This window comes from Oreochromis aureus, linkage group 15, assembly GCF_013358895.1.
Source record: "Oreochromis aureus strain Israel breed Guangdong linkage group 15, ZZ_aureus, whole genome shotgun sequence".
In the NCBI taxonomy this organism is placed as follows: Eukaryota; Metazoa; Chordata; class Actinopteri; order Cichliformes; family Cichlidae; genus Oreochromis; species Oreochromis aureus.
Genome location: NC_052956.1, coordinates 14845252 through 14986856, shown reverse-complemented (window position 1 = coordinate 14986856; position 141605 = coordinate 14845252). Strand labels below are relative to the sequence as shown.

Genomic DNA, 141605 nt, shown 5'->3' with positions numbered 1-141605 from the left:
AGAGACTTCAGTGAAGTGGAGCTGAAGAATTGATTAGTCCATCAGCTGAAAATGAATATTAATATGCAATCAGTTTGATTACTAATCATTAAAGTAACAGATAATGTTAATGTTAATAAAAATAAAGAGACATTTCAACACTTCAGCTCTTCATTTGTGGACTTTTAGCAGTAGATGCTGATTGTGTTGTGCTTTGAACACTGGAAATATGATTCAAATAATTTGAACTTCAAATTCAGTGGGTAACTAGGTATTGTGTTAGGAATGAAAAGGATGCCACATCGTTTGATTGAATTGAGAAGCACCAACCACAGAGGGTTGAATTCAAAGATAGCATGAAAATCAAAGTGGAAAAATTATGTGGCAAGCTAGTCCATTTTACTGAAATTGGACTGCAGCAACTCAAAATGGTACTCAGTAGTTTGAACATGCCCTAAAATTGTCAGGCATGCATACATGCATGTGGGGTCATACAATTTGATATGAGTAAAGGCGTCCCAGGAGATCTCAACTCAGATCTGAATCACTGAGCGCCTAGACAATCCAATGTGCAACCTGGTGGTATCAAATGGACTGAAACATAATGCCCTAGAGGCGTTCTAATGGATTTAGGTCAGGTGAGTGGGGGGGCCAGTCAATAGTATCAATGCGTTCATCCTCCAGGAACTGCCTGCATACTCTTGCAACATGAGTCCCAACATTGTTGTACACCAGGAAAACCCAGTACCTACTATACCAGCATAAGGTCTAAGAATTTTATCCTAACACCTAATGACAGTCCGGGTGCTGTTGACTATCCTGTAGAGGTCTGAGTGTCCCTACCTGGATATGCCTCTCCAGACTATCACTAACAAACCACCAAAGAGACCAGAGACGGTCACACTAGTGGCCTGCTGAAGGTTATTTTGTAGATCCCTGGTAGTGCTGATTCTGGTCTTCCTTGCACAATTGAGCAGATAATGGTCCCGCTGGTCAGTTAAGGACCTTCTGCAGCCTTGACCAGCTCTCCTAGAGTAAATACCTGTCTCCTGGAATAGCTGGCTGTCTCCTGGTATCTCCTCCATCCTCTTGAGACTGTCAGGAGACAGAGCAACCTTCTGGCAACAGCATGCATTGATGTGGCATCCAGGAGAACTTGGACTATACTGTAGGGCCCAGATACATTAAGTTCTATTAGAACGTTCATGTTAGTTTTGACTACATTTTTGACTAAGGTAGCCCCCAAACCTTATGGAGCCTTAGGTAATGAACTCGTAATGATCTCTTACTGACTTTGAAATGGTTCCTTTCGAGGTGGGGAGTAGGTCTGCACAACTCAAAGCCCTAGATCTCAGACCTAGGACCATGGCAGCCTCAGACTGATTGCAACGTGTTTGCAAACTGTTTGCCTTTCCACAAGGAGGTTGTCCTCCTATTTTTACTCTAGTGAGACTGAGCCATACGTGAACATGAACAGAAAAACACATTTTTCCCAAAACGTACATCTAATAATAATGCATATAGTGTGGGAAGGTGAATGGAGTTAAATTGCAACTGCAGTTATACTGCAGGGATAGTGAGAGAAAGGCACACCAACAGTGTCCCAACAAATTTATCACAACATATACATAGACTATATTAAAGAAAACTCCTATAGCAAGCACTGTGATTTTTTTTTTTATATATACGAAATGTTTTTGGTAGTGCAAATTATTTAGAAATCAGCATAACTGAAGGAGACATGAAAGAGGTGTTTTGTAGAAGAGATACTGAGATACTGCAGAATAGAAGATATCTGTGCTTGAGTGTGTGTATATGTGTTCATGTTTATATATCTTTGTGAGGACCAAAAATTAGAATGCTACTATACTTGTGGGGACCAACGGTCCCTTATGAGGACAAAATGCTCGTCCCCATGAGTTTGAAGACATTTTTGAGACTCAGAATGTGGTTTTAGTGTCAGGGTTACAATTAGGTTATGATTAGGTTTAGGCCAAGGGTTAGGGTTAGGAATTAATTTTTGATGGTTAGGGTTAGTGGCTAGGAAAGCATTGTTTGAACAAGGGACACCTGCTTGTGCTACATTCCTTTTTACCAGCTGCTGCCATTCATAACGTATTGTCATGTAGCTTGGCACTAAAAAAATAAAAAGAAGGGAAAAAAAAGAAACGTAGAAAACCAAGGAGTGAAACACACACCCTGTTATTTTGTCAGTGTCACTTGTTTGGTGCAATGACAGGAATAGGTTGGGTGGGTTGAGGAGGAGGGGGCAGTGGGGTGGTTGGTTGGACCTTGAAATCAAGCAAGCAAGAGAATGGACCCAACTGAGCAACGGGCTGGCAAGGCAGGCGAAAATAAACAGTGGGCTTGAAGAATCAATTCAGCGTGCCTGTCAGAAGACTGTCAAACTCCCCTCCATGATGGACAGTCTGGATGTTCACAGTCTATTTGCCGCCAGGCTGTGGAGCGGTGAGTAAGTGAACCATGCCGGGCCGAGCAGACAATATGAAGAGCGAGTGCAGAGCAATATCTGCTGTTGCCATGCTAGATCAGCATAAACGTCAAGGCCACTCTGGTGTGGCCTGAGGGGTCTTCTGGGGAGAGTTACATCCAGGAGGTGGGTGTATTTTTGCGCATAGATTGTCAATATATGCATATGCTTGCAGTGTGATACGTATTAATCACTGCAGGATTGTACGTGAAAACTGATAACAAAAATCAGCCTCGAAATTTCAATTAACTCAATCCATTTACTTATGGCTCGATTTCTTTTTCATGGTGTCCATATACGCCTACACGAGTAGCCGAGATGAATTCACAGAAAATCTCATATAGGGATGATGTTGTAAGCAATTAACAGCTGGTTTTGTTCTCAAAATTAAGCAGAACACCCCCAAAACAAACAGAATCGTCTGTAATTATTCATAATTATCACCCATGTTGTAGCCATGCAGAGACACCCGCAACGATAACAGGATTTTTTTTTAGCAGTTTAAGAACGGAACTCATCCAGGAGTTTCTGCAAGACAGATAATATCATTCATCAAGTCTCGGGGAGGGGAGATTTGTTTTCCCCTTGTGCTTGACTTGTCATCATTGCTCAGTGGTGAGTAAATTGTAATTAAAAATAGATTACTAGTTACCTGATTAAAAATGAAACCTGTAACAGCAGACACTTCTTGAAGTTTGTTTTTTTTTTCCCTTTAGTTTACTTTGATTAAAAAAAGAAATATATATAATTCATACTAGCATTCTAACAATATGTAGTCTACGAGCCTGCAAGATTTGCAAATGATAATATTCATTTGAAGCTCTAATTTTACAGAGTGCATAATCATTCAGATTATAATTAACATCTCCATGCATATAATAACTGATTGGTTACAAATTTTATGCTACCCCAATCATCTGCAGATTTTCCTAACATGCAAAATAAAACACTGCCAGTTTTTTCTTTGTTATTTTTTTTTTCTTTTTTTACATACAGCTCTCATTTCTTATTTCTTCACAAATGTTTAAAATTCCAGCCCATGGTGACCTTTTGCTTAGTGGGTATTCACATGTATTCATGATGGGCTATTTTGTGTAATTAGAGGTCTGATCAGGGCTGGTTTGGTGTGATCATGGTGGAATTAATGTTTAAACACTCACTGAGTGCTTTATTTCGAACACGCCCTGTCTAGTCTAGTGCAATCCAATATAGCAGCTATCTAATAAATGATCCTTGGTGGACAGCTTTTAAGCTCCTCTGTAAACCCCCTTTAAAATTTCTTTATGTTTTGCATGTGGTTTCTTCTCATTTTACCCCACAGTTTTTCACAGTTGGTTTGAAGTGCCTTTCACTTCCTCCAAGCACAGTGTTTCATTTTTGATTTTGTCCCCAATGTCTTTGGAACTTCCAAGGCATCTTTTACAAATGTAAGACACGACACAAGGTTGTTTTTGTGAGAGTAGTGTTTTCCTTTGTGGTGTCCTTCCATTTACACTTATTCTTACACTGTTCGTGGACACACGGATAAAGGTTTTAGCAGGTTGTAGACATTTCTGCAGGTGTTCTACTCTTACCCTTGGGTTCTTTTTCACCTCTTTCAGTATTGCATGTTGTGATCTTGGTGTGATCTTTGCAGGATTCCCAGTGATTGAGAGAATAAGAACAGGCTTGATGTAACAGTCTCATTGTGGCTTGTGAAAACCAAACTCTTTTTTTTTCAGCCTTTTCTGACTTTGTGCATTTCTATAATGTTTCTTATACATTTTTGTGAATGGTTGACACTGACCAGTTATTATTGTGATGATGTTCTCAGTCTCTTTTTATTTATAAATAAGGGCACCTCCACTACCCTTACCTCCAGTCTCTTTTTCTTAATTGGAATGCTGGACATCAAGTCCGTGCTGTGCGATGCTGCAAATTTTGGTATTGATGTGAGAGTAAACACAGAGCCAGTATTGCTATTTTAACGACCACTAAATCACTGTGATTGTTACTTTTTAACAATAGTTAGTTCACACACAAAATACAACTTTAAGTTGTTTTTTTAATGTATTTTAAAACTGGGCTTTTTAAAGAGCTGTAACATAAATGTTCATCCATCCATTTCCTTCCGCTTATCCAGGATGGGGTCACGGGGGCAGCAGCCTAAGCAGAGAAGCCCAGACCTCCCTTTCCCCAGCCACATCCTCTAGCTTGTCCTAGGGAACACTAAGGCTGTCATAAAACGGCTGTGCAGGCAGGTAGGAAGGAACACATATGCAAACTCACAGAAACGAAAAATAAACTCAAAAACACAGCTTTATTAGCTGGCGTGGAGGTGATACAAAGACTGGGATTCTGTAACTTAGTGAAACACAGGGAGAGAAACAGCCATGAGGGAGGACGTGGCATGGAATTGAGGGAAACACTGACATGAATACAGAGAAGATGCTTGAACCACCTAACCTGGCCCCTTTCGATGTGGAGGAGTAGCCGCTCTACTCTGAGCCTCTCCTGAATGGCCGAGCTCCTCATCTATCTCTAAGGGAGAGGCCAGCCACCCTTTGGAGAAAGCTCATTTCCATCACTTCTTATCCGCAATCTTGTTCTTTCAGCCACTACCCAGAGCTTGTGACTAAAGGTGAGGGTAGGGACATAGATCAACCAGTAAATCAAGGGCTTCGCTTTTACATTTAGCTCTCTTTTCACCACGACAAACCAGTACAGCGTCCGCATGACTTCAGCCGCTGCACCAATCCATCTGTCGATCTCCTGCTCCCCTCTCCTCTTACTCATGAACAAGACCCCAAGATATTTAAACTCCTCCAGCTGGGGCAGTAACCCTGAACTACAGTGGGCACACCACCTTTTTCTAGCGGAGGACCATGGCCTCATACTTGGAGGTGCTAATTCTCATTCCTGCCGCTTCAAACTTTGCTGTGAACCGGAGATCGGAGGCCGTCACCTAATGAAGCCAACAGAACCACATCATCTGCGAAAAAAACAGAAGAGATCCTGAGACCTCCCAAAGTGGAAACCTTCTCCCATTCGGCTAGGGTTAGAAATTCTGTCCATGAAAATTATGAACAGAACTAGTGACTAAAGCCATCCCTTGCAGAGTCTAACACCCACCGGGAGCAAGTCTGTTTTATTGCCGTCAATTCAAGCCAAGCTCTTGCAATCACTTTATACTGACTGAATGGCTCAAAACAATGGGCCAGCCAGCCCATACTCCCAGAGCACCTCCCACAGAATACTCAGAGTGGCACGACCAAATTCCTTCTCCAAGTCCACAAAATACATGTCGACTGGTTGGGCGAACTCCCATGCACCCTTAAATATCCTTGAGAGTGTAAAGAGCTCGTCCAGTTTGATTTCCTCATTAACAAATGTTAATTAGCATGTGAATGCTTATATGAAGTTTTCTATTGAGCACTGAGCAAATAATATGTTTAAGCATTTGCCAGCTATTTTTTCACTTTTCTTTTATGCAGTAGAATAAGATGTTTTTGCTAACAATTTAAACCCTGATCATATTTCTCTGTGGACCGTGTACTCTTTTAGTTGTTGCCTTCAGGTAAATGTAACACAGTTTACCTACTAACTAATTAGTACTACTAGTATTAAATCCAAGCGCCCCCAGCAGCCTGCTGCAATACTGCATATTGTCACTGGTATTCAACCAAACTAGCAGACAAATAACAAAACAAGGTCAGGAACAAGAGCCTTGTGCCTGACCAATACTGAATCACTGAAATATACATTTCTTCAGCCTGACGATGCATTTAGATAAAGATGCCTACAGCATGTAGTAAGCATAAGAATATAGATAAGTATACACGAATCTTCAAATTTTTTGTTAGCAGTCCTATGCTGTCTCATTCAGTGCACTATATCTGCATTATTAAAACTCTAGTTTAGACTGCACAGGCTTTTGATGTAGTTCTGCACATTCAAGGTAACTGTTTGAATCCAGCAGAACTGTCCTCTTTACCCCCTCCTCCCTGTTTGTTTCACAGTGACTTGCTGTGTCGGAGCGTTCATGCTCCATTGCTCTGGTCTGAGCGCTCAGCTTGCCTTGGGGTGTCTGGGTTCTGCAGCGCAAGACAGTAAATCCTCCCGTGTCTGATGGCTATTGATTAGGTATTCACATTCTGCCTCCCGCCCGGGAGAAAACAGCTCTGGCCTCCACTCCCTTTCACTCATCATCCCTGTCTCCTACTCACCGTTGCTCTTCCACCAGCAGGCCCTCACAAAGATATGACAGAATACAGTATACTATGTAGGATATAGGCACCGCTTTGCACTTTATTTCAGCCTCTCCTCAACTCCACAAACATTTCACTCCTGCTTTTGTTTATCTGAGATTATGACCCCCCGACAGTGTTTCTCTTTTATTTTCTCTTGTCTTGTCGTTTCCTCTTTGTCAAAGCCTAATTTTCACCCCTCTCTCCTACTCTAAAAATGTCACTCTCGTCATTTCTCTATGGGACACAGCAAGCACTGTGGATGTAATTACCACCCGCTGAGGGAGTGTGGAAGCATTGCGTACTTGCGTGTCATCGCTGATCATGTTAATGTATGCAGATGAGACTGTGCATATGAATCAAGTGTTTCCCCTTGGTGGAAGGTCTAAACATAGCTGACCAGGCATTCACCTTAACTGCTCCGTGACACCAGCTGCAAAATGCTGAATGAGAAGCAACTCGAAGGAGTAAACAAATAGGCAGCCCTCAGAGGAGATGGAGAGTAGCTGTACATAGCAATACATAAAAACACATGAAAAAGAACAGGCTTCAAACACACACACAACAAAAGGGAACAGGCTGACGTGATTAGTGCATTTATTTCAAATGGAAAAAAAAAAACAGCCTCTCATTGACTTTGTGCTCATTCTGCTGAGAATCTCACTTCCTCAATAACTAAAGTCGTGTTGAAGCACGGCAGTAAATGTAATTTAGGAGACAAAAATTGGAGCTAAACTATTTATAGCTGAGATGTGAGTAAACAGTATGCAAGTGCAGGTTACAATCACAACTTGAATACATCATTTTTATTTGCTCAGTATACCTCAGTGCCACAGTTTAGTGTGTGTATTTACAACCCTTCGCCTCATGTCATATTTCACCACGCAGCTTTTACCTAAAAATATGAGCATAATATAATCTCCAGGTGAAAAAAAACAACAAAAAAACCCAAGATTTTACCTTTTATACAGCACTGACTAAATCTCAGTAGGCATTCGTGTTTGTGTGAGAGTCGGAGGCCTTTAATGAGTGTGTGTCTGTGCAGAAGAGTATGAGGATGTGTTAAAGTGAGTAGAACTATAAGTGTGTGTGTGTGTCAGAGGGAAAGATAGAGCAAGTGAAGGATTGTTTATTTTTTTTATTTTCTGTGAGAAAGTGCAGTTGTGGAGAAGTGTGCTTCTGTGTATGTGTGCAAAAGATAGAGAGACATGCTTTCAGGATTTTGTTTAGGGATTGCCACTGTGGATGTCAGTGCGTACGTGAGTGTGTGACAGAAAGAGGGATTACAGTATGTGTATGTGGGTGTATGTTTTTCTGTATGTGTCTGATTGTGAGAGAGTAAGAACAGTATGCATTCTTGTGTTTTTATGAGTCTCTAGAAATATATTGGCCTAAAATAAGTCCGTTTTCAAGATCTGACGCTTCTACTATGCGTGTGCGTAAGCTGTATATATTGGATGCATGCGACAGAGGATCCATAAACTGCCTGTCGCTGAGCTGGAGGCCTGCCCGGGAGCCTCTGCTAACCTTCTCTCAGGTGATTTAAGAATCTATCGATTTCATAGTCCTGCTTTGTTTTTCCGCTTTTTCATAAATAGCAGATCAAACTTGTGATCCCCCCTGTTTGTTTTGTTCTCTTTCTCCTGTGGGCTATTTTCGCTGACATTTCCACCACTATCCATGGTGCAGGAAAATCATTTCATTTTTCTGCACCTCTGCAGGCAATCCCAGGCAAAAACAGTGAGGATGATGACGAATATCCTGGGATCAATAAATAACGGTGCATAAGAAGTGTGTGATTAGCTCAGTATCATGGTGAAGTTAATAGAAATAGTAAAACCAGTGCTGATGTTGTTAATGCACTGGAATTGAATTCATACCTTTTTAAATAATACCAGGTTTAAGTGCTCAATTCATCCAAATTGCAGGAAAGGGGTTGTCTTGGTTACCTGTAATGGTAAGATGGAAGTGATGTGAAAATGGCTCTGATTTAGGTATCCACCTCCAATCCAGTGGAGGTGGATGACTTTTGTTGTGGTGTTCATAGTACTGAAACATCAACAGCACTGCCTCACTGTGTCGCGTAACTGAAATCTCAAAGACAAATATCTCAGCAGTTGAAAAATAAGATCATGAAGCCAAAAGTATCAATATGACATTAATCAAAGTGCATGGGTGGTTTGGAGCACTTCTCAAAAGTTTGTGTGCATAGACCTGTAAAATTTCACTGCTTTGCACTGTGACGAACGCTCACATAGCCAGTTTGTCTGGAGCATTCAGACAGCAATAGGCTTTTCTAATTTTAGCATGTTTTTTAAGCTACGAAGAGAAAAAATTAATTGCATTTAATTACAGTCATATGAAAAAGAAAGTTGTCAAATGTACCCATTAATAACATGTAAGGGTGTACTTTCAAAAATACAGCCTTATTGTTTTTATAGGAATTCCAACTTTCAACCATCATCATGGCAATCTGGCCTAAATGACCTGGGCAAATTCCAGTCATTAAGTCAACCATGAACTCCTTATACACCAAAGTATACAGTCCTCTGGAGTCAAATGTGAGCATCTAAAAATTGGACAAAACTGAGTCATCCAATAGGACATTGATCCCAAGCACAGCAGCAAATCTACAGAGTGGCTGAAAAAGAAAAGAATGAGAGCGTGCTGCAAAGTGTTGCAGTCAGACTCCAGTCATGAACCCAACTGAAATGCTGTGGACTGAAGCAACGTTGTAAAGAAGAGTGGGCTAAAATCCCTCCACAACGATGTGAGAAGCTGATAAGGCCATACAGAAAATGATTACTTCATATTATTGCTACTCATAGTGCTTCTACAAGCTATTGAATCATGGGCTGTACTTAGTTTTTCACAGGACTGCATGGAGTCCTGTGAAAAGTTTTTTTCACAGGACTGTGTGTACTATCAACCTCATTCATCCGTCCTGCGTCAAACAAAATGAGATGTTCAAATGACATTTCTGTCTTAAAGGGACAGAGTAAAAGTGCATAAATACAGCAGCCAATGGCAATGAAGCAATGAAGATTATGGGAACAAAGATAAACAATGTGAATGTTGACTGATGTTAACAAATGGAGTGGAGAGTTAGTCCAGACAGGGTAGTGATTATGTGCCTACATTAGCTGATTGTTTCATTCAGACTTCCAAATTGCTGGTTCATCCATCGCCTGTTTAGATACGGGCTGACTCGTCAGGTCAAGTCATATTCACGCATGTTTGTGGGGCTCAAATTTTAATCTTCTTAGCGCTCTTCTAATAGGCTCACGGTAATGCTCCGGGTCTTCCACCCCTGCACCCTCCTCCACATGCATTTTGCTCGCAGCTGAATCCTTTTTGCTATCACAGATTTGTTAAGAATGGTTCCTTTTCCTTTAAATCTAAATGTTGAATCATTCGCTATAAAAGGTCAACCACTGTTCAATCATTTCCTTGGCTGAACAATGGCTGTGATAAAGTTAGTAATATTAATAACAAATAGTGTAATGATGATGATCATGGGGAAGAAATGGTGACAGTGTAATAATGATGATGTCATAGGAGAGGTACAAGCTTTTATGATGATGATAATGATGATAGGAATTATCATTACGAGGCTGATGTTAACGATGACAAATAAGGTGTGATGAGAGAGGTAATACACTTTTTAAAAATAACTGCTTCAGATAGGAGTTATTTCGAGGAGTCAAATATTTGTCTTACTGATACAGGTTTATTTCTCACCTTGGTATTTTGGGGATTTGTTTCAAGCGTGACTGCAGAAAGGTGAAAAGAGAAAGTTTGCTTCTTTCTTTGATGTCCTTAAAGCTTTTAGGCATGTCAGTAGGGAACTAGGTAATGTGTGGACTGTCATGGTCCAGGATGAGGGTCTTGGTTGGAGTGTCTTCTCTGTATTCAGGTCAGGTTTGGTTCCTCGCTCCAGGCAGGGTTAGGCCTTGAATCCCACTAAACTCACCAGCTCTTCTTAAGCCGGCAATCATGAAACTGTTTTGATTACAGTATCTTGTTTCCTTGTGTATTAATCACGCACTTTGTCTGTCTCCAGGTCCTCTTGATCTTGAGCAAGAGTTTGTGACTGTCTGTTACTCACCTGGCCTCTCAACACTGGTCCCGTTTTTCTCACGCAAGCCTCTGGGATTCTGCCTCCCCTGTCTCACTCATTTTCGGACCTCAGAGAGGATATCAGAACAGGCAAGGAACTCAGAACCTACAAGCCTCTGGGACCCTCACATGACCACCCCACCCTTGGGAACTTGACCCCCACCTCTCTAATTAAGCTCACTTATGCATTATCTCCAAACGAAGTAGTGGTTACTCTGGACAGTAACCACCATCTTCTAAAAACCCCTGACTAACTGCTCTCCTCTCTTCTAGAAAGCTGTTTCCAGTGACAACTGCTCCCAGTGTTCCCCCCTTAAAATGTAAATAAAACCAGACCTGAAACTGTCAGTTCCTGTCTGCGCTTGCATTTGAGTCAGAAACCCTCTTAATGGTCTAGCTAGCCCATTTTTACCTTTATATATTTTATATACATGGGGGTTTTTTTGGCCATATAACACATAATGCAATGGAGCACACATTTTTTAACCTCATTAGACTGTTCTGAGTGGGGGAAAAAACTGTGTATATTTCTGTCTGTATGGCTGTAAACAAACGTCCTTGCTGATTTTTTGGATGCGCCCTCTTGTGACACCAACATTATAGGAGCAACAGAGCTCAACTGAACTTGCAATCAGTGATTTCTTGTGGTGCAATCAGATTAAACCCAGCAGATAACAGCACAACCCTGGAGTCATGAATTATCAGCTAGCTAGCAAGCTTGGTTCGCAAGGGGGATCCACAGAGTGAATCCACATGGGTGTTTCTGAAACTTTTTTTGTTTATGTGTTTGTTTGATTCACAACACATAAATGCCTATATACATTCTTAAGCCTGTCCAAGTCTTTATTATTTATTACTGCTGCCAATGTAACATTTATATAATAGTTATGAACTTCAGTAATATTTTAATATTTCAATCTCTTTGTTCAAAGTCAAATAAATTAATATGCATAATATTGTCAGCCTCTTTTTTTCCTTTTGTAGACACAGTGGATCCAGTCAAACATAACAATGCAAAAGATTAAATGCATTTTCAACATTTCAGAATTAAATTCCCCTTTTACTTAGTTATTAATGTTTAATATGAAATAATCTCAAAAAGCCAACAGCAAAACATGTTGTCAATAAAAGAAAGGCAATATATGGATGTTCTGCTATAGTAGATTCCAACATGTTAGTCTAAGAAACCCGTCTTTTACCTAAAACTCTGCAAATCTCTGGCTAGGGAAGGAAGCAACCCTGTTCTATTTGCTAAGATGAACAGCAGACTCCTGGAGTCAGAGAGTCAATAAATATCTGAAAATGACTCGGTTCTGTAATGTGTGCTCCAGCATCATGGAAAGCGAGCTCTAACTTGTTATTGATGCAGCGAATGGCGTTCAGGTTAGGGTTGATCTTTCACGTAGGAGAGTGGCTGCACCATCACTTGCAAAACCAACAAGCCGTGCACATAACATTTATTCAGAGCTGCCCAACATATCAAGCCTTTTTAACTCGACTTCACAGACAGCTGCCCCAGTGCAAATGCAAAGTTGCAGATTTCTCCCCTTTGTAGGCAGTTCTGATGTAGGTAATCGGCACATGGTTGAGACAGTATTTTTTTTGCGAGGCTCAGGTAAAATATGCAGATCCAATGCTATGAATGAATTTCATGTATTCTTTTATTTTATATAGTTATCACAGCAAAAAAGCACTACTTGGTGGCATAATGAAAATTTAAAGTGGAATGGGATCCGAGATACAAAAAATTATTCAAGGCATGTAGACTATAGGAAGGGAAATCCCAGCAAATCCACGGTATCTGCTAATAAATCCATCCATCCTGTCCTGCTTATCCAACTCAGTCAATGCCAGCTGTCACAGGTCAAGAAGTAGAGTACACCCTGGACACTTCATCAGTTGTTGCAGGTTTAACAAAGAGAGACAGAACCGTTTACGCTCATATTTGCAACTACGGCTGTTTTAGAATCACTAATTAACCTAACATGCATGTCTTTGGGAAGAAGCCAGAGTACCTGGAAAGCACACAGGCAGGCCACACAGAGGGACGTCAGCCAGGCTTAACCCAAGATCTTCATGCCACCCTTGCTGCAAAACCAACAACAACAACAACAACAACAACAACAACAACAACAACAACAACAACAAAACATGCAAATAAAAGATTAAAATTTCAATCTTCAAAACTGGAGCACAGACTTAGGCAGGCTGTTAGGGAAATTAACCACACAAAAGCCATAGAGACTGCGACTCGATTGAAACAGAGTCTTCTAAGCTTTGTTATCTGTGAAAATACTTTGAATTGTCTCAACGCGTTTTATTGTTTTATTGTTTTCTGTAACTATCCCAAAACATTTTCACATTTTTATTTGAGCTCCAAAATATTGCGGGACTTGATTCTATAATTATTAGACATCCATGCTTTGTCTTTATAATAATGATAACAAATTGGTTACTGCTGAGGAAGAGACTGGTGAGTGGATATAAATGATATAATGGCTAATATGATAATGATTGTGCTAATGATGAGAATGACATGACAAATGAAATGCTAAAGAGTAAAGACAGCAGCACTAATGAGGGCAAAATGAGAGGGAATAGAAGCTAGTGGCAAGTTTGCACCAACTAAGCCAACAAGTAAGCTCAGGCCTGTCTTCATATCAGGGAAACAGCACTGAAAAACTGCTCCCCATCGTGAAACAAACAATAAAGAGAGCTGGAAAGCAACCATAGCAACCATTTATCTCAATGTAATATCACTGATGGCATAAGGGTCCAAATTAGATACAAAGCTTCAATTCATACTTGCATTTAGCTAATTTCCCACTGAATTATCATCCCCCTTTATCTCAAAAATGGCATCCCAATTTGTCTCTCTTTTTAGGGGATTCATTGGGATTTTGAAGCAGGCCCTATCCCTTGCGGATATGCATCTCCAAGAACACAGATGCTGTGTTGTTTGCTTTGCCGAGAGCCTCAAACTCCCCACAGATGCGCTCATTTCCCTGGGCAAAGGGAAATGACATGCCTCTGTGCAGAATTTGGACATATTCCCACTAATGATATAGAAATACTTGGCTAAGCAATTCTGCTGAGGACAGTTCCTGTCTCATTTGGGCAAGAGTCTTGTTTATATGAACGCAGCTCTACTCAGAACTGTGCTCTTATGTCACTTTCAAGTAACAGTGGTAATTAGGCTGCAGACTGAAAAAAAGGACCGCGTGTTGTGTGATCCACCGAATGAAGTCTTAAGCGCATATGCAAAATGTGGGCAAGAAAAAACACGTCAAATTGGAGGAATAACTGTGCCCAGTGCAACCCATATGCCACTGATTGTGGTTTCTCCAATTGTCTTGTGTAATTATTTAGCAGGAGAACCGCAGAGATCCGCTGACCACAACCTTGCCCTGGGACACGCTGCCAGCAGAATAATAATAAAGCACAAGAAGAAAATTGAGGCCACTCTCTCCAGTCTCAGGTCTTTCATTCGACATGAGTCAGACAGCAGAATGTGTTTGTATCATTTTGTGAAACCTAAATTAAATCTAAGTAGATGAGGGCAGGCCCCCAATCCTCTGAGGACTCTGTTTCTGTGTGAAAGAAGGAAGCAGGAGCCGAATTTAATATGGCTGAAACTAGCATTTGTGTTGGCAGTGTTGATTGTATGAGAGAGTGGTTTAAAAGAAGCCAGGCCAAACTGCACCACTGGAATAAGCTCTGGGGATAAGTTGAAGGATTAAGGGGGGGAAAGGAAGACCGGGGCAACGGGAAAGAAGTTTCAAAAACGAGAGAAAGTGTCTACAGCATCGAGAAAGAGAGAGGGGGGGGGGAGATGAGTGAGAAATGAAGATGAAGTGAGGCAGAGAGAAAAAATGAAACTGTCTAGAATGTGTTGAGACAGAGGATGAATGTTTGAGGCTATAGCTTTTAAAAACTCCAATAAAGCCAGCTGGCTCCTGGCCGCATTGGAAAATTGAAAAAGTAGGCTTTGAGTGGCGAGTCCAGGGGCCAGTGGAGCGAGGAGGGGCCCGGTGAGGCCAAGCAGCCGGGCAGCCTTCCTTTGTGAGCGAGAACTCATTTACAATGGTTAAGGCAGGGTGAGCTGCACTTAGCTAGGCCAAAAAGAACTGCAGCTTTCATCTTCAGTCTTCAACAGAACTCCGATCCATCATGTGTTTGTAATGAAACACTACATAGCATTTGTTAATCATATTCCTAAGACATGAATGCAGGAACACTTTTCGCTGTGCCTTTTCCTTCCACTGCATGACTTATATCCAGCACAAAGCTTTGCTTTAAACCAGCATGGGGTGAAGTTGTGGAGGAAATGAGCCTGCTGGGCAATGATATGACTAAGAAGCTGCTCTGCTCACAGTAAACACCAACCCTGTCTGGCCGGGCTGCAGTAATGACTGAAGAACCCTGCTGTGCCCTGACAGCCTGCTCCTCTCCACCTTCAATATTAACATCTTTTCTCAAAGTCAGGCAAAAAAAAACCCCAAAACGCATCTGGCAATATGTTTTTGTTGTTGAACACAAAAGGTGAAATCTTGTTTTTAAGGCGTTCCCACAAACATCTCTTAAAGAAATGGTTTTTGGAGGACTAAACGTATTTAGTTCTTTTTGGTAAATTGGTTTGGCTAAACAGAAAGAGTTGAGCTCGTGAACAGCTGATTTTATCAAAGTGAAAATGAACAACTGCAAACACCTCTAAAGCTTATTAATTAAAATCTTTACCCTGCACAAATTGAATCGTGAAAAGGACATTTTGTGTTTCAGCAAAGCAATTTGCTGTAACAACTTTTTGGCAGACAACGTCCTGATGCAATTATTGTGCTCAGCATCCCAAAGCTTTGTCATTGCTTCGATATTGCTAGTTTTGGTACCAATATGCCTGCACAAACAAAAGTTAAAAAATGTGTGCGGTCTTAGTTTCTGGGATCTTTAGGCATTTATTATGTTACATTTGTAGCCAATTTATATTATAGTTAATCTTCTACATTTTTTAATATTTAATTATCATTTGTGTTCCCTGTCTGTGGTTGCCTGGTTTCCCTGAGAGACCAGAATGAGCCTTGTTCTCCCCAGTTAGTCATGTCTCTGCACCCATTTACCTTTTCCCTGCCAAGTTTGTACATCCTAAGTCTGGGTCTCTGTCTAAGTGTTATGCTTCCTGTTTTACTTTGATAGTCTCTCGTCTTGTATGCATTATGTTCAGTTTTGCTTCCCTTGGTTTATTAGTTGGATTCTGTTCAGCCGTGTTCCCCAGGTATCTCCACTGGCCCCTCATCTCATGAGTGTATTTAAGTCTTCAGTTCCCCTTGTTAATTATCACATCATTGCCAATCCTCCCTTTGTGTTCTGTGTACAGCATGAAGCCACCTTTTTGAGTTTATCATCAGTTTTCAGACTCCTGCATTTGAGTCCACTCCCAGCATTGTGACAGTATCCTATGTCATTATACCACTTCATGTTTTAATATAGTAATTATAATATGAACATGGTGGATTTAACCATCAGAACTTGTGACACTGGAGGTTACATTCAGGTCAGATCTGTTTTGCATCGTCACTGCTGCATCACTATCTATCGTCATGCTATTACTTTATACTCCTTTGACTTTTATACTGGGTGCAGCATCGCCCAGAGGCTTTGCTGTGAAAGTGGTTTTGCCGTTCATGTATTCCTAAAAGGTATTAACCATCTGTGGTTAAATTCCAGTTCTTTAATGGGGTCTTCACTCTGAAGAATGGCTGCTAGCACCAGGACACAAAAAAACGCAAGCAGCCAGAAACAGCTGGTCTCCGTGGCCCTGACACATCGCAGCGTTTTTAAATACATGCACATCAGCAGTGATGTAGCCTGCAGTGTAACATTAGAGTCAACACATGTGGGCATGTTATGTGAAAGCTCTACCCACTTGATTAAAAAATATTGCTCAAAGAAAGCAGAATTGTTCAATATAATTCAGTTGTTTTTATACAGCACAAAATCACAACAATCACCTCAAGGCTCTTTATATTGTTATATAAAATGCTAGAATAATACAAGTTTTCAGCCTAATCTTAAAAGTAGAGAGGGTGTCTGCCTCCCAAATCTAAACTGGGAGCTGGTTTCACAGATGACAGGCTGAAGCCTCCACCTCTCATTCTACTTTTAAATATCCTAGTAACCACGAATAAGCCTGCAGTCTGAGAGCAAAGTCCTCTATCGGGGTCATATGGTATTAATTGTTAAGCTTTACATCTTTAAAATACAAAGTAGATCCACAACATTAGAAACACTGACAGGTGAAGTGAATTTTTAGTATCCAAAGTTCCATTGGGAAATACTGCGAAGTGACAGCTAAAGGAGAGAAAAGTTTTTTGTGGACTCTGAATCAAAACCCAAAAGACACATTCAGTGTGTGGCTCAGAAATATTTATTTTGCAAAGTCACTTGAATAAACCAAGGGTCAGCTGCAGCAGAGGTGACCACAGGTGAGGTTCAGTTCACTAAACGGGGGCAGGTTTCTGTCAAAGAGAAAGACTTATGTTGAGAATTTATTTTGCTTTTGTTTCCTTAATTTAAGGCAGCGAGAAGGCTGACTGGTCAGGAGTTTTCCAAGAAGAAAACAGTAGAGAGTGGGCAGACCGGTGAGTTTCTGGAGGTAAGGGAATTCACAACTGCTCTTTCTGCAGGAGAGAATCGGCTCAGAATTTGAGAAGTTATTTGCACAGGAAGAGTCCTTCAGCTGACGCAGCAGGTTGCTGAGAGGCAGAGAGAAACACAAGGAGTTTTTAAGCATCATAAGAGAGGCTGATTACCACAACCACTTTCAACAACAAGCTTGAGCTGGTCCTTAAGTACTAGTGAGTGATGAACAAATGAGGAGCAGGTGTCTCAACCAACAAGTGGGAAACCAGTAGGTGGAGTCCAGGGCAGACCCTGCCTATCTCCACGTGAGAGCAGGGAAAAGGCAAAATCCCCAGACCATAACAGTTTAATGGAAAGTATGTTTCTGAAAACTGCTCAGTAATGACTTCAGGAACACAGCAAAACCCTTAAACTCCTAGTCCAACCAAGGTTATGCAGCATACACTGGAACAAGCCTCCACAGGGGCTTCACCCTGCAACCCATAGGATCCAAGTATCCACTGCAAGTGTCCTTGAACACCGCCTTAGGTGATTTGTTTTAATGTTTTGTGTTAAAAAACAAACAAAAAAAAAGCCTACTTTTGATCCAGACTTATAAATGTCAATGGATCGTGACCTGGTCAACGTAAGAATTTTCAATAATTTTTTTTTTAGATATAAAAAAGTGAAGGTATTGAGTATTAGATGATCAAAAAGCAGATGTATTTTCAGGATTTCATTCATCTTGCAATCCTTCACTTTCATGTTGCAATTCATTACAGAGCCCCATCCACCTGTTAGGAAGCAGCTTCATGCCACAAATGTGTCAGGTATGTGCATAAAAAGCATTTGGCTATATTCAGAAGCAACTCCCTTGGGAGGAAAAACATCCATTTTAGGGACAAGAACACAGTATTATCAAGGCCAAAAAGTATTTCCTGAAGGTATAATCAACGTTTGAATATATTTAGCAACGAAGCAAACGTGTATTCTATTGCTCCACTTTTCCCCTACTTGGAAAGAGCTGAAAAGTTTGTAAGTGAAAACACAAGAGAGGTATTTCTCTGTCACAGCTGTCCAAATATTTCTTCCACGGTCTTGTCTTCTTGGCAACACGGCCTTCTCGCCCTGATCTGCAAATATAGAGCAGGACAGGCTTCATTGGAGAAACTGCATTTCCTGGCAGTGCAGTGTAGACAAGAGTGAAAAGGTGCTACATCCACAGAGAGGGCGTGAGTCAGTGGATTTGTCTGAAATTAAGAGCCCGTGCCCAACGAGAGATGGGGCTCACCTCGACGTCATACATAAATCCCAACTGCTCTCATTATTGAGTGAATTCATCTTGTCAGAAGCCGAGACGTGGCTCAATTTAGGCTCCAGATTGCCATCCAGCTTTATTGAGTGGTGTCTCTCCCTAGTCAGAGGGAAGAGACGCCCTTGCCAAACAAGGCTGGGGTGATGACGTCCTCCGTCGACATCTTTACAACTTCATCTTTCACTGACTTTGCATACGCTTGCACTACATATTCTCACATTGTGCTGAGTCACAGTGATTTGGTAGAAGGGGTTTGTTTTTTTCTGTTAGGTTAGAACGGTGTGCATGTTTGTAAATGTGTGGGATTGCTAAATATGTCAATTTGTAATGTGAGGTTTGGGGTTTTGTTCTTTGCTGCAGATGTGACCTATTTTATATCACTGTTGCTAACTTTCTCTGAAAGCACCGAAATCAAACTCAAGACACACACCTGTCTTTGTGTTGGTGCATTTCTGTGGGCGGTTTGTCATTATTTTTGCAGTCTCTTTTGCATAGCATAACAGTAGGAATGAAGCCCCAACTCCAGTCCTGCTGGTTAGCAGACTGAAGCCAGCATGGTCACTGTTGCATCCATGCTTGTCACTCTGGGTGTGTTATCATTAACAGAAGACAGATAGCAGAGAGGAAAGAAACAGGAGGCCACTCGACGATCGATGTGGCAGGTCTCTCTCTTTTCGTCTTTTGCCCTCTCATTGTCAGTCTGAAAGCGAAAGGACTGTTTTTCTTCGGCATCTTAGGCTTCGGTTTGTTTTAAGAGGGCTGCATGTTCTGTTTGATAAGCTGGGGGAATGAATTCCTGGTGAGTGGGTTAATCTTGGGTCTGTGTACTCCACAGGAAGAAAATCAATTGCGGTTTTACTTAATTTCTTTTTTAAATCTGTGTTCACGCTCAGCTGGAAATTTGGTTAACTTGTGGAAATAAGGTGTGGAGTTTTTATCACAATGAATTTTGTAGCCAGGTTTGTAGGAATGGTTTCTCCCTGTCTAGGCTGGAGTGTGGAATGATGTAAAGGCATGGCATTTTAATTATGTTTTTCGTACTGTGAGAGCAGATGGCATCTTTAAATTAGCCTGTGGATTTTTTTTTGTCTTGTAAACAAACAGTTATATGTATTCAGTTTTTTCTCATCACGATAAATCGTGCTGTTTTTGTTTGTTTTAGGTTGGTAGATGAATGGATGTTTCCTGGCACATCGTGTTGTTCATTAGACCATCGGTGTGGAGGAATGAGGACGTGTTTACTTTCAATTTCAAGTATATTGATTGTGATGTTGTTGGAGATATTGGCTGAACATGCAGCTTAAGCCTTACTAATAATGTGTGTTTTTCCATAAAGCCATTGTGAAATCCATGAGTTTAACTCAGAATTAGACTCTGAAATAGGTCCAGGAGCTATTTCAAGATGTCATTCAACTCCTTGCCTATATGGCAAAAAGAAACTTCCAGGTAAATATGAAGCTTTTACTTTGTCACATTGGTAAATTACAAAACAGCCACATTTATGTACATTAGTTTTCTTATTGCAGGGCATCAAATAAGCCAGTGGTCCTGCAGACAAATGGACACGATGCCTTACCTTACAGGTTAGGCCAGTAACAAATACCCTGGGTAACACACTTGCAATATCAATCTAGCTACGAGCACATTCACATGAAAGGTGTGGCGTTGGCAATATATATGACCAGTCAAAGACAACGGGCAACAGAGCAGCTGATCTTAAAAAGGAAGATAAAAGATGATATTTGAAAAATATTAAGAGGTTAACGACACGAAACGGCAACACAGAGCGAAGATAAATCAGTGCTGAGTGTGTGTGAGAGCTCACAGTATTTAAAGCACTGTATGAATGTGTGTGGTCAGAAAGACTGTAAAAGAGCTACCATACTAATAAAGTCTAACCTATTTGAAGCCAGGAAAGAAAGCTGATTGTGTAGGTTAACAAAACTCATAACATGACTAGTGAAGGAATTTGATGATGATGTGGTTTCATTTAATGAGAATTAGAGAATTTTACGATTGCTATTCCATGAAGTTAATGTTTATATGTCCGTTTTATTCCTTCAGCTCCAGCCACAGTGGTGTTTTACACAGTGAGAATAAAGAAATGGAAAAACTGAATTCAAATGTAGATTTAGCTCCTTTGTTTTAAGGTGCACAGGTACAAATAGGTGCTCTATTTTAGGATCATATATGAATGCTTATAGAAAAATAACATTTTTGGAACTCGAAAGAATGAAGGAATAAAGTTGCATCTAAGAATCAGTATTTATTAATGATGCTTATCAGGGAAACAGTACATGTGCACAGAGCTACGAGGCAACTTCCAGGAATGCTGACGCCATTTTCGGTAGAATTGATTGGTTAGTAGATGGTGATTTCATACCTGTTGATCTCTTATCTCAAACATAACCTACTTTAAAACAGCTTAGGTCTGCAGCGTAAGTTAGCATGGCAACATACTCTTTAGCCACACCAGAAGCTTGGTTTTTAATTTAACTGCAAACTGCGATCAAGTGAGTTGACAAAACTGAAAATCGCGAACAACAATGACACCTTCTCTCTTGCTCTCACCTTAATGTTTTCTTTAATACCTTTTATGCAATATTACTGTCATTTTTATTATCTCACTTCACCCGTCTCATCTTCTTGTGGCGTGTCTGTACCGTAAGCACACGAATGTGTAACATATCTACATCAGATCAGGCATGGAAAAAGCCAAAGTCCACATTAGGAGATTTGGAGTGCTGATGGAGTAAATCACATGTTTGTTAGCCAGCATAATGTGGTTTATGTCCCATTTCACCCATCGTCAGTAACATTTTTTTTCTCCACTAACTAATTAACTGGTGTTAATTAATTTTGGTTAAATATGCGTCTTCACAATATTAACTTTATAAAATAAAACTATGTAAATTTTTAAATGTGATGCCAAGGGGTCCTTTACAAGCATGCATATGTAATGAGTTGGAAGTGAAAGTCCCATCTCACTGCTGCCGTAACCTTGTGCATGATGGCACTCATGCAAAGCACAACTTCTTCATATCTGTGAGATGGAAGATATGGGCCACATGGGAATGAGAACAGGCACTGTGTTTTTCATTTCTTGTTTAGAGTTTGCTTCCTGTGGTTTCATGGTATTGGTATACTGTGAGGCCAAAAAAAGGCTGGTTTTGTTTTTTTTAAATGTGACATTTCTCTTTACAAAAGGTGGTAAACAATGTTAGAAAGGTTGCCTGTATTTGAGATGTATTAAGCAACAGATCATCATTTACCCTTTAAAAAATTTAAAAACTATATACACATATGCCTCTGTAGATTTTTCAATAGCATTGACAAGGTTGACAATATTTTTTACTGCTGGTGAACAAGCTTTACTCTGCATAGTAATGTTAGAACCCTTTTCTAATTTCCAAAGAAAATATTGAATTTCTAGCACTGAAAAAGCAATTTTATCTAACAACACGGCCACCTGCTTTGGCGTGATTGCCTAGTAGCAGGCACAGCAAACTCAAGCTCCTCTGACCAATGTTCATCGACAAGATTGGTACACAAGAGGCCATGCAGATTCCGACAGTCAAAAATGGTACTTAAAACCTGAGTGCATACCATAAAATGAGCCTGTCTACATGTAAAGGCAGCTTCTTGTAAAGTTTGATTTATATAAATAGCATGAAATTGCTGTATAACCAACACCATGATCCGTGATGTAGACGGGCTTTTAACTTCCAAAGAAATTAACTACACAACTGTGATAGATCCACCACTAATATGCCCAATAAATACAGTTTATTGATTAGCAACAGGATAATCCTTAAGTTAAATAAAATGAAACAGGCCGTTGTATCAAGTTTGGTCACAATATTGGCAATATCCTTCCAGTATATTGCCAATGTGTAGTACTGTGTGAAACGTTTTTAAAGTGTTGAGCAATAGTTACTTTTTCACTTTTCCCTGTTTGGTGGTTAAGACGTTAAATACTGACTTATAGCTGAATTGAATGAAGAATAAAAAGGCACTTAACCTAAGGCACCAGTGGTTGTGTCCACACATAGCAAACAATTTTATCAGAAACAAAATTTGCTTTGTATCTAAAGGCACTTTGTTAGCCTGTCGCGAAAACACATTATTTTACCACATTTCTTTAGTTTTATTTACATTTTGAAATTTAACAAGTATAAAATAGTATTTTTTATTCCTGTTAGTAAACAAGGTGATTTCCAAAGAGATATTTACCAAAAACATGTCACATTTCAGCATGACGTGCCATGTGTCTTTATAAAAAATTAATGTAACCTGGACAAATGGAGAACAAAAGAAGTGTCAGGCCCCAAAACCATCGACAGCAGATAAACATCTTTTCAAAATTGATGGAATTCTGAGCATAGGAAAGTACTATCAGATTTTGATCCATTAAATACCATCTGGAGAGCATTTAATTAACAATGGCTTCATTTTTCAGCATGACAATAATCCTAAACACTGCCAATACAGTAAAAGCGTCCCTGGACAGAAAAACACAAAGTGGAAAACCATCAGGCTGTCATATGTTGGCTGTGAAGCAGACAGGTGGGACCCAAACCTGGAATCAGCAAACAGAAGGTGAATTTAGATCGCAGCTTTTTTGCTGATAACAAATTGAATTAATAAATGATCAAACATGGCAAGTAGAAACTGGCTGGTTGGGAGATTAAGACTAGGAAAGAAACATATGGATGGACAAGTACACGACAAATGAGGAGGACAAAACAAGGAATAGAAAGAGATGCAGACAATATATACACACACAGGAGGCGATAGGAAAGTGGAGACACCCACACACCCCACACAGCAGGGGCAAATCAGGAGTAACGAGGCATGGGAAGCAAAAGAAACCATAAACAAGCCACCATAATAAAACAGGAAGCATTAACACTGAGGCAAAAACACACAAACTTGAAAAAAGGTAGACAAACATGACGACAAGACAACACAAACGCAGACCAGACACAGAAAAATCTCGAATAACTAAAAATTATAACTATCAATACTGAATATGAACAAACACACAACCTGAACAAAAGTAATTTTAGATAAACTCAAAACCGGTTCAAGTCAAACAGAGAATATTGTCACGGTTCTGGGTCCGTCGGACCCAGTATTTTGAGTTTATTATGTTTTGGTTTACTTTTGCATCATGGATTATTCTTTATGCTTCTCTGGTACTTTGTGTTACAGTTATCTTGGGGTTTTGGATTGTTTTCTCATTCTCTTGTGGTGGTGATGATGATGGTGATCATTATTATTATTATTATTAGAGTTTCATGTTTCTGTTATCCATGTTTTAGGAATTGTGGTTTCACTTATAGTTCAGTTCCGTGTGTCATGTTCTGTCTCTCTGTGTTGAGTCCGTGTCTCGGAGTAGTGATTCAGGGCCTCGTCTGGCCCTGCCTTGTCCACGTCTGGTCCAGCCTCGTCTGGCCCTGCCTCGTCTGGTCCTGCGGTTGCTACACCGTCATGGGACCCAGCTCGTCCTGTTCCGCCTCGCCTCTGCCGGCCGTTTTCCAGGCCTCTAAGTTGGCGTCATGGCCGTCGAGGTCGGCCTCCGGAGGGAGATCGTCGCCGCTGCTGGCATTGCAGCCGGCCTCCGGAACTGTTTGCCCGTGGCCGCCGTTGCCGTGTGCACGGTCGGCCTCCGGAACTGTTTGCCCGTGGCCGCCACTGCCTTCCAAGTGGCCGGCCTCCTGAAGGGTTTTGCCTGCACCGCCGCCATTGCCGTGTGCACGGTCGGCCCCCAGAACTGTTTTCCCGTCGCCGCCATTGCCGTCCGCACGGCCGGCCCCCTGACCTGTTTTGGCTCCTGTGTGGCCGACCTCCGGGTCGACCTCCTGAACTGTTTATGGACTCTTGTTGAGCTTGGGTTTTTGTATTTTCCTGTGCTTTGGGACTGTTTTCTTGTGTTTTTGAACTGTCTTGCTCCTTGTTTTTTGTTTGGTTTCTGTCCCTCCGTCCTGGACCCCCTCCGCCCGCCCTGGCCTGGTGCTTTGTTTTGTGCCTTTTGTTTGGGGCTGTCGGGAGCCAGCCCTTGGAGGGGGGGTACTGTCACGGTTCTGGGTCCGTCGGACCCAGTATTTTGAGTTTATTATGTTTTGGTTTACTTTTGCATCATGGATTATTCTTTATGCTTCTCTGGTACTTTGTGTTTCAGTTATCTTGGGGTTTTGGATTGTTTTCTCATTCTCTTGTGGTGGTGATGATGATGGTGATTATTATTATTATTATTATTATTATTATTAGAGTTTCATGTTTCTGTTATCCATGTTTTAGGAATTGTGGTTTCACTTATAGTTCAGTTCCGTGTGTCATGTTCTGTCTCTCTGTGTTGAGTCCGTGTCTCGGAGTAGTGATTCATGTTTCCTGTTTTATTATGAAAGTCTTTGTCTTAGGTTAGTGTGTCTGGCTTCGCTCCCCCGTCTCGTTAGCCCTGATCTCTCCCAGCTGTGTCTCCCTTCTGTTGCCCATTCCCTCATTACTCCCCTGTGTATTTTAGCCCTGTGTTTTCCTCAACCCAGTGTCGCGTCGTACCCTCGACTTGCTGTGTGTTCATTAGTTCCAGCCCTCCTGCACCTCTGTTTTGAGTTTTGTTTGTTGTGAAGTTTGGTCTAGCAATAAAGCTGCGTTTTCAGTTTAAATCTCGTCTCTGAAGAGTCCTGCACTTTGGGTCCACCACTCCTGCCTGCCTGCCACACAGTCCACCATGACAAATATAATATAACAGAAACTGGAAGTCCAAAAGTGAAAACGTTGGGTCCAAAACCCAGGATCATGACACAGACATGGATTGGTCTCCCTAGAGTCCAGATCTCAACATTACTGAAGCACTGTGGAATCAGCTCGACAGAGAACAGAACAAAAGACAGCCAAGATTCAAAGAAGAACTTGGATTGTACTTCAAGGGGCCTGGAGAATTATTCCTAAAGACTAAAAAAAGTTTGGCTAAGACAGTTCAAGGAAAGTGGGAATACAAAATCTTGACTTTCAAGCTGTACAACATCTTTTCTTGCCTTATATATCGTACTTCTATGCATATGTGCAGATGTGTCAATAAATTATGTAACCTATTTCCCATTTTCCTAGCAAAATATAAAGGTGGCTTCAGACTTTTACACAGTACTGTATGTCATTTTCGTATTTTCATAGCTGTGACGATCCATGTACAAACTCAATTTGTTGGAGTCTTTTCTCGTTCTCACACTGCATTTCAGAAAAAGTGACTTGTTTAAGATCCATTAACTCCAAGTCCAACATGATCACCTCAATTTCAGTTGTGTTTCAGAGCAATCCAGACGCACTGAGGCACAAATATAAATGGGAATAAAACATCACCCAAATAAGCCAAAAAAGGAAGTTGTTTGGTTAATAACTGTCATTAATTCCATTTTTCTCTGTAATTTACAGATATTATCACATTGTGATCTAATTACATAAGTCTTTTATTTATCTGTTGTGCTTCTTTTGTAGTGCTTTCACTCTCTCCACTTCATTTGGTGGGTTTGTGCCCATCTAGAAAGTTTATCAGACACTCGAAAGAAGTCTTTTTTTTATAACTCTCCTTAATCTTTCCCACCTTTTTTATAAAAAGCATTTAGTGTGACATGAAAATAAAATACATGCTCTCTCCTTCTGTGTGCTTTGGAATTCATTCATACGGTCTGCAAAGGCATATATATTAAATGCTGATACCTGATACACACACACACACACACACACACACACACACGATGCACACAACACACACTGTATCTCTCCAACCATTCACTGCCTCTGCATCTCCCATTTACAGCAAGAGATCTTCCAGATAACCCACTATCTCACAAATTAGAATAGTCACTCAGCCAGCTCCTCTTCAGCACATTCCTTAACCGCAGCAGATTTGTGACAGTCTCCACCACCAGGATTCAATTTAACTCTCCACTTGACATGCTGAGTATGAGATGGTGCTTTAGAACAATCTTTCTTGCGGAGGTGACAAGGATTTTCCACCGAGGCAAGTTTCACTGCTGACTATGGTGCGTGATTTGGAAATGCCCTTATGTGCAGAGCTTGACCTTGCTTGCTTGTTTTACAATGCAGTCAAATGGGTGGCATTTTCAAACTGAGTGTAGCTACTGATGAGTTTCATAGTTGCACAGCTTTACTCCCTCATTAAGTCTAAATGTCAGGCACTGCCACAGATGGAGTCATTTAACCTAGCTTGTGACAGTAAACACAGCTACTGCTATCAACCAAGAAGCGGTGCAGGTACAACAATTTGGTAGCAGATGTCAGCCTCCCTTTCAGTACAGCGCTCTTAAAATCACATATCATAAACCTTGAACCCTCTCAGCATAGTCGAATACACTGAAAGTTCTTGACCTCAGCATGTTGTGAAGCAGTCTTTGCTCTGCGGCGCAAAAAAATGTGACTCAATGGCTTTTATGGGAAATAAAGGTATGAATCACACAAGAGAGATGAAATTGAAAATGCTGGGAAGGGTGCATTGAAAATGAACAAATGCTGGGAACTCGCCAGACAGCAGAATTAATGAACCCTCAGGAATGAGTGGTAAAATAACTGACAGGCTAAACTTCAAATGTACAGTATATTGTGCACCTTATTGCTTTGAGGGCAAAGAAATGCTTTGTTTTCAGTTGAGGTTTTAGCCATTACCACTTGATACAATACACTTTTATGGTAGTTTTTATTATTTCATTTAAAACCTTAAAGTTGCTCTTCAAAATTTACCCGACACGAACATGTTGTTTATTACCTTGTTTTTTCCTAGCAATGCATCCCAAAAGCCGGAGATATAAGTGATATAAAACAGACAATTAACAAATCCCCACATTTGAGAAGCTGGAAGCAGCTTTTGATGCTCTTAAATTAATCTGTTATCAGAACTGTTGTTGTGTTGTTGTATTGTTCATTCCTAATCAGTTAATTGTTTTGGCACTATTTTCATCAGTGTTTTCATGTTCTAGCTCCACACCTTGTCAAACAAACGCTGTCAGTCCAATGGCTAAATAATTTCCTTGTTTATTGTGTATGGTTAAAAGATTGGTTAATTAAGTGATTATTTTAATAATGCATTAAACAGTTTGGTAAGTTTCCAAGCAAAGATGCCAGACATCCCCTAGTCTCAGTATGTAAGATATGAGCTTTATGCATATTAATATAGAGGAGCAAATTAAATCTGCAGGCAAGTTCAGGCTAAATTTACACTGTGTTATTTGCGCGTAACATGTCTGACTCTCCTCGTGTCATAACACATTCTCTCAGTTTGGCAGTCTGTTTAAGCTGCAAACATCCAGTCTTCTCCTCATATTATGTCTCAGTCACGCTAGAGTAAAAATAGGACGGCAATCTCTTTGCAACTATGAAAAATGAAAAATAAAAAAAAAGGTGGTTACCCGGTGATTACATTGAATTTTTTTCACATTCAGCCACCAACTGCAAGTCGTTGCAAGTCGTTGCAGTGACCGGCTGGTCACATAGATGGCAAAAAAGTCTGAAGGTTGCAAATAATTGCCTAATTTATAAGCACGGACAGGCTACTAACACACTACAGCCAGTCTGTACCGATCTGCAGTCCATGTATTTGCAATGAGAGACTCGACTCAGCTGGTTGTTTTTTGCCTACACTCCTATATAACAGCAAGGTTGCCGAGCACCTATGTCACTTTGCAGTTAAATTGCCATCCAGCAGCAACTATATCACTCATTGTGAAGGAATTTCTGAATTTACATCTCAAATCTGAGCTTCTAGTTAGACTGTTTCATACATACTTCTGTGTATGTATGTTACAAGAAATTTGCAACAAGCTTTGATAGATTTAATGATCTATCAGTTAACTGCTGAATTAAAACAAGCAGACTGGATGGAATTGGCAACTTGACCCCATTCGATCAACATTTTATCGCCATCTCATGCAACAAAGTCTGTTTGAAGACAGAAGCTGACTGTGAGTGATCACAGACCTGGTCCCCATTCTTGAAGCAACCATTTCAAAAGCAATGAGATCACAGAGCATACTGCGCACAGTCACAGTAATTTTGGTCATCACATGTCAGTGCTAATTTTTCTTTCCGCTGCCATCTGCTGATTCTCTTCCACCAACCCAGCATCCACCTGTAGGCTCCACCGTAAAATGTCTTGTTGTTCCCATTTTTTATTCTCCCTGGTTTCGCTGTACAGTCAAAAATTAACTAATTAAATAATAATGATAAATAACACATGATAGCATTTTTCTATGTTTATTATATAAATCCGTTCGTTTCAGTCTGATTTTTCATGTTTGATCTTTTTTTTAAAAACTATCTTCATTATCTTTCCATCTTCATTCATTTATAAGCTGCCATCGACATGTCATCGTGCCAAATTCCAACATGATTTAAAAAGATGATGACATTAATGACAGAGGTGACAGTAGAAACTGAGCTGCCTAATCACAGCACAGCTTCCTCTCAAGTGAGGAGGCTTCAGTGACACCTGCTGGTGTACTGACACAAGAGATCCCACGAGAGCGCTCCAGAGTTTTCTAAATTTGACCAGCAGAAAAGTGCCACATGATTTCTTTTGTGAGTTTAATCACCAGGTGTATTTACATACCCCAGGAGTAAGCACTGGCGAGGTGACACTGAGCAGAAGCACAAACACCTGAGAACCGAAGAATAAACATAGAATGTCACAGCCTATAATCCAGACACAGAGCTAAATACAATATTTAAATAAAATGGCAAAAATCTAATGACCATAATGTAGAAATGTCTGATTTACTGAGAGGACAATGAATGAACTGACGCTCATGAGAAATAAGACATGAGAACTTATGATACATCGCCATCTAGTGTTTAAATAAAAATGATAATTAAAGGTAAATGTCACAGAATATTTATTTTCTTACCAGTTACTTGCTGCATTTTAAAGTAGTTTGTTGTTCATTAAATTCCCCCAAATTCCCTAACGTAATATATAAGATAAAAATAAGAAGATTTACTTTTATGAGCATTATGTTTGTTTTGTATCTTGTACATTTATAACCTGCGCAACATGTTAGTGCCAGTGTTTTTATTTCTTCTTTTTCATTCAACGTTGTATCATTTATTACCATATAATTACAAGACATTATACAACCTACATTAAGAATTTAAAGCAGCTTAGAAGGACTTAAATCTAGGACCTCCTTAGGACTTCCTGTTCATGTCAAGTTCAGTAGTCTACCAATAATTTAAGTTATTACAATTTAAAAAATTGTCCTGTTGTTCATGTATTATTTGAGATATATTTATTTTCATTTTTCCCCAGGCTTATGTAACCCTTGTATTCAAGAACTGGAATTTCATTTTTATGTACAAAACACTCAACGAATCTCAAATGACCTTACCTTTTGAATTAATCACTAAAATTGTCTTTTGTTGTAGCAAAAACTGAAAAATTGCAAAATATTTGCTTTCATAGAGAAGCCTAAACGCAAAGAAGGGAAGAAAATCAATGTAAGCAAACTGGCAAATGAAACTGTTGAATTTTTTTGCGTTACTGTTGAATCTGTTTTACTAATAACCTGCTGTTTCCCTATTGTAAACTGCACTTTGAAAATTCTCAAACTAGTAAATTAGACAGCTCATTTAACTGTAGACCCCCAAGGATCATGCTGCATTTAACGCATTTATACCATGCAATGTGCCATGAAATTTTTTGACAAGCACAAAATGTACCTTGCTGCCCCAGGTGCAATGCGCTGCACAACATAAATAAGGTGAAATGAAGGGATACAGCGTAAGAGGTGTATCAATATCAGAGTAATTAACGATGCTTAGAGAAAAGCCCCTTTTCGACAGCGGGGAGTCCAGTGTGTATGCAGTAAAAAGAACCATTTCATTAAATAAACTCTTTGGCTTTGTGTCTGACTTTATAATGTAAACTAATAAAAATAAACTTTACGTATAATTAAAAAGCCCAACAGACCAACATATCTGTTCTGTAAATCTTGTACATCGCAGCAATGCCCAACGCTTTCAGTGTAAAGAGAATGCAACATCTCTGATGGCTGTCAAATTTATAACCTCGTTGAATGTATGCAGTATATAATGACATCGGCTAAACCTCACACAAATTGCTGTTAGTCAATAAAAATAATTATTCCATCTGCAGTAATTTATTTTTGGTAGCGTGGCTCTGCTACACATGAAGAACGAGCACACCTCACTGCCCATCCATGCACATAAATTAAAAGCCTAAGGAATAGAAATGAGCAGCAAGATGTATTCGCATCACATAAAAGAAGCAATCAGTGACAACAGATATGACAGTAGTAGTTAGTTCTGACAGCAATATAAAGAGAAAATAGGGTTACATTTGGCTCCTAATACCTTTTGGGGTGTAGAGTCAAGCTAAAGTTTAAGTGTCCTGTATGAGATTTGGTAATTGGGTGTGTAGATTGATATCAGCTGATGTATCCCGATTGGGCTGATTCTGCCCTGACGTTTCTGAACAAGTGCTGGAAGTAATGGCGAACCAGCGATGGTCTTAATCTAGTTGAATCACCGTTATCATTATTTTAAACACTGCTTAAACCTGTAAAAAGTCACCATCAACTTGTAAGAATCAATACCTGCGCTATCTGTAGATTAATGAGTGTAGTTATAGCATATTGTGTGTTAATGTTATCCTTTGTTCACCCATTTCCTATTACAACTGAAAAGCTGTGACAAAGCTCTTAGCGTAAATGTGACTTTTTTTTAATAGACAAGAAATATTTTCATTCACACTACAATAAATCAAATGACAAGAAATTCCAGCAAAGCACAATATAAGCATTTCATCCTCATACAGTCCCAAAAGAGTTAAAACATTAGTGTGTTACACGCAGGCAGAGCTGCACTCATAAACATCTGAGTGTCAATACAGCGCCTAATTAGCAGCAGTGGAAAATGAAAGCAGGCGGAGGCTCACGCTGCACACATCAGTGAATCAATCAGTATGAATCTGTTCAGTTTGCATAAATGTAAACAAACGCTTCTTCTTTTTTTTCATCTAAATCAATCAGTTCCCCACCTATGAAAAACAAATGTTATTATCCTCATTAAACCATCATCCACCCATGAAAGATATAAGGGGGTCTCCCTTTAACCTTAACACTGGTGTTTTGGGCCCTTGCCCCCACCCCCATCCTTTACAGTTCCAGGGCACTGAGTAGGTATTTCAGTATTAATTAATGAATTCCTTCGGCTGAATGTCCCAGCATATAAAATTACTCAGGGGAGCAAAAGTTATGCAATCTTAATGAGCAAGCAATTTGAATCTTAAGAACTGCTGTCTCTAACAGAATCAGCATTATAGCTATCATCAATATCAGCTCCAGATCCATATCTGTACTCTTTATGTGTGCCCAGGATCACCATTTTCAACATCTTTATTCGGTTTTTTTATGCTGATTTCCGTTTTTTCATTTTATTCTGTTTTAAGTTCGGTCAGGTGCTTTTTCTTCTTTCAAATATTAAATGTGTTGCTATTGTACTCTGATTACCCCATTTTTAATGTGCCTTTAAAAAAAATGTATGCCGAATTCATAATATTCCTCATATTCAAATATTATATCCAAGTATATTGCGTTTGAGCCCTACTGCACTACATAAAATATAAATACACATTTCATAAACAGTGTACAGATATTTCCGTGACACCTAAGCTCAAACTTCAGCAAGTTGACATCATTAAAAGCAGGCTAGACACTCCACACAGTTAAACAAGTCATAATAACGCTTTTGTTATAGATGGAAATGTATTCTCTGCCAACATTTGATGCTGGAGGAGTTTTATCCGTTTTCACTTGACTCCATTTACAATTATTAAAACTTTTGACTTGTAATTTCCTGCAACTCAACCTTTTGTTATACAATAAATTCTTCTTGTTTTAAATACAGTACACTTTTAGATCCTTAGAGGCCTCAGTCAGCTTAAACATTATTCCTACTATGTTTACATTTAGGTAAACATAGTAGGGTGGGATCATTTTCTAAATCCAAGGAATGGAATATACTTTCTAATATATTATATCTGATGCTATTACTCCAAGTATTCTGCATGGGAACAATTCCCAACTCTCTGCACATGAATTGCACTGTGTAGAGAGTTTACACTCACAATATCTTGTTTCATTAATCATGTCACTTGGGGGAAAGAGGGTGTTACCATCCCCAATGCACTCATCAAAAACAAAGCTCTCCAGACAGAAGTGAAGCAGGTGTTTTCTATTACATGTTATGAATATGAGCTCTTTGACTGTTCACCACCAGGACACCCATTAAATATCCCATATGTCATCACCTGTGTTCAACTGTTTGCATGAAGTTAAAATTTGGTTGTCACATAATTTTCTTACATTGAACGAGAATAAGACTGAAATCATAGTCTTTGGTAGTCACACTCCACCAGACCAGTTAGCTGATGCCCTAGGCCCTCTCGCTAGCCATCTCTCGCTCACTGTAAGAAACCTCAGAGTGTTCCTGGATGGCTCGTTTAAACTTGAGAAACAGGGGCTGGGCGGCGTTGCTGCACTGGGCCCCGGTCCGGATGGGCCTGGGCCCCCCTTTCCCTGGCAGGTTGCAGAGTATGGGGGTGCCTACTGGGGTCAGCGGGGGAGCTGGCCCCAGGAGGGGTCACTGCCCTCCTTCCTTCCCTCCCCATCTCCAGCTGCCTCCCTCTTCCCGCTCCACCACAATCACCCACACATGCAGGGCCTTGGGGTAGGGGTGTGTCACCAGGGTGCAGAGGAGACATCCCCCCCCTCTGTCCCCTTCTGGCTGCCTCCGCCTCAATTTTATCCCACAACTTAGACATTCACATTACTCACACTCTCATTACACATACATATAGGATCTTGGGGGTGGGCACGCTACACGGATTCCAAATTACCATCAGGGTGTACACCTCACCCCTGGCGTCGTTGCCCACCTCTCAATTTTAAATACACGTAGACATTGAGGGCTAGCAGGAGGGGCTACACGCTTACCTGCTGCTCTGGCAGGTAGCTCCATGCCCTCCTGGGTTTTAAATGCACCTTAGAACACACATACATCAACACTACATATGAGCGGGTGGAGGGAGGTTTGGAGTCTTCCTACACCCCCGTTCTCTGCGGCCTGCTGGAGCGGGGGGGCTAGGAGGAGGAGTTGGCCGTCCGACTGGGGTCTGGAATGTGGGGCCTCCCTGCTGCTGCGGAGTCGGGGCAGTCTGCTTCTCCCACCGCAGGGAAAAGGGTAACACCACCTGGGTCTGGGCGCAGTTTCCCCTCCAGGGGCAGGGGTACCTAGACCCGGGGCTTAGAGTACGCTTGGGGAGTGTGATTGTGTGTACAGTGTCTCTCTATGTCTGTCTCCACGTTGGGTGAGTGTTGAGTAATTGTATATGAGAGCATGAGGGTGGGAATAGATGTTTGTATCTGTGTGTGCCTGTTTGTCTGTGTCTATATGTCAGGTTGGGTATCAGACGCTACCTCTCTGGGGACATCTCAGGCCCTCCAAGGTTTGGAGGCCCATCTCCCCACCACTTCCCCTGCCGGTGGCAGACGCCCTCAGACATCGGTGCGTTGGTGGTTCTTTGTGTCCGGGGTGGGCGCCCAGGTACCCACCGCTCACTCCTTGGCGGCTGCTTATCGGGGCCTGGAGCCTGGGGCTCGCCGGGCCACCGGGATGGGGTGCCCTTGGCCTCGGCCCGGGGCTCGGTCACTCAGGCACAGCTGGCTGCCGGCGGAGCTCACGGGCACGCCACTGCAACCCCCGGCTATTGCTCCGCGGCTGCTGAGTGACCCCTCATCTGGGACTCTCCTCAGCTCTTTTCTGGGATAGTGTGCGCGGCTGCCCTCTGTTGGTCTTCCTTGGTCTCTTGTGTTCTGAGGGCCTCTGGATGTCTGGAGTTTTGATCTCCTCCATACCTGCTTCATGCCCTGGAGGACGGGGCAGTGGCCCCCACACCCTCTAGCAGATCATTACATGAAGAACGCGCTTGTTTTTAAAAGGTTCCATGCTCACAGGTGCACACACGGGTGATCACACACACAAACTACACCCTTTTTGGCTCCTACCTCAAAGCACACTGTGCGCTGTCGATCTCACGTGCTGCACAATAATGTTTAATATTTAGTATTTACTGTCATATTCCCATATATCATTGTGATGTTGTTTATTACTCTCGTTTTCTTCTGCTTGCTTTCTTTTTCTTTCTCAACAGGTGATCCAGGTGATCGATATATGTATTTTTTGTCTGCTTATTCTGTTGGTTTTGGTTTTTGCCCTTTTTCCCGTCCCTCTTCTCAGCTGTTTTCTTTCCTCTTTCTTTCTCCCTTTCTTTCCACCAGTCAAGTCTGTCCCGTATTCAGCAAGTGAAAATAAAATAAACAATAAAAGGTGAATCAAATGGACCATTACGGCAAGGCTGGGATGGTCCATTTGGTAAAGTAAATCCGTTGGGCATCTTTCTTCGCCTTTAGACAATAATTCTGATGGCAAAAGAACCAAACGGGACAGGTTGAAAAAAAAAAAAAAAAAAAAAAAAAAAAAAAAACTTGAGAAACAGGTCTCCACTGTGGTAAAAAACAGCTTTTACCAGTTGCGTCAGATATCTAAAGCAAAGCCGTTCCTTCCTGTAAAGGACCTTGAAAAGCTTATCCACGCATTTATTACAACCAGATTGGACTACTGTAACTCCCTCTCGGGCCTCCAACACTCTTCTCTTTACCGGCTTCAGTTAATTCAAAATGCAGCTGCGCATCTTTTAACAGGTACGAGAATCTATGAACACATAACTCCAATTTTAGCCAAATTACATTGGCTTCCTGTTAAATATCGCATAGATTTTAAAATTCTTTTGTTCACTTTTAAAATTCTGAATAATTTAGCGCCCAGCTATCTTTCTGAACTACTCCACTTATACAATCCCAACAGAGCACTTAGATCGTCCAATCACAGGCTCCTAGCACAACCTAGGTCTCGAATGAAGTCGAGAGGTGACCGGGCCTTTGCATCCGTGGCACCAAGACTCTGGAATAACCTCCCTGTTCATATTCGTACTGCCGAGTCTATCCAGTCTTTTAAATCACGTCTTAAAACTTATCTTTTTACTTTGGCTTTTGATTCTGACTAGTTGGCTGGTCTAGCTTGTTGTGTTGTTACCTATTGTTTGTTGTCCTCTTTTATTGTTTGTTTTAATTGTCTCATGCTTTTACTGACTGTGAAGCACTATGGTCAACATTGTTGTTTTAATATGTGCTATATAAATACATTTTGATTTGATTTGATCATTAAAATGTTGTAAATGTCACCCATTCATAAAAATGTTTTGTTGCACTGAATACATTTTGGAAAGTGTCATGGCAGTGCTTCTCTTCCAAAGTGTTACAAATTCATATAATAATGATATTCTAATGATACTCTAATGAGCTTTTAATTAGTCTGCTCCATTTTGTTTCTGTTTTGTAGTATCAGATGGATTTCATGGCCTGAAGAGTGATACGTGCCAAGCCTGCTTAAAGATTTTTTTTTTTTAATCCAATAACTTTTAATTTCATGTGTTATAAATATAAGGCAGCACTCGTGCTTTATTTCCTACTGCTACCTTCAAACTCAGGTTTTACCTTAAGGTGAACAGAGCTCATGTGTTTTACTACAGGAACTCTGTATCTCAATCTGAAAAGGTCAGCACACACCGAAAGAAAGAAGAAACAAAAGGTCAGGAGGGATCGACCTGTCTTTGGCCTGTAGAACAGTGCTGAATATGGCATCAACAGCCTTCTGTTGCTGGAGGTAGGGTGAGTGTGTGCGTGTTTTTGCTATACTCATATTATGTTATGGGGCATTCAAATGTTTACATTGTGGTGACCATTCTCCTCTTTTTCAATAACAATAAATAAATATATAAATAAAAGCCTTCATTGAAATGAATCTATCAGTTTAGGTATGAAGATTTTGTTAAGGGTGATAGTAAAGTTATCCTTCATTTTCAGTTGGGGTGGATAATTATTATGATTAGTCATGCATTGTTTAGCCTGTAGTTCCGGTTAGGTTGGTTGTCATTCCTGAAATCTATGAAGTGTGCATGTGTATACGTGTGTGTGTGTGTGTTGCTAGTTTGAGCCTGGAGGATGAAGCAAAAGTGAAACATCTTCTTAGTCACACCTTTCTAACTAAAATACTGCCTACAGTAGCAAGAAAATACCTCATTTCTTTACAATACTGAAAAGTTGCCTTTGCACCACATGATGGCGCTCTGGCATCAGCTTTATGACTCAAACCACTCAAGCAAACTTGTAGGTGGGGGTTGTATTTGTGCTTTAACCCGTTCGACTGCCACTACGTGACGGTTTACGGGCAAGACTGGGCTTGCTCCTGCCACAGGAGAGAGACCTCTCAGAGGCACAACTGATATTTTTCAAAGATGGATGGAAAAGCAGCAACAAATAAAAAGCCTCTGGGCATTATGAATTTGATTTACTGGCTTATTTCTCAAGTGAAACTGAAACCAGTGGATAGAAAAACATCTGTGTAGTAGTTCATAGAGAATAGTACAGATGGATTACATCTTTAAGGGTATCCATGCACTTCCCTTCCCTTTTTTTCAGCTATTGCTTGGCAATATTTCAAGCCAAGTGGGGTTAATTTAGAGAGATACAGCAAAAGGCGTACTTACATTTATGACAGACAGTATGTTTTTTTGTTGCATCAGCTCCAAGTTGATGACTCTCTGTGCATAATGTTAGTGAGCTGCAATTAAAAATGAATATACTGTGACCATGACTGTGAATGAATAAATAAACAGGTCTTGGCACGGACAGCTGAGGGTGATCATGCACAACCTTCGCAGGAGTGGTTTACAGCTGGGTGACTGATGACTTGTGCAGAAGCAGAGTCCACTCAGAATGCTGTTACCGAATGTAAAATGAATGAGCTTTGCACCAACATCACAGAGCTGCATTACATAAAAATCCTGTGCATGACACTTTGCTACACCTTTATGTTGTACTGTCGTCTATAGTGTGTTAGTTCAATAGCTTTGTACAGGCCCCCCAAAAACAACAGATGTTCTGACTGCTCAGTGGCCATCTAACCTTAAGAAGCGTTTTATTTATGAAATTTAGGTCATAGCCCCGTAGCAAATTACATACATCCAGTTTCCTAACCAGAGGCAAGGTGGGAATATTTTAGCTGTCGCGGAATAAGAGACAGGGTACAACCTAGACAAGTCACCACTCCATCACGGGGCTCTAACACAGAGAAATAACCAATTTAGAATAACCTATTATCCTAACAGTCTTATCTCTGGACTGTGGGAAGCTCAGGTACCCAGAGAGAGCGCATGTGGGCACAGGTAGAACATGCAGACTCTACACTCAGTGGTTTCAAACCCAGGTCTCTTTTGACAGTCCTAACCACTTTATAAAAAACATCTTTGGGTCTATTAATATCTCACATTCTTTTGTATTTAAGGTGAACACACACACACATTGCCACACACATTGTGGCTAAAACTTCGTTAAAAAAAAAAAAGCAATACCCAGACTGTAAAATGCTCTAGAGGCAAGTCCTTGCCTGTGTACTGTGCAGTTCTTCGAGTTTTCATTTTGGTAGACGGATGTAAAATATTAATAACATAATTTGGAAAATCTGTGTCAGCGAACTACTGAGAAATGACTCACTCTAATGTGAATTCCTGTCATCCCTTTACCTGGTGGAAAAATGTGGGATAGAATAGTTTTCTTCGTCTGTCTACACATACTCCCAACTGCATTTACTTCGTAAAGCAAGACAGAAATGTTGGATATTAAAGCTATTTGTCTTATCGCTCAGTTTAGACATACGGTTATTATGAGGAAAGAGAATATGCCAAGACTAATGCAAAAGGCTGTAACAGATAAGTGATGGCGAGTGAGAGCTGGTGACCTAATACTGCACAGTGTCTCTATTCTATTCTGTACCAGTCACAAGGTCGAGTACCACGCTTACGGGGGAGTCGTGCCCTCCTTTGGCCGGTGACACCGGGTCTGTCAGTCTGTGAGCTCCCATGCAATTTACCAATCCAACACGGGTGTGCGCACTGCCGCTTTTAAGTCAACGATTCCCATCAGAGTCTGCATCAGCGAGAACGACGCGCAATCAGGAAATTAGACCTACGCGCCTTCAAAATAAATGAAACTATATGGTTTGCAAATGAACTTCGCACTGGCACTGAGAGTACAGAGCAAGTACAGATATATTATAAACAGAGGAAACACGAATCAAAATAAGGAAGAAACAGGACAAAATAAGGTTCTTCTGTACCCAACAGGTTGATTTTGTTCATCTGGACTTAGCGTTTTCAATGGGAGAAACGTTTCGTCACTCATTTGACTTCTTCAGTCTCATATCATTTACTTAACTGGATGGTTGAGCATGCATCAAGATGTCAAGACAAGGTTCTTCTGTTTCAGAATAAGACGAAAAAACTCGGATTAACTAACCTGAGAAAATCAGCAACTGTAGGGGTATTTGAGATGTCTTATTCCTTTCCAAAACAGAAATATTAAATAAGTTTTCGTTTGTTTTATTTGCCAGACCAGACAATACACTGAACACAGGTTAAAACGACAAGTTGAACACACTGTGGTGTTTAGAAATGTACTATGAATTTGTATCTGTTTACATGTTTGTTTTATGATTTATTTGTTGTATTTTTAAGTAAAACTACATAAAGGATAAATAATATATTTAGTTCCAACCTTAAAGTGTATATAACTCCACCTCCACTCTAAGCTACTGCACCTGAAGCGCGCGAATTCTTTATTTTGAAATTATCTGACCGGATGTGGAGTCTCATCCCCCTCCCCTTTCTCCGCTCTGTGTTGACACCGGCCATTCAGCAGATCCCCACAGAGCAGCCTCGACTGCTGGATTCACCTACCCCAGCTCCCCTCAGTTCCTGTTTCCGCCGCAGCCGTCCTACTCAGTTTTGTGGAGCAACACGTCTCGGCCGTCTGCTGCTTCAGGACCCAGCCTCTGCAGCTCGGGTTGGATGCCTCTGGAAGCCGGCGTATCAAGTCAAGGTAGGTAGCAGATCACGCTGCTCGCATGGCGGAAATGTTGAAGCAGCGGAGGCAGTGCTCAGCTCGTTACATCCCGGCCTGTTGACTGCGTCGCTGGTTAGATCAAACAGCGGTCACGGTAGGAAGCGATTTCAGGTCCCGTTACATCCGCGCTTTTTACTCTCCATCAGGGGGTCTCTCTTGTTGACGCCTGGCTGCTTTACATACCCACAAACTGCCTTGCGACCCCCCCGTTTTTTGTTTTTTTTTTTTTTATCGCTCGTTCGCGTTGAGAAAAGCAAGTGCTCGGAACAAATTGGTTTACAGTGTGACCGCGTCAGGACCCGGGTAGTTAGTGTGAAAGCGCCTTTTAAGACCCAATAATCACCTACATGAACGAGCAGCGGGTTAATTTTTGATATCAACAGTGCTGGAAATGTGTAGCCTATATGCTAGCCGCTTTTCTGTGTGTCGTTAAATAAGGATGCAATGCTTTTGACCTCCAGTCTCGCGCACACAACGTGTTAATAAAGACACATGACACCGGCGTGTGTGTTTGACAAGTGTGTGCCTCCTTTCCTTTGCTGTGTTGTATTTATGCGTGGCGGGCAGACAAAGCAACTGCCTGTGTGTAAGCCTCAGTGCACAACTGCTAGTATCTGGAATCGCTTTGTATCACCAGAGCCAGGCGTGCGTTTGTTTTGTATCTGGAGGTGTGGGTAGTGTTTGCTGAGGCCTCTGATATGGGATTTTTGGGAAATAAAAACTGCTCAGTTAAGTTCATGCTGCATCGCGTCAGGTAGGTCAGAGGGGGTGAGATCTGCTTCCCATCTTCACTCGCACGCGTGCACGTTCCGATAAAGCTGGCGATGATGTGCACGGCATCGCCCACACGCACGGAGGAAGTATGTGTTTTGTGTGTGGTGTAGCTCAACTGATAAGAGTCTGGGCCGTCAGGGCTGGTAAGGCCTGAGGTTCAACTCCCAGCAGGGGCACCCATTAGAAGATGTATTCCTTCATAGTGATGTGAGTACCACCAAATAGCTCGTGATAAATGTACAACTTAGGCAGCAAAAGCTCTTGGTATATGAATGGCTGTAATACTGCGATGATGTCAGAGCTCGAGCTAAAATCAAAGCATGTCAGAAAGAAGCATAGTGAAAGGCTCTTTTTAATTGTGTTCCATAAGACAGATTATAAGTGCGGTATCTTATTTCTTTTTCATGAAAATCGATTCGTAAAGCATGGCTCTTTTTTTTGCTTGACTTTATTATTTCATATCACTTAATGTCTGGAGCAGATATTACAAGACATATTTCATCTCCATGAAGCACACAAGTGATTTTTCTTCCTTCAATGGCATATGGCCCGACTATAATTTATTAGTCTGTAATGTTGTATAGTGCCACAATTATCCCCAGAGTGTTGATCCATTTGCTGCCGATATTCCTTGTGCTCCCATTTGAATTGTATTTGCTGACAAGGGAGAAACGCAACACCTATGGACAACTAATTCATCATTAATGTTATCTAATAAAGTCAGCCTTGGTAACTGGAAGCAGATTGATTGAGTTAGTAGCCCTAATCCATTCATGAATAAGTAAACAGCTGTATATATTGCTGGGACAGCAGTCTATGCCACGGCAGGGGAGCTTGGTCTTGGATTCCAGTGGCAGCCACTGTGCTGCTTCAGATAGATGGGTGGTTATATTTGAGCTGCTTTAAACTGTCAGGGGGCAATTATTTTACATAAAAGCAACTGTGACTCACGCTTTGGCAACAATTTGCTCTGATCTGGGCTTTGCCATCTGAGGAATGAATGGGCATAGCCATGGGTGGACCCATTTATACCAGCCAAGTATTAATAATTTCATTAGAGTAGTTCATTCGCGGGTGCCTTATTTGGATGAAGCACTTAGATCAAGCAATAGTGATAACGCTCACATGCAGTTACCCAGAAAATTTACTTGGCATGTTTGAACTTTTTTTTTGTAAAATGCCACCCCTGATTGTGTTCCTTCTGTTTGTTGGGTTTATTAGAATAGACACATATTACATTTGCAGCTATGTAGCTACTGGCACGCATGATACTGCATCTATAATGCACGAGAATGTGCTTTCCAGAGAAGTACACTTCAGCTGATCCATTTCCCCCACATTCCCCTTTTGTTTCCCTGCCTCTGTCTCTGCCCTTTGCGCTTCCACCTTCAGTGCCTCATGCCGCTGTCTGTCTTCATTTTTTTTGACTAATGACTTCATTAAACATATTACTGTTGCTCTGGCAAAGAGGTTGGATGCGGGGCGATGAGCAAAAATGGGCGGTGACTCATTTAATAGGTGTATTTAACGTGTGCACATTTGTCACGTGGCGAGCACCGTTCCTCTGTTTGGCTTAGCGCAGCGAGTCCCTGCCAAGTGGTGTTTTTATTTAAAATAGCATTTGGATTTGTTTTTCATTTCAATTCTTTCTGCAGCACCAGCCTGTCACCTGCACAGCAAGCGCCTCTGTTTGCATGAAAAGCCATTCTAATTTCAAGCATCACAGTGTTTTGGCTTAGTGTACAGTTTGTGTGTGTATAATTCTTGATGTTGGCTTCAGGGTGCTGTGTATACATCCCCTTTCTCCCCCTGTTGTCCCAGATATATCCTTTTTTTTTTTTTTTTCTTCCCCTCTCTAAAAACGTCAGACGGATGAGAAGGCTGAATTGTGCTGTGGAGGAAACAAACAGCACATTTTGAAGACATGCTCCTAGTTTTGGGGTCTCATGCTATAAACACAAAGAACAACTGAAGTGAAGAGGCTATGCAAGACATGGCAATGCTTGTAGGGAGATGCAGTAACAATGTTACCAAAAGAGGCTCATCCGCAAGCATTGATTTGTTGGTATTGTTAATCTCTGTGCTGGGTATTCGAATTCCAGACAATGTACTGTAAATAGAGCAGAGGCCATTGAAAAGAAGCTTTTGCCTTTGTTGTCCCTGCTTTTGGGAAGAAAAAGGCGGAAATGATTATGTATGGAAACATGGACACATACCCATTTTTGAGCTGTATTATTAGGAGCTTGGTCTGTAAAGATAGAAGAGATAAAGAATAGCTGGTTCATGGATGCGGTTCAGTGAGCAATTGCTGTATGACCAGTGCTGGCATTTGGCTGGCATTTTTCATATTAGAGTGGTTGTTTGGGGTTTGTTTTATCTCTCTTTTGCCCTCTAGGATTTGAAAATGTCCTTATGGAGATGAGAAAATAATCACTAACATATTAAGATATTAATGAGTTTGTTGGGACTGTGTTTTGTGGGTTTGGCTAGGATCTGTACAAGAAACGAGCTGAGCAGCATTCAGGTATTGTACTTTTTGTGCACCTGCAGAATGCAGCATTTCTAAAGGGCAAAATCTGTAGGAAAAAGACCTTTCTGCATCACTCTTCTCCTGCTGTCATCCTGCTGGAGGGCCATTATTATCCGTATTGTAAGACAGAGTGACTGTCTAGTGATTGCATGAGCCAATCACGGGGGGAGTATAGGGCAGGTTTCCATGGTGAAAAGCGGGCTGGCCCGTGAGGTTGCTGAAGCTCAGCTTGAGTAGGCTAGCCTGATCCAGGCTGATAGCATTCTCCGGCAGCAGAAGAAGAAAAGGGCCCTGGAAGGCCTGCCCTGCTGTCTGCCTGTCTAAATGTCTTGTTGTTTGTCTTCCCATCTTTACTCACTTGAATATCTAAGGACAGGATAGAAGAAGTGGGGTTTGGAATAGGAATTCAGTCAGACAGGCACAATAGGAGCTTGAGCCGATAGCCATGTGCCATCAGATTTGATTTGTGTAGGGAGTGGAGATAGATCACATGTCTTTGCTACATCTATCTCGGGTGGGTTTGGAGGATGTTAGAACATGCACTGGGGTTGAGGGATAGCTCTGAGTGTACCCTGTGTCTGTTAATTTTGTTGTGACCAGTCAGACATTCGGACCAGGGCTCCCCCTAGAAGAGTATGCTGCCCCCTCTCTGTTTGGCCCTGCAGGGACGTTGCCCAGCCTGCAGTTCACCCGCATCACTGAGAATGTGTACTTGTGCGTGCACACTCACTTGTGTAGGCTTGCTTTTGCTTTTTCTTGGGGAGTTATTGCTGCAGCAGTCTGAGGTGGGAAGTGGGTCTTACGACATTTCTTCTCGGCTCATTGGAGCCATCCATAAATAGGCATGTACCCATCCACTTGCAGCTCTTAAATTCCCTCCTTCCCCTGTTTCTTCTGCTTTTCAGTAGGAGGCACTTAAGTCCCCCTTGCTGCACACTCTCCCACGTGCCTTTGCATTAATTTATGTCTTTCTATGTAATATATGTATGTATTCTAGTTTTGTATCTCTGTGTAAGCGTCACACAAAGACAAGTAGAATGCAAGCGGCGCCTTCTCTGCTTGTGGAACTGAATTCATATGGGTATGAGACACAGTGGGAATTTTTAGCTCATCACAAGTTGCTCAGGGATTCACTGTGGGACTCAGACAGCCCCCGAAACCACCCATCTACCCACAAAACCCCTGATGCTCAGTGCCCATGGCCCATCAAACAGCCTTGTTAGCCCCTCTGAGTCCACAGCTCAGGCCAGGATCAGCACAGGCATGGAGGGCTGGAGGGATTCAGAGATGCTAAAAATTCTTTGCCGTCTGACAAGTTTACTGTGCTGTGTGGTTTTTATGGACCCTACACTGTCTAAGTTAAAACAAGATCTAAAATTATCAGGCTCTAAGGAATGTTTCTAGCGCGGGAGACTCCAGAAAGTCGTCACTAGTGTCATCCAAGGCTGAACGGGACAGATATTTTGGAGTAAAGAAGAGGCAGATGGGTATGGATGGAAAATTAGGAGGGAAAAGAGTCTCAGTAACTGGGGCAGCTGTGTAGCTTGAAGCACAAATTCTCAGATTGCCCACCTCACCCCTGCTTAAAAAAAAAAAAAAAAAAAAAAAAAAAAAACAGAGTCGGAGAGCCAGATGCTGGACATTAGGATCACAGTGACAATAATTTGCATTCATTCGAACACAGAATGCACAGGCCCTCCACAAGAGACACACACACACACACACACACACACACACACACACACACACACACACACACACACACACACACACACACACAGAGGGTAGAAAAGAACACGACTATGAGCTCATCTGACAGAATGGGTGCATTTCCCACACTTGGGTAAAAAGGTTGTGTGACAGGCGTGCACGGGGGTTTGTGGATATTATTCTGTTTTCAGCATCAAACCAAAATTCCCAGCAGCACACAAGGACTGCTGAATGTCCTCCATTTAGCCAGTGGTATCCAATGGTACTAGCCAGTATTGGATGGCCTGCATGTGACCTCTATGCAGGTCCAGAGAGGGTTCAACCCCAGGCTCCTGTGAAAGTGGGACCTGGACTGTGATGAAAGGCGTGCATTATCGTTCTCCCAGGCAGGGGGCCTATTTGTGTCACTGTTGCCAGTTCTGCTTCCTGAAGGGTTTATTTGCCTTGGTGGGGAGAGTGTTTGTGGATTTTTGCAGTCGCACTATTGATCCTTAAGGGATAAATTCATCTCTGTAACCTCCATTGAGAGGTCAGAATGCAGGGTCAGCCACACTGTGTAACTATTGTAGCTGGAGGAGATGTCGTGTTTAGCGCTGAGCCCCCCATGTGTGTGCCATTTGTCCATCTCTATATCTGTCACAGAGTTCACTATGAGTGTGTGTGACATTTGCTGCGTGTGTTACTGATGGTTGTCAGTGTAGGGCGGCGGCTGAGAGGATTGAGTGGGATCGTAGAGGATTGGCCTGATTGGATTTCCGTTGTAGGAGGCTTGTCACCTGGCACAGCATGGTGCTCTGGAAGACAGCAGGGTAGCAATCAGACAGCAGTCACACTGTGAATATGCAGCAAAATTTGCATTCAGGCATTGCGGACTCAAGCATTCACCGTAAAAAAGAAAATATTAGATTGCACTTTCTCTGTACCGTAAATGATGACTCACAGATTTTTTTATTTATTTATTTATTTTAACCAGCCTCAAGACACCTGAATACAATGCAGTTAAAAGTTATTTTGTGTTTTCTGAGTAATACTGGATAGTTTAGAGCTGATTGTAATTTGTAGGTAGTATTCAGTACACCAAGTTTGCACTCGGTATGTTAAAGTTAGATTTAAAAGGCTAAAACGACGGGGCATTTCTATATTACGATCATTAGTCTGTATTTTTCAAACTAGTGATGATATAGTCATCCCATACTGACGAACCGATACACCAAAAAAGATCCTAAAAGCTCAGATATGCCCACTCTCTTTCCCTCCTAAATATGGACTGTCTGTTTCCCCTAAGCTGAATAAAACAGCTTGCTCCATTGAGCTTGTCGAGCCTTTTCACTGGGGGTTGTTGAAAAGCACTCTGGGAAATATAGGAAATCGCTAACTGAAGTAGAATTAGATGAGGAAAGCTGAAGGAAAGTGGGCACAACAAAATAGTAATTATAAAAATCACAGAATAACTCCTGGAATGCATTGTTCATCACATATTGATGGTTTTCAGTGCTGTGAGAGCATCTTATAGAAGATTTTTTTGTTGTTGTTTTCTCAAAGCTCTCTTTTAGTGCTTTCCTTTAGTGGATTTAATTGAAGACACCAGCAAAAAGTCAGATGGTATTTTTCTTTTTTTAAACAAAGAAGGACTGGAATCTTAACTAGATAACAGCAAAAGGTGTGTTCATCTGTAATCATTAACATACTTTAACCAATTAAGTCCTTAAACCTAACATATTAAGGTCTGTCTAACAGATTCAAATTGAAGTGGATGTAAGCAGCCATCTCCTAGTTTAGTTTCTATTTATAAAGCCCAGAATCTTGGAAGTGTCTTACTGCTTTTACGTTCAAATGAGCGGCATTGTTGTTTCCTTGGATTTAAACTTGTACAAAGTGCATATTTTATTAAAATTTTAAACACAGCTACTTTTAAAAAATTCTATTCAAATGCAGAAAGAATAAAACATGACGTGTGTGTGTGTGTGTGTGTGTGTGTGTGTGTGTGTGTGTGTGTGTGTGTGTGTATATATGTATTTTATTTGGGGGGGGTAGATTGAATCCATTGGAATTCAAACACTGTCTGCTCATCCTCCACAACTATATATCTGGTAGATAACATCACATCAACAAACACAAACACAGCCCAGATCGGTGTGCGGTCCGTTTTTTTTCTTTAATTTTGTCTGTCTGCTACTCTCATAAATCTGATCTTTGGAAGGACTGCAAGATGTCAGCAAATTATCCTAAAGCACTGCAGTCCTGGTGTTCCTCAAAGACAGTAACTCAGTATCGAATGTGGTGGACAGAACTTTTTTTTTGGTGTTAATTTTCCAGATAAAGAGAAATGTTTGCTCATTCTGCAAACTGGGGTCTCTCAAAACAGATTACAGCGTGTTCCTCGCGATGATTATACCTGTGCAGTGTGCTCGCCCAAAGACAAAAGAGAGCAACACTGCAAAATGGGGACAAAGCATCACATCAGCGCGTTTGACACATACTGCAGTTGCGATGCATTTGCAGAATGGATTCAAGGTTTTAATAGTTAGCTTAATAGATGTAACTTGAAACACTTCCAGGAGCTTTTGCTTTTGGAATATAGTTGAAATGTGTCTCATCGGACCTCCTTGATGTCCAGTCTCATGCTGGTTAATGGTATTTCTGGGTATTAAGGAGTACTGTGTGCCAGAGAAGTCTCACTTCCAATCTTTCATTTATTGATTGAGTTATAAAATGAATTTGTAATGCTCATGTTGCAGGCTTTGCATTAGAGCAGTGTCAGGATGAATTTCCAGTCCAAGTATAGTGCAGACGCCAGTTGTTTGTGGGTTGCAGTACAAAAAATGAGTGTGTGTGTTTATTCCCAAGACATCATTTACATCAAGTTGTCCATCCATCAAATAGGAGCACATTGATTTTTTTTTTTCTTTTTCTCAGTTCCACATCACTCCTAAAATATGTAATTGGAGAAGTGAAAAAGACGTTCTTTTGCAAACGGTAACCGCAACTGTACAAATAAATCAAGCTGTACTTTTTGGTACAAAGTGTCTGAGGGTTTTACATGCGTCTTTTTTGCATGTACTGAGATCTTTCCTGTAAGGTTACGCCTTCACAGTTCCTTCAAAAAATAATGTTTAAGGAACAAACATCTTCCTGTGTTTTTTGTTGTTGAGCGTAGTGTAGAAGTCTGCTGCAGCAGAGTGCAGTTACTCGGGTACAACTTGAACTAGTGGCTGCTACAGTGCAAGGTTAAGTGTTCTCTGGTGTTTCTGTAACATCAACCAGACTTCTATATATTAGCAGTTTGCTTGGAGGAAGAAACCAGCCTCAGACTAAAGGTTTTGATGTGGAGAAGTGTGTTGGAAGCTCATTTTATTTCTGACAGCCGGAAAGAAAGGAGGAACAAAGCAAACATTTTCATTTTCATTTTCTCTCTCATCATGTAGCTTTGTCCCAGCTTTGGTTCCTACTTGCTTTAATTTCTGATTTTTTTAAATGTTTTTTTTAGTTCTTGTTGGAGAGGAGGATGTTATTTCTCAAAAAAAGAAGGAAAGAAAGAAAAAAAACACAACAAAAAACACTGCAGCTGTAACATCTTGCTCTGTTTGTTTACCCGGGAAAGACTCTGAATCCTGCGGGACCTGTTCTCCAGATCCAGCACCTGTGCTTTAGCTCTGAGTCAGGTTCATAGGCCACCTTTGCTTTCCCACATCAGCACTTTTCTTTTAAATTTTGTATCTTGCTGTCTCTGCAAGATCGTTGATGCCACTGAGTTCTCCTCTGTGTTTATAAGAGTGGCAGCACTGGCATTCACCTATGGCAAAGCCCTTTGGTAAACCAGCATGAGACCATTTGCATCTGACATTCTTGTCATGTTGCCCTAGAGGTGTTGCATCATATAGCCTCACCTCCTACTCTTCCCATCTTTATGTGCTGTCGCTGTACCATCCCCACCACAACCCCACTGCTCCTCAGTACCAGAGCTATCAGTGCAGTGGACTTTAAAGGACCTGCTTGGCAGACCCATTTCTCAGTTTTAGCTGTGGTCTGGGAGAGTAATAACAACATGCCAGTCAGATATAAGAGCCCCTAATGGGGACTCAGTGAGATGACACAGCAGTCCAAGGCCTATTATGCAGTTGGAGCTGTATAGGACAGATGGGGAGAGAAGACAAAAGAGAGCAAGTGACCGACTGGATCAAAAAAGGAAAAACTTGGAACATTCCTCATAGAAACGGCAGGAAAGTGGAGCACAAGACCGAATAGACAGGATGGAGGTATTCTGAAGCAGTGGGATGCATTCTGTTTGTCTACGTCGGTGGCCCAGAGCTAGTTTTGACGAGGATCGAGGAGACACTCGTGTGATGCCAACCACATGACCAGATTTTCAAATATGCATCTGTGAAAAAGCTGAGTGACAAGCTGCTCCAGAAACAGAAAACAGCCTCTCCTAGCCTGATTTTCTTTCTCTTTTTTTTTAACTTTACTTTGATCTTGTTACAACAGCAAAGAATTGAAGTTGGCACATCAACTCAGTGAGGAGCTTTTCAACACCTAGCAAGGGCTTTGCCTCCTCACTTTGATTTCTGGAGTAAATGAAGGATTTTCATAGATGAATCAAGTGTTATGGTTGTCCTCCAACTTTTGATGTTTATATAAAAATGAAAACAGTTGCAGCCACCCGAACGGCGGTGCTATCATGTTGGAGGATGAATGAAGAGAGCCGCAACCCCCGGACGCCTTTTTATTTCTCACCACTCCACTTGCACAGCACAGAGCGTGTACTCGAGAGTCACAGTGTTACCCTATAGTTGTGTCCTTGATTCGAGAGCTGATTTACATATCCCCTCTTGAACTACTTGTCCTAGTGAATGAGCAGGTCTTTACAGCATGAACAGGGTCAAGCCCGACGAAGGTCAAGCTGTAAAGGTCAAAGTTCATCTGTAAGCTACCCCATCAATCGAAAGCTGACCCATCCACTCGACTGAAATAACAAAAGACCTCATGCACTCTGTCTCTTGTTCCTTCATGGCAGCATCATTCGCCTTACTCACTTTTTGCTCTCCTCTGGCAATTGGCGCCCTAATTGAGGCACTCTTGAGCCATGTTTATCACCGTGGCAACGTTGCCCTGCAGATAATCATTGTCTTGTGGATTAGCATAACAACAGAGAAGAGGCTTTTGCTTTAATTCCTCTAACACTGGACCAAGCTCCTTTGTGTCGGCTCGCCTGCCAGGCTTGTCTTAACTGGGATTAGAATCATAGGCCCTCACATTGCGCTCCCGCCCCTGTCCTCATAGTTATTTGAACTCTCTCAGTGCCTTTGGATGTTTCTTGCAGAAATGATTTTTACCTAATCATTTTTGACCATTTCAAAGTTGGGAGGAAAAATGTGAATCTCCAACATCTATTCAAGTACTCAGGTCCATTAACTAGGCTTCATCCTGCCCTGCTCTCCTAGGATTTGAGTTATTAAGATTATCTATTTATAGCAAGAGAAAGGAAAACACAACTGCTAGCTTTGTCCAAGCAGCTTGTAGAGTATTGTTTGTACAAAATGGATTTAATGGTCTTGGGTCTTAGGTTTTGAAGATAAATCAATATATTTTCAGATCAGATAAAGGATGAAACAGTGCAGTTCATAGCTACAGTACGTGCAAAAATATTGAGCCTCCTGTCATTTTTTTTATATTTTACTATGGAATTGGTGCCTAAACGTTCTTGGGCAAGCTTTTTTCTTCCAGGCTTCGCATGACTCTTCCCCTACATATTGATGACACCTTGAACAAAAGATTTAAATTTACATTCATCACTCAATTGCCACTGATTTTCATTCCAGTTGTTTTGTAATTTGTCATACCTCTGCCTTTTGTCCCTGTTTTCCTTCCTTAAGAATAGTTTCTTTAAATCTACCCTGCAACTGAGACCTTTCTCAGGAGGTTCAGTGGTGAATTAACGCAAGGCCCAGATGCATCTCTGTGGTGCTGTGCCAGGTGTAGTTCTTAAAGAAATGACTTTCAAATACTGTTTATGTGATGTAGGCATGCCACTTCTCCTTTTTGTCCTGCTACCTCAAATTTTTTAAAGGATACACTGCACACCATTTCAAGTTTTCAGCTAACAGCTCTTTGTGACAGACTGCTAGTAACAAAGCGTCTAAGAAATTATCAATTCTCTTGCTAAGTTCATCCTTATCCCCTGAGCTAGGTGCCTTGCTGCTGTGCTTTAGTGTTTAATAAGTTGGTGTTAAGTGGCTGAACAAAAGGGGGGGCAACATTCTTTTGAACATGGTCACGTATATGGACTGAATTGAATATGAGTGAAAAAACGGTCCATGTCATACTCCTCATTAGAAGTATTAAGAAATGAGGGCCAGTGCAAGATTTTTGCAAAGTACTGTATACAACTTGATATCACATTGCATAAAGTTTTCTAATGTCTTTTCTGATGTGCCAATGCTTGTAACTTTCAGGCAGCCCTGCCCCTACACTTGCTCTGCACCTCCAACTCACTCACAAATAACTCAGTGCTCAAGTTGATGCTCTGTCTTCCTTTGACCCATTTTTCTAAAAAAAAAATCTCTTATCTACCCGATTGTTTCCTTAACCAATTATTCTTAAAATGCACCTCCTTCTGCTCGCTCCAGAAATAAATTGTGTGTGAAAGCACGTGGTTCAATATGCTTCAAACGAACTAGTTAATATTTGCCCTGCCAACATTTTAAAAGTGTTTAGACCTTTCAGAGGTGTGAAAAAAGTTGGTACAGAGACTAAATTTAAAACTCTTTGTACTTTTTAAATCTTTGGATACCTCACCACGGTGTTTTTTGTTTTTTTTAAATGCCTGTCTACATGAAGGGAGCGTGCTATTCAAATGCTCAGTTTGTGTCAGAATGTTACAAAAATTGTTGGAGGCGATGGATATTTCAATTCCTGCTTGAGCACACTGACACTTTAATCTTTGTTGGAAATCGTAACCTAGCAGACACCAAAGTCTTACCTACAAATGTGAAAAATATTCAAACTAATTCAAATTATGCCCATGTAACATTAATATAACATTCAAAATGGCATGCAAAAATGCCTGGCTGGATTTGTGAGAAGTGAGTCACAGCTGGGAGAAAGTGGGCGGCTGGTGGCAAGTGTAGGGAGAGGAGGCAGGCATGTAACAGGAGCACGCTATGATGTCCTTTCCTAATCTGCCGGTGCACTGCAGAAGGGGCTCCCATGGGAGATTGGGTGTAACCACTTGTCTGTGCCTGCTGGCAGAGGGGAACTGGGAGAGAGGCGGAGGAGTGAAGGGGAGGGGAAAGGCATATGGGGGAGTGGGGCCAGCCGCTGACCTCGTAAGCACACGAGATTAGGAAGAATAATAAAAAGAGGTCTTTGCAGTGCTTCACTAATACGCGTGGTAATTTAAAGACACTCCGAAAAGAAATGTCAGCGATGTGTGGGTGGACACATTTAATGTGTGCGTATGAGTGAGAGCGAGAGAGATGGAGAGAATGATGCACACGCAACAATCCCCATGGAGGATTCCTGTGGTAAACCATTCTCAGCGTCTCAAGCAAACAAATGGTGAGCCGTGCAAAAGGAATTTCAGGCCCTCTTAAAAAGATGACCACACCATTAAAAGGAAGCTCCTTTTTACGATTAGCAGACTCTATATGCTTTTGCCACACACACAAACACAAACACACACCCTTCCTTGTCCTTTTTATTTTGTGGGATGCTGGTTTCACACGTTTTCCTGCGGCTGAAATTATCTAAGTGTGTTATCCCTTTGCCAGGCTTTTCCCCATTCTGATTAGCTGGTTCTTAAACCCAGGAGCCAACAGTGTTTAATTCAGTTTAACTTTCACTTGGCAAGACCTTGGCAACATAACATCGCCAGTAGCTCTGCATAACATTTCTCATATTAGATCTGACGAAGTTTTGCGACCATTCTTTGACCCAACCCAAAAATCTAAATAATGATTAACACTCCTGACTAGTTGTATTCACCTGCAACATAGGGCTGAGCAGTGGGGGAGGGCGAGTGGTATGAGGTAGGCTGCTGGAGGAGGTGACATCTGTGACCCAGCACAACAGTGGTGGATGCTGGACACATGCTCCTTCCTCAAAGGCTACTGGCACCCTTTCTGCCTCATTGGGCTCATGCCCACACACACACACACACACACACACACACACACACACACACACACACACACACACACACACACACACACACACACACCACATTTTTAAATACATCAGAATGAAGCCACTGTACATTCAGTTACTGTGAAGTGAAATTGATTCAATTTACCTTTAGGATATAAAGACTGTTTAAAATATTTTCCCCATACACAATCATTTTGCCCGTTACACTGTATAGATTTTCTTCTTCATTTGAGACGGTTAACCTACAGTCAACGAGCTGCCAGCAGTAACTTTGCAGAGCTGATACTTGCTCAGTTTTTCCTAAAGTCAAATGGAAAACCCATCTGAGGAATGGCTGCTGCTCCACTTTCTTCATTATTATAACAGTAGAGAAACACACACACACACACACAATGTACTGCACATGTGCATTCCAAATTTAGAACTTTCTCTTGCTTCAAAAAGTGAAAATCAGATGATTGATCGTGCTTGCAGAGTTATTAACCCATTATATTTACAAAGCCATTAGCTGCCTGATAATTGAACTGTTAATTAAAGAAAAGGCCTTAGTTCCCCCCTACTGAGTCCCAAACCTCCCTCGCTGAGATGAAGACTATTGCATACAGTAAAGTCCACGTAAGCCACACACACACACACACGGACACACTTGTCATTACAAATGCTGAAATCTCAGAATAAGTCAAAAGTGTTATTCTTTAATTTTCTTTTTTAAACACAGCTCTACACCTCCGTGTTGCCCTTTCCGTCTTCCAAACTCTCTAGAGGGAGTGTGTTTCTCCTCCTGGTTTCTTTTTGCATTCTGATAAAGCAAACGCTCCCTCTGATGTGCTTTATCTCCTCTCATCTCCTGCAGTAAAGACTGTCTCTGTTTGTTTTATGCTTCCTGCCAGCTCTTTCTTTTTACTTTTTTTTTTTTTTTTTTTTTTTTTTTTTTTTTTAAAAGCCTTCTCATCTCAGGCGACACCCAGTGCTTCATCCCAGCACACAATGGATCAAAATTGTCAGAATAACTAAATGGTGTGCTGACCTACCTCCCGACCCTTGCTGTTTATCAAATTCTATCATATACTGTAGCTGGATACCCTCTACCCCCACCCCCCTCCATCCGCAGCCTCCCGTTCTGTGAGAGGTATAGATTTGTTGCTCCACATCTCTGGCAGTGCAGTGCTCTGTTTGCTTACTGCCGTTGACATAGTGTGTGTCCAGTGCAGGCTACGCTTGGCTGCATCAGGGTAATGCTGCTGGCTAGCACAGATCCAGCAAACAAACAACATATATTATATTGGAGGCAGAGAAAGAGTAGTTATATAGCCAAGGGGTCCACAGTGTGGATGTTTTTGTATGCATACTAGTGTGTTTTTATCCATGATTGTGTTAGTTTGTGCATTGACCTACTATGGTGGCTACACTGCAAGAAGCACTAGACCCAGACTGTGTCCAGGTTTAAGGCAGTGGTGTAATGGCATCAGTCAAACTTGCCAGAAGGAGAAACAGGGGACAGCGGGCAAATTTGTGTACACTCACAGCATTGCTTGTTCATGTGCGGTCTAAAGCATTGGTCAACATAACTCTGGGAAACAGGAAAATAGAGGTTTAAATCATCAGCTGATTAAGCTGAATGAGAATTAAAATAACAGTTTTGAGTTTTGTAAGCTTTCAGTTTAAAAAATCTTTGAGTTTTGGAATGTAAGTCTGTCCATAAAAAAAGAAAAAAGAAACTAAAGGCTCTAAACTGGAGCTATGAGATAGGAGATATTTCATTGTTTAGGAACATCTTTTTCCAGCACTACTACACTAATGGAAACGGGTCAAGTCAGGCACACAGCTAAAACACAGTTGGGTAAAAGAACAGCGGAATGAATCACTATATGAGGGGATGCTGAAAAGGTGAGGAAACCCTTTTATCAAGCTAAGCAAGTAATGCCGTAAATGATACGCTTTGAAAAAGCTGACTACTGGATGCTGGAAAGACGATGAAAACGCTGGAGCTGTAAGCCTCTCTGCAAACGGGACCTATTATGTTCATATTCAACTTCATAACTTTATTCCTGGGCCCTGTAAGAGTAGCTTTGCGGTTTAAAAGTAATCCTTATTTACCTCATGCAAGGTCTTTGTGCAGCCCCTCAGTTAATCCACTTCCTGGACAAAGCTGTTTCAGCTTCCTTCCTGCTCCCATTAAGGCTGATTGGCTTTCCTTTGCAACCAGAAGATTTAAGTAATGGGTAGGTGGTGCTCCTGTACGTTCAGTCTCCGCTCATGCACATCGTATAAAGCCAAGAGTTGTAAACAAATAAATAAATAAATAAATAAAACTGAACATTTATAGCAGGTAAAAAAAAAAGCATAACAGCTCCTCTTTTTATAGAGCTGCATCTTAACCTTACAGATAACCAGTTAAATGAAGGTATAATTAATGTTTCTAAGTCAGTCAAATAAAGGCTGAGTGCAAATAAGTTAATAAATAACTGCTAATGTGAAATTTGAGTAAATCTGAGATGCTCCATCAGCACTACACAGTCAGCAGTCCTTTAGTGAAGACCTGTTTGCAAAGGACTGGCTCCAGGCAGCCTTCCTGCCCGTCCACACTGTGAACTCCAGTGCCACTATGGAGCTTTGTTTTCTTTCTCTAGCCTTAAAATTTAAAACTTTCTGTCTTTGAGAAAGCACTGAAATTAATTTTACAGTAGGTTTGCCACTGGCTTTAGAGGCAGTTAGCTCTGCCTGAGAGGGGCCGCTGCCCTAGAATAAAGGTGGTGAAGGATTCTAGCTGGTTTTCTGTTCACTTCCCTTTTTCCGTAAAGCATTGATCCCATTTAATTCCGTGGCCATGAGATTAAAAACGTAGCATTTTTTTGTTTCTCGTCGTGGATTTTTCTGTCTCCTGCTACATTAATATTTTCATTTCATGTCTTTCATCATATTTGTCAGCCTCTTCGTGATTTTCTGTGGCATGCGAATGCAAAAGGCTCAGGTCATGTGATTAATATCAAAGGACCAGCAGTTCTGTTAAGGGATGCCCCTGTCAATATGATCTGACACACTTACAATATCTCATTTTCTCTCCATCTGTCACCGTCCCCCTGCGCTTGCTTTATTTCTCACGGCCCGTTATATAAACACGGGTTGCTGACAGATATGTAGAGTTACACAAACTCATCATGGCCTCCTGATAACTGTAACATTGCTTGTGCTCGATCAGTCTCTTTCTCTCTTTCCACACACATGAAGGCAGACACTGGCATGAGCTCAGGTGTGGATATGAGGTGACAGTCTGCGCTCCCTGTCAGATCCTGAGCTCCCACCAACTTTCCAGATGGCCATTGGAGTCGGCTCCACGCCTTCTGCTCACATGACACTCCCCGTGTCCTTCCAGCCCCTGCTCCCTTTAGCAAAGTACAAAATTACAAATGAAGAGAGAGATGTTTTGCACACACAAAAAATTCTCATTAGTATTAATCTTGTAGCAATTACAGTTTAGGGATTTCTGGCACTTACTTCCAAAGTGAATTGCAAAGCGAAATATAGTGAAAAGGTCAAAGCTTCAAAACACTTTCTATTTCTAGTGAAAAGCTTAATTCTGAGAAAGCCACAAGCCAGAAAACCTTTAAGTTTATATATGTAAATGAATGACTGTGGATAGGGATAATGTAATTTTGATTTGATAACTTTGATTACTGTGGTCACTATTCAAGTCATTTAAACGTAATTAGGCCATTTCCTTTGTGTGTTTAACTTTAATCCAACTGAAAACCAGATAGATAGATAGATAGATGGGGTGGGTGTGGGTGGGGCTTGCACCATCTGCTAGAGTTAGGCCCACACTAGAGGGTGTTTTTGACCCCATCTCACAAAAGCCACCGCCAGTCCCTGTTGGCTGCAGCCTCCACCACAGTAAAAAAATTGCTGCTGCTGCTTACCATTAATGATATTTCCACATGAGGAAGGATACATAAACTTTGCTATGACTCTCCATTATTTTGCTTAAGCAGTTTGGGTGAAAACACTGCTGTAAAGTAGAGAGATGTGCTGGATTCAAAACACAAGACAATACAAGAGCATCATTATGTCATTACACAACCTTGTGGTAGGTCAAGCCCAGAAACACATAACTTAGCCTCCAGGAGGTTTCCTGGTCAGATGGCTAAACCACTTCAACTTGATGTTTTGTTACCCTTCCAGAGTGATTGAGCTTTTCTTCCTTTCTCTTAGGGAGAGCTCAGCTACCTTTTGGAAGAAGCTCATTTCTGCTGGTCTACAATCTAATGCTTTCGGTCGCTACCTGGAGCCTGTGGTTATAGGCGAGGGTTGGAACGTACAGGGAGTGCAGAATTATTAGGCAAGTTGTATTTTTGAGGAATAATCTTATTATTGAACAACAACCATGTTCTCAATGAACCCAAAAAACTCATTAATATCAAAGCTGAATGTTTTTGGAAGTAGTTTTTAGTTTGAGCTATTTTAGGGGGATATCTGTGTGTGCAGGTGACTATTACTGTGCATAATTATTAGGCAACTTAACAAAAACAAATATATACCCATTTCAATTATTTATTTTTACCAGTGAAACCAATATAACATCTCCACATTCACAAATATACATTTCTGACATTCAAAAACAAAACAAAACAAATCAGCGACCAATATAGCCACCTTTCTTTGCAAGGACACTCAAAAGCCTGCCATCCATGGATTCTGTCAGTGTTTTGATCTGTTCACCATCAACATTGCGTGCAGCAGCAACCACAGCCTCCCAGACACTGTTCAGAGAGGTGTACTGTTTTCCTCCTTGTAAATCTCACATTTGATGATGGACCACAGGTTCTCAATGGGGTTCAGATCAGGTGAACAAGGAGGCCATGTCATTAGTTTTTCTTCTTTTATACCCTTTCTTGCCAGCCACGCTGTGGAGTACTTGGACACGTGTGATGGAGCATTGTCCTGCATGAAAATCATGTTTTTCTTGAAGGATGCAGACTTCTTCCTGTACCACTGCTTGAAGAAGGTGTCTTCCAGAAACTGGCAGTAGGACTGGGAGTTGAGCTTGACTCTATCCTCAACCCGAAAAGGCCCCACAAGCTCATCTTTGATGATACCAGCCCAAACCAGTACTCCACCTCCACCTTGCTGGCGTCTGAGTCGGACTGGAGCTCTCTGCCCTTTACCAATCCAGCCACGGGCCCATCCATCTGGCCCATCAAGACTCACTCTCATTTCATCAGTCCATAAAACCTTAGAAAAATCAGTCTTGAGATATTTCTTGGCCCAGTCTTGACGTTTCAGCTTGTGTGTCTTGTTCAGTGGTGGTCGTCTTTCAGCCTTTCTTACCTTGGCCATGTCTCTGAGTATTGCACACCTTGTGCTTTTGGGCACTCCAGTGATGTTGCAGCTCTGAAATATGGCCAAACTGGTGGCAAGTGGCATCTTGGCAGCTGCACGCTTGACTTTTCTCAGTTCATGGGCAGTTATTTTGCTTTAGCTCTTAGCTATCTCATCATCACAGTAGACCGGTGTAGCATCCCTATCACCACTGATGCCTCACCAGTCATTTTGTCAGTCTCTTTTGTTTTTATTTTTTATAGTTAAAATTACTTAGTCCCGTCTTGAATTACTGGAAACAGATGTGGTGTCCTTTTGGCCTTTTTGGCGCATGAAGTCTGGGAAAAATCTCTGGAGAATCAAGCTGGGACGTTGTCTGAAGTTGGACATCACACTAGGGACCTGGCAGGATAAGGATCATCATGCAATTCAGCATCTGATATTTAGTCAAATCGAAAACTTTAGGGTTTAAAAATAGCTTGTTTCCTGATGTTCTGTAAACAAAAGCATACTAAACGGCCAGCATTTCAAGCAAACTCTTCCTTTTTTCAGTCAAATTCTAGATTTGCATTTTCGCAATAAGGAAGTAAAAAAAAAAAGAGAAAAAAATCAGAAATAGAGAATCATGTAAATTTGTAATGCAAAAAAGGAAGAATTACTAGCAGGTTCCTGGTACAAAAGCTTTAGTCATGGGAAAGACCCACCAGGCACTCACTATATTTATCTTGTAGGCGAAAATGAAACAGCTTTTATAAATGGTCCAAAGATTGAATTTGCTGGATATGTCAGCAACACAAAAACAGGAAAAACTGACTTGAATTTTTTTATTTCTTTCTTTTTTTCTTTTCTTTTTTTTAAAACACAGATCATTAAATTATTCAGTGAAAGTCTGCAGAGGATGTGCGCTCTTGTTTTGCAATGCCCTGTTTCACATTCATACAGCAGCTCAGATTCACTGGGGGAGTCCTGCAGGAGTCCTGCACATGTTTGTTTCTTACAGTACGCCACAGCTATGCCTGAGCAGATTGGATAGTGTGTACTTTACCAGTGGGTACATGTGGGAGTGGGGGGAAAAAAGGGTCATTTAGCATCATTGGGGGAACTTCTGGTCACACTGCCATGTGTGCGACTTGTTGCTGGTCTTCATTTATCAACCTTGATTCAAGCCACGTGTTAATCCTTTAATTTGGTTCCCATCATCACACATTTCTCTCATTATTGCTACAAGCCTCAGCTATTCAAAAGATGTATTCCCATTTGCTCTCTATGCTCAGCAGCACCCCTTTTCATTATCGTGCTTCATTCACTCCACACTGTTCTGTTAATACATACCTCCTTTCACCCCCCAAGTGAATTCTTTTGTGCTGTATATTATAAACTCCCAATTTTTTTTAAAATCCCCATCATGATCATCTCTCCTGCTGCCCATTCCCCCTGTTCCTTTTCATCCCCTCCCTTTTAGTCTTCCTCGCCATGTGCTCTGTGTACCCATCCTCCCACAACCGCCTCCCCCTCTCCTTGCATTTCGCTCTCCCTCCCTGTCTCCGTCCTTACTGCAGGGTTGAATCATCCCCGTTTCTGCTTGCCTTGTCACGTTTGGCCCCCGTGCGCGTCTGTCCAGGCCTCATCACGCGGTGATGGCGCTAGCTGGGCTGACATCTCGCCGCAGAGCTACAGGCTTCTGATGTCCGTGGCGCTGGCGCTGACCTGTCCCTCACTGCAAAACACTGCCATCATCAAAAATGAGACACGTTTCTGCCCCGGGGGTTATTAATTGCCAAGTATGGTATGAGCATCCTTGCCATTTTCAGATTAAAAGAAGAAAGAGACATGAGAATTTTTATATCTTCATCCTTTTTTTTTTTTTCTCCCCCTTTCTTTTTCTTTTATCAAAGACCTGCACTAACTGGCTGCAGATTTTTAGGCCTTTTCATGTAGTTCGTATCCCGCGGTCTCCTCACTTGGTATTCTTTGGTTGTTGTCGGTTAGAGGGACCACATCAGCACTATTCTCTTCAGAGCTGTCCCTCACAAGGGAGCTACCTCTTCCACGCGCACTCGGCTTCAAACGACACACCTCAGATCACACGCAGGCATATGCTCACATGCACTCTGAGCAGCAGAACTTCCACCCTTGATGTGAAAGTGCATACAAATGGCAGCAGCGGCAGACTCCTCGGTGGAAAATTGAGTCATGGTCCTTCTGCTCGCGTACACTGACAGACAAGCCAAGCAAAAAATGGAATCAAAATGTCACTATATTGGGGAGTGTGTGGGCATGAGCAATGTTGCTGCGTGATTCTGTAATAAGCACATGCAAATCAAATCAAGCCAACCCCAGGCTCATTAAATAAAACATGGGGGTAGGGACAAATTCCTCCTCATACTGTAACCTTGCACATTCATAATAAGTGCTCCTCCCTAATGTGAAGCGGATAGATGTTATGCAGGTTGACATCATGTGGCTGTGTGCTTCTTAACTATGTCCTGCTGTTCTGCAGGGTCCTGTAGTATGAGGTCATTGTTCAGATTTGGCTTCTGCAAGACTAATTTTGGCTTTGTGTGGTCCTCATGCTGGAATATTATTGCGTGTTGATCTGGTACATACTTTCCTTTTATAGACTGTGCCACCAAATTTATCTGCATCCTAAAATCTGTTGCAGTGAGATAATAAAAACCTTTCTTTTTAGTTAAAAAAAACCAGAAATAAGTAATAAAGCATGGAGCAAAATAAAAAATTAATATGCACCAAAAAATGTAATTTGACTTATTTTAGGGCTCTTAAATTTTAGGCCATTGTGTATTTAGGCCATTATTTTAGATATTTCAATAATTTAAGGACAAAAACTTGGTTGAGATTGCTCCTCCACTACTGGCTGGGAGTTATTTGTCAGCAAAAGCATTCAAATTGTTGTTTCAGTAATTACTGAGGATGCAGCAATCTAACATTTTATTCCTTACACGGTATTAAATTGCTGATGTTATCTTGCAAATACAGGAAACGAGGGACACCAGTAGAAACTGCTAGCACTGAAAATCACTTGATGGGCCGTTACTGAATAAAACACTAAATTTTACAGTTTAAAAGATGGCCTTTGGCACTTTCTTGTAACCACACAAAAGTTGCTTTTAGGATTACTGACTAAAACCTAATATGTGTAGCAAATGTGTTAAATTCATTTCCACCCCCTTAAAAATATTTCTAAAGACTACCTTTGTTGGTTCTTTACTGTCAGCTGTAAACGACTGAGATATTGTGCAGCCACTGGCAGGAATATATGCCGGCTGGTTGATGCAAAGAAAGTAAATAAACTGGTACTTCTCCATTTTTAATGTCATGTTGATATAAGATTTTCATAAACACAGTAATAGACATGTAGAACCATAAAGAGATAAAATACTTTAAAATTAAAATTCAGTAGCACTCTAATCCACTGATATATCCACACCTGAGTGGCATGAAGTTTGACTGAGCAGGGAGTACAGTATGAATCTTAGTAACTGTTGCCAGAGCTAATGAAGGCTAGTATTCTCCTCATATTCAAGCAAACGGTGCTTCTCTTTTGTTTATGTGTTTTTGTTATTTAAATACCACATCCTGTTTTGGCTGTACCACTTAGTCATGTGAAACGGAAAGTTTTCACAGGACTCTATGCAGTTTTCTGAAAAAGTACACCTTTTTGACTTCCATTGGAATTAAGAGGCTCAGTAGCACCCAGGTGCTGCTAATGAAATGAAGCATTCAGGTGTGTGTTAACACAAGAGCTGACGTCCCAGAAAATGAAATCCAAGGTCAGGCCGTGCAGTGCAGATAGTTTAAAAAAACAAACAAAAAAAAGAAAACCCTCAACAGCTACATCTCAGACCTCGGTTAGCATGTTAAAGTTCATGACGGTTCAGGAAGCTGAACAAGAATGACCTGTTTAGAAGGGTTGCCAAGAGAAATTCTTTTTTTTTCTAAAAAAGTACAAGGCAGCACAGCTTAGGTTTATAACGTTAAATTGTAGTTCCTGAACCACAAGTTCAGGAACAGTATCTTTTGGAAATGGGGAATCTGACATATTTGGAGATATTTGACCATAAGGAACAGCTTAAGAAAAAACACACACATTTTCTACCAACTGTCATGCACAGTGGTTGGAGGGGTGATGATTTGGTCTTTTGTGGCCACATGATCTGGGCAACAGAGTCAACCATCAACTCCTCTGTACACCAAAGTATTCTAGATACAAATGTCTGTCAAAGGCCAGCTGTCTGACAGCTAAAGCTAGGCTAAAAATAGATCATGCAACATGACAATGATCCCAAGCACAGCAGCACATCTGCAACAGAATGGCTAAAAAAGAAAAGACTTGCAATGGAAGTGTCACAATGGCCAAGTCAGAATCTAGACTTCAACCTGTGGTTAAAGAAACCTGTGAATAAACAAATGCCCACAAACCTCAATGAACTGAAGCAATCTCTCATGCAGCACTTTCAGTTTTTATTCATTTAAGAATTTGAATTCTTCGGTATTTAAAGGTATTGATGTACAACTAAATGCTGATTTTATGTTTTTTTTCCTTTGCAGGCATAAAGCAAAAATCTTGTCCACTTATTTTGTGGACCATTTTAAATTTCAAAACTTCTTGAGTACTGCAATATCTGTAATATAGTTCATTTATCAAAATCTGACAGCCTCTTGCAGTATTAGACATCACCTCTCTCTCTTGATTTGATTTAAGCACTGCTAGGATAGCTGTAACAAACACTTCTGGGAGATGGGCAGAGAAGCTGCTGGGTGTCAGGATTTGATACCCCCACTGATCTTGGCGATCTCTAGCCAGCGCAGCACGTCATAGGAATGAGAAAAATAAAAGGAAAGGAGAGCCCATTTAGATCAGGCCATGCTGATCCATCCAGAGTGATGGCTGAGAGATCTGCAAAGAGGACTGCGGCTGTGACAGACAGTGTTCATTAATGTTCCAGCTTTTGCTGTAGAGTCCAATCAGAGGTCTCCACACACAAGCACTCTCAAAGACCTAAACCTCTCTCACATACACATGACCATCCAAGCAATGAGAAAGGCGGGCTAAGCGTAGGCACTGATGGCTTCACTGCCTCAATTGATGGGTGCTTAGAGGGGAGTGGAAAAAGGAGAGCAGGAGATGCAGGGCCAGGGACACTGAGCATAAGAGAGATGAAGCGGCGGGTCTGCTCTGTCGATGACTCTCTGATAGCCTGAGATTAACGCCACTTCTGCTCAACATGCAAAGCCATTACATTAACCCACATGCTGCCCAGCTGTTTCTAATAACTGCTTTAGCTCTGAAACTCTTTGGGTGTCACCAGGTACCCTACAACTTTAATAAAGCTGCCTCACTGCTAGGTGCTGAATTATACTAGTCAAAAGATGTTAGTCATTTAGCCAATGCTTGTATCCAGAGTGAGTCACAAGGACAGCAACAATGGAATTAGTTTACGGTCATAAATTGCCAACGGTACAGGGTGCCAATATTGCATAAATTTCAGTCTGTACAAGGAGCTAGCATAGCTGCGTTGTGGCAGAATGTGATCGTGAATCTACAGTTGCTGCAGTGTGACAGACTTGGCAAGGATCAGAGCAGTGTCTGTCACAGCACCGCGTGTGTTTGTACTGTCATTCAAATGTTTACCTCCCAAATACCCATCTGAAATGTAATCAGCAATGTGTGTATTGATTGTAAGCCTGTTTGGGGGTGTGATTGACTCAAACGCTGGACAAATAGGCAGATTGCCTGCAAGCTTTTTCCTTAGCTAAAAAAGGACAAATGCTGAATGGGGTTGTCTCTCTGTGATCTGTCCTTGACCTAGCTAAGGACAGGAGTGTAAAGTAATTAAAGTATGTTAGGGGTGTTTTGTGAATGGTTTGCTTTATAGAGATAAGTCAATTTTTAGTTTAATTTGAAAGTGTCAAAATCCGCTTAAACATCAATGTGATGCCATTGCTGTGAAAAAGAACATTTTTTTAAACCATAATTAATTAAAGGATGTCTTGTTTTTTGTTGGTCTGCTCAAATGGATTGGAACTATAAGCAACCAGAGCAAGTTTTCTCTGAACAAGAGAAACAATATGAGGAAGAAAACAACTTCCTCATGTGGAATAGAGTTTTTGCAATTCCTACCAACAGCCATATTTAATGTGAAGCAGAAGATTACCACTGAAATATGTGTGGAAGATTACAAATTGACAAAAGTAATGGCTAATAATCAAAAGTCTCAAGCTTTCCTCAGCTGTAATTTAACAGAAATTGTAACTTTGTAAAACCAATGTGTAATTGCCTCAGTAATGATGCACACATGGAGAAGGGTTTTAAATTGAAATTTTTTATTTTTTTTAGGAAAGTCTTACACTCTCCAGAGAGCACTTGTCTGTTTCACAATTATTTAACTTATCAAATAGCCTGTGTCCCAGAAAATGATCCGTTTTTTTAATCAGTCTAATTGTTACGTTGTTAGTATGCTTCATTAATCTTGGTTCGTTAACTAATGCTATGTGTTTTATAACTTGGTTTAACTTTTATTTGCTCACATTTTTCACAGTAAGCGTTCTGCTGTATGACTCTAACTTGTGCGTGCATATCCTGCTTTACTGTGAAAAGTCCTGTGCAATCACATGAGACAGTGGGAAGCAGACACGAGAGCAATCATTATCATTAGCGGAACTCATACTTCTGGGTTTGCTCTATGTGTACAAGTAGTTTTAAGTGTCTGCTGGACACATAACAGCCTACATAGCTTGGAGCGGTTGGGAATGAAAACAGATCAGGTTTTGCTCCATCAGGAGTCGGGTGGTGTAATGAATTCCAGTAGGCTGAGCATGCTAACGAGTTCATTATTCCTGCTTCGTTTAGGGGTAATTAGCATTTTGCATCCAAAGCCATTCAACATTGGCTTGCTCGTGTCAAATTAAGGCAAGTGTGAATTTAGATAAATATTTGCATAAGCGTGAAGGTACAGCAGGCTTTCAGTGGTGGCGGTTTTTCTGAAACATCCAAAACTTTAGGGAGTGAAAAGGATCTCTATCGAGGTTCAGAATGTCTTCATGGGACCATGAACAGAGCTGATCCTTCCAGTCATACTAACCCGCTTGCCGGCTTCAAACCTGCTTTCTCGCCATTGTTTTTTGTTTTCATTATCTTAACAAGCAACAAACCATACAAGCTAGATCAGATAAGAAGACTTGTTTAGGTCTCAGAATAACAGCTTCCTTTAGTTGTTTGTGTGCTACACTTATTCTCTTATTTCCTTGAGTACGTAGTCATGATGGTGGATGTGCAAATGCATTTATTTCAAACCTCAGAAGTCTCCTATGCTTCATTAAATATTTTTACAGAGGACGTCCAAATCAATGTTAGTGAAAAGACAGATTCAAGCACATCCCAGTAGAGACAGATTGATTTTTCTAAAATGTCAGTGATTTACTTTCTCTTACCAAATGTGCAACATTGACAGTTGCATGTGTTTTAGCCCTCATCAGGATCTTCAAACAACAATGTACATTTTTACTTCAACAATTTTGCAGACCCCAGAGGGGTCTAAGGAGCTTGGAAAGAAAAGCGTCCAGACTTCTTTAAGTTGCTTGAAGACGTTTCACCTCTCATCCGAGAAGCTTCTTCAGTTCTAAAGTCAAATGGTGGAGAGTCCCAGATTTGAGCCCTATGGGAAGTAAAATGTCTTCAAGCAACTTAAAGAAGTCCAGACGCTTTTCTTTCCAAGATCCTTAAACTACGATGACCTGAATGACTTGAGAACCTTCACAGACAGATCCCAGAGGGCTTTGCCAAAATGTTTGATAGTTTTTCCCCAACGTAATTCCTAACCCTGAATGATTAACTTGTATCCCTCAACTAGTAATTAATTCCCTTAAATGAATGATTTGCACCCTAAAATTGGGAGTAGTCTTACACACATACACATTCATTTTACATGCATTTGTGAATTTATAAAGCACAAAACGCATAAATGTGATTATCCATAAAGGTTCATTATGTAATCAATAATATATGTTGTCTTCACTTGAAGTTGCATTACTTTTGTACCCAAGATTAAAGCAAATGATGTCTCTCCAGCTGTTAACAAATGCAGTACTGCCAAAAAAGGGGAAAAAGCTTGTTCACAAAAGTAAAACATCTAAGTTAGCAATTAGTGTGAAATGTATTCACAGGAAGGTTTTTTAATATTGCTGCCAACAGCATGAGGCACATCGCTTCTACAATCAGACTCAGATATGGACTGGAAATGATACATTACCACAATGTTTGCTGTGTGCATCAAGTCTCCACCCAGTGGTATTTTTCACAGTGAGCCTTTGTTGTCTTGAATAAATAGACATATTACTGTGAGTCCAGAGTTCAGCCCACACTGCTGGTTAGCCACAGGCACACACTTGGTCTTCAAGGGGAAAAACAAGTTCATTTGTTGGCTATTTTTTACCTTTAATGGTCTATATACCCTCACCTATGGCCACGAGCTGTGGGTAGTGACCGAAAGAACGAGATCGCGGGTACAAGCGGCAGAAATGAGCTTCCTCCGAAGGGTGGCTGGCCTCTCCCTTAGAGATAGGGTGAGAAGTTCGGCCATCCGGGAGGGGCTCAGAGTAGAGCCGCTGCTCCTCCACATCGAAAGGAGCCAGTTGAGGTGGTTCGGGCATCTGACAAGGATGCCCCCTGGGCGCCTCCTGGGTGAGGTGTTCGGGCATGTCCCACCGGGAGGAGGCCCCGGGCAGACCCAGGACGCGCTGGAGAGATTATATCTCTCGGCTGGCCTGGGAACGCCTTGGTGTTCCCCCGGATGAGCTGGAGGAGGTGGCTGGGGAGAGGGAGGTCTGGGCTTCTCTGCTTAGGCTGCTGCCCCCGCGACCCGACTTCGGATAAAGCGGATGAGGATGGATGGATGGATGGTCTATATTTAGGAAAGATTCTAACGATTTAGAAAAGATCATCAGCGCTATAGAAATAAAGACTTGACAAACTATTTCTTGGAATGCCTGCTTGAACAAAAGCATATCTAGAAGTTAAATCTCGTGAGGTTAGGAGAAGGAAGTGTGTGGCAGTTTTATAAAATCTTGCCTCCATATTACTCACAAGTATGACCTGACCCATTGTCACAGTTATAGATACACTTAATCTGACTAAGCGAATAAAACACAAAGTGGTATTGTTCACATTTTTATTGGTCATATTGAGTACTCATTGACATTGCAGGATGGAAAAATTGAAAGCTTTCAACATAGTGACTTTTAGAAACTCTCTTATACCCACTTTTAAATATTTCTCCCTATAGAAAACCGTACATTAATATTTCTGGGATGTATAACATAGCATTTTGGTTAAAGTCAGCAAGACCTCAGTCACACAGGCCTGGAGACTGGTTGGCAACATCCAGTTGCTAAAGGAAAACATGTATTTGACGATTGATTGCTGGAGTTTGTTGGCTGTCGCTAGGTGAAATTAGCTTCAACCAGTGCTGCATTGAAAAGCTTTTAGCACATTGCTGTAGTCGCCTGTGGTTTGCATGGAAGATATCGACTTGCCTGCAAACACTTAGCATTTACTCTCTGAGCTGTAGTGAAAGTTGAAACTTGAAAGATCATTTGATGCAAACCAGAAATGTGCAATGTGGAATATTCACGTTCAATAGTTTAGGTTTCATTTTTCACAATTTAGAAGTAGATTGCAAGTGTTTGTAGTCAAGTCAGTGTCTTTGCATCCAATTTCACACTTGTGACTGCAATCACCAACTCGCCAACCAGTTGCAGAATACAGAGTTTTCTGGTTTCAGCAAGACCAGTGTTTTATTGGGAGGAGCACACATCTAATCAGTAATAAGACTTTGTATGAAAAGTTCCAATTTCATCATCTTAATTGAAACAGCCGACTCAAAGAGCAGTCTTTGAAGCAGTTGTTAGAATAGAGGTTAACTTAACTTTTTCCAGCTTGGAATTATTGCTCTAATCACATGCACGGTACATCATCAGTGATGGCATGTTTACACCAAGCACATTAAGCTGGTATTAGTGATTTTTTTTTTTTTTTTTTTTTTTTTAACACTTTTCTAATTCTGCCTTGAAACACCCGTGGTGTGTCTGCAGCTGTTTTTAGCTCTGTAGATGTGACGGAGGGTTGTGCATTTCTTTTGAAGAGCATACCACTGCTTGTGCACAACTGGGATTTGTAAACTTCACATCACAAAGATATCTCTCTCTCTCTTTTTCTTTCCTCTCAGAAATGTGAAACTTGGAAAGAAAGAAATAATCTAGCAGATTTCTGCAGGATGAATATTTAGTTGCTAGGCAACGGTTTTTGGCATTCAACAGGAATCCTCAAGTAAAGGAGATGGTGAAAGAGGCAGGCGGGTTGGGGTGCGTTTGTGGCAAAACAGAAACATGAGTGGATCAAAATAGGTTGTATGAACAAAATGGCAATTTCCCCGGGCTTGAAGTGGCTGTGTTGTTTTGACAAATTGGCCCACATGTAGGACAGTTGTTTACCAAACCAAGGCCATTTGAACAGCATGTCCCACCATTTTTTGCAGCCACTTTAGGGAGCACTTACTCATATCTATATAATTTTAAACAGTGATTTTTTTGGGGGGGGGGGGGGGAATTGTAAAGCTTCTGTGCATTTAACTGTTGGTTTGTTTTTCTAAAAAAAAAGAGGATGTTTATATTTTTATTTCAGGAACCTTTAACGCAGCTTCCTCACTAAACTCCTGCAGCAAGCATAACTGTCCATATTCATCTACTCTGGCCACCGTTGTTGCTCCTTCATCTTCTTTGAGTTGTTGTAGCCATTATGTGCCTCTCTCTGCCCTCAGGCAACCAGTGAAGAAGTCCATGACATTGATGCAGGATTTTCTTAACATGGTTCCCCATCCAAGCTCATTTTCTTCGTCAAATCGGGAGTTCGGATATTTATAATCTTGGGGCACCAGCTAATGGTATTTGCAGAGTGAAATCAGTTTAGCGCGTGTTTTCTGTAATGGCTTTGACTGCGTGGCATTGCCAGCGGCCCTGTCTTGAATGGTGGAAGGATGGCTCTAATTTGGGCTAATGGGTGACTCAGCCATCATCATCATGTGTCCCTCAGTGGGCTGCAGATGGCTGGTGAGCCATGGGTGCAGCAGAGCCACCCTTGCACATACAGAACAACACGATGCATCAAGCCAGTGACACTTGCAGCTAACTCTGACCTTTGTAGAGCCGCATCCACTGAGCGGGGGAAAGATAAAATGAGACTTGCTTGGCTATGGGTGAACAGAACACAGAAGAGGTTAATCAGTCCCCACGCTAATAGTTTAATTTGTCATTAGATTAGATTAAAGCATTGAACCTTCCCTTGAGCAATAATCTTAGGAGATAGCTGCGGTTGTGCACGTATCAAATACCTGGGAAATGATAACGCATTCTGAGTGACTGCTTCTTTTTGCTCGACCTCAACTTACCTCCACGTGCAATAGAGACGAGGTGAGCAAATCACAGTGGCAGCTGGAAAGCAAGGTGTTGGCGGGGGGCTGCAGGTTCCTGCTGGGGCTTCTGACTGAGGCCAGGCAGGAATGCTGCAGTCCCTAGTTACATTTCACAGTATCTGCTAACAAAAACAATTCCAGTAAACATTCACGTACAGCGTTCATATTCGACAGCTCATCGTAATGTTTTGTCTCATATCAACAATTAGGGCTGTGCGATATGACCAAAATCTCATATCCCGATATTAAGACATCTATCGTCTGATAACGATATAAATCACAAAAATGTAACATTTTCTGTAAATTCTGTGAATGTCGGGCAGCTCAACTTGCGTGAAGTGTTTCCAGCTGGGCGTCGCGTACCTGGAGTCGAGTGTATTAACTGATGCATGAAACTATACATTTTTAGACATAGGTTGTAACGGCCGCCGTTTTCTTTGTGAGTATTTATTACACAGTGTGCTGCGGGGAAAAGCCTGTTCTAACGTTTGAGTCTAAGGTTTATTTTTTAGCACCTGACGGCTCTTTTTTGCTTCTCATCCGTAAATACTCTGCATCTTTCACGTGATTCAGTTTATTTTGAAAAGTCTCAACAGGATCTTGAGCTTTATTGTGAAAGGTTTATGTGGAAAATAAACAAGCGGACACGAGGTGGTTTTACCGTCATTGTTGACAACGCATAAAAACAAGCGCTTGTCCGTCTGTAGTGTGGTTATATTAAATATAAGAGAAAGAGAGAACTTTAGGAAATTAATATAGCCACTACAGTGACCATCAAAATAATGAAAAAATATTGCCGTAAACAGTTTATTTTGCGACACTTCGAAACAAACGATAGCGTAAAATGAAACGATAGACGTTTTTATATCGTCATCCGATATATATCGTTATATCGAACAGCCCTATCAACAATGGAGCCATAAGCATACTGCCCCACCCCCAGCCCTTCCCATCCCCACGTAACCTTGGCAACAGTGTCACATTATTACATTGTAATGTTGTCTGTGGAGGAGAAAGGGTAGGTGATGGGAGGTGGTAGCATGTGGAGGTCCCAGGAGAGAAGCCGGGCAGTTTACATCTGTATTCAGAAATATAAGTTTGTCCCCGCCCCACCCCCCACCGAGACCCATTACCAGGGTCAGAGTTCTGGTCTCCAGGCAACTGCGCTGCACAGGCCTCAGTGTGCAACCTGCCAAAGATTACCCATGTGATCTGGGTGCATATGGCACGTCTGGATTTTGAGGAGGTAACTAGTGGCTGGTGTGGAACATCTGTGGTTAAGCCAGTAAAAGGAATGAGGATGACTCGCTTTTCTGTGCATACTGACTTAAACTGGGAAGTCTAGGGAAATTAACAACTCTGCAAGGCGTTTTAGACTTTATATATGCTAATTAGGTCTGTTATTTTTTTAAATGAAAGATTTCAGAAGGCTTTATTTAGGAAACTCCTTCACAAGTTTCTCTTGAGTAGATGGCAGATGGTAGCTCACATGGCAGTGAGCTACCATATGCCATCTACCGAACATTCACTGCCATACAGGTGAATGTGAATAAAAAGCCAGTTTGCCATTAATGATGGTCATGGTAATCAAAAAGAGATAAAATTTGGAGTATAGACCTATATTGTCCAGGTCATCTGGTCAATTGATTGGCCAGTATGGTCTGCACTGCCCCAAACGTCCTTGTTCTGACGATTTCCAATATTACTTACATAAAAACTTCTACAAGAACCTTAATAGAATCAAACTGTTTATCCCAATCAACGTTTACTATATGTGTACACAGAGCTGGCGAATACTAATTCATGCTGTGTCATTGTCACAGAACACTGCATTTTATTCAAAAACAATAGGCTAACTTGTCAAGTAAGTTCAGCTTATGTGGTTCCACCAACCACAACATGAGCTTGTAAGATCTTGGATATTCTATATGATTGCTCTACTGACAGTTTTACAACATTAAGCATGTTCAGCAACAGTGAATGTGAATATTAGCGGCTCCACCCAGATCAAGCTGGATATGAAGGCTACATCTTTAAAAATAGAAAACAAAGACTTTCAAAGGTTGATTCCAACCCTGGTAATTAAAATGATATATAAATAAAGTCATTCTTGCCAGCTGCCTTTGTCTTGATGGCTAATCAAGATAAAAGTGTTAAAGAGATTCATTTATTTTCTGAGTGATCTTATGCCTCAGTAAAGCTGGAACTCACTACTATGTAGTAACAGTATCTTTTACAAGAGTTTAACTTTAAATATAACAGCAAGTCCTTCATTAAAATGTTGCATAGCCAAACTTCAATGTATCACAGGTGGAGGAAATTGGATGTAATTATTCTTGTTTCTTTTTTAACTCTAGGCAGTTCTCTCTATTGCAATTTTAAATGAAAAGCTACAGATTCAAAGCCAGGATGAAGTATATGTGAATTATTGAACTACAGTTAGCATAATGAATTGTACTTTTATGTAAAATTAGAGTGGGTGCACATAATTACATCAACTTGTAAGTTGTAATGCTTTTTAATAAAATAGCCTTGAATGTGACATAAATTTTGTGAAGCCCCTTTTGTATTGGCCACAAAATAAGTTAAAAAATCAATAAGTATATTATTGTTGTTTTAAATAAAGATTAAAACACTTCCAACACTGCATATTCCAGTATAACCCTATCACAAATTACAGCCTGAGAAATTACAGTAATAAACCTGACATGGTTAATAAAAAGTGCCTTAAAGGCGTCACAAAAGTACAATTTGTATTGCAGAACTGTTGCATGGGATTTCATTAGAATGTACAGATCTTATGGTATGTATTTTATCTCTTGTTTGGAGACAGCCACCATCCAAAGAACATAGAACATATTCAGTACGGTCACAGTGTTTCAAGGATAAGTATGGCAAATTTGCATGACTAAGTTAGGTAACATTAGTCGTATTAATTTGAAACGGCAAGGGACTTTCTTGGCTGTGTGAAAATAAGATATTGAGCTGAGTCGATGAAATGTCAACAGAAATGCAGCCAAAGTACAGCCTACTTCAATTTGGACACAAAGCTGAAAATTAATAAAAACAGGTGTCAAACAAGCAGTGGGCTGCAGATTTAGATGTATTTTACAAGCCATTAATAAGCATATTCCACGCCTCCATCGCCCATCACTAAAACTGACTGCCAGCTATTAGAAAATGCTGCTTATACCACAAGTTTTTATGCATTTAATGAAGCCTAATTTGCTTGTGTGCATGGTTGGTATGATTTCTCTCTAAGTCCTTCTTTTCCCACTGTCTCACCTCCGTCTCTAAAAGAGCTGCCGGAATCAAATCAAATGAAGTCAAATGCATTTCAAACACCCCCACCCCTTTTGAGGAACTCCCCTGATGTCTCTGGCACCAGCGTAAATATGAGATGACATTAAGAAAGTGTTTAAACATCCAGCTGAGCGCACGTGAGAGCTACGCAGAGCACATGCACAGACTCGAACGTAAACATCGCTACATAAAGATAATTCAAAGCAATGGCATGTCACAGGTTGTGTACATAATGTTCCTTCCTCACTGCCCCTGTAGTCCCACAGTGCCTAGTTGAAAGGACCTGTAACCCAGCGTGTACAACTTTTTTTTTTCTCCCCCAGGAGACAGCCTATAATGAGAAGGCACCATTATGGGTCCAGCAGGAGCCCGTGCCTCTGTGCCGCTGCTACTACCACAGTTACCCATGAGGTCTTTTTCTTTGTTAGTTAAGGGAAAGAGCAGCCGCAGACGTCCCCCGCTCTCTGCTTGTTAGCCAGCAGTAATGACTAGGCTGTGGGGAGCCAGGCAACCAGGCCAAGACGCTGGCAGCCCGTTCCCCTCTGCTGGCCCTCAGCTCACCGACAGGAAGGGGAACAGAAGCAGACACCACAGAGGACACACTGGGAGGATCAGATCCGACAGACTGAGGAGGAAAGGAGGAGTGTAGAGGGGAGGAGAGTTCTACCTCCGGACAGACCGAGACCAAACTAGACCATTACCGACACACACACACAAGTACGCGGGATCTAACTAGCACCCTGCCAGTTCATAGACCTGGGATTATATCTGTGCTAGCTGAGCAAGATCAATGTGCACTTTGTACAGAATGTGCCTCGTAGGTTTATGTGATTCTCCAGGATCATGTATTCACAGAGATATGATTAGAATTTCTAAGCTGTGTGGTTGTTTGAATTGGAGAACTTCAACATCTTCGCTCAGGGTTTTCCAGCACAATCAAATAAGATTTGCTTTTATCTCAGATACAAAATACAATAAAAACAAAGTGTGCCTGTGGTGTTTTAGCACATGAAAGCGATTTGAAAATACATTTCACAGTTGAGTTATTTCTGTGATCTTGCATGTAGCAGTTTCCACATTTCTATTTATAAATGATCTATACGCAGTCGCATCGCAGTGTGCCGTCGCAGATGGATATCACGTATGACCAGATCAATAATTCATCTGGATTACAAGGCAATATAGTGGCAGTAACATGGAAACGACTGTTTGTCACCATGGCCACTGAAGGTTACCTGGAAAATCAATGTGAATAATCCACATGCATGTCATGTAGCAATAAATATGTGGAGACAATATATATTTTAATGCACTCCAAGGACCTATTAACAATGAGGGACAGAAGCCGAAGGATTTAAATTCAATTCGATTACCAGTATTTTGGTTCGCAGAGCTGACGATGAAAACGCTGATGCTGCCTGAGGGGTGGATTAGCTGTTTAGGAAGGATTTTGATGCTCGGCATCGATAGTTTGCGGCGGGGAAGTAGTGAAAAGCCAGGGCAGCAGATCTTAAAGACATACACCAGCAAGATGCATTTTACCACAGAAGATGGCATTTTACCAGTATGTGCCTCAGCTTGGTCTCCATCTCTTTATGTGAACTGCAGATCGAATGCAACATTGTGTAAAGACTCATAAACAACATCTGCAGCAGTGGCAACCGTGCACTCCCTCAGTGCCTCGTTTTCCTGCCAAGACCGCCTTTGTTCCCTCTCATCTGCTCAGGCCATCATCCCTTTCTCTCCCTTCCTTGCTGTTTTCTGTCAGTGCCTTCGGGAAGACCCATCTTTCATGTGAACTGTTGACTTAGCACGGGCTTGGCCAGTCCTGCACCGTGGATTCACTTGAATGGAACTGAGCTGAGCTGACTGCAGTGCTGAAACACAATAGGCAGTGCATTATTGATTGTGTTTGTGATCTAACCTCGGTGCTTGGGAGTACCCCCACCTCCCCCTTTCCCTCCTACTCCTCCCTACCTATGCATAATTTCTGCAGCAAAACAGAATTTTTTTCCTCCCCCCACTCTAATGAAAACTTGGGTGAACTATAAGAGATTTCCAATAACTCTTGATTCGGCATTCAAGTGCATCTCCTTCTGTTTACCCACTGGTGGAATCTAGCTCTGGGCCTGTCAGAGGTCAGCATGGCAGACTGAGAGAAATGTAGAGAAAGCCTGTACAAGAGCAAAACGGGAGAGCTCTGTTATAAATAGATGTCATCAATCAGGGGAATGTCCTTCATTTGGCATGCGTCAGTCCTGGAGGGAGAAATGCATATTCAGTCTTGAACAATGACTGTCAGTCACACTGCTTTCCCTAGACACATGACAGCTGTGCACAGTAGCTTGTTACACACTTAGGAAATAGGCGCTGCAAGCAAGTAGTGGGGAAAAAGCTCAATCATTCCCCAAGGGAACTAAATAAGCAACAAAATATTATCCTCCCCAGAGGACGATTGATGGACTTTCCTGTTGTCTAGACTCGATTCAGCATTGATGTTTAAGACAGCTGACTCGATGCGCAGGAAAGATTACATATTCTGTGTAATGTTGCCATCATGTCTGATGTGCAACATGGCTGTCTTGTAGAATCCCAGAACGTCACCAAGGAGAACGTGACATTTTCCCTGCGGGTTCTCCCGACTGATCCTCGCAACTGTAAAGGGTGCAGTATGTTGTTGCCGTGTTATTGAAACAAGGGATGCAGCTGCTCCCAGTTGGATCACAATGTTCCGCCAGCAGGGGAAGAACTGTTTAGTCTCTCCCTTCACTTCCAGATTTTACAAAGTCACGTTGTGTAAACTCCTGCTCTGGCTTTACAGAGTACTAATAAGGTCTCAGTGGTGCCTTTCCTGGATAGAAAACGCATACTTCTGTTTTTGCAGGGACGCATTAATTAATCTCTTTATTTTCCTGTGGAAGAGACAGTAGTAAGACGAGGGGTTTGTGTTTGCAAGTTTGAGTTGAACAGTGCAGCGTTAGCACTGCTTGGCACGTTGAGTTGTTTTCACCTGTTGTTAATGTAATTTGATCAACAGGTTCTGCTTAGTAGAGAGGAGAAAAGTAGTGACTGTTTTCTCAGAACTTGTTAATATGGGTCAAGGTAGACTGCATGCCCGTGTTTCCTTTTAGTATTTAGCAAACAGCATTCCCTAGAGCTGCTTTTTTTTTTTTTTTTTTTTTTTGCATGGACTCCTGTAACTTTTTTTTTATTGTCCTCTGGAGGAACGTAGAGTTGAACCATTTAGGGCCAAGCATGAATAAATACACTGAAAAGGCCTCTGGTTATGAAAGACCACAGAGGGAATGTTTGCTCTGTAGCCTGTAATTGTCAGTTTCATTACACTAACAACCAATTCAGGCAAGTCAAGGCTGAATGTAGTGAATGTGATTAGTGTCTCCACTAAAGCAGAAACGCTTCTGTGTGATGATAGGATTGTTTTACTACAATACCAGAATAAACTCCTGTCGAACCAGGCGAAGGAAATCATGCCAGCAGTTGCTGCCGTGCTACCTATAAATCCCACAAACCTTCCACTTGAAGGTCCACACATGGAAACTGTTACAGTCTATACATTTAAGTACAAAAGACTTACAAACAACTCACATCAAGTGGAAGGAGCAGCCGAGCGGAAGCTGATGGGCAAAGCAGACAAACACAGTGCCAGACGTAGAGCCCGAGTGGAAGAGACAGAGGAGAAGTGAGGCGGACGAACGAGTACGGACCCGAAGCAGAAAACACAACCTGACGGGGACGAGGAGCTCTGTCAATATGGCTTGTGTGGTGACGCATGCATGCCACTGCGGTGAAAGGACACAAAAAAGTGCAAGAAGCTTAAAAAAAAAATATGGAAGCAGAAGGACAGAGTGATGTTAAACATAGGCTGTGACGTGCAAAAATTGGATATTCACTTAAAAAATTGTACTCCATGTGTCACAGATTCTACAAATTCCTGCCTAATCAACAGCCAAACTCGTTAATATCCAAAACCTCTCAATCCAAACACTGCTAAGTATTTTCTCGTCATTAAAAGAGGGTAAGAGTACTTTAACATTTTCAAACAACCCTCACCCAAAGCCAAGCAATTAAATGGGAAAACTCAGTGTAAGCTTACCCAAGTCTGCTCCAGGCAGGTCCCGCTTGGTTTGGGTTTAAATGTCAAGCTCTAACAAAAATCTGTAAAGATGAGGAAGAGGAAATGGAGTTAAAAGGAAACCAGCGACCAGAATAAAGCAAAAGGGAGTGAAGCGGGGAGTTGAAAGGGGGACAGTAGCACACCTGCAAAGAAGCAGTCAGGCAGGGGTAAGTCACAAAAACACCCAATCTCAGCTTGTCAATTATTAATTTTGGAGTCTGCTTTAGCATTTATTCATGCTGGCTTCCAGTCCATCACAGGGCCGATCCAGACAGGCCGATTCATGCAGTTGTTGGCAAATTTGAATTTTCATTTCATCTCACATGCGTGTCTTTGGAAAGCAGCAGGAAACCGTCGAAGCTGTGAGAAACTCGGAAAGCAAACACGGAGGGTGAAGTCCTGACTATTCAGTTTGAATATCTGACAGATACGATGTAATAAATTTAGGGAAGGGCGTTTCAATCCTGTCCCTTCCACACAAACACACCCGCAAACAGAGAGACCTGTTCATGTTGTTCTGTGCTTTTCTTTTTCTTTTTTAATAGTATGGTGTTTAGCATCGTATCAGAAATAATTCGAACTTTTTTTAAACTTAGAAACAGAACTTTAGAATCCAGAGTGTGTCCTGGATCAAGGTGGTTAGCACCTAATTTCCCAATTAAGCTAACTTCACACAGAATGCCCAGGACACTCTTGCTGTGTCCGACACCGATTTATAGAACCACCTCATTATTTTGTGTATACATACATATATATATATATGTGTGGAGAGAGAGAGAGGGGGAGAGAGAGAGAGCGAGCACTGGGGAAAACAACAGAAAGAAGAATATTTTAAGACGAGAAATAGTTGCGTGACCCATCCTTTATTAAAATCCATAAATCTCTAATGAAGGACTATTTAAAGTGGATTCCAGTCCAGACTTCATAATAAAGTACTTTGTTTTAAAAGGAAGCCAGGAGACTATAAGAAAATATATTTTCTTATTTTTTTAGTCTAAATGCCTGAATTTAAAAGTAAAACTTTGCTATATAAGCATGTCACATGTTACTGGTGATATGTCTTTTTTGCATTGTAGAGGATTTAAGGTCAAAGGGCAAAGTAGCTAAGAGGTAAAGACGAGAGGATGGAGGTAATGTAGCGGAGAGCGATGAATCCATGGGAGCTATGTGTTACTGCTGTTTATAGAACTTCTCTGTATTAGTCAGGATTCGGGCCCCTCGGGGAACATTTTTCATCTCTCCCTCTGTCTTCGAGTCTACCACCGCCATCTTTCTTCTGATTACCACCTCCATGGTTTCCTCTTTTCGTACCACACTCATTTTTATTTTCCCTCTTTGTCTTTCAATACAACTATTTTATTTTATTTTTTTTAAATCTTGGTGTTCTTGCTGTCTGGGCATTCTTGTGCTGTTTACTTTTTCCTCTTCTTAGTATTCCTCGTCTGTTGTTGCCTAGATCTCGCTGCCTTTTTTAATTTTTTTTTGTTTTTTTGTTTTTTTAGCCAAAGCTCTTCGTTTTCTTGCTTTATCATTCAAGCCTTGGCTTCGGAAAAGGGCACTTTGGCTTGTAGAAAGGGGGAACCACATTTGCCCTGAGCCAGGGTATAATGGGAGTTAACCACTGACCGTAAATTCTGTTGCAGAGGATGAGTGAGGTAGGAAATGTGCAGCAGTTGGGCGCGCTGCTTATTGTGTTGAAAATGTAACTTATCGCACAAGAGACCGCAGAGGACCCTGTTCTCGTCAATCTAGGTTTTTATTGGAAGATTGCAATAGAAGACCAGAACAATTTTTCTCTCCCTCTCCCCCTGTGGCTGGTGTCCCTTAACCACTGATTTCCAACCTCAAACACCTTCTTCCTCTGTCTGTTCTCACTGCAGTGACATTTCTTATTTTCTCCCTTTACTTTCTTCCAGGTCTTGTTACGTGGGCTGGTCACACATAAGGTCATTTCATCATGATTTTGTCTTTCTTTTCTTTTTTTCTTCTGGTAGCGGATCAGAAAGAGACTGTTAAGAGTGTAATAACTGAAGTCCTCCTTTTAGAGCACTTTTAAAACACCTTTTTTTTAACTATCAATTTAATTGTGACTTGATGGCAAGTTATAAGAAATGTCACAGAGTCTGTCCACAGAGTCTCGTTCCAAAGGTATGATTGTATTCTGGGAAAAAATCCATATCCAGTGGATACGGGCATATCATATTATGCATCGCTGCATATTCCGATGATAAAAATCATGCAGGTGAGGACAGTGTAACTGTAGCTATGCACTCACTGTCGCTCTCTGTGTCCTCTTTATTCCTCCTTCTCGCCTTCCCTCTCTGGCCATAGATTTTCTTCTATTATCCCCATTTTTTTTCTTTTTTCCCTCCACTCGCCTTTCTCCTGTGTATTCTGCCACTCATTAGACCACTTTGAAGTGACTGAATGAAGGTTGGCACCCTCTATATGGGGTCACTGCAGGCTCAGCCACCCTCCCTCACTGCCCCCATCACTTTAGCTCGTCCCCGGCACCCCAGGCTGTGAAAGGTCAGCCGTCATTGGGACTCATTATGAGTAACAGAAACTAGAACGGACATTAGCTGTGTGTGTGGGTACCAGCAGCAGTATAGATCACGGTGGAGGTAAAGCACAGACCTTGAGCTTGTGCTTTTTTGCTGCTCATAAATAATGATGGTCATTATGCATACCACTTAACTGTGGTATTCATAAAGTAAACAATCAATTTGTAGTTTCCCCTAATAAACACAGGCACTGAAACTTAATGCCCTTTATGCACCAACCATGATGTATATCGCTGCATGAGTGGCATTGACACTTGTTCTATCCTCCCCTTCTCTCAGACACATTCACAAATGCAATGCTGCAAAGCCAGTTCATCACCCTCACTGAAATGTTGAATTTACAATCATGTCCTTGACCACGTCTGGACCCTGAGATCCACCTTCAGTCGTCAGGAGACAGATTGGGTTGGCAGGCACAGCACCCGCCCAGTTTCATTTGGGCATAAAAAGTAATAAAACACAGGACTGATTGGTGGATTTTTACTGCTAATCATATGTCCCTGTGTCCCAATTAAAAGCCTGTTTGTATAAACCTCTGGCATAAACAAGCCTTAGCCCACCCACACCCCATGAGGGCACTAAAGCAGGAGTTTGAGAAGTCATGTTTGTGGGTACCTATCTTTTGTCACTATGTGAGCACCTGTGCATGTGTGAATGCGTGTGCTCGTGTATCCTGCTGTCAGCGAATTCTCCATAGAGATAACCTTGAAGGAGAGGCTGTGTGCTGAGCTCTGATACTGAATGCCAAGCTACAGTGGACTCAGTGGTTGTGTGGCTAGAACTTCTCTGAGACCTTTAGCCACTTCTCTTAGATTTAATCCCAAACCTGCAATGAAGTGGGCTGCCAGAAGTGATCTTGCTGGCTCCAAGTTATCATCAAAGCCCATTCAGACATATCCTGTGTTCCATGTTGGTTTTGTGTCATAGAGTGTTTATATCTAAAGGATATATGGTTTGGTTTGGTTTGTAAAGACCTGTTTTAAACCCCTGGACTTAGTATTTTAGACTTGGAGTCAACTGCCTGAATAAGCACCCTGGACCTAATATCCCCTACAAATTTGCAAATTACTTTCAGTGTGGCTCAAGTGTGAATGTATGCAGTCACATTTACAACACTCTCAAGAATTGGGCTCTTTCCAGGAATCTGTAAAGTTTAAAAAACTAGAATGTTTTTACGCATATGCATCAACCATTAGGGTTTCCATTCTGTGCTATTAGCATGCTGTAACTGTGAGGTGGTGTTTTTTGGATGCTGGCAGTGGGGAACTATAATCACCAACAGGTGTAGCAAGAGCTGCACTTATATATCTCAGCCGCTTACGCAATGTTTTATGGCTTCAGGTCCACCATACATTATTCCTGTGAAGACTTTATTTTGTCGTTGTCCTTTCAGCCCTTTTGATTAAACAAATTAAGATAGGCTGGTTTTAGTAATGCCTGTTATTTGCTTTGTGTTCACAAAGTGCAAACAGAATCCTTGCTCCCGTGAGTCCTGTTTAAGAAAATGATACACTATGCATCACTATAAACTAAAAATATAAAGCTCCTCAAACTAGACATTAACATATGTTCCAGCAAAAATACTTGGCAAAAATAAAGTAAATAATATCCACCCTGTAGCGCAGTTGCTTGCTTTGCCCAGTTTGAATTTAAGCCTTGATAATCAGCATCTTGGCCAGCAAAATAACAAACTGGAGAGTGGTAAATGGCAGAAGACAATTTTTTATTTTATTTTTTTCACCCAGATTTTGTTTGGATTCATTGTATTTGGTGACGCTCGGTTCTATGATGCTACTATACTGTTATGTCTAAGACATCAAAGATCATAAATCAAATCTGTCATATGTTAGGAGGCTGGATAGTAGATGTTGTATTATAAAATATTATAAAACTAAAATATTAATTTATATGATATACTTGTTCAGTTATTTTAGTATATTTTGATAATGTCCCAAGCACACTTTCCAGCTGCTTTATTCAGTCCACCTTGGTGATGCTGGGTTGGATCCCCCTATTTGCCTTCAGAACTGCGTTAATTCTTCATGGCACAGATTCAACAAGCTGTTGGAAACATTCCTCAGAGATTTTGATACATATTCCCATGATAGCATCACATAGTTGCCTTAGATTTGTTGGGTTCATATCCATGATACAAATCATCTGTTCCACCACATACCTAAAGCGCACGTTTGCACGGAGATCTGGTGACTGCGGAGGCCATTTGAGTACAGGAAACACACTGTCATGTTCAGGAAACCAGCTTTAGATGATCTCAGCTTTGTGACATGGTGTGCCGTCTTGCTGAAAGCAGTCATCGCAAGATGGAGACACTGTGGTCATAAGGGGATGGGCATTGTCAACAACAATATTCAGATAGGCTGCGGTGTGTAAACAATGCTCAGTCGGTACCAGAGGGTCCAAAGTGTGCCAAGGACACCAATAAACCATCACCAGCAGCCTGAACTGTTGATACAAGGCAGAATGGGTCAATGTTTTCATGTTTTTTACACCAATTTTTGGCCTGAACTTCACAGTAGAGCTAAAGATTTATCAGACTGCACAATGTTTTTTTTTTTCTTTCTTTTTTTTCTTTGTTTTTTTCTTTTGGAATTTTCTGTTATGAGTCGTACCCTCAGTTTCCTACTCTTAACTGAAAGGAGTACCACACCGGGTGGTGTGGTCTTCTGCTGTTGGACTCCATCTGTTTCGGGGTTCATATTCAGAGATGATCTTCCCCGCACCATTGTTGTAATAAGTGGTGCAGCAAGAGCCGCACTTGTATATCTCAGCTGTTACGGCTTTGCTTGCGCAATGTTTTATGGCTTCAGGTCCACCATAGATTATTCCTGCGCAGACTTTATTTTGTCGTTGTGCTTTTAGCTTTTTGTTGTAATGAGTGGCTGTATGAGTTACTGTCGGCTTCCTATCAACTAGAAAAAACCTGCCCATTTTCTGACTACTGACATCATCCAGAGAACTGCCGCTCATTGGATATCATGTCGTTTTCTGACCATTTTCTATAGACCTTAGAGATGATTTTGAGAAAAAGATGTTTTGAAATACTCAGACCACCTGTCTGCCACGCTGAAAGTCATATAAATCACCTTTCTTCCCATTCCAATACTTTGTTTGAACTTAAGCAGGTTTTCTTGACCAGATCTACGTGCATAGATGCATTGGTTTGCTGCCAGCACCCCCCCCTTTTTTTTCTTTTTGTTTTTTAAAGCTACCATGTTTCCTGCCTGCAACTGCAGAAATTAAACTCTGTGTTGAAATGATCTCAGTGTATAATGCATTAGCTATGGGCTTTTCATGTATATAAAATACATTACATTCATTTGCACATCATGCCCTTTCATCTCGCCAGTTCAGCATCTACCCGTTATTCTCCTCTTTCCCCACGCCAAGCTTTCACCCTGCCTTTTAGCTTAAGTTAATGGACTCCTGCACATTCTGCTTAGAAATGTTGTAAAGTAAACAGCAGCTCATGAAATATTCACCGCTCTCCTCTGTGTGGAGGTGTATGTCTGTGCGTGTCTGCGTGTGCAGTCGGCTGTACTAAGCCGTGCGACTCCCACACACCCACTCAGAGTCACACGCATGCATATGAAACACAAGGGGCACCCCAAAAAGCTAAGGGTGTCTCCGTATCCTGGCTATGAGCCAGCAGAGAAGCGAGTGGGAGCACTTTGGCATTGAGTGACTCATACATTTGCTGGTATTCATATTGGCGGGGGGAAAAAAAGTCACACTCAAAAGTCAATCTCAATATTTAGTTGCAAATGGCTGAAAACAGGAGGACGAACATGTAAGGTTAGGATACTCTATTGTATGTTATTCATAATCCTGAACCATGCTATTTCAACTGTTGCTGTCTCTTTTTGGATCTTTTTTTTTTTTAAGTAGAAAGGCACCAGTTTTTAAAATTCTGGCCCGATAATGGTTTTTAAAATAACAGTTTGGCTGGTAGTTAGAGTTTCTTTTAAATAAGTTTGCATGTTGAATGGAACAGTGGGTGAAGCTCTTGTTAGTCTCTCAAGTCTGACATTGAGACACCAGGGGTTTTATCTCCCACTTTGAGAATGAAGAACAAGGGACACAGTCTGTTCTAATGACAGAGCAGGGTTGTAAGCACACTGAATAATTCCTGGATAAGCACCAGCCAAAGATAAATGTCATTGTTTGGCACTGTGATATTAGCAGACATTAATGGTAGTCTGATAAATGCCATTCCCTGATTCTTTTACTCATTTTACTTTTCATGTATTTATAGAATACTTAAAATGTGTCAACCCTACGACTCCACTACATATATCGTCCTTCCCATGTAAACAGACGGCCTAAGGAATCAAAGGTCGCTGGACTACACCTCAACACCAGCTGAGAAAATAATCAGAAAGGCTGCTCTACAGCGTTTGGAAGTAAACCATAAGAAACCAGCGCAGCTTTGTGCTTTTCTTTATTTATTTTTTAAAAGGCTGCTTCTCCAACAACAGCTTGTTCACTCGCTGGAGGATAAATAATGGTTAAAAATTGACGCCAGCGCTGCTACATCTGTGCCGTCCAAACACCAGCAAGAATGCCCCCTGCTTTGTGCTCGTAAGCTGATATGGAGAATCGCATGTCTCCAACCGGCGATATGCTGGGATGGAAAACTCACAGTTCTGTTGAATACGTTGACAGTATCAGCAGAAAATACATCTTCTTTTCAATCATAGGTCACATTTAGATTCATCTGTCAAAGAGATATTTCTGCATCAGAGCTATGAATGTGTAAATGGCTTTTCCACTTTCATTTTTTTCCCCCATCGGCATTCTTTCACTGCTGCTATGCATTTGTTCCTTATCCTCTTCTACCTGTCTGTTTTCTAGACACATGCATCATATCTCCCTGCCACCGCACTATAAACCGCGGCACAAACACAATCTGCTATATGTCCTCCTTAGGGTTGCCCTAGCAACACACGCCAATGCATCTCCTCCGCCAACAAAACGATAAGTTACTATCTATAGCCGTATAGGTGACTCTCTTGGAGTTGTCCTCGAAGTAGAGTGGTTGTGTTGGCGTAATAGAAGCCGTCCTAAGCAGAGCTGCATGCATAATTCAGTAGTGGACCTCATCCCGGCGCTTATTGTCTGGAGACCGGAGGCCGTTGATAAGAGATAACCTCTGCTGCAGCCTTAGTCACTCGGAAGAATCACCAGCAGGAGTGAAAACGGGTCAACTCTGCTGACCCCTCAGGCTTCTTTATGTTGCCACAGCACAGTGACATTTTGTGACAGGTCTGACAGTCCACCCTGCAGTGCCACATGTACCACACCAGCCTTGACCGTGAAGGGCATAGTGAGAGAATGATGATGTTTGAAACCCAAGGTCACAAGGAAGATTTGAAGCGTGTAGGTGGCGCAGACCAAGCTTCTGTTTATGAGCAGCACTTATTCATTTCATTCATAAAATTGCAGGTCTTCACATTCAGGCCGAAGCAGTCACGTATTTCATTTTGTCTACAGTTGCTAAAGTCTGACAACTCTAGCGGGGGGGTTCTTCTGTACTTGGTGGGTAAAGGAGGAGGGGTTTGGGGGAAGGAAGCGGAACAAAGAAGAGGCACGAAATGGCCAACTTCTCTAAAATCTCATTGTCAGCATATCTGTCACCCAGTCCAGCTTAAAAATGATTGTGCCACAGTGGGGAACTTTCATTTATTTAACTGACATTATTATAATTTTCATTATTTATGTACCCCCCATTTGACTCAAGGGCAGATGTGAGAGGTTTGCAAAAATGCAAAAATCTTCAGTGCTTGGCTCGATTCAGCTATATTTCTAGTAGCATATTTCACTGACAGATCTTCATCAGTGGAATAAATTATATCAAAAATATCATAGTAGAAAACATTTTCTCTTTAATCAGGCCACATTCTGCATATTGAATAGATGTCTCCTCATTCATTTAATTAGAAGAGTCATTGTATGTGATTCTCTTTTCCTTTGACGCTTCATCACAACCAAGGCTAAGCTGTAAGGCACGATGAAAAGTGTCGTAATGTGCAGTTAGTAAAGATGGATTTAATATAAGGAGATAGAATTAACCAATAATCCTCTAGGTTTTCAACTTAATGGGTATTTCTATTTTATGTTGTTTCTTTTGTTTTGTTTTTTTTGGTTTAACTGCAAGTGGTTGATCCAAGGTTGTGTTATTTAACATCTAGACACCTTCTGTTCTCAGTGACATGGCTAATTTTTCTCACTTTCAGCATTTAGAGAGCTTAATAACCTCATCGACATACTGCGATTTAGCCCATAAGCGAATGGATATTAGCTCACGAAAAAGTGGAGCTCACACTGAGGTGGGTTGCAAAGCAACTTGCAGATATGGAGTGAGAGAAAAGCTGTTAAATCGTGCAGCATATCTGAGATTGCCAAGAAGAACAAATGAGTCATTGGTTGATCTGCCAGTATAGTGGCTGAGCTTGACTTTGTGGCTTTCCATTACTAACTTTAGTCATTAGTGCAGAAGATTATTGTGCTTGGTTTTCATATGTGATATACCGTGTATACTACACGGCCGTGCGGTAGACTGGTGACCCATCAAAGGTGCTCCTTGTCTGTCATCCTATGAGAGAACAAGAACAAGATTCCCTGTTTGATCCCAAGAGGAGACAGAAATCCCTTTTGGAGCTGCATCAAGAAAGGCATCCAGTGTGGAAATCCACCAAATCATGTGACAACCCCCTTCTGAATAAGGGGGCAGCCGAAAGTAGCTTAAAGTGATAAAGAGGACTTGCACAGCATAACATTTTCAGACTTAGTTTGTCTAGTACGAGTGACGATTTAGAGAAACGGGGTAGGTCTGTTCCCCATAATTCAACGCGGTATTCTCTTCATTTGCCAGACCCTGCTGTTGAATAACCTCTTCCTTGAAGTATCCACTTTATAACACACTTTCTCTGTCAAATATTTTTGAAGCCTGGCTCAAGACAGTACTGGTGACCTCTCAGACTTCTGAGGGCTTTATCCAGAGCCACAGAATAGCTTATACAGCTGTTTTACAGCTGTTTTTAAAGTGCTGTTAGTGATTGTCATTAAGATGAATTTCATGACAATTTCTATTTTGTTTACAAAACCAAAAAAAACTGTAGTGCCCTGAATTTGTTTTTATTGTATGTGTGTATGTGTATTTTGTCCTTTTTAGCGTTTCATTATCTTGACTGATACCACTTCACTAGCTGGTGTCCCAGTAAGCCCATTTCCTTATGTTAATTTCCCCAAAGTTCTCTTATTATACCGGTTAAAATATTACTAGCTCAGCTTAACTTTTTTTTTTTTTTTGTATAAGTAGAACCAATAGCTAGAAATTTTATCTCAGAATTTTTTCATATCCGATTTGGCAGCAGTTGCCTGTCTCATCCGGCAGTTTCGCATTTATCAGTTTTAGTCTGCTGCACACGAACCTCATTATATTCCCTCAAACACAGTGACAAGGGTTTATGCAGCCTGGCTTTTAGTAAAGTCCCAGTCGTGCATTAGCTGGTGGAGTGCTATCCTCTCGCACCTCTTATTTTCCATAATAAAACACAGCTCAGCAAATCTGTGTGCCGCATGCATAAAGGAGAGCCACCCTCGTGTCAGCCCAGGTTAGTCACAACAGGAGCACCGGCAAGGAAGGAATGTCTGCTCAGATTTTAATAATCCCACATCATTTGGTGAGGAATGAAGACGAATCGTTTGCAGCTCGTTGTTTCAGAGATCTCAGCTGTTGCATTCTGGGCAGTTTGCGCCACTGAAGCATGAACAGCCTCTATAGCACTGCAACATGGCACCATTAGTGGCCTACATATCAGCTATGCTGCTATGGCATACATGGTTAGTTACTCTTAACCTAGTTCCATGCTGCCAGGCGAACTCCAGCAGGAACATTTTCTTCCGTCTTGAACGCTCAAAACAAGAAACACCAGAGACACCGTGACGTTGTCAATCAACCCCATCCCACCAGCTCCGCTCACATAAAGACTAAGATGCTTGGCATTACTCCAGCACACTGTGGTGTACAGTCAGAGATGTTAGCGTACACACACATTCACTTGGATGAAGTGCACACGCACGCGTATCTGCCAGTCTTCATCCCATCACAGGACTAGTCTCTGTTGCGTGGCAGGGCTTTGTTGGGGAGTTGACAGCGAAGGTTGCTTCATAAACCCGGCACGCGTCCATCAAAATCTCCCCCGCTGCTTTGAGAATGAAGGGAAGTGATGATCCAGGGTTTTTTTTTTTTTTTTTTTTCTGTTTTTTTTCTCTGCCCTATTAACTCACTATATCACCTTGGCAGTGCTGTATTCTGTCACTGAGGCTACCAGGATGGCAGGGGACACTTGGGAAGAAGAATGGTCAGTCTTCCACAAAAATAAATAATTAAATGTCATTTAGTCATGCTTTAACTAAGATCGAGGTAGAGCGTGTTTGAAGGGCGGTTGTAGGAGGATGTAGGTGAGTTAGTGAGCGTCCGGTTCGTGAAATAAAAATTTGTTTGTATAGAGGCTTCTGTATGTCGACTTTCGCGTGCATGTTTAGGAAGTGACTGTTGACAGACTGGAATATGTGCGCGTCCCTGTCCTTCCTCGACAGCAGTGCAGCATAGCTCAGGGACTGCACATCGCTACGTATATGCAAATTGCAGTGTCACACTGATCAATCCTGTAGGCTGCTGAGACAGGGTAATGTCGGGACTAGTCAGCAGCATCTTGGCTGTCTGTCTGCCTGTCTGTCTGTTTGTCTGGCCTGTTCCGCACTGTGTTTCTGTGTTGCACTCTTCTGTCTGATGCTTTGCTCTCTGCTTCTCCTCTTCAGGAATACTTCTCTGCCAAGTTGGCCTACTTGGCAAACTATTCAGTGGCTGTAATTTGCTTCTGTTTTCCTATCAAGCACAGAACGTATTTGCAAATCAAAACTTTGTGCAACAGGTTTAACTGAGTCCAATGTCTTTCTTTGTTTCTACAGGATGCAACTTGAATAAAACATATCCTGTGGGAGTGGAAGGACACAGAAAGGTGGTGTTGGACGACCTTGTCAACGGGGATCTGGGTGGAGGAGAGAAGATACCAATCAGGCTGTGAAAACTCAGACTTCTGAGCATATTAGCCAATCATGCTTTAGCACAGAGGAGAGGCTGGTTTATTGCTGGAGAAACACCCACTGTATTTTTTCCGAACACTCCTTGGTCATAAACAGACACATTTCCCATCTGTCATTTCCCATACCTGCCGAGATGTCAATGCCACTGTGGCATTTGTGGTGACGGAGCACAAAGTGCGTGTGCGCATCTGGCTGGGAGGCCGGCGGGTCGGTGGGTGTACAGGCACACCTAGAGGCATTTTTGGGTTGCGTTGCTGAAACATGCGGCCCTGGGCGGGTTCATGGCGTTGGATTACCCTGGTGCTTTTGGCCTGGGGAACACTCCTCTTCTACATTGGTGGTCACTTGGTGAGGGACAGCGAGCATCCGGAGCGGTCCAGCCGGGAGCTCTCCAAGATCTTGGCCAAGTTGGAGCGACTCAAGCAGCAGAACGAGGACCTGCGGCGCATGGCCGAATCGCTCAGGTAAACTGCATGTTTACTTACTTGCACGCTACAATTAACCGTTAATATTTCTTTTCAGTTTAAGTCCCTACTGGTTGTGTCTTTCTGGACTGAATTATTATCCACTGTCTTCTTTTTCCTTTTCTGAAGATGTTCTGTAGCATCAAAGCAAAGCTAGAGTAGAGTTTGCAATTTTGATCTGTATTTGTAGGTTTTTTAAAAGGTTTTTATTAAAATGGATCTGTTCCCAGAGTTTTGTTACTACTAAATCTAGAGATCAGACTTTTGGCACAAAACACACTTGAGAACAGATGTATTGCATCTCTTGCTTTGCCTCTTAAGTAAACTTTTGAGTTGATAAAAGTTCTGTTGTGCAATGCCTCCTTCCTCCTGTCCAGCAATGAGCACACAGTCTAGATTCCTGGCGGCCCAATCAGTAGTTTTCCAAATGAATGAATTTGGCAATGAAATGATTGTTTCCTAAGAATTTATGGAACTTTAAGCAGCATCTGTCTACATCGGCATCTTGCGTCTGGCTTGAAGTTAAAATGCTTTAGTTGGGTTTTATCAGCTGATCAGTGTTCAGTTTCAAAGCTGATCATGGGTGTTGCAGATGCTGCCTGTGACAGACAGATGGATGGTCTGTCGCACACCTCAGCAGATTTTGTTGTGTCATTTTGGAAGACAATAGCACATTGTACGAGCCCATTAACCACACAGCGTCTTTCGCACATTCGCTCTATGTGTAATAGAGAGACAGATGGTTCTGCTCTTATCGCCGCATGCCGCCGATGTTTCTATGCACACATAAAGTCTACGCCTGTGCATGGGTGCCTGTGACTGCGCATGCATGTGGGCGGGAAGTGGTAGCGTGATCCAGTGTGTACCATATTAATAGGGAACTTCAGATGTTGCCATTGCTGCTCCTCTGTGATATTCCGATTCACTTTGATGCGGGGCCCTCATCAGTGTACACAAACATAAAAAAAACACACGCGTGCACATTGCTTCAGACAGCTGGTCCCTGATTAAATCCCTTGCTTTTGTAATTATTCAAAATTGGCTTTAAAACAAAGGTGGAATTCATGGCATAAAAAACAAGTGCAGCTTTCAGTGGGCCAGTGTCCAGATGGGTCCCCAGCACACTGCACGCTTGTTGCTTGTTATTGAGTTCGGTTGTTGATCTGGGACTGAGGCCTCCGCAGTTGTTTACTGGGGCACTGCTACAGGGCCTTCACAAGTCCCTCTAAGCTTCTGCTAAGTATCCAGCACAGCAAGCCAAAAGCGGGCAACGGGCTTTCTGAGGTTAAGCTTTATGAGCTATCGACAGCAACAGTGGTTGGTTTGTCTTGTTCACGTCGTTGTCTCTTTGTGCATGTGTGTGTTTGTGTGCGTCTGCATAATAGTCAGATACAGGTCCAAGAGAGAACTCCAGCACCTCATCCCATCGTCTCTCTCTTATCCCTATATTAGAGCTCTAATAGACGCAAAAAGGCTGTTAGTGAGCTGCCCATCATCCCTGCCACAGCCTCTTACTTCTCTGTTCATTGCCGCCTCTTGTTCCTCGTTTCACTCCTCCTTCACCTACAACCCTCCCTCCTCGTCCTCCTTCTCCTACCAAACTGCTGACAGAGGTATGGCACAGAGCCAGACTCTATCCCGCAGGTTGTCACAGAATGACTGACTATGTAACAAGTCACTAGCTCACTGATCGACTAGCGAAACGCGTGCCTAACCCAATTCGCAGTTTTACACGTTCTGCTGATTTGGTCCGAGAACATGAATCTCTGAATCTTGTACAAGAACCAGAGCCAATCCTTTTAAAGTACCTAACTATCACATTAGTGCGCTCATTTTTCACGAGTGGCCTCAAACCCATAAAACCAGCGTTATTGCACATTTTGCTGAATAGAAACCCACTGCACTGACACTGATGTATAGTTCAGAGTAGAATTTAACTCGGTTACTGTCATCACACCGCAGCAGAACTTGATAGATGTGTTATGTATTATCAGGCATTGTGGTGCATTAATTATATACCTGAAGGGATCTTGTTTACATTGTCTCATTCTCTTTGTAATAGAGAGTGAAGCTGCTGCAGTTTGCACGCGATATTGATTTTCTTGATCACAAATTAGGAAAGTCGCTGAGATGACAAAAAATGCTCAGTTAAACAACCTTTACTCTGCACGCTTTTTACAAAGTTTTGCTGAACTCTTCATTTCTGAAATGGAATTGTCATATAAAATTAATCAATCAGCACTTAGGTTCAAATTAGTATCACCTGGCTGGCCTACCGATCGAGTGCAGCGATTCGGTTATTCAGGCCACTCCTGTGCAATTTGAGTGACAGGCAGCGTGCCAGCCTACCAATCGCCCAGTAGCATTAATGAGAGGTTAGCACGAGGTCAAGTTGCTCGGTCTGTCTGGCTCCACCCTCTCTGCAGCTGCTTGTCACCTCAGGCGTGAAGCCAGTGCTCCTGTGGAGACGGTGACACGCGCCAGCCTGATGGTCTGACATCGGAGAGAACGAGGAGCGAGAGTGACAGCTGGGCTGAGCGATGAGGACCTGATCGATTCCCCCAGGCATGCCAGCAGAGGGACGGAGGGAGGGAGGGGACAATGCAGAGAAGGAGAAGAGGATGGGAGCATGATGGATGGCGTGAGGACTGCGCTAAGTAAAGAGCAGCAAGGAAGAAATGAAAAATGAGGACCGAGGGGATGAGAAGGGTTGCCGAGACCACAGTCATTGCCTTAATCTGCTTTAAATGTTAGTTCAGCCTACCCCAGTGCTAACAGGCTGAGATATACAATCAAATACTAGACGCTAAAACAGGCAGTTCTCTAAATTTATCTTCAATAAACACAGTTCACAGTGTTTCAGGTGACCCAGTGCATGTAGTGTCCATGATTCAAAGCAGATACAAGAAATTATTTGCATACACAACAACATGTGGCCCTGATCTAGGACAGAAAAGGGCACGATTTAGACAAATTGTCTTTTAATGGTATAGGCCATTGGCCATTAGACCTCAATTACTTGCCTTCTGCGTGTCCTTGTTTGTTGTTTAGCTTCTGGCTACATTAGGTTGTAAAATCTACACAGTGCTTTTTTGCATACATTTGCCTCATATGTCGCTACCTTTTATGTTAAATTGAAATGTAAATTTGAACTGTAGAACAGATATCTTTTCTGTGAGGCTACTGTTCTCTCATGTGAAAAGGGACAGTGAGAAGATCTACCTATGCTGTGATTTAAGAGTTTAAGAGTGCAACCGCACCGAGCAGATGCTGCTGCCGTTTACAGACCTGAACTCCCATCGACCCGGCCGTCGCTCAGGCCCAGCGAGAGATGGTCTACTACCATAGACACTAGCTCCATTGTTGAAGCTGTCTGGGGTCTGGACATCTCTGTCAAGTAGGACTCAGAGCAGAGCTGGCTCGCCCTGGATATGCTGAGGCGTTGAAGCATGCGAGGCAAAAATGCACCATTCAGAATCAGTTTACTTGGAAGAACAGTGACTCAGTGGATGCAGCAAAGGAAGGAGGCAGAAAACGTAACTAATATGACACGGGGTTGAAATATATTATGCAAAATTACAAAACATCTACGCATATAACGTCAGCAAATAATACTGTAAATGGTGATGGCATTTATGTTTTATAAGAATTCCTTATCCGTTTTTAAAAACGAATGCTGAACATTGGTCGCAGTTTTCATGGCGAGCCCAGGCTTTTCCACCAATTTGTAGTATGCACTACGCTTGTATTGTTGTAGTTTATTAGCTTGACTTATTGGAGTCAAGTGACTTAAGATGTTTGAATTCCCAGAAAAGGCTGGAACATGTCAGTCGAGCCTTAAAAGCTTGTGATAATTGAGATGTATATGAGCATGCAGGTTTTTCATTAATGCAAAGGAAAATTGTGTTTATCTTTACATGCCTACACCATCCATCCATATGCATTGCATTTCTAGGTTAGCATATTGGTTGACTTAAAAAGTAAACCTCAGGATTATTTAATCTTACTGCTCTACCCATGTCTGATAACCCTGTGAACTCCATGGTTACCGAGTGCAGGAGGCGGTGGAGTGATAGCTATGGCAACAGTTCACAGATAAACTGGGTTGGAAGAAAGTGGGTTGAATGTTCAACCTCACCTGCTTTCCAGTTCAGTACTCAGAAATTGAAGGCAAGATCACCCCCTGCTTTCACAGCTTTGTCTTTCATTCCTCTGCTATTTCCCCCCTACTTCACGTACCACCTCCCCTGACTCAGTTTTTTTTTTCGCCTGCTACTTCTCCTGTATTGTTTGATTAAGATGCTGTTGAATCCAGCTGCCTTGTCTAGTCTCTATTTTAGATCCTGAAGAGATTCTTTTTTTCCTTCTTTTGGCTCTTAATACCTCTGAGTGTTTCAGTATACTTTAGTAAAATCTGCATACAGAATCTTGGTAGGAGATACTTATGTTGAACCGACACTGTAGCACTGTTAAAAATCCACTCATTGAGGCATTTAATATAATGAACATGTATTAAGGTTTTGCAGACTATATGACTCTAATTAGATGATCAATTTGGACATGTGACAATCATGATGACAATGCGTGATCAAGTGAATAAAGCCTGATCCACATAGGCCTAGAGACCAGTATACATCCTTTTGGCTATCACTGGTTGGGATGCAAAAATGTGTATCCCCTTAGTTGTTGTGAGTGGTTGCTGGAGAGTGATGGAAGCTTTCTACAGACCAGTTGACTAAGTGTGGCACAGACCGGAAACATGTTTCAAAAGGTGGTACATTTTCATTTAAGGCAAACATTCTGCATTTCCAGTTTGTATTGCACTTTTTTTTTCAAGTTTTACTACTGCTGGGTTAGCAGTTAGTATGTATATGCAGAAAACATGGTTAAATACAGGCATTTGCTCCAGCAAATAAAACAAACACTAGGAGGTTTTTGGTGCAGCACCTTTTTTGTAATAAATTTTACCCAGTGAGATCCGACAATCTCCAGGAACCACTGCCAACCAGTGAGGAAATACATTTTCTTCCCTAGCAACTGGTAATTGTAGTATGGGGGACAACTCCAATGTGCACATGATATCATGTGAGAAACCTCACTTCCTTTGGGTCCAAGTGCATCAATTCTGCTTGACCTGTAGAAGTTTATTTGTTTAATGGGATTTAATTAATTTTGTAAGGTTTTATAAGCTAATAAACACTTTTAAATTACTTCATTAATTTAATTAAGGGAATTGCACCATTCTCAAAACAGAATTGGTGGCAAATGGTGGGGGGGGGGATTATACATTTTTGATCTCAACAGTTGTCTGGCTGTTGTTTTTAATGTTTTTAATAATGGAAGTCTAATAATTTTTAGTCTAGATTAGCTCAATATTTATCGTAGATTTTGAGCTCTGTGAAAGAGAGATAACTATAGATTTGATATGTTGGGAGCATTTTGTTGAACTCTACATAAAGGGCAGCAAAATGAACTTTTGATAATAAATAAGTAGCAAAAGAAATACTCTCATCAAAAGACATCTATATTTGTAATTGTGAACATAAAAACTCCACAGACTGCACTACTGCAATGTAACCCTGCGTCTTTTCATCCCCTGCAGATGCCAAAAACATTTCAGGTTACCTAGATCGCCTTGTCTTCTATTTTTTTTGTGTGCGTGTGCTTTGTCAAAGAACAAAAAGTAACACTAGGAAATGATGTCACTTTGTAACTGTCCTACTTCCTGTACAATGGAGTAACTACTGGATTAAGGCCTTTAGGGACGGCTTTTCTGAACATAGTTAGCTGTGAAAAAAGATACAACAGCTGATATTTGGTTTGAAAATGCACCTGGGTCCTTTTTTAAAAAAGATCTGTGTCAGGAAGCTGTAACGGGACACATCATAGATTTCACAGAGAAAAGAAGCCCTGATTTAAGTAATGCATATAAATATCAGTGGTGCCACAATGTTATGCAGAGGTTTAGCATTCCGTGATGCAGTTACATAATGCAGATGTCAAATAACCTCTCTTTTCTCTTTAGTTTCCATGGCTTTGAAGCACAATGCTCAGTTAGTGCTCAGTGAAGTGGGAGGCCAGGGCTTCTGGGGAGTGAGGGGGAAGTTGTGTGGCAAGAAAGGCTACTGCAACTTTAAAAGTCTCATCTTTATGCCTGCCAGCGACTGATGTTCCTTATTCATGGAGCAAATTGAGTTTGCATGCCTTGATGACTCATTAACATGGCCTTTGCAGCACTTCACTAATGCCCCTGTGCATTTGGACATATTCAATTTTTAATGAGTTTATGTAGAGAAATTGATTTTGTATAATGTCAGTGGCATTTTTTTTTTCCTTTGGCTAATTTGAACTCTGTTGTCAGGGTGCTCATTTGTATTTTTATTATATGCATGTAATTCATATTCATATAGAAAGTGAAAGTTTTGTATTATTTGTGTTTGTTGGTTGTATAAATACATGCCAAAGGTCTAATGCCTGTCTTTTAAGTAGATCTGACTACTCTGAGTGTCGCCGGGGCGGCATCTTGCCTTGACGCCAACGCAGATTTCGAAAACAGTACCAGCATCACAGTAACAAAAGGGCCACCATAGTCTCTGGAGCACTAATGTAGCATACGGTATATGCTGTAATCAGAGGGAATTCCCAATGCGTCTGGCAATAAACAGTCAAAGTACAGTAACAAATTGTGAATAATCAATTTAGTGCTCTAGTATAGCTTTTTATGTAGCTGTGGTTTTTCTGAAATGGTAATTTAGTGTCATCTTTGTATGCTATGATCCTGCCACTAAATCATATTTGTATCCATTAAGGAGTTAAAACGTTAGCCCGTGGAGGTATTGCATTACATACTCAATGCATTTGCCATTCTTGTAGTAAAAGGAGAACCATGTTCTAGCTTTAGAGTTGCTTTTATTTTTTTCTGTCTTCTACATTATTTGATCAAATGTAACTCGTGGCATTTCACCGTCATTTGCCTTTCACTTCAGAGACTGCTCAGTGGATTCTTGGGATGTTTTTGTGAAACTGTAGAGTAGGAGACAGGTCGGCCTTAACAAACATGGAGAGTGATTCAGTGCCCTGTGCATAATCTTGAGCTCTGAATAAATAAATCAGGACAGGGCTCTGGAACGCTGCGCTGTGGTGTTTTTAGTAAATGAAATGGAATTTTCAGTGGTGAACACTGCGAGATGCCGGCTTTCGTGGCTTAGTTTTGAATGCAGCTTTTAAGTCAGAAGAGATGTGGTTCACTAACCAGTGCATGATAGAAGATAAACATTTTCACTGATTCATCAGAATACAAAGCTACATTATTAGACTGTTAAAAAGTCAGGTTGGTAGTAATCGAGTTTGTGTTCCAGCGACTTTTACATCAAGTTAGCCTTGCACTACATGTGTTTTACCTGTTTTCAATTGAGATGCAAAGACATATCTGCAAAAATCTGACATTTTGATAGATTTTTGACTTGGGTGGGGAAAAAAACATGACATTGATGCGTGCAAACGATTTTTATCTGTCGTTAAACGTCAGATTCGCTCCGGCTAAACGTTCAAGCATTGTGTGAGAGCTCAAAGACTCTGTAATATATCAAAGAATTTCTGTATGTGCATCTGCTTGTCACCACAACACTTTTACGATTTGCCTCAAACTGATTGCTGCTTAAGACATAAATGGGTAAAACACCAAATTAGAGGTTGTTTGAATTAGAAGTTGATTTTGAGGTTCTCTTGCCTGCTGCATATGTCAATTTTAAAGATGTTGGAGAATTTTTTCTTCTTTGGTATGATTTGGAAAATATATTTGCAATTTTAGAATTAGGAAAATGTTCCATTTGTTTCCTATAAACTAAATTTATAATAAACATTTTTTTTTTTAAAACAAACAAAGAATCAGTATAGTCAGATACTGGCCGTTAGCCCATTAAAATCACTGTAAATTTAAAACTCATGGCTTTATTTTGTCCATTCTAAATAAGCAATTTAAAGACTTACAAGTACACAGCATATACATTCTGTGGCCCTTCATTGTTGAGATTAGAAAAACTAATTTCTTGCAGTGTCTCCTTTATTTATCTATTCAATTTTACAGTTGCAGCACAGCTTATCTGCAGAGATGGATATTTTTGCTCTTTTCTCTTACTAGTGATGTACATGTTCCCAAATTCACCTGTTATATCTCCTATTGTGTCCCTCAGGATACCAGAGGGTCAAGCAGATGCCGGGTCCTTGGCAGCAGGAAGGCTGCGCTCCCTGGAGGACCAACTAACCAGAGCCAAACAGAAGATCCACAGCTTCCAGAAACTTACTGGAGATGGTAAGCAGAGTGGAGTTACCTAAAAGGTTGCAGGGAAGAATTTGGCACAGAGCTTACAAATATGAGGGAAAAAAATTGATTTTCAAGGTGTGGGCTGACTATGAGCTTTGAGTCTATGACTCCTATGAGCTTTTTCCTGCAGCGAGAATCTGAGTCTAGTCTGGCGTTAAGCCTGCTCTAGCTCTGGAGCAATAATGGCAAAGCCACATGATGAGATGGACAGGGTTATGTGTGTATTTGCCACCCTAAGCATGGTCAGAGGGGCAGGTAAGCTGTCAGGTGAGCAAAGAAATGTGTGAATGAAATGCAAGCAGTGGGGATGTACCATTGGCAAGAGTGAAAGGTGAGAGAAAAAAAACAGACCTAGAGAAAAGGGGGGAAAAAAAGACATGCGAGCTTGGAGGGCAGAGCAGGGTCAGTCTCCATCTTGCCGCAGGGGGAGGAAAAAGCTAAAAATACCCTTCAGCTTTTTTCCACAAGGGAGGCAGTAAAGAGAAAAGAGAATATGTGAGAAACGAGGGAAAAATAAGAGCTTTTCCCTCTTCACCAACTCCTTCCCCTGCTTGAGGCTGTTCTTTCCTTCCCTTGATTTTTTTCTTCTGTTTTTCTCCGCAAAAATGAGAGCAGGCAGCTGTGTTATCCATGTAGGTTACTCCACATTGTTTGGCTCAGGAGGAGTATTGAGATCCTCCCTGTGTTAGAAAAACACGAGAGCGCCATCGCAAGCAGGAGGGAAAAAGTGATCAAGTTGTTAATAATGAGGTCAAAAAAACACCCAGAGACAGAGTATGAAAGAAGAAGACTCTAATGGTTATGTTCCCAGACCTTGCTTTGTGCTTGTAGGTTATTTACGCTCTCATAATCTAATGCTCAGATATTCTGAAAGTCCTCCTGGCACCTTGTTTCTTCTAGCTGAGTAACTCAATAGTGCTACGCCTGTGCCTAAAATGTCACACAAGCTGAGTGTCTTTGTTGGTCGTTGTAGGTCCCGGGCCCACTCAGGAGGAGCTGCGGCGGAGGGTGGAGAATGGGGTTAAGGAGTTCTGGTACTTTGTCCGCAGTGAGGTGAAGAAACTGGCCAATGTTGAGCCCAGCGAGAGGCAGAAGTACGCTGATACACTCCTGCAGGACCTGGGACACCAGGAGAGGTGGGCATATGAAGCTGCTGCTTGGAAAAAAGTGGGAAACACTCACAGTGAAACCACTTATAAAAATCATGGTTTTTTGCCTTTGATTTAGTGTCATTTGGTGGAAATTTTAATATATGCACATAAATGCTATCTGTTGGTTTGCTTTCTCTTTTTTTTTCGGAGCAAAATTGCAGCAGGTTCGGTCAAGGAAAAGCATTCTACATCCTGAAAATAATATACTTTGTTTTGTAGGGTCTAAAAGCATTTAAAAATCCCTCACCTATCAAACTATTAGATACTCAGACTTTTTAGTCATGTAAGAGGCCCCAACACTGGACAGTCCACAGAACCACAGCACAAGCCTGGTAATTTTCCATTTAAAACGCCTTTCAAATCAGGAAACAAAGATATATAAACAACCTGTAAATGTTTAACATTTACAGTGTTGTAAATGTTGAGCAGTTAACATACAGGAGTTGGCGCAGTATCCCACTAGGGAAAAAAAAAGTCCCTGCGAAAGCGCATGTAATTCCACCCTTACACCGCCCCCGGAATAAAAGCATATAAATGTGCTGACAATTATATGTATTTTTGCAGCAGAAGGGTCAATAATGCTTATGTTTGGGATGTTAATGACAATCTGCGGGGCATTAGTTTCATAGTCCCTGTAGTTAGCGCTCCAGGCCAGTAAGGACAAGTGATGAAATCTATAAGTTCATGATCCCACAGAGAATGGAGCTGTTAAACATCCAAACTCGACATCAAATGCTTGGTTAAATAGGTTTATCGGTTAGTTGCTAAATTAATCAGAAGTGTTTCATATTTCACAAAGTAGTTTATAAGTTTAAAAACTAGGGTATCGCATCGAAAGCAGTATTGAAAAATTAAAAACGGCGCTGAGCCCTATTAATATGTAAAGTGTTTTTCACAGCCTCTCCGTTCTTTTAGTTAGGATTTTAAAGTAAAACTGGAAACTCAGCACAGCTTATCATACATGTGTCTAAAGAAAAGGGCTTGCACAACTGTCAGTCATGGCTACTTTTGATAAATTCAGACTTTTTTGTCACCTTTAGGACTAAATAATTATTAAGGAACCAATTAGTTATTTAGGCAAACAGGTTTTTAAAAAGAAACTGTAGGCACTTGGATTATAGATGTGACTAGTGCTAATGCCATCTGTAATAAATGGGATAAAATCCTGATAGTCTTGAAAGCAGCGCTACGATAGCTGCTGAGTAACAAAGGGCAAAGGTCATGGACACACTTTCTGTCATTTGGATTGCAGCTTTGCAGAGGGCTGAACTGAGAAAAGCCGGGTGTCACTTTGCCAAGTGGTTCCATTGTAATCCCAATGAAGTGGCTTATAAGACCCATTGTCTTAGTCATTGCTGCCTAAGAAGCTTTCCACAGACTGATTCCACCGCCTAATACACAGGCAGACATGAGCACACAGTCACAGACTTTCACACGCATTCGCTTTCTATCTAACGCCCCTCCCTCCTCCCCTCCTCGCTGCAAAGATGGAGCAGAGGTGGAAGGAGCAGGGAAATGTTTGACTTAAATAAATCCTTATTTAAATTCTGCTCAGCAAGGTTAAAAGGTCATTGCCTTGAAAATTTCCAAGGCAAAATGTAGCACGTTCAAAAAAGAAAAAGAAAAAAAACTCTAAGCACTTTCCTGCGTTTATCCACTGAAAGTGCTGAAAGTGATCGCTGCATTATAGAGGGCTTTTAATTTGACTACGTTTTACAGTAGAGCTGGGCGATATAAGATTTTTTCATATCACGATATGTTTTTTTCATTTCAGGCAATAACGATATATATCACGATATAAGCCAAATAACTATATTTGTAAGATTTAAATGTGCCGTTGCTCAAAAGTAAAATGTGAAATAATCTGCAGCTTGTTTTGATTTAAATATTTATTTCCCATAATAAGTTCAACAGGGTAGATGTACTTAAGGAACATGAGACTTCAGTTTCAGATAAATAAAGGCAAATATTGCAAACTACACAAAAGGCAGCCGCTAAAGCGTTTAAGTTTCAAAATAGAACAAACAAAACAGACCACTAAATTGTCAATTCCACTTAGAAACAAAATATTAATTCTAAAAATAAATCTTAGGTCGTTTTACAGAAGAACAGACAAAATTGACTAACTTTTGTCAATATCAAATAAACTGAGAACTAAAAGGAAATTCTCAATCTCTCCTTGTTGTATAGCTTAGCTTTTCAAACAGTTTTAACAGTTACTTTAGTCTGACAAAAGCCGAATGACGAATTAGCGCTTTCAGTCAGAGATTGAGCATGCACCGCTTTATTGTATTTCCAGACTTGCTTTCCGCACAATTTACAGTGTGCGCTACTCTGTTTTCGTTCAGACTTGAAAAGCCGAAATACCTTCACACTACTTCTATGGCCCTTCCGTTCGACAATCTCTACGGCATTGGAACCATCATCGGTTTTCTTTTTGGTAACCTTCGCTCACGCTCTCGGTTGATTTTTCTCTAGTCGACAAACTCATTTCCTTCATTACCCGGGCTGCACGGCTGCAAAAACAAATACACATGTGCGCCTTGGCACTTGTGCTGTACGTAACAAGTCACGTGACGTGACGCTGCGGCTGTGATTGGTTCGGCTCTGCGCTACTTCATTTGGATTGGCTGTTCTTTTTTTCTTTTTTTTAAGAGGACAAGAGAGATGAGCCCTATCGCAATAGTAAAATTTTTCTATCGAGAAAAAGTTATTTCGCAATACATATCGTTATCGTTCTATCGCCCAGCTCTATTTTACAGGTAGCTGAAATGAAGTGGAAGTTCATAAAGAACTGTCATAAAACAGCAGGTCAAAGTTTGAATGTCTGCAGCAGAAAATTAAGCAATCAAAAATGTGTCACAGTAGTGGTGCTTCTTTGTGTGTGTTTGGGTGTGTTATGGTTTCTCGGTAATATGCTATAATAGCACTGTAAGCTCAGTGTAAACTTAACCTTAAGCCTAAAATAATCTAGCTGAGATAACGGTTTAAAATCACGGTAAAAAGCACGCCATGTTAAAGATCATGTGATATTGACAAAATCTCCAGAAAAAAAGACTCTGTTTATCTAACACCAATAATCTAGTTGATCGGACTGATTTGCATACTGTAGAAAGCACCCAGAGAAAGAAATGTGTAATTTGGGCTACAGAACATCTGGCAATTTTTATGACTTCTGTTGAGATAATTACTACATGTCTGAAAGATGGAGGGATTTGTAAGTTATATTCAACAGTGCTACAAACATATCCGCTGGGTAGCCTAAACTCATATAACTGCGCTGCTAGAGAATGAAAGCCTCACTGAAAGCCTGTAACTGAAACCAGAATAAATTCACAGAGTAGAGCACAGCAATTAAAAAAATATTTAGATGATAAAAAAGAACCTCTTGTCTTTCCTCCCTTTTGCACATAATTTGTCTCAACTGACTCGGTGATATTTATGCTTTAATCTGAAACCTGTAATTGCTCTGCAGTCGGTGCTGAGAAAAGTTGTGCAGCTGCAGCCTTCAGCGCTTCACTTTCGGCCAATCAAAGGCTGTGGTGAAGCTCACGAGCTCCATCCATAAGACCCCCCACACATAGCCACACACGATACAGTGCATATGCTAGGTTTCATATCAGCGTGGTGTTCTCCTGCCTTGCTGCCAAAATCCCTCAGGGCTTGTCTGTGGATTCCTTCTTGTTAGGTTTTTGCAACGGGTCAGGTTTGCCTTTCCTTTGCACAGAGCGTTGGTTATGGCTCCCCTGTGCACTACAGGAGGAGACATCCATTTACACGCTGTGGTTCCAGCTTCAAAATGGGACAGTGACTAATGATGCTGTCTTCGTTAGCTTTAACAAGTAAGACGCCATTCGCTGTGCCGCACTGTTAAAAAGGGGCCATGGTACGGTTTTGTGCCGCACACATTTAAAATGCATTTTCAGACGTATATGTTGCGAAAAGAGGCACGTAAGCTTATGAAGTAATACTTTTTAGGTTTCTCCTCTGCAGGGTTTTGGATTGTCAAGTAGACGTATTATTAACTTTTCAGCATATTCGGCTGCCTCTCTAGTCAGTTTCTCGTCCTTGGCTGAACAGCAACTCAACTGCCTTGGACTGTTTTGTTCTGGAGCTTCAGTGAACTTCCTTAAGTGCATGTGAACCCCTTTTCTGCAGCAGATTTTCTTAAAGAGGCGCTCCTGCTCTCAACAGACCCCCAAAACAGAAGAAGTGCTACTGTCGCAAGCCCCATATCTATAGAGTGGATGTGGTGCACATCCAGTGGCAGGATGAAATCCTCTCATGAAAAGTAGCAAAATGTATAGAGAGAGGACTCTCACAATAGAGCCTTTCAGAGCTGACATTTTGACTTGTCACAGTATGTAAATCACAGGTTTAAAAAAAAAAGAAAGGAAATTCCTATTTTTTGTGCATGCTGATTCACTCTTGCAGCTCATTTGGGTCTCTTAACGGAACTGATCTATTGATAATTTGACCTGTATGTCCCCTGCTGTAACACTTTAAAAAGTTTCCTGGAAACTCTATAACAACCTGGACGGGAAGCCACCCAATAGGAAAAGTACAAGGTGGGAACGGGTGGGGTAAACTGGAGTGAGTAGATTATTTACTAGTAAATTGAGATGCTATTGTTTAAAAAAGAAAAAAAAAAAAGATAAGAAAAAGGTGAGTTAAAATACCTGGGTGGTCTACCTACACCTAACTGAAGTTTATGTTTAACAAACACTGCGTTACTTTCATCTTCTCTGTGTCCTTGTATGCACTGCTGATTATACGTTAAAGAACTCTGTCACACAGGATGTGACTGATTTGGGTCAAACAAATGACTAATAAATTATGTGTGTCTGCGCGTGTGTGTTTGTGTGTATATGTGTGTGTGAGAGAGATGCTTTTGTTTTTGCCCTTAGCTGCATATATCTCAGTTCTCGTGTAACTTTGGAAGCGGATGGTCACGATATTAAGCGGCATGTGACACATACACAAATTTTCTGCCAGCAACATGCAGATGGCCAGCTTAATCCAAAAAGCAGCTAAACAACCAGAAAGACACTGTTGTCAGTCAGCATTAGAATTTTTTTCCTGTTAATATAAAAGACTATTCAGACTTTATAATGCTTTACTCGCACAATATACTATTGTCTGGTTGTTTTTCTTATCCAAGTGTTTCACCAGTAAGGTGTATACCATTATAAGATTGGGGAAACTGTTATGCTACTGGGAGAGGGAACATTTCCTTTTATTGAGGACAGTTTATGTCCAGGAAAGCACAGATAGAGGTTAGAATAAAAATTGATTACATATTATGTAAGAACTCCTTTCGAATCATTTCATCATATAGATGAAAGATAAAAGGAGCCAGCTGAGGTGGTTCGAGCATCTGATGGGGATACCTCCTAGGCACCTCCTGGGCATGGTGTTGCTGGGATGTCCTACTAAGAGGAGGCCCTGGGGCAGACCCAGGACATGCTGGAGAGGTTATATCTCTCAGCTGGCCTCGGCGTACCCTTGAATGAGCTGGAGGAGGTGGCTGGGGTGAGGGAGGTCTGAGCTTGTCTGTTTACACTCCTGCCCCCACAGCCTATACCCATATGAGTGCAGATGGATGTTGCACATTTAATACTGCCCACATATCAAACATAGAAGTGGGCAATATGGTTATGGACTAAATACGTAATTTTATTTTTTGATATTTATATATCTAGATATCAGTGGCAGTAAGTCTATTAATTTACCAGTGGTAACAAAACCTATAGCTTTGTTTCTGTATTTAACACAGAACTATAACCTGTGAATTCTGATTGATCGTGGGCCTGATGAGCCACTAGTCATTAAAGTTCTAATTATTTTACATTGTAATCTCTATTTCCAGTACAATTCATATTAAGCAGTGTTCATATTACCAACAAATTGACTTTTTATGTCCTTAATTAATATTAGCCTGTGACTGGATACTTTTCACACATCCTGAAAGGCTCATGCTTTGCACAGCGAAAGATGATTAACTTGTTGACCTGTTAAGGACATAAGGTTGTGTGTTTTATTATCTTTGAGAATGTACACATATTACCAAGGAGTACCTAATATAAGTGCGCTAATTGCATTTAAAAGCTTTGTGCCAGATGTTGACACTGTTAATGAGAGCAAAAGAGTGTCTGTTCTAAATACGGGGTGGTGTGTTTCACTGCAGTCAGATTATTAAGTACCAGCCTCTCAGAGATGTACTTTTGCTTTTTGGGTAGGAACTGTGGGTGTTTAGCACTAAAAGCAATGCTCATAGATGTGAAGTGCAGTGTTTTGCAGATGCACTGCTTTTAATGTGGCATTACTGGCAATGCCCACATCTGGAAAGGGTGTTTGTTTTTTGTTTTTTTGTACAGAGCTAACAAATTACATGTGCCTAGCAGACTTCTCGAGTGATAAAGTTTTGAAATTTGTGTGTCTGCAGGTCCATCATGACAGACTTGTACTACCTCAGCCAGGCAGATGGAGTTGGTGAATGGAGAATGAAGGAGGCTAAAGACCTGTCCGATCTGGTCCAAAACAGAATCACCTATCTACAGGTATCCACAGACACACCAGCTGCCGAGCCAACTGGACTGTACCATTTCACACACAAACATACACAAAGGTGTCGGAGACATAACTATGCTGTGAGCATCGATGAAAATATTTTCTTCACACAAATAAATGCACATATGCATACACCAGAAATATCTTTCACACTTGCTTGTCTCATTTGCACCGTCCATATCTGTCAACATCAGTTTGCACAACTAGCAGGTGAGTGGTACGATAGCAGACGGTTTCAGCAGTCACATCCGACAAGCTGGAAACTTGTTGTTTGTCAGCAGTTTAGTGTCACCTACACACATGCGGCAAAGCACAGAAAAAGTGACAGATCAGCAGATGTGGATATGCGAAAATGCAAAAAAATCTCAATGCACTACAATAACAGACACAAATGCTCACACTCACCAGGAGACACAGAGATGCACATACACTTAGAGGCCAGTGCATGCACAATCCAAGACCCGGGACGCATTCCCTCGCTTCAGCTGCCCTGCTCCCCTTCTCCAGCTCTGGTGCTGCAGGGTTCCCGGGCGGGGCGTTGTGGTGCGGCACCATGCCCTGCAGCATTAATGAGCCGGTGTGTTTGACGAAGAGGACCCAGTCAGTCTGGCTGGGTGGAGACAGCACCACTAACAGCTGCTGTCACCACCGCTGAGGGATCACACCGCTCTACCAGCTGCCATCACTAATTCATCACACACACACACACACACACACACACACACACACACACACACATACACATTCGTGTACAGATGGATTCATCCGCACCTATGCGGGCAACTGGCGCACATTCACACAACCTCAGCTTCACATATGCACATGCTCATACCCGAAGAGTGTGTGCACGTGAGTGTGTCTCTTTCAACATCCCTTATGCATACTCACACATATATGCATACTCACACAGACGGACTCCTCCCTCCTGTCCTCCTGTCTCTGCCACTCGCACCAGCCTCTCCTTTCATTCCCGGTTTAACTAACTCCATTTCTCCGTCTGCTCCATCTGTCCACTCACAACATCGAGGCTCACTTCTTCAGATGGCGCTCTGTTGGACAAGCCTTTCATCTATTTTTGCACTATGAGCCTTTGCGTAGTGGTGTTAATAGCTAATGAACAAAATCATGTTTTTGATCTTTGGTGCTTTTGCACACCATTTCCCAGAGACCACTTATCACTATAAATCTGTCCAGTGCTTGGCATGGCGTACTTGTGTGCGAAAGGGTGTGCTTATAATCACAATCACCCTAGCCAGCTCTACAAAGCTTTATTGCATCTTTCAGCTGATTTGTTTTGCTTTTATTTGTGTAATTTTGGCCCCAGCAGGCAGCTGTTTTGATTCAAAGAGCTACTGTACAAGCTCAGTAAAAACGGGAGATTTGGCAGCTCTATGGTTGTGTTCACCTCTTACAGCTTTAAGATTGTTGTCCAGATAGATTTGATCACCTTTGCCCCTCAGTGCCAGAGATCCAATCAGAGTAATGTTTACTAATCACTTGGAGTAAGGCATGGTATAAATCAAGTGCTCATGTCAATGCCAAAGAAGGAAAGCAGATCGTGTACCTGTTAATAACACATCTAGTGACATGAAGAGTGCGAGCGTTCATCCCATCACAGTGTTAACGCTGAAGAATCAAAAGACAGTCAGCCTTGATCTATGATTGAATGTTGTGTTAGCTTTTGTCTGTTGTACTTACATGTACCCTTGTGCGTAGGTATAGAGTTTAAATCCCATTCACAAAAAGCAGACTTCTCGTGTAACCGGAAAAACAATTCAATAGAAAACCAATTGCAGAATGCAAAACATTTTGCCGTTGCTTCCAACAAAGAAATCTATCAGGAAAAACAAAATATGAAATAACTTCATAAAATGATCCATGAATGAATGAAGGAAACGACACATGCTAAAACCTTTTAAAAAGTTCTTCCTGTATTGGATTTTCTAATAATGATATTAGATTTTGTTTTTTTCTCAGGTGAAGCTCGTGGAGCCATTGTAGATGTTCATGCTAATTAACCAGTCCCTCTAAATGACACGCTATTGCACCTTCATGTGTAAAATGTGTCACAGCCTGTCAGCAAGAGGTGTTTTTCCTAAAAAGGCATCCGTGAGGAAAAAGCAGAAGCTTTAATGAGCTGAATATATTACGCAGTTTATTGCTGAAACATCAACATATTATTGTAAGTCTCCTGCCAGCAAAGTGCAGCAACACCGATTTTACTTCAGATGTGCTGGAGTCTTACTTTAGAGGGGGTCTATTATGCTCATTTACAGCGTCGTATATTCTACTTTTGGACTATACTAGAGTAACTTTACACGATTCACAGTTCAAGCTAATACTAATATATAACTGCTCATCTTACAGTGCTGTGTTTGAAATGAGCTGTTTTCACTCTTTTGTCTTTCCCTTTACGTTCTGGGCCTTACTCTACGATGCTTGTTCAAGGATATCTTTCCATTACATGCATTCGTTTACTCTAAAATTGTCGATCTGTTTAAATGATCACACAAAGGTTGTTATCCACCAAGTTAACCTGCATTCACACAAAAGGGCTGGTGTTGGCAGCATCTGACGAGTCTTAAAGTGGTGTTTCACAGATCACATGACTCTTCTTCCACGAAAATGATCACTATGAGCCCCTACAACAGAAACATTATCAAATGTATAGAGAAATTAGAAAATTCCAAAGTAAAACGATAAACATTTTAATTCCAGTTGATTGTTTTATCACAGATTGTGTTCTAAGTGCCGCTATTTATTTTCTAAGGTGACAGCTGCACCTTAAAACTCTGAAACTTTAAAGTTTTCTAACTAATAAACAAGAAGTTGAAATCGCTTCAATTTGATTTGGATCAAAGAGAAATTAATTTTGTCCCAGCCGGTTTGAAACTGAAACTCAGAACATAACCTGCTCCTGATATTTGATGCTATTTAAAAAGAATCGTTAATCGTTCTACTGTTCAGGCACAGACGTCTGAGGGATCTTCCAGGAGTTGTGACGCTATTTTCTGGAGAACTGATTTATCAGTAGGTAGTGATTTTATACCTGTTGATCTCTAAACTGGATCTTAACCTGCTTCAGCACAGGTTAGGTTCACAGCATAAGTTACCATGGTGATTTAGAGACATTACCTGGATAAGCCAAAATCCTGCTTTGCAGTGTAGGCCTCTCATTGGTTGCCTGTTGTAAACAGAACATTCACAGCCAGAGCCATGTGCCTGAGATGACAGTATTAAGCATGCCCCCTCTCTATGACATCACTCAGATCCAAGAGTAGAAAAACTGCTTGAAATCAAACATTTAGAACAGTCTGAAGTCTTGGTTTTTATTCATACGTCCACTGATCTCATGTTTTTTTACATCTAATATAATCATCCACTCCGGTAACATTAAATGCGTATGACAAAAATAGGAAAACACAATAGGAACCCTTTAAACAACTTGTCATGAGTGAATTTCAGCATCACAGTGGATAATTACCTAAGCTCGGCATACTTCTGTCTCAAATTCAGTGGTCCTCAGCCATAGTCCCTAAATAAACAATATCTCCGTGGTGTCTCTAGTGTGAATCACTCTGCAGCTGATCCTGTGTTTCACACTCAAAAAAAGAACAATTTAAACAGCCACTTAACCTACAGTACAAAGCACTACTCGAAGGCTGCCTTTGTGCATGCATCTGCCGTCATTATCCTTGAACCACGTCTCTTAAGCGCTGCAGTCATTCCTGCTGCACCATTACCGCCCTGGCATCCAACGGTGGCCTCCACGCCGCGAGATTCATTCTACAGAATGATCTCATGCACGTACTGTGACTCGGGGGCCAGGTTTGACACTGAAAACAAGCTCAGGATGCCACTGTAGATTATTAGTACAGTAAGTTAGCCTACACCTATGGGGGTAGTAGCGGCAGCCTGTAACTCGAAGGGAAATACCTGTGTGGCTTGTTCTGTCACCTCTATGGCTGCTGTACTCTGTTCATGTTATTGAGCAGCAGCGGTGGTAATCAGTTTTCTTCACATAAAGGATCCTCTCTTCTTCCCTTTTTTTCCTTTTCCTTTTTTTTTTATTGCCTCCTGTCCTCTTTTTACATTCATCACCGCAGTTTTTTTTTAATGCTTTCATCCCTTTTCCTCGCTGCTTCCCTCCTCCTCCACCCTCTCTTCCTTTTCCTCCCCTGCTAGTGTATGATAGGCAGCGTTAGCCGGTGGGTGCCGGGCGGCCTGATTACTGTGAACCATCCACAGCTGCAGCAGCCTAATGAGGAAAACACTCCCATCAGCCGGTAATTGCTGTTTAGGAAGCTGGTTGGCATGAGCGTTGTGGAGTCGCTCAGACCGGCTGCTGAGCGAATCGCTACCCGCCCGGCAACTCATCGACAGCACAGCATGTGTCGCTCTCTTCTGGTTTCCGATTTTTTTATTTATTTTTTTAACATTAAAAAAAAGAGAGAGAAATCCTTGTTTCTTCCCCCAGCGCCTCTCATTTGGTATTCTTCCCCTCAGACTTTGTGTGATATTGAAGCTAATGTTCAAGAAGAGGAATGAGACTGAAGTAGCGGGGAAGATGGGGGATTAGAGGGAGTGGAAAAGGAGACAAGCAGGAGGGAAGTTGCAAGAAATAAAGCGGTATAGAGAAAGCATGAGTGGTAAAAGGAGTGATTGTAAAGGTGAAACATTGAGAATGCAGCAAAAGAAAGGGGCTGTGAACCGTGAAGGCACGAGCGAAGGTAAATGATGAGGCTTTCAATAGTCTACATTTTTACTTACTGTCAACAAATCACAGGAAAAGAGCTCATCTGACAGTTTGTCGTCTTTATAGGCTCAGTAATTTCTTGAAACAGGTGGTAAACTGCAGTTTAACTGTCATCAAGTGTTATATATTTATACATGGTATATAATACTGAGAGCTATACTTTGCTTAATGTTGATATGCACTAGTAAATATGTATGGAACTGAAAATGTTCTACAGTCACTGTTTTTACTATAATGAAGACAACAGTTTCACACATTTTTAGGGCCATAATTTGTTGGATTAAGGTTTTGGTAGTAATCAATATGTGATTAAAGTAGATATACTTCAGGAGATTTAACAAAAAGGTTTTGGATGAATTTTTGGGGAATTATAGCCATTTTTGTGCACAGTCCTCTATTGTCAGATGCTCAAAACTAGTTGAGCAGACTATTGTCATTTCAAATATAAGGATTGTTTTTAATTACTAGGATGAAAGTCTCCCATCAGTGGCTGCTTGTAGTCTAGAATTCATAGACATCTTCAAATGCTGGGTTTTCTCCCTTGAAATGCTCTTCCAGGCTTTTACCAAAGCCACCTTTAGTTGCTGTTTTTGTAGGCCTCTCTACATTCGTTTTTGTAATTAATGACTGAAAGGAGGCTATGCTGGGTTGAGATCAGGCAACTGACTTGGCCATTAAAGAATATCCCAATTTGTCTTGAGAAACCTCGGGTTGTTTTTGCAGTATGCTTTGGATTATTATCCTTTTGCACTACGAAACGCTGTCTAATCCATTTTGCAACTTTTAGTTAAAACTGAGCAGAGAGTATAGATCTGTACATTTCACAATTCATCCCACTGTTTCTACCAGCATTCACATCATAAATAAAACACCAGTGACCCAGATCCACTGTCAGCCACACATGCCTATTCCATAACACTGCCTCCCTCATGTCTGACAGATACAGTAGTAAAGAGGGAGGCCTCACCTGGCCATGAAACTGTTCTTCAGGCAATAATCCTACTAATTTAAGCCTCTGAAAATAGGGGAGTCTGTATAAAAATCACTATAATTCTTAAACAATGCAAGACTATAGAAGTAAAGAACTATAGAATGTATATCCTTTAACAATAGAAGGTATGAGACTAAAAAGGAGAGGGGGAGGAGGCGAAATTAATTTAAAAAGTAGAGAAAAATAGCATGTACAGCAGGAAAGGCAACCTGGGAGTAAGCAGGCATCGTGAAATTAGAGTGGTGTATTAGATAGGAAAAGGACACAAAACAATATCAGCCATTTGATATTAAAAGTCAGAGAGTAGGTCTTTGAGAGATACAAGGTGGAGGTCAAGCAATAAAAAATGTTGAACCACTGTTTCCTTCTCCCAGAACCCCCCAGACTGCAGTAAGGCGAGAAAGCTGGTGTGTAACATCAATAAGGGCTGTGGTTACGGCTGCCAGCTCCACCATGTCGTCTACTGCTTCATGATCGCTTATGGCACCCAGCGCACGCTCATTCTGGAGTCTCACAACTGGCGCTATGCTCCCGGCGGCTGGGAAACTGTCTTTCTGCCCGTCAGTAACACCTGCACTGACCGCTCTGGGGCCACCACTGGACACTGGTCAGGTGAGTACACACAAAATTAACAGCACAACAATGAATTACAGACAGTGAAAGCCTCGGAGATGCCAGTTGTGACTAGTTGCGTGCCGATTTCTGGACGATCCCACCTAAAACAGGCTTTGCCAGACCTTTTCTTTCATGCTGTTACAGCGAAAGCAAAGTGTGAATTCCCTGGCTAAGCATTACTATGCAATTCTTGTTAAAACGTTTTGGCAGCCAGTGTAGCAGCACGTTAATGTTCATAGATTTTACAGCCAAAAAAGAAAAAATTTTCTGTATGCACCTCACTCCTCTGACCTACAGTAATTTTGTATGTGCAAAAGTCTCTGATAGAGCCTAGAGGCTGATATTGAAGGGTAAATTTTGATTCACAGTTTCCTGCACATCCTGTAGTTTTAATCACAGACCGAGCATAAATAAAACTGCATCAATTAGAGCTAATTTATGGAATCCTAAGTTAAGAGGACTGTTCTCATTTTTCTGTTGTAGCCCCAGGCTGTGGCAGAGACTGACTGAAGGGTCTTATATTCCCATACAGCTTCACTATTGCATCATTTTCCTGTCAAAAATCTATTTTGATTCCAAGTTAATTTTCAGCTGCATGTAAAAATGCTTTTTTACGCATATGTAAGTGAAAATGAACAAGATTCTCTTTCACTTATAAACAGTCCATCAACCATTTTTGTCAAAGTAGGATTGTTATTCCATCTACAGTACTCTACATTTAGCAGCATTGCTCTGTTCTGGTACACCCTGCCCTTCAGTGCACAAACATGGAAAGACAATGACATGATTAATGGTTAAGTTAGAAACAGCGTGAAATGGAGGAACAAGGATAGAGGTCAACTGCAAAGCATCTTCCAGATACAACATCAACCTAGAAACTGGCGACCTCCAGTCACACAAGAAAAATGTGTATTCCTGGTTTGGCTTGCAAGTGGTTGCTGGACGTTGATCAGTCAGTGACTCCCCCATAACCACAAGTTGCTATGGAAAAAACTGTATTGTCTGACTGACTGGCAAGTGGGTGCAGATGGCTGATAGTAAGGGGTGCTGCACAAAAATCCCCTTTGTGATTATTTTTGCAAAAAGAATTAGTTGACCGTAGTTTGCATGTAAGATGCAAATTGACTTGTCTGTAAACCCTTGCCACCTGATCTTTGAATAATAGTAAAGCTGAAATGTGCAGACAAACCAGAAAAGAAAATTTGCTTTCACACTCAGCCTTAGCAGCCATCTCCAGAGAAGTTGGCATCTTCCATGCAAACAACAAGAAACCATGACAATATGCTAAGCGACCAAAGCGGTCAAGAGGGTTTTTGGTGCACCCTCTTCAACCTCCAGAAACCACTTGCCAACCAGTTAGAAAATATATATTTCCCTTAGCAACCAGTGGTTGATATGGATCTCTGACTGGTCCTAGGGCTGTGTGCCTGAGGGACCTGAAATAGCACATAATCCAGGTGAGCTCTGTCCATAGTACATGTGGAAGGATACTGGCTAAAAAAATCAGCCAATAAGTGCTGGTGCTGAAATCAGCTGACTCCCATAGTTGGCTCATCTTGAATTTGTGGCCTGCCAGAACTAATCCTATGCTCGATTTTTTATTATTTGAAGACATTTTAAGTATATGCCAGGGGACGCTTAAAGGGAATATAAATATTCATGCAGGTTTCGGGCACAGCTTTAAACCCGAGTCTCTTATTTCATATTTCACATTTGTATTTTTTGCAACAGTAGAAATGCCCATACCAGCACAGCTTTAGGCATTTGCCAAAGGAATACTCTGGCAGCAAAACCAGTGTCATACTCATCACCTTCAGATTTACATACAGACAATGCTAGTGTGGCTGTTGATTCATGGTGTTGTTATTTTTGCGTGATATTAGAATTCTGCACACTTACGGTTCATTGTGAACACCGTTGAAGCAAAAGTTAGTTCGTATGTACAGCTGATACCAGAATACCTTAGGCCAAAGATTGATGGGGCTGTTGGGAGGAAAAAGATCTCCCTACTAATGCAGAGGTAGCAGAATCATTTATAAATGAATTCAACCGTTTTATAAAGTGGAAGTGCAGTTTTAATATGACTGAGTCCCACAGTATATGTTTGTTTTTCCCACTTCTAAGCTGACATTACCGGAGCATATGGAAAGGGAGCTCAGTTATGACTTAGAAGTGTTACTATGAGACTGTACCTGCCTCCCTCTTTATCACGTTATCTTCCACTGCCTCCTCGTTCTCGTCGCCATGTCCTTTCAGCTCTTCATTTTTCTCCTATCGCATTATTTTACTTGTGCTCTCCTGGGCTCTCCCTTCTTATCTCCTGCTCTCCCTCTGCCTTCCCTCTCTTATTCTCCTGTCTTTCATGTGTCCTTTTCCACTTTTTAATGTATTTCTTAGGAGTTTGTCTTGCAAACAGTCTCCTATAGATCCATATATGCCATCTGGCAGCTCACATCAGCAGGCAGCTCCCTCCAAATGTCACTACCCTCCTTAGGCCTTTTAGCATTCTGAATTGTTGTCCTTATAAAAGCCTGCAATTTGCAGAGGCAGTAGTTTCTGATAATCAAGCCAGCTAACTAGCTGGGCATAGCTAATGTAATCCTGTTGGGTACTTGGCTACGCCTGTGGTCATGGCTGTTTTGTTAACAGTGCAAGCAAGTACTTTCCTTGGGGCACTAGACCACAAAGGGATGCTAAAGCCTTGGATTAATAAGTAGATATACATTGAATATCTCGCTAATTAAGTGGAGTGTTTGCCCATGCCAGTGCAATTACAGTGTTTAATGTAGTGAATACTGATCTCTTCAGAACTTGTAGTAGTGCCAATACAAGCTGAATTCCCAGATGGTAGTGAGCGCTCCCTTTTGAGGACACTTTATTTTCTACTTTTGTTTCTCTCAAATTCTCCTCTTCAAAATGTTCTTTATCATTTGGTTGTGTTTGTCACCACTTGTTTGTGTTTACATTCATGTAGAAACATGTTTTGGGTTGTCCTGTACTGAGTTATGCTTTTGTATTGTTTCTGTTTATGTGGGGAAATGGACTTTTCTGGTATATTGTGTAGCAGCCCTTCACAATTCCAATTTCCTTATATATCTGTACACGGTTATCCCACTTTCTGTTAAGTGTTTTCCCCCAGGACGTGAGACATTTATAGACCTAGAGAGGATCCATGGTGTATGCGTATGTGACAGGGTATTTCTATCAGGAAAACATAGTGCTTGCGGGAAACATCAAAGATAGCAATGAAGTCATTATGGGACCCGCTGATTTTCTTTCCGCAAATGGGAAACAAAAAACAAAACATTACAAGACGATCCACCCTGAAATAATCAGGACATACAGGGTTGCCTTCTATGGTTTGCTCTACAGCTGAAAAAAATAGAAGAAGGATAGAAAAACATAGCTGTATGCCATTGTGATTCTACCCAAATTTTGCTTTTGACACCACGAAATGTGCCTTTCAACAGGAAGTATGGCTAAAAAATATAAAATATAACAATTTTTAAGGGTTGGGATAGTGATAAATATACAGTATTAGTATTTCCTAGTCTCTTTTCTCTGTTGGTTTTGGACCCTGGACACTAGTACTTATAAAGTATCACAATACTGACAGTGAAACAACTGGTTTTATCCTTTTATTATTTAGATTTTTACTATATTTTTTTCTGGCTATATTTTTTCTTTTTAATTTGACCAAAGATCATAATCCAGTTAATATAAATGTAATTTACACCAGATAGGACCTCTGACTACAGAAAAAGACTATATGGATAGAAGTACCATAAACCCATTCAATGAAGCTTCTTGCACACAGTTGTTGTGCTGATGTTAATGCCTGAGGAAGTTAGGAAAACACTGCGGTTATTGAGTCAGCAGTGTTAACAACTGTCACACACCAAGCATCAACACTCAGCAACCACCGCTCTGTAACTTTACGTGGTCTGCTACTTTGTGACTGAGTTGCTGCCGTTCTTAAACACTTCGGTTTGCAAAAAAAATGTTACAAATAATGCATTTCCTTCTCTACCCCTGCTGACTGTTTATTCCACTTGTTCATGTTGCTTTTCTGCCACAACTTTTGTTTTCATGGGACAGCTGGAGAGCTTAACACCGTCACTCGTCTGGTATAACAGACTAAAGTCTCGACACACAGAGAGGAAACCAGGCTTCTTTTGGAACAATGGTTCGTTGATTAAAGAGCTAATTTGCCAAAGAGAGAATATTCCTTTGAGGTTCTTTGTGGAGATATTACTGCCTTATGTGCGAGTCTGAGAGCAGCAGGAGAAACATAATGTTCCCTGCCATGGATAGACTGGAACAAGAGATCTCCAAGTTCATAAACTAAGTCTCAAATGTATTATGAATGGAGAGGCTCCATATTTTGAGTCTGGATGGTGTCACTCACAGCTCAACAGTTTCTTAGCCATGTTAATCTCATAAAATATTCATTAGGCTCGGTATACATCAGCGACTTAAAATACAGTTTAGGAATTCCGTGTCAGTGCAGACCCATATGCTCTCAGTGATGATGCATACAGGAAATGAATGTAGGGGTTTTGGAGTTGAGATACAATTTAGAGTAGCTTTGTGATCTAATTAAGTAGCTGTGGGAGGAAGACATACTGCATATCTGTACATTTGTGCCAAGAAGTGAAGGCCTCCAAATATGCCCATTCCCCCTTATGTGAATCATGCCAATTCTGTTATATAAGCAAAGACAGACTTGGGAATATTTTTTCTTTTCAATATTTAATGCTTGCAACCAATTTATATTCAGTTCATGCTCCTGCATACACACACACAAATTGAAGCCTCTGTTGCTGCCCTTGTTTTTAACATGTTTTTTATGTACCCTTTCTGTGAAAGGCCATTTTTAATGACTCATTATGCCATTTATCTTGAAGTGTGCTATGGAGGCAGTGTTTGCAGCTGTACTAGGGGCTGTCTGTGGCAGTTACAAAAGCCACTTAAGTTTGACAGAACATAGGCCTCAAACTTGTTTTTACCTAAATCCGGGGTTTACGCGCAAACTCTGCTCAGGCTTTAAGACTGAAAGAGAGTGGAGGTTGTGTCTGCCAGCCATATCCCTTCTGGTGAGATGAGATTAGCTGGAGCTCTTTGTCTGTGTTTTTGTGTGTGAATACATATTTCCCTTTTTATTTGGGTCTCCATTAGTTATCATTGTCAAACCACCCCTTGTTCCACTGTTCAGAAGCTTCTGTACATGTGCACGCTCATGTGTCCGTGTTCCCACTAGCATTTTTGTCACTGGGTGCGTCCATGTTTGCATGCTTGTGTGCATTTCCCACTTTTGTTCACACATGCAGGTGTGTGTCATGCACCTGCAAGTGTCTTTGTGTAGAGGCAGTTGGCCTTGAAGGCTAGGGGAGGTCTGGCAGTGCTCAGGGGCTCTTTATTTCCCAAAGAGGTGACCTTCATAATCAGTCGTGCTCAACCCTTCTGCTCAGGGCTCCTTCCAAGAAGGACTTAGCCTAAGGGTGCCACACCACCAGCCACCCCTTCAACCCCTCTCCCCAAACCCTCAAATCCAAATCTTTGCCTCAGCCCTCTGGCCCTCTACAACCTTGACAGAAAGGAGCTTGACTTGGCCTTTCAGCAAGGAGAGGTGAACAATAGCTGTCAGTCATCAGAGCTGGACACACTACAGTTGAGGATTTGGACCGATAGTGGAAACAGAATAGGAATTAATATAGAAACTATCACACTCTATCATACTGTATATAGAGTGAGCATTTAAGTTGGGGAAAAAAAGTTCTGAAAGGAAAGCTGATTGTTTATATCTGGATGATTTACATCTTTCATTTGGCTTGAAAAGCTTTTATTTCCAAGAGTTTTTAGAAAAGCTGGTTATAGTCATGTGCACAGAGCCTTCCTTCAGTCTCTACTGCTGTTTGCTATTTCAAGTTGCTTTGTTTCACTCGTTATTCTGCAGTGAGCAGCGTTTCGCTCTTTAGACAGATCAGCAAGATTGCTTGAGTTTCTCTGCCATAACTCTTTGTTTAAGTAACAGCCAGAGCATCACCTGCACACACTTTTCTGTGTTAACATATGGGTAGGGATGGTCTTTATACCAACTACCCAGTGCTTTCACTGTCAGCCTCACTAATTCAACATGGAATATATAATGAGCGATGGAACTTTACACATAATGGAACCATTGCAGGACAACTAATTATAGCAGAACATCCTGATGTCTGTAAGCTTTACAACTGCACTCTTAGAGCTTAACTGACACGTCCACGCCAGACGCTGCACTGCAAACTCAACAGTTCCTGTAACGATTTCAGATGGAATGCTTTTGTGTTCCAGTAGACAAAATTTTATTGTGAAATATTTCCAGGCATATTATATGCATCTGTACCCCCCTCACTTGTTTTTGTTTGGGGCCATTCATTTATTTAGCCCTTTTCAGATATTGAAATCTTAGCATTGCTGCTTCATCAGTCTGTTAAAAGTGATGGTAGTGGGTAGTAACAGGTTGACCACAGTTTACCTTTAGAACTAGCTTAATTCTTTGTGGAAACATTTAGAGGAGATATTGATCCATACTGATATAATAGCATCACACTGCTGCACATCCATGATGCGAATCTCCTGAGATGCAGCAGAGACATTTGCAGTTGCAACCTTGGGCATTAGCTTTGGTTATTGTGGTAGTCTGCACTCTGACCTAGTCCTACACGTAAACCCTGGCTAGTAAAAGCCTGTCCAAACTTTTAACAAGAAAGTGAACAGAGTGCACATTCTGACATGACTTGTTGGAATGAAATAAAAGTGTCATGTGAGACCTAGTTTTTAATTGACTGCCTGTTTTTATTTTAGGCCATATGGGTTTCCTCCAGATTTCATTTACTGTTTTCTTACCTTAATTGGTCAGTTGCCCAATCTAACCTCCGTTTGATCCCAAGCCTTTCAAGGGAAATGAATTAATTTTTATTTGCATACCCCAATGTCACCAATTTTCCACAGAGGGCTTTGCAAATTATTCAGCATTTCTTCTATGCTTTAACCCCTGATTAGAATAATTGAGGGAAAAACTCGCCTGTAAGAGTTTGAACAGTTAGTGAAAAACTCAAGTATTCATTTAATGCTCTTCTTCTTTCTTCCAGTGTAAAGGGAATATCTTTTGGTTTTCAGTTGGTATTCAGGCAGCAAGCTGTGTTTTTTGCCTTTGAGAAACTGTGACAAAGCCCTTGAAGTTTTAAAGCTACCTGCTCTGCTATGATCCATGTAGGTGAGGCCCATGATAAGGACGTCCAAGTTGTGGAGCTGCCCATAGTGGACAGTCTCCACCCTCGCCCTCCATACCTGCCCCTGGCGATCCCCGAGGACCTGGCGCCACGCTTGCAGCGTCTGCACGGCGACCCGTCCGTATGGTGGGTTTCCCAGTTTGTCAAGTACCTGGTGCGTCCTCAGGCGTGGCTTGAGAAGGAGATCCAGCAGACCACTGCCAAGCTGGGCTTCAAACACCCCATAATTGGGTAAATATGTTCAGCTTTCTTGTCTCTATGTGCATGTTACTTTGCCGCTAAGTAATAATGGCTTTTTTTTTCCTATAGCATTGCTCTGCAGTAAACGAAATGAGAGAAAACAAAGACATAGCCATAAGAGCTTTGGTGGAATATAAACACTGCTTTGGGTGAGGTTAATATGAGGTTAATAGAATAGTATTAAAATTAACTTAATTTGATAATCGTGTTTTGTTTGCTTATTTTTATTTATTTATTTTCTCTTTCCTTCACCCTTAGAATGCTTTCGCTTTTTCCATTACCACACCGTCAATACTCAGACATCTTATATTCATGCAAATCAGCCTATTTAAAGAAATGTCATCACTCAGTACCCATCGCTGAGTGTTTTTCTAATAGCAGTCGCATGCTATACCGGAGTGTGCCTCATTTTTATTGTAATGGCCCTACTACTAAATCCATGGAGAATACTGATTTGATATTTTGACTTATAAATATAAATAAATGCTAAAGGTGTGTGTGATTTCAGAATTAGTCAAACCTGACAAGAAAGCAGTACCTTTACGACGATATTAAAAACGAGTGGCCTGGCAGCTTGGCCTGGCAGCTTTTCTTCTACCTTCATCAGTCCTTGTTACCTAAAGGTTAAGCCTGGCTATTTTTATTTGTTGTTATGCTGAAGGAAATCATAAAGAAAAATGAATCTGTTCCACTAGCATGTGTTGTCGGAGTAGTCAAAGTTGTATGTAGCTTTCCACAATGAAGTTGAGAAATTATCTTTCAGCATCCTTTTTTTTTTATTACTATTATTTTTTTTAGCTGTTTAAGATGCTGCATTTCAAAGTTTACTGTATGATCATTTGAGTGAAAAATCTTAGCATTTTGGGATTTGGGACATGTAGACGAAGGTCTTCTGTGGCTACCTGCCTGTCATTTGGAAATGTTAGCAAACCAAAAAGAGAACTTCTAACATTTAAAAAGGAGTATTCCCATTTAGGTTCAGTCAGAGTGCGCCCAAACGCTTGTTGATGGAGTTGCAGAAGCTGGTGATAGCCTAGCATACTCAGCCGGATGGTGGACACGTACATGCTCATGCAAGTTAGTCGTGTTTGAGTATTTTGCTCGCTCTATACGTCTGCACAAGCGGCACACCGCTTTGGTTATATCCTTATTGGCGACTTTTTTTTTTTTTTTTAGTGGGGCGATCGTGGCTCAAGAGTTGGGAGTTCGCCTTGTAATCGGAAGGTTACCGGTTCGAGCCCCGGCTCGGACAGTCTCGGTCGTTGTGTCCTTGGGCAAGACACTTCACCCGTTGCCTACTGGTGGTGGTCAGAGGGCCCGGTGGCGCCAGTGTCCGCAGCCTCGCCTCTGTCAGTGCGCCCAGGGTGGCTGTGGCTACAACGTAGCTTGCCATCACCAGTGTGTGAATGGGTGAATGACTGGATATGTAAAGCGCTTTGGGGTCCTTAGGGACTAGAAAAGCGCTATATAAATACAGGCCATTTACCATTTTAGTGATGTCAGCGTTAACGCGCCGTCATCACAACTAACGCGAATAACAATTAACCCATCTGGAGCGCAGACCGAGTCAAAATCCCTGAAATGCCTCTGTCAACGCATTTCGGGCAGTTTGTCATTGTTGTTCATTCTGCGCTCCAGATGAGTTGAGCACGTTAAAAAGTTTAATCGTGTTAATCATGATGACCGCGTTAACGTTAACGCTGACAGCCCTAATGTGTGTTTTTTTTTTTTTTAATTAGTTCCTCCATGTTTCGACTTCTTCTGTGTTGTAAACGCGCAAATCAGTCCGTGCATGATTACATTGCTCCGCCCATCAAAAAGTCTGGGCATGCGCGAATATATCGCCCATCGTCGATTACTGGACTGATGATTGTCGGTTGAAAAATGTTTACATATCGCCCAACCCTAATTCACACTACTGAATACATTACATCTATCTGTTTACTATAAACTATAGTAGCATATGTGACATTTCAGGAGAGCTTGCAAACAAAATTTGGGAAAATGTTATTCAGAAGCATTATAATATTTCACAGTTTCTTCTTGGCATCTCTTGGAGCACTGGAGAGCATTGTATGGTTCATATTTCAAAATGGTCATTAGTTATCCTTTACTAGGCTTTGGTGCAGCTATTTCAGTTCATCCTCTATCAAAAACAGGCATTTCAGCTCCTCTCCCTACCTTTAAGACTCCTTTCTTTTGATTGGCTGCCCACTGCAAACAGAAGGTTTGAACGTCAGGTTAGTGGGGCTTCTATGGAAACAGTCATGTGACCTTATTGAGGATATCCTCTATCACTGGCATCATTCGAACCCGGGAGAAGAATAAAAGGTCAGACTGAGTATTTGGGGCAGTCGGAAGCCTGACTTTTATCTCACAGGGATTACTTTTACATCCAGTGACCTCATTAGTTGAAACCTGTTTAATATGAACATCAGCCACAGCAGTATATATACACAACAGAAAAATTATAGGTCCTCTTAAAATTTGACATTTACGAGATTACAAATACTTAAATATTACTTTTTAGGAAACTTGGCGTCAGCTGTGTGGATGAGAGCATCTTTGCCAAATATGTCATCAGCAGGTCTGATTTCAGTCATCGATAATGTGTTCGCTTTTATTCTTAATGCTTAGTGTTGTGCCACCTCCAGAGATTTGGCTCGCACTGCTTGAAAGTGATTTGATACTCCTTATTGTCCAGCTCAGCATTGTTGAAAAGTATTCACAAGTATGACGAGATCAGTTCCCACGAGGGCCACTCCTTTGTGGGAACACACACAGTCACAGTACTGTAAGCCACTTTTGACAGCAGCCTTCTAAGGAATGGGTTAGACATGTAGCTGTTTATTTACTTGTTTACTTTTCTCTGTATCCCTGTCAGGCACTCAGTCAACCAACATTCATGTGCTGTCTGCCAGCCCCTCTTGGCTCATAAATAATTCCTTCCTGCACCACTTCAAACCTGGATCAAATGAGACTTTGCGAATATATCTCGGCAGTTGTTTTAACCCTCTTGGTCTAGAAGTAGGGAGGAGGATTTTTATATATTAGGACAAGACATATAATGACTAGTAAGCTGTCACTCATCTGAAAGTCTGTGAAATGAGTGCCAGGTACTTTGCTGAGATCATCTTGAAATTCTGCTCCATCCCATGAGACTGACTCCTCCGCCTGGTGAAGGAAGTAGTTCAAAATAAAATTAAATTTAAAAAAAAAAAAAAAAAAGCTAAGAGATATCTTCTAATATTTTTTGAAGTCAGCCTGGATTAGTTCTGTCATCCTCTTCATAACTCTCACATCCATATGTTCCTAGTCTTTTGTGCCAGCTTCTTGGCCTTCATAACTTCTCTTTTTTCTTCTTTACATTTTGCTGCAAGCGAGCTTCGCAGGTCGTCTCACTTTTCCTGTCCTGCTCTGCTTTAGTTCTCACTCCGGCTTGTTCCACTCACTCTCTTTCTTCCTCTAACTCTCTGTCCTTATTCTTTGTGGGCTTTTTTTTTTTTTAACTTCTCTGCCTTTCATCACCCCTGTCACTGTGTCTCATTCTCCCCCATCTTCTTTTAGCCCCCCGCCCCTTCCTTTTTCACTTTTTTCTTTTTCAAATTCAGTGACTCATCCCAGCGTAGTCAATCTCTACCATCTTCTCACATCCGCTCATTTATGATTGTTCTTCTGTCTTCATTTGTTCATTCTGCTCCAGGATTTTTCCCGTTTTTATGCTTCTCCCTCACTTCTTCCTCATGTTCCCAAGGCATAGATCTATACCCACAATTCTCTCATCATTTTCCACACATCTCTGTCACAGTTCTTTGTGTTCCCCCCTCCCTACACACATATATCCCACCCTTTTCTCCCTACATATCGCTGGGGAAAAGGGTTATTGAAATGAGGCGCTGGGTAGAACAAAGTTTTTATCCCTTTTCCCCCCTCTTCCCTTCTCAGCTCTTGATATAGCCACTCCACTCTGTAGTGATGTTGCAACAAAGTGCATGTGTGCTTCTATCAGCACTGTGGGGGAAGGCATTATAAGTGTGTCTGTAGAGTGGGGGGTTGGTGGATGTAAGATGTGAAAGTTGGACTGAAAGGAAAAGGCAAGAGGGCGGCACTAGTGGGAAAGGCTAGGGTTGATGAAGAGAGTACCAAGAGGGGATAGAAAGGCAGCTTGTCCCCAGAGCAACCAGCAACTGCCAGCCGACCTCACGCGCCTCGCCCACCACACCACCACTCATGCCCCGCTGCTCCCTTTGGATGCGAGCTGCAGAAAAGCTGGAAGCCACAGACTAAAAGCAGCAGGTCCGGCCTGCTGCGATTTAATATTAGAGGTACAGAGAGGGGGGGGGAAGCAAGTGGGAACACTGCCACTACTGCAGATACAGAGGGGTTCCCAAGTGGTGAATTTACCGTGAAGTCTTGTGTCATGTGTATTCTGTTTTTCCTTTTTTTTTTTTTTTTTAACAGCTTCTATTAGACTGTGCACATTTAAAATCTCTTAGCTCATTGTAAACTCAGGCTAAAATATATATCTTTTGGAACAAACATAAAAAAATCAATAATACAAAAATCTACATGAAAAAGAAAGCTTTAGATATTTTTCACTGGCATTTTTTCTGTCCTTAAAGAGACTCTAGTGTATAAACAGCAGCATATTTGCTTTTAATTCAACTTTTTTAAAGCTTTTTGGTTCCTTTACGAACAATTCAGGTAATTTTCAATATATGATATCACTCGTGAAGTAGCATCTTTTTTCCCTTTTTTGTGTTGGCGGTAATCTCATAATAGATGACATGTTAACAAGTTTTAAAGGTCCGGTGTACACTAAAGGGAAAATATATATGATTGTAAAAGTATAACCTTTTTTGTGCTCACAGAGTGTGATCTGGATCATGATATGACCATCACAGTCACCAAAGATTCATCCATTAAAGTCATTTAGGAGTGATATAATAGCACTACCCACACTACCCATCACCAAATTGCCAACAGAGAGTATAATTTAGTCTCTCATAGAGGCTTACTGTAGCCCTGACAGCTCATTAGGATACTTGATGATGGCATTATATTTAATTTGTCATAATCTATAATTATGAGCACTGGAGATAAATCTTAATAACAACTTTGGCATGTTTTGGTGTCAAAGTACAAGTTGCATCAGCAGTGATTCTACAGCTTTTGTGTATGTAATTATCATATGAGCTGTTTTCTAAAGATTCAAATGTTAATAGCAGCTACAGTTCCAAAGCCCAGCAGCCCAGAGCTCCGGTGGGCAGAGTACTGAGGTCATACTCAAACAAATAATTCATTTTGTCTGTATGCTATTGTCGTAGTCTGCCAGGATCAGCGCTTGCTGCGTCTAGGGTGCGGGTGTTTGATGTCTATAATGTATGTTTTTACACCCACCATGAGAATTAGTCTGCCTTGGCAATATTGTATGAATAGGGAGGAGTGAATTGAATTATTGTGGCAGTTGTGTGGGAGAGCGCTGGTGGGATTGGGGGGGGGCTAAGAGCGAAGCAGTACCTCACGGCGGCCTCTGCCGCTCTGACAGAGAGAGAAAAGAGCGAGATAAAACGAGGGTTTGTGGGAACAAAAAAACGGGAGACATGAAAGAAGAACAGGAGCAGGAGAGAGGCACCGTGACAAAGGATGGGAAAGCCTGATGTCGAGACCTCTGTCCGATCAGAGACATCGACGCTGAATGAAAGACTCACGGCGCCCATTCACCTCCTGTTCTCACCTCCATTCTGTGGGTTTCATTGCCACGTAAATAAAGGCGAGCAAGCTCTCTAGTTACGGATTGATCTGTGGTCAGTGGTAGAAATTAGAGACAAAGTGTTTATTCTCTCAACATCTGACTCTTCTAACTTTTTTACTTCTGCTTCATTCTCACAAAAGAGTCCAAGGCAACTGGGAGGTTACAGATTTTTTTCCAACTCCCAAAGCAGCTGAGAGATCCCGAGTAAGTGGAAGTAAAAGACTAATAGGTTTCACCTAGGTGCCTCTGACTGTAGATTTTCCAGTGGAGCTACTTCTTGTCCAGCAGCAGACAGCTGGTTTTACTGGCCGGCTCCCATAGTGGAATTATATGAATGTGGAAAAGGCACACATGTTTGCCCCCAAAAGAAGTGAACACTTAAAATGTCCTTTTCTCCAGTCTCATATTTATAAATTTCATTTTCTCCCTGAGGGCAGAAGTCACAATGTAGATATAGCTGGGTAGTTGCGTAAGTGAATAGTTATGGTTGGAATAAAATTGTGTTTCTGCGCCCATCAGGTTGACAGATGGTTTTGTGTCCGAGGAGGAGTTCTCATCGTTTGTTCCGTTTTCAAGCTGTGCTCTTTTTGTCAAATGTACAGCAGTGACAGCACTCTCTCTTTGTCCTTTCTTACTGGAAGCGAGGACAAGGATACTTAAAAAAAAAAAAGAAAAAGAAAGGAATAAAAACAGCTGGGTTGGTTATTGCTCTTTCTGTCCATTTTTCTGTCTCGCTAGATCCTTTAAACTTCTCTCTCTTGTCACTGTTGGCCTTTCTTGTTTACTTTGTCTCTGTCCTAGCATTTTTTTTTTTTGTGCGTGTGCATTTACACCAACAATGGAAAGATTCCCAAAACATGCCATTAAAGTAAAAGTGCTGTTTCCTTTTTACGTTTGCAGCAGAATAAATGCAGTTGTGAACAAAAACATGAATTTACTGTTATTTTGAGATCGGTGTAGATTTAAAACTAGGTTTCGTCAATGACAGTAACAAAAAGTGTATTTTCTTTTCTCGTCACGACTGTGTGCTTCTTTTCGCCCGACTGTTATTGACTTCTAACCGTTGTAAAAATAAATCCCTTAACTTTGTCACCTCAGTTAATCTGTATGTTTTCCATTCCTCATTATTAGGAACTTTGGCCGTATTTATTGAACATCCATCAGCAGTGCAGTCATGTGAAAGTTTTCACTGGACTCTATGAAGTCTTTTTCGGCCACTCTGTTGTAGATTTACTCCTGTGCTTATGATCATTGTCCTGTTGCATGACTCCAGCTCGGCCAAGCTTTAGCTGTCAGACATACGGCCTCTTTCACTCTTAAATACTTTGGTAGGAGTTCATGATCAGTTCAAGGTGCTCCGCTCCTGTGGCTCCAAAACAAGCCCAAATCCTCATCCTTCCACCACCATGCCTGACGGCTAATATGAGGTGTTTGTGCTAATGTGCTGTATGTCTTTCACCAGACATGGCGCCGTGTTTTATGGCCAAACATCTCCACTTTTATTTGTCTAAAGGACATTTTTCCAGTCTTGTGGTTTGTTCAGATGAAACTTTGCAAAGCTAATCTGTGCGTCATGCTCTTTTTTTAGAGAGACAAGGCTTTTTCCTAGAAACCCTTCAAGATGAGCCATACTTGTCTTTTACTCTTATTGTGGAGACTGCTCCACACTAGCAAAATGCCAAAACCTGTGTTTTTTGTAGAGGCAGCCGCATGTGCTGATGATCAATAAACCAGGCTCATCTGATTATCACACTTGGTTGCTACTTGCACTTGTAATTCCTTTGGAAGTCATAAGAGTTTGTGTTCCCTGAATGTGTTTGAATATAGACTTTTTTTTTCTTTCTTTCTTGCTTTCTTTTTTTTTTTGTAAGGCGCAGTAAAAATATTGTGATCAATCTCTGGGATCTTCAAAATATTTCAGCAGTTGCAGATGTTCCAGTTGTTGTAGATGAAATTTTTAGCTTAGTCAACCAGTAACCAGTATTGAAAGAAATTATGTTCCTCCGGCAATGTAAACACAAGAACTAGGCACCGTGTGACGCAATTATGAGTTGCACCATCATAACTGTGTTACTGCTCTTTTATGGCCTGGAGAGAAAATGCCGAACATTTAAACACAGACTTCATTCAAGATATCAGAAAGCCAAGCAAATAACCAGTTTAATGCAATGAAAAACCTTTGATTAGTAGTAGCCTAATGGTGTAAGTTTAACATTGATGACTAATTTGTTGCCCTATGTTTGTCTCTCTCTGTCTCCAGAGTCCATGTGAGGAGGACAGATAAAGTGGGGACTGAGGCAGCCTTCCATCCCATAGAGGAGTACATGCTGCATGTGGAGGAGCAGTTCCAACTTCTGGCCAGGCGTGCTCACGTCGACAAGAAACGGGTTTACCTAGCTACCGATGACCCATCTTTGCTGCAAGAAGCTAAGACCAAGTCAGTGTGTAGGAGTGTGTGTGTGTGTGTAATCTGTAAGAGTGTTTATGTCCGACTGATGTGTGCGTGACAGCGTGTTTTTGTATCTGCCCATGTTCATTTTGCTTCCTTAGTGTGTATTTGAAGTATTTATTTGTGTTTCTGTGTGCATATCACTTTCAGGTACCCAGACTATGAGTTCATTAGCGATAACTCCATCTCGTGGTCGGCCGGCCTTCACAACCGCTACACCGAGAACTCACTTAGAGGAGTCATTCTTGACATCCACTTCCTCTCCCAAACCGACTTCTTGGTCTGCACTTTCTCTTCACAGGTCAGTTCACGCTTTCCAGTTCATTTTTGGAGAGAGCACGAAACGGTGTCTTTGATATGTTTTCACATGAAACTGAAGGTCAGGATGGATTTGATGTTGGGATGAAAGCAGCTCGGAGTAACTCGGAGAGCTGACTGGAATGTTGATGCTTTCAGACACGGAGGCGAGAAAGCAAATATAGTTGATGCGGAGTAAAAATAAACCTTGTAATCTGTCAGGATGTGCCGTTAACTATATTTCAAGTATTCTCAAGCTTACGCTTAAAGGTTCTTTTCATAACCTGCGTAAAAGCTGCTTTATTGATAAGACCTGCAGCCTTTCAGTGATCTGTTGTCAGCATCCTATATTTCGCCTTTGTAGTCTGCTCTCACACTCTGAGGTGTAGTTTAGCTTTGGCCAAAACAATAACGAGGCATGCACGACACTTTCCCCGCACTATTATGTTGCCTGTAATTTGTTTTGTACACAAACTAAAAAAGTGTTTATACTATATACCCAAGTATAAGTGTATTGATAGTGAATTTGACTTGGCTGGCTTATAGCCAGTGCCTTACTTTGTTCTTGGCTAGTGCTGGAATAGTGAAATGTATAAAATCAGCACCACTTAGCACAGGGGTGTCAAACTCAGTCACAGAAAATTAATACCTGGATCCAACTCAAACAGCCACACTGTGTTGATATTTATTGAGAAACATACTTGAATTTATTGTTTTTTTTCGTCTGTTCTATGACTTCTTAGAATTCAGATTTAAGATCTAAACCCATCTTAGAGATTAAACAAACAGATGAGATCACATTAAAAATGAAAGATGCATAAGTGACAGTTTTTGTGTCTTACTTTCTTTAAAGTCTGAGTCATTTCTAATGAAATCGTTTTCTCACAGCTTGTAGGCGGAGCTGGGGCATCGTTTTGGCGATAAAACGTGGGAACTGCGCAGCGCCCACGTAGCCATACTTTGTCTTGAGTGTTTTACTAAACTGGAGTTTGATCAGTTTGATTTAAATGTTTGTAGGTGCTCTTTCCAGAATGACTTACTGAGAAAGTGAAACTTAATTTTCTGGGCAAATCTCCACGTGAGCTCGTTGCTCAGTTTTTTTTTTCAGCAAAACGTCCACTTGTAGCAAATGTAGCAGTAGAGACTGGTTTTGTCATCGATTGGCAGGACGCAGGAAGAAACCAGCGTTTCCCACATTTTAAGAGCTCTGACTGCAGCGTACATGTCTATGCTCACGCGGTCCCGCCCCTAAAGCCGGAGGTTTAGCGCTTTGAGATGTTTCATTATGTTGCACAGAAACCCCAACTCACACTGCCACTTTTCATGTCAGAGCTCTGTGGCGTCTCTCCCCTTGCTTTCCATGTACTGACAAATTTCCTCAGACGACTCGAAACATCTGTTCAGCGCTTTCCATCGGCTTAGCCATCGCACCTCAGTGTGACGGGGCTTCACGTTGGGAACTCATCTCCTCCAGAGGTGATGGAAATTAGCGACGATTCAAACCTTTGGCTCACTTAAACTTAACTGTGGGTGTTGCTGTGCTCATTACATGTTTAGTTTTCAGAGTTTTAACAGACAAACCTTCCTGGTGTGTGACGCAGCGTGCAGTTTTTCTTTCAGCATGCTCACACGGCTGCTCTTCTCTCTGCACATAGCGGGCACTCCTTTCTGCTTAAGCTTCACCTCAAAAACTGCTTGCTTTTTGACTTTGACACATGACATTGCGCACTTTAACCATACATTGGTTCAAAAACTCTCCTTCAGTAAATGCTGCGATGTAGTTGTTTCTTCCACCACAGTAAATCTGGCTTTTACAGCAGCTTTACTTTGAGATTTTGTTTGTCTGCTGTGACACCAGACTTTTTTTTTCTTTTTTTTGTTTTTAACTCTTCTACCTTCTGGAGTTTCTGCTGTATCTGCACATCCTAGTGCTTGTTTTGGTGCTTCATTTGCTCATGTCGTCTGATGGTATTTTCTTTCATTTTTCCACATCAGCTCCACACATAAAGGATAAACCTGTTTGTCTTATGTTATTGAGCAGATGCTCTTCCTCCCACCTGTATTGAAAGTCCAGCTTTCATTTGTTCATTTCTTTAACTCAAAATGACTGGATGATCACAAGACTCTGAGTATGTCAATCAAGAGTCAGGAGGCCATGATTAACGTGCCAACATACCAGCTATCGCAATACTACAGCCTGTAGTCCAACTGGTGTGCTTGTGCATGCCTGTTCTGAGTGACGTATTATAGCATGCACTTTCTGGCATATTGGGGATTATGCACCTCAATATGAACCCACCAGTCACTAGGAAAGATCATGTATTTCCAGACTAGCTGACAAGTGTATCCTAGAGGTTCCTGGCTGTGACTTTGTGAAGCCCGTCATATTATGGTTGTTTAGCTTACATGGAAGCTGCTAACTTATTTGCAAACACTTGCTAACTACCAGACTTCTGTCTTTAAACAGTGTAACCCAAACCAGAAATGTAGCCAGCACATTTTAAAAGGCAAAACTTTTATTTTGAAGGGGAAATTTTCTCCATCTCTGGTTTGGATCATGCTTATCACAGTTTCACAAGTGTGTTTGTAGAGAAGTCTGCTTTTTTTCATTCAAACTACAGGTGAGCGTGGGAATCTGCTACCAAGCAAACCAATCACGAGGTTTCTGCCAACATGTCAGGGAATACACATTTTTCCATAGCAACCAGTGGTTTCTAGGGAGTTGCTGACTGGTCTCTAGGTCTGTGTAATAGTGGCTTTACCAGGTGATTTCCTAGCATAATACTTGCCAAACAGACTGGGAATTCACATTTTTCTGTCATGCAGTGACAGTAATAGAAGGATGGTCGTGGTCCGGTCTCTAGGCCAGTGTAGTGATTAATGGACTCCACATCAACAAGCTGTCGTTAGCTAGCATTGCTCACTATTGGCAGCATTGCAGAGCTGAAGAGCCACGGCACTCGGGAGCAAGCATTAAATTCCTGCTCTTTGCTTATTCACAAATTAATGCTAATTGCACTGAGATCAGTGTAAAGTCTGTTAGAGGCACCTGAGAGAGTCAGTACACATTCATAAATGTGCTGTAGGAATAAAAAGTCGAATCTATGTTAGGAAGCTTTTGAATTTATCAGTGTGAACCACTTTGATAATCAGTCATGTGGTCACCAACAAACACATAGTTTCCATCCATAAGTCAGTTACCGTGTGCTAGGACTGAAATGAAATGTCTATGTCTCTAAGAAGTCCCTCTTCGTCTTTCAACACGATTATCACCAAGACTGCTTTAGATCTTGAGCATGTATGGATGTTTCTATAAAAATAACACCTGGCTGTGCTTCTGTTTCAGGTCTGCCGTGTGGCTTATGAGATTATGCAGACACTGCATCCAGACGCCTCCTCCTTCTTCTACTCTCTGGATGACATCTACTACTTCGGAGGTCAAAACGCCCACAATCAGATTGCTGTCTACCCCCACCAGCCCCGCAATAGCGAGGACATTCCCCTGGAGCCCGGCGACGTGATCGGCGTGGCCGGGAACCACTGGGACGGCTACTCCAAAGGCATCAACCGCAAACTGGGCCGCACCGGCCTCTACCCTTCCTACAAGGTCAGAGAGAAAATCGAGACCGTGAAGTACCCGACGTACCCCGAGGCAGACAAACTGCTCAACTCTCAAAATAAGTAAAAGAAGAAATGATCGAAAAAAATTAAGAGCAGGAGTGAGGAAAAAAAACATGTAGTCTCCGATTCCAGAGACGGAGGCTGCTTTTGTACAGAAGAGAGAGGCGTACTTAGTGCGCTAAGCTGAGAAGAAAAGAGGAAGCCTGTACCCAGGGGTGATAGGAATGCGAATGCACTCTGTGTGTTAATGCGTGAGCGTGAATGTGTGTGTATGTGGGAGAGAACGCGTGTGCGCACTTGTGTAAATGCCTGTGCATATGTCAGGTCATGGAAGACTTGCACCCTACCACTACTCCCCCGCCTGACGTTCTGATATCGGGTCCGTAGACATTTAGACGTGAACATTGATTTTAAATAAAGCAAGAAAACAATTAAAAATCTACACAACCGACCGAGCCGTCTCTCTCCCGAGACGGCGCTGGGACTACTGTAGAGTGAGCTTCGAATCAATGACTGAGGAGGAAAAAAAATGACAAACTGGAAAAGAAGTGTTTTGATTTTTTTTAATTTAATTATTTTCAGTGGTTTTGATTCTAATCTTGCCTTTTTTTGTTGTTCGTTTTCTCTTGTTTTTGTTTACTGAATGTACTGTACCCTCTTCTCGCCATGCTCACCGCCCCAACACCCCCCTCGATCCCCTTCCTCCTTACCCCTCTTACTGTGCTTCCTCCATCTCGTCTCTTCACGTGCAATTAATTTTACAATACCATGTTGTGCTTTTATCAAGTGTCTTTTAAAGGTCTTAATTTTGTATGTATGGGGCTTGTGCATTGTATACTGTACTGTGTCCGTGTGTGTGTGTTGAAAGAGAGGATGAATGGGTGCGATCAAAGTGTGCCTGTGTGTGCTGTTTAAATCTAAGGGGCCATGTCATGACCAGGTGCCTGGTTACTGGTGAGCAGGTTTTTTTTTTTTTGTTGTTGTTTTTTTATTTCTTCCTTCCCTTCCCCGAATGAATGTTTGTGCAGCTGAGACTGGCAGCGACAGTGGGGACTGTCCTCATCCCCTCAGAACAACGGGGAACGCCAGTCACTCCGCTGGTAACGAACAATGGTAAGATTATGTGGAGTGTGGTGAACTCACAGTGCACGCGCAGAGACACACACGCAGACACAAGAGCCGTCCCGAGGCTCACCAAACGAAGCACTCCACTGACATCATGTCCTTTTCGGCATCTTTGCTGTTTCTTCTGTCCATCTGTTTTTCTTTTTGTTTGTTGTTTGTTTTTTAAAATTTTAACATTGCTATTTTAAAATAAATGAGGAAAATATGCCTATGTTGAAAATGATAATGATGTGTCATATCAAAATTCCCCATCATGAAGGCTTTTTTGTTTTTCATAACTTATGTTCTTGGGCATTGTCTTTGATAACCACAGATCGAATAAACTTGAGAAACCAACACTGCATTTTTTTCCCCTCCGGTCTGGTTCTGTTCACCATCTGCTCCTCCGTCTCTTAACTCTCAACGAGCGCTTCACTCAATCAGGCTAAACATGCTTCAGCTACACTGCACTCATTACAAGCTGAGAATCGAGGCTTCATATTCTGAAGGGCATCCATCCATTTTTCAAGAGCATAACTCATCGCCCAAAGTTAATCTTTCAGTATCTCCATTTTTTATTTTTTTTTAAGTAAAAATACAGGAAAACCCCGACTCTCATCGGCATAACTTTGTGCTGAACATTGGGGGGGGTCAAGATCTATGTCTAAATAAATAAATAAATCTGGGTAAATTCCATGATGATTTGCTGGTAATACCTGAAATTAGTAAAGAAAATCAACAGCCTATTTCTGCAAGATAATTCCTAATTTTATTGAGTGGGTTATATTGGTTGGGTCTGATTACTGAGGGGGGGGTCATAATCCCCCTAACCCCCCTGGAAGTTACGCCCCTGCCGACTCTCAAAGCGATATCATTTTGAAACCCTCAGATTAGAGCCAGCTCCTAACTTCAAAAAGCAGCAGTAGTTTGTTTTATAAATCATTCAGCGAGAAAGTGAATTTATTTGAGTCATTTCAAAGCAGGAACTCTTTAAATTTGTCCTTTGATTTACATTTCAAACTGAACACCAAGATCAGTACCTTCACAACTGAGACATTGCAATCCTTCATTTAAATATAGCTTGTGACAGCTACATGACATTTCTGCCCCAAATGCCAAACAGGTTTCCCCGTGGACTCACAATGTAGGTACGTCAGCGAGGCATTCATAAACTTCCTGCTCTTGTCTGCTGTCCTATTTCTTACTTCCTGCATGTCTAAATCGTTTATGATCTTGTTCTCTGTGTCTTATTTATGGGCTGTCTTGTTACTTTCTTACTCAGGGGGCTCTGGGAGTTTCATTACAGATCCCTCTTTAATTTCGACGCTGATCTGCATGCTTCATCGGACACCCATAAGGAAAGCCGTGGTACTGGTAGAGATGATGAGCTTTTTGGTACGATTGAGGGAGAATAATAGTTTTATTGCTTTTTTTTTTTTTCCCCCTCCCCCTCCAACGCTTCACAACAATCCACAACCAATTTAGCCCACGTCGACAAAGCGTTCACAATGCACATGCAGTGTGCAGCAGTTCATTGAACATCTCTTTTTCACTGGAAAAAGAGTCCCTCGTGGGCTTTATATAAACGCAGCTAACTGGAGGGCACTTTAATTAAAATACACTCGTTGCTGTCACAGTGGCCTGTAACAGTTGTTTAAGAGAGACGTTAGTTCAGTTAATTATTCTGTTAATTGGCCACCGCTCCTGATAGAAAGCGTTCAGATTTTGCAGCAGGCAGCTTTCTTTCTCTGCACTTCTGGTGTAATTGTTGCACGGCTCTTTGAAAGCACTGCAAGGCCATTTGTGGACCCCCCACATGCAGTTGTGTGTTAAAAGGGAAATTGTCGCAACTGATTACCTCACTCAGTTCCAAATGCATGCGTTTTCTCCACAGTTCCACCATTTTTTCAGTTCTCTCTTAGACTAATAGAGCAATATTCACACAAACATAGATTTTAAAGACAAACTTCCTGCGAGTCATAAAGAGACCCCCTATCAATGTGATTACACTGCAACAGATAAAAACCAGAAGCATAGAAAACTGTCCTCACTGACAGCAATTCTGGGTCTATGAGACCAGAGTTGTGAACAAAACGCTAACCAGAGCATCCTAATATGTAAGTATGTACAGTTCACCATAGAAAGAGTTCATGATGTTAAGGTACAGCTTATGGTAATGGCAGCTGTTTAAAAGAACAAACAGCTGTCAAAGCATACAAACGACAGGTATTGCCACTAGAGAACTTAAATATCTAAACTTCATAACAATTCAACCACACCTGGATATTTCACTTTCAGCATGAAAAAGTGAGCACCTAAGTTGGTGAAGGTCAATCACTGCAAATGGAATAACATTTTTTTTTTTTTTTGTATATTTCTGTCTGGACCAAAGAAATTGATAAATCAGTCCAAAATTATTGATTTATATTTATAGAGAGATAAAACTGAAGCTTCTAACTGTTCAGTTACACTAGTGTAAAAATAGGTTGTCAGGCTTCTTTAGGAATAACTGGTGATTGCTTGCTCATTCAAGTTGGTTGCCCAGAGGTTGAGGTTGTTGCACGCTCCGCTACTGGTTGCAAGGCAATTGCACAGTTCACCTGGTGTGAGGCGACATGTCTTCAACCCTTTAAACTGACTCCAATCTCTCTTAGACAGACTGACAAAGGTTTGCAAATAATTACCATCTAATTTATATATGTATTTTATTGCCATATGACCTATATGTCATTTTACAGTGAAATTGCTGTTCTGCAGCAGCTACAGATTTATTAATTGGATGGTTTATCGACCCCACAAGGAAATTATTGTGTTACAACAGCAGGATGAAGAATAAAATAGTATTACAGGCCTTATACTGTGAGAGTGGTTTAAAAGTAAGTACTTAATGTGAATTTCTGTGTATGTAGAAGCTAACAGATTTTCCATTTTTGCCATTTTATAATTGCCAACTTGACCTGATTCAGCCGCAGACTGATAGCAGACGGCCTCTGTGCTTTTTCCCATTTTTTTGTCTTCTTGACCCACCAAAATCATTCTGTCTTTGACTTTAGCACAAGAGGAAGAGACTATCAACAGAACGAGGCTCAGGAAGGGGAAACCATCTGCCGCAACTTGTTGGGCTGGTGAGAGGAAAAAGATGACCGAAGAAGAAGAAAAGAGTATAAAGAGAATAGACTTCAGAGAATAGACAAGCATGATCCTTGCCATGTATAAAATCAAGAGGCTAGTGTGTCAAGCATTTAAATCAGACAAGCTCAGACTGGGAAAGCTTCATTTTGGCTCTTGCTGATCTGATCTCAAGGACTTCGCATTGCCCTCTTTCTTACAGTTAAATGACCTGAAGGTGACGATTACTTCAGAGCCAATCTGGTGACTAATAACTCTTCAGTGTACGCGAGGACATGTGATTGTTGTTTCAAAAATGTGAGCCTACCTTTTAAGTTTGGGGGAACAGACTGGGATTTCAATGTGGCCGTGTAACTGATGGAATTCATATTATAGATAAGTGGTTTCCCCATCGCCTTGTGGAATTCTAATCTTGTAAAGGGCAGCTGAATTAATTCTGACTGACTCATGAAAAAAGGGAGAGGGAATGGAAATGATTATTGTAGTCCAGGCTGGCTCCAATCAGTACTCTGTTGGCACAGCAGTAACAAGTGAAGTCTGCCCCACGGTAGCTGGCCCACATCAAAGCTGAGGGGAGGAACTCCAACTAGAAATGGTCAGGTTTTTACAGGGCGAAGACTGTAGGTGACAATCTTTCCCTTCATCACTTTAAATCAACTCGGCAATTAGCATGGGTTTGGATTTTATTAGCTCTGTTTTTTGTTTGTTTTTTAACCCAGCTGTTATCTCGCGTCACTATGCGGCTCATTCTATAAAGCTGTTTTTTGGCACAGAGCGGGCCCAGCTAAAGTGGTTAAGAAACACATCATCACTCAGAGGCACTAAGGCATTTTATTTGGCACATGTGCCGCACGCTACGATCCCTGCTGTGAATGCACTAAATCAGTAGTTTTAATGGAGTGCTGACTCACGGGAGACTATATTATTTGGAAAATAAAAACCACCGCAAACCTTGGCATCTTATTTATATTTATATACAGCACAAATTATAGGTTTTGTTATTTTTTTAAATTGTTCTTACATGATAAGTTTAGCAGGTTCGCTGTCCTTCTGAGGCTGATGTTAGGATAGTAAGAAAGAAATTTGAAAGGATTTGTCACTTTGCTTCACTGCTTTAGTTGTGAGAAACACTATCCTTAGACCAGGACAATCTCAAAAGTTGCACATATTTTTTTGTTTTACGTGTTGTTAAGTGAAGCTATTTTGACATTAACTGATCAGGAATATTGCCTGATGGAGTCCACTCCCTAGTGTTGGTGGAGAAGGAAATTAACAGCAGTTGTTGTCGTTGAGTTGGATGGATGCGATGTGAGCTGATGAGCTCACCGGATGCCGGTTCTGAGGAAGACTGAAGATGAATGAGGCAGAGAAGAGTTTCATCAATCTGACACTGAAATGATAGCTGACAGCAGCAGAGAAAGGAATAGTCTTTTAAAGATTTGATTGATTACTCTTAAGGCTCTTCTTGGCCAGGCTTCCCCACCATTACCACCACCACCAAACTGTGCACAGCCTGAAGTCCTCCGACAAGAACCTGATGGCTGTCTCCCTGTCTGGCTTTAAGACTAAAGTGAGCCAGGTCTTTGACTGATCTGCCAGAGGAGCTCAGGCTCATCAAAGATCTGTTCTTTTAATTTATCTTTTAAAACTCATTTTTATCCCTTTTCTTATGAGCGACATTTTAATATTATTTTCATTTATTTTTTTTCCTCCCTGTATCGCTGTGCTTGTTTGCTCTGCTGGGTATAAAGCGCTGCATAACCCTGAATTCAAAGGTACTATATGAATAAACATTATTGTTACTATTATTAAAATAAATGGCTCAGAGACAAAGGCAGTGGCAAAATCCATTTGGTTTAACTGAAAGAAACAATGCGCTCAGGCTTTTCAGGAGATGACTTGGAAGCAGGTGTAAATCCATAATGTGAGCATCAGGATTCCTGATTGTGATGCATTGTGCAAGGACAAAAAGATGAGTCGAATCTATCGATATATATTACATTTTCCATAAGTCACTGGTAGTTGCTGACAATCTTCAACTTTACATACGGCACACTAAATTTGGTGATACTAGATTTAAAGTACTATACCTGTAAAGCTCCATTTCGTATTGAGAGCGGTGTGCTGATTTTTAGTTGAAAATAAAAGCAGATCACTGTTCACAGCAAGTTGTTTCACAAAGAGCACAGCTGGTCTGAGAGCTGGGTTATGCCACAGATAATTGAGCTGCAGTCGCTCGACTCTCTGTTTCTTCCTTTGTTGTAAACCAGACAAAGCTCTTTGTTATACCAGCCAGATGAAGACCGAGTGTGTTATTAGCAATGATGTCATAATAATGCAGGATAATGATGGCTGTGGATCTAATATTGTTATTATGGTGTACAATAGTGTTTTAAAGGATAATTGTGGTTTGCTTCAGCTTCAGTCTTACGATAGTTTAATAGTTTTGATCGTTAACTTCATCTGCGGATTGTTGTAGGTTTAACTGGGAATGTGTGAAACTCCCTGTGATAGTAAAACACAAGTAAACCCTATCATTACAGAGCTCAGCCTTCAAAATGCTTTGTTTAAGGCTGTTTTTTTTTTTACTACTCTTGGCTCTGATATTAGTGAGAATAGATATCCTTAATGTGGTCTTTTCAGCCATAGCTCTCTCCATCAGCCACACCTCCCTGCTCCTCAAACTTTGGGCCAGATTTACTAACGTACCCCTCCAGGGCAAACTGGGTTTTGGGGGTACAAAAAGTATTGCCTGTATTTGCAAAGAGAGCGCAGTGACAAGATTTTGTGGAAGAGGAGGGAAAACAGATTTTGACCCTGTTGCATATGCATTTCTGGGAGTTCCTTTCTCAAGGTGTAAAATATAGGCAGGAGAGTATTTAAATCAATCAAAGAAAGCGGATGGACTTCTTTCATTTCATGACGACTTTTGACCTCTCATCTGAGAGGCTTCTTCAGTTCGATGACTTAAAATAGGTTACATAATATGGTGAGGTAATGTGTCACAGTGGTTTCACCAGAAACCTCTGGTAGTAATGACCCACACCTTGGCTCATATGATGAGGCACATGATTAATAGTGGGTCAACGACCCTCTTAGGGGGCAACCCCCACTAGAGTTTAAGTACCTGGGACTCTCCATCATTTGATTTTTAGAACAGAAGATGAGAGGTGACACGTCTTCACGAAACAGAAGAAGTCCAGTGCGTTTGATACGCTGGTAGTTGTTGCTGCACGAAGGCGGCACTGCAGAGATTTAAGAGCGCGTGCTAGAAAAGTGAAACATTTCTCCACTTGTGTCAATTTATTTGTGGTGCTGGATGAAAACATGATTTTAAAAAAGAGCAGCCAAAAGAAGGACATGATCCAGTTTGCAGTGTGAAGCCCATCCCAGCTGTCATAGGGCAAAAGGCAGGGTACTCCCAGACAGGTTAAACCACAGAGAATGTGATACAATTTTAATTGACCTGTTGCTTCGGAATCAATTTGTTTGCAACAACTTGAAATTACTAGAACGTCTGTGCTGCACTTTTCCTCATTGCTTCCTGTTACACATCCAACAGCAACTTGTACATGTTTAATCACAGGGCCATCAAGGTAATCTAGCAGCACCACCTTTCAGCATTTTTCATTAAAATGTTTGTTTGTTTGTTTGTTTTTAGTAACTAACAGATGTGGAATAGGAAAGCCAAGGCTCCACTTTACATTTTGTTTTATTTTTATTCCGATCTTTTGCTCTTCCTTTTCTCTCAGTCTTTGACATTCGAACTCCGTATCAGTGCTTGCTTTCCTATCTGAGAGGAGGATAAATAGAGAGAGATCGGCCCTGAACTAAAACTTACTAAAGCGATGCATGTGAACACAAAAAACAGCCTAATGAAAGATCCTTTATCTTTCAGTAATAACACACTCTGTAATTAACTGCCACGGCCGCTGTGCCTGGATTAGACTGGTCAATCTCTTGGCTTGTTCACAGCTTGTAAGTTCAGCTTGAATTCTTGCCATTTTTGGACTTGCACTGTAGTCAGCGATACTTCAAGGGGCTACGGTGTTATCAAAACCAATCAAAGTGATGCTAAATCTGCACCATATTCAATTTTAAAAAGTAATCTTTTATGCTATAATTCTTCTTGGATAGCGATGTTACATCTGACAGTAAACTAATGGGCAGTGTGTCAGTGGGACGTCTGATCTGCTGTACAGCAGAAAGAATAATGTTCCATAGGGGGATAAAAAAAAAAAGCCACTATCCCATTGTGTGTCCACGTGAAGCCTCCTGCAGCAGCAGTGGAGAGAAGAGCCCAAATCTCACGGTCCCCACCCCGCCTCCCCCTGCTGCTGCCTGCGGGGTATAGCCTGCTGTGATGACCATTAGCGTCTGGCTGAGGCTGCAGGAGATAACAGGTGATTTAAGGCCCTGTACCCCAACACAGCCAGAGAGAAATGGCCAGTTGCTGCTTATCTCCCCCTCCGCCATACTCCACCCACTTTTACATTAGGCTCCCCTATTCAAAGCCATCTGTCTTCCCAGTCAGGGTTTGATAAAACCTCCTGCGTACTTCACGAACGGGGAGGAGCAGGAGGCTGAGGAGACACACGCCACCACTCCGCCTGCATACTTATAGACACAGCAGTTCGGAGGAACACAGTCGAAGTCGACAACGCCACACTGGCTGAATACTTTATACAAGCTGACTTAGAGCCTGGGGCGACACAGTGGGACTCGACAACAATAGAGGCGTGCGGCACACAAAAGATACTGTACCTGGTTGTAAAAAGAGAGACCTGAGTGTATAACATCACCCCTGGACTAATTGCAAATCAATGGCCTCGGTAAGATGAATGTGGTAGGGATAATAATTGCCTAGAGCTGCAGTACATCAACCATTCATGAACAGTGGCATACACCCATCACAGCACCGTCAACGAAAGCTGCAAAGATGTTATCATGCCTCAACAGGGGGAGAAAAAAAAAAGCATATGAGCATATGTCAGCGATGGCTCTCTATCTCTGAGCAGTGCAGTGACAATGACAGAAATGTCATTTCTTCTGATTGCTCGGAAAGCGCCGCCATGTCTGTGGACTCGTGGTTAAATCTTAAAGCCATAACATATTGTTACGCCTCCAGCTGGAAAAGGGATTACTTCATCCCTTTCGGACGTGTATATATGAGTAGATACCCGCTGTCTTTAGGGCACAAAAGAAAAATGTCTGTTGTCTTAAGGAAAGCGCAGAGAAGATCCAGAGAAGATTGGACCTAAACACACAGACAGCTAAATTCAGATGTGAAGCAAGTGTTGTATAATTGCCTAGTGTTTGCTGATTTTCCCACACTGGCGGCTAAGTGGGCAGTGGCTTTCTTCCTCTGGTCGCCGCTCTGTAATTATGGTGTCATTGTGTGACAGCAGAATAGCCTTGGCAGCAAGTAAAGGACAGAAAGTTCTCCTGTCGCTGGACAAACTGAGAGAGAGTGGATTTTTTTTTATCATTGTCCATCGACCTTTCTCATCAAGCCTCACATTTTTTCCCTTTCCTGTCCTCTACCTCTGTCCTCCATCTCCCTTCACTCCATCAAAACCCAATGAGAATTTCAACTTAATGCTTTTGCACGTGTTAAATATATAAGGTTGTCTTCCAGATTACGGCCCAAGCGTAGAGTGGATGGCACCACTGGCAGAGGTGGAGTGAGTCATCTAGTACACGAGGAGTGAATCAGTAGAGTTAAAGACTTCCTTTAAGTCTATTTGACCTCAGCCCTTAAGATGATCGGGCTGAGTAGACATCAGAGTAGCTGCAGATTAAGAGTGTACAGCCAGTCTGTAATTACAGTGGGATTGTTTTTTTTGGGGGGGGGGGGTTGTCTGATGACACAGTTATTGTGTCAGACAATTATGAAGTCATAAATTCTTGACATACCTT

General features: G+C 41.4%; 1 protein-coding gene across 2 annotated transcripts; it reads left to right on the top strand.

Annotated features, from left to right (window-relative positions):
- Positions 1 to 36445: 36445 nt before the first annotated feature.
- fut8b (fucosyltransferase 8b (alpha (1,6) fucosyltransferase)) lies at positions 36446 to 132919 on the top strand. 2 transcript variants are annotated; one of them, XM_039599262.1, is made up of 10 exons: positions 36446 to 36564; positions 88813 to 89411; positions 97604 to 97722; positions 98708 to 98870; positions 105331 to 105445; positions 111577 to 111814; positions 119076 to 119322; positions 127347 to 127523; positions 127686 to 127836; positions 131179 to 132919. In XM_039599262.1, the coding sequence occupies exons 2-10, from the start codon at positions 89209 to 89211 to the stop codon at positions 131515 to 131517; spliced, it is 1752 nt and encodes a 583-aa protein (XP_039455196.1). In that variant the 5' UTR covers positions 36446 to 36564; positions 88813 to 89208; the 3' UTR covers positions 131518 to 132919. The 2 variants fall into 2 exon arrangements, with proteins under 2 accessions (XP_039455196.1, XP_031586055.2); XM_031730195.2 differs by lacking the exon at positions 36446 to 36564 and adding an exon at positions 39616 to 39831.
- The last annotated feature ends 8686 nt before the right edge of the window (positions 132920 to 141605 follow it).

Coding starts and splice junctions, on each gene's coding strand:
- fut8b (XM_039599262.1), top strand. CDS start 89,209: ATGCGGCCCTGGGCGGGTTCATGGCGTTGGATTACCCTGGTGCTTTTG. Junction 89,412..97,603: donor CGCATGGCCGAATCGCTCAG/GTAAACTGCATG, acceptor TGTGTCCCTCAG/GATACCAGAGGGTCAAGCAG. Junction 127,837..131,178: donor TCTGCACTTTCTCTTCACAG/GTCAGTTCACGC, acceptor CTTCTGTTTCAG/GTCTGCCGTGTGGCTTATGA.